Source organism: Dermacentor variabilis, chromosome 10 (genome assembly GCF_050947875.1).
Source record: "Dermacentor variabilis isolate Ectoservices chromosome 10, ASM5094787v1, whole genome shotgun sequence".
In the NCBI taxonomy this organism is placed as follows: domain Eukaryota; kingdom Metazoa; phylum Arthropoda; class Arachnida; order Ixodida; family Ixodidae; genus Dermacentor; species Dermacentor variabilis.
The window spans coordinates 32,566,215-32,710,393 of NC_134577.1; the positions used below are offsets into that span (position 1 = coordinate 32,566,215).

The 144,179-nt window shown below is 45.8% G+C and overlaps 3 protein-coding genes and 1 long non-coding RNA gene across 6 annotated transcripts; 2 read left to right on the plus strand and 2 right to left on the minus strand.

Moving 5' to 3' along the window:
• Nucleotides 1-5,440: 5,440 nt before the first annotated feature.
• LOC142560273 (phospholipase A1-like) lies at nucleotides 5,441-59,895 on the plus strand. Of its 2 annotated transcripts, XM_075672235.1 has the most exons (9): nucleotides 5,447-5,512; nucleotides 8,960-9,059; nucleotides 11,061-11,191; nucleotides 44,015-44,115; nucleotides 45,793-46,094; nucleotides 47,854-48,057; nucleotides 51,615-51,864; nucleotides 53,808-54,014; nucleotides 58,753-59,895. In XM_075672235.1, the coding sequence occupies exons 4-9, from the start codon at nucleotides 44,082-44,084 to the stop codon at nucleotides 59,160-59,162; spliced, it is 1,407 nt and encodes a 468-aa protein (XP_075528350.1). In that variant the 5' UTR covers nucleotides 5,447-5,512; nucleotides 8,960-9,059; nucleotides 11,061-11,191; nucleotides 44,015-44,081; the 3' UTR covers nucleotides 59,163-59,895. The 2 variants fall into 2 exon arrangements, with proteins under 2 accessions (XP_075528351.1, XP_075528350.1); XM_075672236.1 differs by lacking the exon at nucleotides 8,960-9,059 and having other exon boundaries at nucleotides 5,441-5,512.
• On the minus strand, nucleotides 18,208-27,991 carry LOC142560274 (uncharacterized). 2 transcript variants are annotated; one of them, XM_075672238.1, is made up of 3 exons: nucleotides 27,853-27,991; nucleotides 22,542-22,680; nucleotides 18,208-19,295 (listed from the first exon to the last, which is right to left on the minus strand). In XM_075672238.1, the coding sequence occupies exons 2-3, from the start codon at nucleotides 22,637-22,639 to the stop codon at nucleotides 18,974-18,976; spliced, it is 420 nt and encodes a 139-aa protein (XP_075528353.1). In that variant the 5' UTR covers nucleotides 22,640-22,680; nucleotides 27,853-27,991; the 3' UTR covers nucleotides 18,208-18,973. The 2 variants fall into 2 exon arrangements, with proteins under 2 accessions (XP_075528353.1, XP_075528352.1); XM_075672237.1 differs by having other exon boundaries at nucleotides 22,542-22,687; nucleotides 27,853-27,990.
• LOC142559996 (uncharacterized) lies at nucleotides 29,064-74,522 on the minus strand. The gene is made up of 10 exons (XM_075671729.1): nucleotides 74,212-74,522; nucleotides 73,999-74,139; nucleotides 72,459-72,581; nucleotides 71,879-72,201; nucleotides 71,047-71,708; nucleotides 58,886-59,196; nucleotides 51,693-51,883; nucleotides 35,162-35,236; nucleotides 34,443-34,552; nucleotides 29,064-30,530 (listed from the first exon to the last, which is right to left on the minus strand). Exons 1-10 carry the CDS (start codon nucleotides 74,369-74,371, stop codon nucleotides 29,627-29,629), a joined length of 3,000 nt encoding a protein of 999 aa, XP_075527844.1. The 5' UTR covers nucleotides 74,372-74,522; the 3' UTR covers nucleotides 29,064-29,626.
• A 5,373-nt stretch (nucleotides 74,523-79,895) lies between these two features.
• On the plus strand, nucleotides 79,896-97,824 carry LOC142560275 (uncharacterized). The gene is made up of 3 exons (XR_012823335.1): nucleotides 79,896-80,054; nucleotides 83,928-84,261; nucleotides 97,655-97,824. It is a non-coding gene; the product is annotated as an uncharacterized LOC142560275 (long non-coding RNA).
• Nucleotides 97,825-144,179: the final 46,355 nt, after the last annotated feature.

Below are 144,179 nucleotides of genomic sequence, written 5' to 3' on the forward strand. Positions count from 1 at the left end.
TAAGTGTGCTGCGTACACATAGCGGTTTCGCGATGAATTAGAAGTTGATATTTACAGAAATGGTAGCTTAGAAGACATACTGCTCGAATATGTAGTTTTCCCCCAAAAAATCAACTTTTTTGCGATTTTTTGGTTTTCAAAGGGCGCCCCCCCCCCCCTCCCCCTAGGTCTGGGTGGTACTCAAAGTAAGCTGCAGGATTGTGTGGGGCAGTTACACACAGACTGACTTTTTTGGCATGCTTAGCAGCATGCCGCGCTCTCGGCACTAAGGCTGATAGGCTAGCCGCTACCTCCATAAGGCCAATCAGGCTGGAGGGGCTGGCAGATTGGTTCAGAAGAGGATAATTCCATCAAGACAATTTTCAAGTTATGCTAGCTGATCTTGACCTCACCGGTCAGAGAGGCCTTGGGATTCAGCTGGCACTGCTCCCCAGTGTCAAGAAAGCCTACCTCCATGGGCTCAGGTGGAGCACTGGAAGAGTCAGGAGCCAGAGGAGAAGGTGGCTGTCTTTCCAGCACAGTTTTTGTGAAATATTCCTTGTACCGAGCCATACATTTGCAGCAGGGCTCTAGGAAGTGGAGGACAGGGTCAGGTCAGCAAGGCCATACTAACATCTCCCCATCAACCAGAGATGGCGTATACCAGCACCAGTGAATTGCATCAACCTAGTTTACACCTGAAAACTATGCACAGCGAGACAATTTTTTGTTAGATTCTACCTAGATTACCATGTCCCTTTTTTAAATATTACACACGATCCAGAGTAGGCTGCATGCGGACTGCTGCAGTCATGGCACTTTGTGAATGCATTCGCAGTTTTCAAATTTATATTGATGTTATCAGCACGTTGCACATTGAGTTTCCCATGACAGGAATGTGAGCCATTCCCATATCGCTGGCTTTTGAAACATCTACTTGAGTTCAGAATGAATAGCCTAACTGGACAGCTGAGGAAAGCTAAGCTGACTCTCTCATGCAAGCATATTCGGTTAAGGTGAGGACTAGATCGTTGTGCTTATCTCCATTGCTTGCCTTTTTGTTGTTATGCACCGAACCGCAGTGACCACTTGGTCAAACAATGCGTCTATAATGACTGTCTTTCTGATTTAACAAATCTCTTTTAACTAGGTTACAGAAAACGAAAACAAGAGTGTGAGGACCATGCTAAGATTGCATGTGCCATTATGCATGTCATGTCTTCCCTTCCAAATATTTGAAAATAAGTCATTGTTTCTTTTATATTATCTGGGGGGAAGAAACGACACTGAAAGGGTTAAGGATGCATAAAAATTAAAGGGTCCTAAATCCATGAGAACAATGTTTTATTATAAAGCAATTTTCAAGGTTCTCAAAGGTCTGCACGGATCTTTACGAGCAAAAAAATTTCATACCAGTGCATTTAGTATCACTGAAACCAGTTGAATCATAGGAATAAAAAAAGTACATAGTAATTGCATAATTTCAATTCCTGAAAAAAGGTTGTTTTAACTGTATTCTATAGCAATAGTAAATAGCCACTCAAATTCTCTTGAAGTGTTCAGCACAATAAATGCGAATGAATTGAAATATTACATGCTATTAGTGCAAGTATTGAGATATCAATAATTAACAAAACTCAATCCCAAATTTTATTTAGTGCGCTGAAACGAACTCACACAACTGATTTGGTAAAGAGCAGTTAAATGCTTCAATGCAGAAAGAAGTGCTTGTCTGCAACAAAGAGCTAAAACATCATAATAATGAAAAGTGAAGACTTGCAATGTTTCATCCTAGTATAGAACTACAGGCCTACACATATGCTGAGCTTCCATGAAAAAAACTAAGGAAAACATGAGAAGCAAGAAGGAACAATGAGGAGTGCACACAACTCAGCGCTGCTGCACCGCACGTGTCAGGTGCACTTGTGGTGGCAAGGTGCCTGTTGAGGTGGCTTTTATGTCCGAAGGTTTGACAGTAGAAATAGCACTGAAACGGCCTCTCGCTTATGTGGGTTGTGCATGTGTCAGTTCAGTGCGAACTTCTGCAAGTAACTCTGAGGACATGAAGAGCCCTGACATGGTGTCTCCCCGAGTGGATACACAGGTGATCCTTCACTACGGACTTTGTGTGGTCAAGCGGGTGTCAGTACAGTGCAGACTTCCACGACAAGTTCTCAGGAGAGCACCTCAGGAGAGCACCTGAGGTTAAATAAAGCAGGCGGCGCAGGACCTCCAGGGCACCAAAGGGGGAGCGGGGGGGGGGGTCAAATCTACAACCAATAAATTGTCGTCTTTTTAGCCGGAAAGCGAGTTAGATTTTAAAATAGGTGCAACCAAACGTGTCATGTAAACAGCGCAATTTAATTTAAAAATATTATTAAATAGTTTATTTTTTCGCCATCAGAGTCAATGATCAACAAAGTTGTATTTTGGGCAAAGTTGGCTTTTTTCCGACGCAGATCTCGAACGTTTGCAAACTGATTAGGGAAGCCGAATCGACAGCGCTGTTCGCGCTGTCATTTTTGGCGCGTGTTTTCACGTCTACAGTGGATTGCGGGTAGGTTGTTTTGCGTTCTTATCAATGCATCGTTTCTGACACGTGTTCGACGAGTTTACGGCCTAGACGCGTGATCTTGCACGATCAGCTCGTCGAGATCAAACCAGTGATCAAACCAGTGATGCATGAGCTCGTTGGCGGCCATCAATTCGCCGCTGACGCACGTCAAATTTTCGTGCGAGCTTTTTGTTGCAATTTCTGATCACCTAAGCGCTTTGAAACCTTAACCTCCCGAGACCCGGCTATGGGGATGTGTCCAATATATTGAACACTACTGCTATTCGAAGGCATTCATCCTCATGAAGCCCCGCTGCCCAATGTGTTGAGCACCTGCTGGCGCCATCCATGTCGCATTGATGAGAAAACATTGGTCAAATTCCCGCAAAACAGTTTCAGAATGGCGGCATTCAATGTCGCGGCGTTTTGTGGCACCTGCTGGAGAACAAGGCACTGTTTTTCGGATCTTTTATTTTATATTAAAATTATTACAGCAGCGAACGCGCAGAATACGAACTTTAAATTGTTTACGCGCTTACCTTTACGCTTCCTTTGATTTCGCGTGTCCATTAAGTTGGACGCTGGGACTCAACCCGGTTATTTTGACCGCGCTTTGCCGATGGCCTTGTTATGAACAGGAGACAAGTACTATTGGTATTTAGCGGCTTGTGGACGAAATCGCGTTTCTTTTATAGCGAGGTTGCTAGCCTCTTGGTGGTGGGAATTTTTTGTGTCCATCCGTGAACAAAAATTATAATACTTACGTAAGCGAGCAAAAAATGCAATGATTCACATCCTCTTAAGGTGGCTACAAGCGCTCAACAAAGTTAAGCGAACAGTACATACATTCATTGAAATCACCCATGCAGCACACAGAACTGCATACAATAATTTTTTTCTGCAGGAGACCTGTTTTGCGTGTTTGATGAGGTGGCTGACGCGACTTTTATAATTGCCGAAAGCAAACGTTTTTGCACACGAGTTTGAGCGCTATGTGTGCTGTACGTCATTACATGCGGGTTCAACATATTGTCCCCCGTGTCCAACATATTGGACATTGTGCTTAGCTGAAACTATCACGGCTATTGAAAAAATATTTAACACTTTCACCTTCATAACCCCACTGACTTATTCTGAAGGTTTAAGAAAAATCTGTGCACCCAAATTCATCGCAGGTCTCGGGAAGTTATAACAGTCACCTTGAGATTCATGAATGTAGTTTTAGAAAGTGTTATGTCTTTTGCGGTCAAATCAATAAAGGGGAGTGTCTGTGCCATCAAGCACCATCAGCATTCAAGAAGGAACGATTGCCTGCATTATTGCGTGAAAGTACAACTCGTAATCATTCTGTAGCTGGTTTATAAGCATGGAGCAGTCCTAAGTGTACATTTTGGAGGTTCTGACTGGTGTCGCAGAAGTCGCTGGGCACGGTCAACCAAAGGCGTGAATGAGCAGGGCCCCAACGGACCGCCTACTCCGACTTACAGGATTGCTTTTGTGCCTCTCGACGTCTCTAATAATTTAAATTCCATACACAGACAAATTCTCAACACTTACCTTGATAATGTGGCTTCAGAAGGAATTATCAAAGTACGTTTCAACACCAAGAAAAACATAGTCACAGTGGAAGTAGCGACACTGGCTGCAGTAGAAAAATTTAAAACCGTGCGTATACCAGTACACATAGAAGTCTGGTTGTACATTGTGCATGGTGGTTGCGCTAGGGCAGGTGTTAATTCCGCTGTGCTGGCAGCCATGACATATCTTCATGTACAGTAAAAGAAATGAAATGCTTGAATTGCAGTGGACCCCATGAGGCCAATTCCAAGGATTGTCCTAAATGGAAAAATTAGATAAAAATACTGATGCAAATGAACAAGACAAGTATGTCCCACAAGGAGGCAGCAGCATCAGTGCAACACTGGAGGTGGAGGAATCCCGCCGTTGACGTAGACTAGCTGTAGGTCCAAATGAGAGCTCCCTGGCTCCAATTTCGCAGGTCCAGCGGAAGGTATTTGAATTGGCATCGATAGATCTCTCCGAACCATTGCTTCAAGCGAGCTGCGAAAGCCTGGGATCTAATATATGGCCACATTTGCCGCCGTGCACATGGGCCTTGGACTGTCAGCGCGAGCAAGGACATTGCACTGAACAATCAGCATCGGACTCTGTCATCAAGGCCATGCTGCGACGGATAATTGACGCCCTGCAGTTGCTGCTGTCTGGTATAAATATGCCAGTTGCGCTAACAGCGGCAAAGATTATGAGAGCTATTAATAGTCTCCTAGCTACGCTGCAGTAACTTATACCTCTGCTCGCGGAGATCACTGTGCTGTGAAGTGTACTCGTACACGTTGCACAGAAGCAGTATGCTGTGGAGCCCTTATCATCATCATATTCGCCATACCACCAACCTCCTTCCTCTTCGCGTTCTATCTCTGTTGTTCCCCTGGACCCCTTCCCCAGGGTGGAGTAGCAGGTTAGAGGCACTTCACTCAGGCCGACCTCTCCATCTTTTTGCCATTAAAGAATTTCTCTCTCTCTTTGCTTGAAAGAATGCCTCACTTCTGCGAGAGTTCACCTGCTCTATCAAGTGTGAGAAACAAAGAACTTTTGCATTCAGCTACTGCTAAAATGCAACTGTCTTGTCCAGGAATGGGGAATTGTATGACCCATATGTTACTTAGTTCCTAGTGTTCACATATCACTCCAAAAAATTCAATGCAACAGGTAGGTTGTGCATGTGGGAATGATTGAAGAATGCATACATTTTCAATAGTTCTGAATATCTGAGCATGCAACACAATAAGCGAGTTCTTTCTTAGTATGCATGTGCCACTGTCAAAATGCTGCACAAGAGAGAGGGCAGCACTGTCAATGTGTCATTATATGTCTCTTTACACATTCGCAGACCTTTCAACATGGGCTGTACCATCAGTCTGCTATACTTGGTTGATCTGGTGCAGGTCAACCTGGAGAGTAAGGCATATTTCTCCTCTTAACCGTTTCAATATAGCTTTTGACCCGCTGTGGTTGCTCAGTGGCTATGGTGTTGGGCTGCTGAGCACCAGGTCGTGGGATCAAATCCTGGCCACGGTGGCCGCATTTCGATGGGGGTGAAATGCAGAAACATCCGTGTACTTAGATTTAGCTGCACGTTAAAGAACCCCAGGTGGTCAAAATTTTCGGAGTCCTCCACTACAGCGTATCAGAAAGTGGTTTTAACACATAAAACCCAATAAAAAAAAGTATAGCTTTTTTTTAAAACGCTATAGCGCTAAGGGCTTCGTGTCGCAGAAAATCCGGTGTCTGCTTTGGCGGCACTGTCCATGAGAGAGAAATCATCCCGAACTATGCAGACCCCTCTGCGTGGCACATAGGCATTACTGTACTAATTGAATTTCTCGAACTAAAATACGTCGGAAAATTTGTAAAGTATGACTCACACAACCTGCTGACATGATAGCGTCGGATTGTGATTTGAATATATGAGAAAACATAATCCCGTTACATGGAAACTCGATCGCAAACTCCTTTTCCAGCTGTTGTTTGAGGCTCGGAACTGCTGTGCACTACCTTGGGGATCGGCCCAAGGAAGAGGCCGCATTTCTTCCAGAAATCTTGCCTTCATGCATAGTGTTCACCCTTCTCAGTGTTTTCCGGTAATAATACGGTTACATAAGCTGCAGTTGCCAGGAACTGTGAGAAGCAGTCAGGGATCGTGTTCCAACTCATGAAGGCCAAGCGTAAGCATCCTCCAATTTTTAAACAAATGCTGCACCTCCAATGTCGTGTTTTTTTCTCTGATGTTAAACACCAACACAACACTTTACTTTTGCTTATGCAGAAGGAGAAAAATTGGCACAGATAATGGCAAATGCACTCTTGGTGTAGTCCTCGCATTCCTGTCTTCCACATTGGGGCCGCTTCCACGATGCGCGCTTCCATGATGGTGCCACTGTGTCCGGGTTATAATCTGACATAGTCAAATTTGACTCTTTCTAGGATGACAAGCTGTCATCTTATGACTCGGGGCTTGACTTGTATTCGGGGTTGTAAGAGCCGCCGCTTCAATCAACAGTTCGATGTCCCACGCAAGCAGCCATCTCAATGCGATCACATTTGTTTTTATTCCTTTTGTATAAACAAATGTGTTTATGTATAGAAATGGATTACACTAGGCCTCCTTTTGGCAGTATTTTGCTCAACACAGTTATTGAGTGAGCTGGGTAGTTTGGGGACTTCTGTTTGCCTTCTATTAGGCTGAGTGCAAAAATATTTAGTTAAAAAAGTACCAACGTGATATTCTTGTCGCTTCATTTTTTGTTGGTAAGTGATGCTCCTAGACTTCTAAATTGCATAAAAAAATATATTGGCAAGCCTATGAGCACCTTAAAGAAATTAATATAATGGACTTTCTATAGCCATTTATGGTTTCGTTTCCCAGGAGGCTAGTGTGTCGTGATATAACCCAGAAGGTGGTCACATGGGACCTGGACCTAGCGACATTTTGATACTCGCTGCAGCTTGGTTGCCTGGTATGCTGCGGCTACATCTGGGCTCACGATGAGTAGCAGCACAGAAAGTGATCGAGGAAGCTTACACCTAAACACGAGTACTGATGTTCTAATATATAGTGTTCTTATAACAATGCAGAAAAGAAAACATTAATTCTGCATGTTCTTCAAGTAGAGAATCAACCATTGTGACAGATGGAACACGCTTTGCCAGACAAACAAGGTGTCCTGGCTCTCCTCTAAATATGGCAATTCAAAGCTCTCTCTTTCCTGCATTCCCATGCACTGAACAGTATTGCAGCGCCACTATTCTCTCTACATGAATGTAACAAACTACTGTATTTACTCGAATAATGATCACATTAAAAAAGAATATTGATGCAAATTTAGGGGTGTGACATTACGCAGGGTAAATTTTCCGGAAAAAAAAAAAAGTTTTTTTCATCTCACGTTTGCTGCGGGATGACAGCAGGTGCTGGAGCACCTGCTGTCAGCACCTGCTGGAGTAGTCGGAGCCACGCAATCAGATGGATTGCATTTGTAGTTTGCTTTCCTTTTTAAACTTTATATGGGTGTTTTCGTTGTGTTGAGGGGGAACGAAATAAATGAACTGCACGGTTTAATTAGGTGTTAAATAAAAATGGGTAAACCTTTGTTTTCTGCCTTTTTCAAGGCGACATGTTGAATCGCTAACAAAATTTCCCAGATGCCCTAATAACGGCAGAAATTTGGCATTTATGGAGAATGTAGGCCACGTTATTCGTTACGCAGCACATTTTTTCATAGGTTAATTGTGTGTTTTGAAAATATTTATGGCATAGCTGTTTTTTCCCCCTATTTTTATGGGTCATACGCCCGAGACGTAGTTGGTTTTTCAGGTCCCCCTGAGTGAATAAAGCAAAACACATTGTTTATATTCGCTTCAATTAGGAAGCATGTTGTTGGTTGTCTATGTCTTCGACCTCATGCAGGTTTCCATTGTCACATGCCTCCAATGTCAATGACGATGCAGCTGATAGCTGTGTCATATTGTCTGCCATGGTCCCAAAGTTGCAGTGCTGTGCTTGTTTTTTTTAACTCGCGTAGAAACTGCTCAAGAGGCTCCGCCTCACCTTGACTATGAGAACGGAAAACGTATCTGTGGATTTCATTCTGTTGCTTCGTGCAGTATTCTTTGAACTTGGCAATCACAATGTTGTAGTCTTCCTTGTTCTCTTCTCCGCTGAACACAAAATTATTAAAAACGTCCAAGGCTTCCTCCCCCACCACACTAAGGAGCAGGGCCGTCTTCGCCGCTTCCGACCTTGGATTGGCTTTGCATACTGTCGCTTGCAGAAAAAACTCGAACTGCTGACAAAGCCGCTTCCAGTTCCTTCTGCCATCCGCTGTCAGACGTAGCGGTTCAGGTTGCCTCAGGTGCTCATGTTGTTGCTTCTCACGTTCACCTATCCCAGGTACCATTCCCTTGAGCTGGTAGCCTTGTGTCCCACTTCTGACACCATGTTTCGTTCGCATGTGCAGCGAATGGACTGGACAGCTGGGTTGTCAAGAAGCAAATCGCAAACTCCTTTATTCTGCGTTGTTATTTATAGTCGAAGGTGGAAAGGATAACAGTGAGGGGCAGGTATATGCACGTGGCAGTCATGCATGTAGATAGCGTATGCGCTTTCATACAATAGCGGGGGCATTCTCTTTGATGACTGGCCTTCATCTGTTGCTTGTGAGGCCGTTCTCTTCTGCATGGACCGCTTGCATGTGTGCTGCTCGTAGAAATACTGCGGAAGATACTGCAAGATTGTGGATACCGGATCAGATCGAAGCACAGGCTTTCCACAATGTGTAGATACTTCCTGGCCTGCATTGATATGTACATAATGCCTCAGTATGTGCACTTTGCCTCAAATTGCAGCTCACAAATGGAGTCGGTGAGCTTCCAAAGGGCACATCGGTGCGATGAAGATTACGCTCCTGCACCCGGTGCCTTTCTTCATCTTCAGGGACTCCGAAAAGTGAGAGCTTGGCCTGACCTTTCAATCTACTGCATACGGTTTTGCAACCCACTACACAACAGTAGTTTTTTCACCGAGGTGTACTAGGTGTGCTCATCCTCTCATCCTTTGAACACACTGCCGAGTTGCTGAGTTACCAGACAAACTATAGACATGTGCGCGGGTCATCTGTGTGCATATACATTGTGCGGACAGCATCGTTTGACGAAGGTGACGAACCGCCATTCATGGCAAAGCAGTAATTTTATTGTATTCCTTTTTTTTTTGCACATGCTACATACAAAAAATCAATGAGGAAATGATGGGGAAAAAGATGCAAGCACAACGGTGTGTTGAGCAGATCACAGCGTGTCAAGCAGACGGCAGCTCGGCTTCGCCATAACCGCCGCCGGGATGCGCGGTTCTGCCGGGCCCCTGAGGCACCGCATTGGCTTGAACTTAAGGAGAAGGCGGCGGCAGCGGCGCCACGAATTTCAACGTTTTTTGCTTTACTCTCGCTGCTTGCCGTGGCCTTGGTTGGACTCATGCCCCCATTCTAGTACACTCTAGCCGAATGCACTGAACACAATTTTTTTTTCTTCTCGTGAGTACATTACGTGCATTCAAATGTTTTTTTCCATGCCAGTGATGAATAATATCGTTAATATCGGCATGTTTGCGGCAATAATGTAGCCATGTAAACTTTGAGGGGGCAGAAACAGACATGGGCGTGCTCAGCTGTTTCAGACAAGCCCGTTTTATCGAAATGATGGCTCCAGGCTGGGGCTGTTGATCACTTCGTCTCCAACTTGCTGTGATCCCTTAGCATACCTGCCAACTCTCCCGAATCTTCCATAAAGTTCACTAATTTAGGCCCATTCTACGATTTTATAAATGTTGTATAAAGTGGACATCACTGCTCTGTAAATTGCATTCGATCTGACGTGCGCAAATGGGATATGTGAGCTTAAAGCATGGAATAGTTACATTTGCGAGGATTCTGCAAAAGTCGGGATAAAGAAAAGTAGATTCTGTTTGTGAAACAGGACAGCACAGGGTTGCAAATGAGATGCATACAAGAAAGAAATTTCCATGGTATCTGTGGTGCCGTTTTGAGACAGTGAAAGGTGCCATATACCAGAGGGGTTTTTGCTTCAACCAAGTTACTCAGATGTCTGAAGCTGGCAATATTGGCAACAGCGAAATCGCTGAAGAAGTCACCATGGTCTAAAAACAATGTGCTGCTTTTCAATCTTTTTCTAATACTGCTTGTAGTGTGCTAAAGGTAGATTATCATTAACAAATATATTCCCAAAAATGTGTCTGCAGAGGGCATACTAAGGCATGTAACCCCCTGGTTTGTCATGTCATTGGGATTTTTACAAATTCTAATGTTCAGAGGTTGGCAAGTGTGTCTTTGTCTTGTTTACACTTCCGATAGGCATTTGTTGACTTGCATGTTGTACTACAAATTTATTTTTCTGCCTCTGCAAGTTTTAGTTTCTTCTGCCAAGTTCTCTACCGATTCTCTCAGTCTTGAGCCAGTGCTGCAATATTTTTTTGTGGAATCACATGAGTGCTAAAGTTTTGTTTGAGGGCATGTGTGCTCACGATGGTGAACTGGAGCTGCCATTGGCGGTGACCACCTTTATGTAAAAGGATTCAGAGCTGGGCGAGTGGGTAGGCTTTTAGGAAAGTACTAGCAACGTGCAAGGTACAAAAGACGGTGCAATGTAAACAGCACAGACGCTGTTGTGTGCGTTGTGTCTTGCACCATCCTTCGTCTCCCTTGTGTGCTGCTACCATCTTTGCGTAAGCAGGCAAGAGAGTTGGCTCCTAAGCTTGCCACCTCACGGCACTTTACACGATGTTTAGAGTTTCTGCTGGCAAATTTCCCACATAGAGTGTAGTATAGATAATTTCTGCAAGATGTTTTATTTGCCAGAGATAGAATTTCCGAAGTGTTAGTCGCACCACGTGCTAAGCCATTGCATCTACCATATTCCCATTGTTACCGTGCAGGTTGTCGTGGTGCAGAAGAAAATCCACATAGACTTGTCGTAGTGGCTCTGTGACTATGGTGTTCTGCATCGGAGCACAAGGTCACGGGTTCGATTCTCGACTGCATTCCAATGGGGCCAAATGCAGAAACGGTAATGACTAATTCGTGTCAGCTTGTTCTACCAATAGCAGCCCTCTTTCGGCACTCATGCATGTGGTTTTGTAGTTTGCATTTGTTTTGTTGTCATGAGGGCAAAGAATATTATTGCATACTTTTGCGTACTTTGAGAAAAAGTTTCTGTTCCTGTCTTACTCTAGGTTTCCGTTGAATACAAGGGCTAAAACATACATATTGACATGTACAAATTGTTTATCTATTTTGGCAACCATTTCTCACCAGCCAACCATGGTTACTGTGTTATCGCTTGACACAAGACAAGCTTCATGTATCGGAACTCTCTCACTGATTCCATAGCGAGGGAACATTGTCTAAACAGATTGCATGCACTTAGCATATAGTGTTGTACAACCTGGAACTTATGTGAGCACCAGTGATTATGCTGGAATGTGCAATGAGTCATGTATAAATAGATGACACGCTTGACTTGTGGGCCAAATTCCGATGATCGATGACCGTGCTCACTGCTATCTTGTGCTTGAGTGTTCAGGTTCGCCCAGTGAAAAGTTATTTGGTGTTACTCGCATTTGTGGGGGCCACCGTCTGATTTTTAGAATGAACATTACGTACAAAAGATCAGAAAGTAAAAAATGTATGGGAAGTTAATGGGGAGATAATGGAAGGAACTTGGGAGTTATGTGTTAAGAACGGGGGAGACTATCAATCTGGATGGAGCAGTGCTCCGTTTTGCTTTTTTTCTCAGGCAAATCCAATATCCTTGCTGAAATATATGTAAAAATATATTTAAAATGTAGAAATGCTTTCACTGTATCACCATCGAATTTCTTGCATTTCAGAGGGAAAGTTAAGTTTTACGGACTGCAGGAAGCACAAGTTTGATTTAGGCCTGTATAATTTTCCCAGAATGTTATTGAACATTGTTGGGTATATAAAAAAAATTTCAAGGATGGAGTTGGATCTGTAACTGCACCAAAAGCAGATATCACTGCTCTGTAAACTGCATCTGACATGCACAAAGGGGATATACGAGCTTACAGCTCCCGTGGAATAGTTACATTTGCGAGGAATCTGCAGAAGTCAGAATAAAAAATAGTTGGTATACTTCAGAACGATGTACAATAGTACATCAATTTTGTCCACTTTACATGTTTTCAGTAGGCGTAGCTTGCAGAATAGTGATATCGTTATTTAATCCAAAGTTGCCAAGTTGTAAGCTCGATGCTTTAGTTTTCATAAGTATTGTGACTTTTGACAATTATTGTAAAAGAAATGATGGCCTAAATATATATTCAGTACAGTCGGTAGACTTCGATGTTTTTTTTTAAAATGCTACTAACAACCAAAATTAATGCAGTGAATACCAAGCATAGTGGTTGAACAGCTGTGCCAATTGGGCCAAATTCCACCAGGAACAGTCCTTTGTGCCATCCTGCTCCTCCAGAACAGCACTTTCTTGGAAGATTGCGAGACGCAAATGCTAACGGAAGCATAGGAATGAGAGCCTTTGTCTGTTGATGCTGCCTCATTAGTGAAAATCAAACCTAAAGGGCACCGTCATCATCACCATCAACACTGTGGAAGTCAGTGGAGGGATGCAGTCACACATATAGCCTATACCGAAGCAAGATGGCAAGCTGAGCGAGTTGGTTTGGATCACGGTGAGAGGCCGTGATAAAAACTGACTAGAGGCCCCACCGCTCCCTGTGTGCTAGGAAAGTGTGGAGGAAGTTGCCTGGTATTTTTTGCTGTAGCAGCCATGTTGTTCGGGCACAATGGTGATTTTGTTATGGCGGTGTGTGCTCGTGTGTGCTGTCTGTACCGTGGCAAAGGCGTCGTGTGTGCAGGATTGCGTCAGTCTCCCTGTTTTGTTCCGTTGTGTTATCTAAACCGTGCTCTCCTGGCTGTTGTGGCCAGGTGGGACTTGCCGGCAAGTTGCTTTTTCATCCACTTTCATTTCCATTCATTTATCATTTCTTTAATTCAATTAAGTACAACTAATTTCCCCTGTGTTGTCCTTGGTGTCTTTGTTTGTTGGCTTACTATTATTAAAGAAATCGGGCCCCTCAATTAACTCCTTTTTTCTCATTCATTACATAATGAGGGTCTCGAATCCGGCAACATTGATGTTTTCAGGTAGCACTGGTGGGTTTATTGACCAGTTGCCTTCACCCAAAAGAATCACGTACTCGCGACGCCTGCGGCATAAAGGATGTTCTACATTCGCCGCCAAAGTATGTGAGTGGTGGCCCTGGCTAACAGTCCCATGATTAGCTCTCGTAGTAACACATAAATACCTCATAAAGTGGATGGCAAAACGGCACCACGATAGCTGAATTGGTAGAGCATGGCACGCTTGATGCGAAGACGTAGGATCGTTCCCCACCTGCGGCAAGTTGTTTTTTCATCCACTTTTATTTCCATTATCATTTCTTTAATTCGATTATTAAGTACAAGTAATTTCCACTGTGTTGCCCTTGGTGTGATCGTTTGTTGGCTTCTTATGATATTTAAAAATCGGGCCCCTCGGTTAACCCCTTTGTTCTCGTTCATAATGAGATAAAGTTATGTAAATTATTTATAACTGGACCTTAAGGTATTTTTCTTATTTTGTTCTTTTGGAGCTTCTGCTATGATAAAAATAGAAAGTTAGGGCAAGTTTCATTGTCCTTGTTATGGTGCATTGGGGCAAATGTGAATGACCCATGACTAAGTGGCATGATACGCTTCTTATGCGGGAAATTATAAAAAGGCACATGCTGATCCTGAAAGGCCTCGCATTGTACGGGTGATAAAACCTAAGGAAGCCGTTACAAATATTTATCGACCAACAATATTGTTCGTAAGCTAATTGAGGAGATACTTGCAGTGTAAAGTTATGCAGATAATGGAGCTGCATTTCATTTCATGGATAATGGAGCTGCATTTCCTTAGGTTTCTTGGTATGAAACCTAAGGAAGCCGTTACGAATATTTATCCACCAACAGTATTGTTCGTAAGCTAATCGAGGAAATACTTGCAGTGTAAAGTTATGCAGATAATGGATCTGCATTTCATGGTAAGTTTCGTGGTAGGTTTCATGGTATGAAACCTAAGGAAGCCTTTACGAATATTTACCCATCAACAATATTGTTCGTAAGCTAAGTGAGGAGATACTTGCAGTGTAAAGTTATGCACATAATGGAGCTGCATTTCATGGTAGGTTTCATGGTATGAAACCTAAGGAAGCCTTTGTGGATATTTACCCATCAACAGTATCGTTAGTAAGCTAATTGAGGAGATACTTGCAGTGTATAGTTATGCAGATAATTGAGCTGCATTTCATGGTAGGTAGATGGCTGAAGATAAAAATCTGACTGAACTGAAGGAATGATGCAATTCAGCCATCTGTGCACATTTTTCAAGAGAAAGTGGAAAATGAGAATCACGTGGGCCAATAAGTGCCACTCCTGCGTGGCTAAATCCCTTTGCATGTTCAAGCCAACTAAATGCCATTGATTTACAAGATATGTCGCTGTGCCATGCACATGACTGCCTTTATTAGTTTCACATACTTTCGTTGCATTAATTGCATATACAGGGTGTCCCCATTATCATGCACCTAGATTTAAATATATGCAAATGCCACATAGCTGGACAGAACCACAGTAATGTTTGCCTTCGTTTGGAGATGGTCAGATTATCTTTTGCACTCTGCCTAAATACATAATTAGGCTTAATTAATGAACTTCTCAGATACTGTGATTAGATGAAAAGTTTCAATGAGAAAATTGTAGAGCAACATGAAACACCCCCAATACAGCTTTCTATTGCTCAATATATGCCGTATAAAAGTGTTTTTCCGAGCGTGAAAGAAGCGTGAAAGTGCCTTGAGTGCCCAGTCGCACGCTTATTTTCTGTTCACTAGTACGGCTGTCAAAAGAATGAAATTAATTGGCTTTTCTATTCAAATATTTGAACAAAGCTTTCTGGTGACAACGGATGGGACATTACACAAGTATTACGCATTCTGATGGCATTCTCGCAATAGTAAATGTCCACATTATGGCATAAACCTCTGAAAACTTGGGCGACAAGGCTCTTTCAATGCTGCGATGATTGGTCCTTCATTGCAACTGCTTCGAATTCAATGGTAGGCAGTGGCAGGGAACGTAATGGTAGGCAGGGAACAAAAATGGTGCCTAACTCAGCAAACATTTTCGTGGCATCACTTGATAAGCCTTTTCTTGCGTCGCAGCCAACGAGGCATCTGTGACGTCTTTTTCTTTCTTTGGCAACAGAATGAAAGAAGTCTCCTAAAATTCCTATCAGATTTAATTCTGTTCATTCATCCATCTCATTCACACACACAGTTATTCCAAAGCAAGCATAAATTTTGTGTACGTCGCGGTATGAATTGAGGGAGGTTCCATCTGCAGAATGTTGTACTTTAGAAAGCTTGCCGACTGCCGACAATACCTACACTTCAAGAGTTGTCATTCTTGCAACTGCAAGATGACCATTTCTTACTCACAACCTCATAGATATTGGTGTATTGGCTCTGGTGTCACTGAATTTGGTAGCCGTAGCTGGAAGTTCAAGGAAGCCTTGATCCATAAAGACTATTGTCTAAAAATTTTATTATTATCCTGTTAACAGAGCAGCTATCTGTGCCCCATCTTTAGACATCCACCCCTAATGGTGTACTGTCACTGGAGGAATTTGAAGGACATCCTCACTAGATCCTGAAATACTAGAGTGCATGAAGCTGAAGGCACATGAACACGGTGCTAAGAAAAGGGCCCATTGAAAAAGAAATGAAGTCAACTAGTGTTGCAATGCGTGCTTGTTGGTCTGTGGCATTTTGGAAGACAGTAGTATACCAAGACACCATACCGACAAACCTGCATCACAGCACCAGTTCACCAGATCCAAAACAGCTGGGACTGCAACGAAGAGTTCGGGCTGCCAGCCATACGGTAAACCGCCTTGCAAAGTGTGCAAACACATGGCAGCATCCGACAGTGCTAAGGCAACCGCTATTGAATTCCCCTCTAAAATATGAGATCTCTCAACTGTGACAGTAGCAATGTGATTTACATACTGCACTGTGAAATCTGTGACATGCAACCAGATAGAAACTTCATTCAGGCTGAGCTTCAATAACCACAAAGTGCATGTTCATGGTGTGCCAAATCTCCCATTTTTGAAGCACTTCCAGATCTAATTTGACCAAATAGGAGTTGCACTGCTCCAGAGTGGTTTTCACTCAAGCTGTCAACAAGAACGACAGGAGTTACACCTTGTCCATAAATTTTGTACATTCACTTATGGCATAAACTTGAGCTTCAATAACTTTTTTTTTCTTAAAAACGAATCTGATATGCACTAAAAATGAATGTACCACATAGAGAGCTTGTTATCCTTTGCTTCTCTTGCTTTTCTCAATTTTGTTGGAGCTGTTACAAGACTTCTTGGAATTGGCCTCTTAGCCCCACCTTTACTGCAAGATGATACTTATGGCAAAACAGTGTCCTGCAGCATCACACGTTCAAGGCATGCCACAGTGTTAGTTTTAAGTCTTTTTCCCTTTTGTCAAAAAAAAAAGGAGGGATGGGTATAACTGACTGTGCTACTCCATGTGCTCAATGAGAAGCTAGTGGGAGAGTCGGGAAGGATCATCGATCCTGTAGGTCTATGTTGGGGTGGGGGGAAGAGGTCATTTAGTAAAAAGAAGCAGTGGTGGAACAGCTCTGCCAACTGCACTAAACTGCGCTGAGAGCTGTCACGATTCTGCATCAAAGGTGCATCTTAGCAGAAAATTGTGCCGAGCAAAGCATGTATAAGAGCGAGACCTTCCTTCCGTCGATGCTCTGCAGCTAGCAAAACTGAAATCAAAACCAACAGCGTGCTATCATCGTTGTCATAGAAGGAAGCAGAGGCCTGTATCCATAGAGACTCACTGTATAGTGAGAAACATCAGAGTTGCCTGGTTCGTCATATGCGCATTTTTCTCTGACGGACGTACGTGGTGCCTCTGTACCATCTTGCTAGTGCTTTATTTCGGTGTTCATCGAACCCGCCCGCATGGCACCGCAGAGTTCGCCGGTAAAGGAGGTCATATGTAAGGATTAAAAAGAAATCGTTTTCCATGTTTATGGGTGATAGCGGGGCTTTGCGATAGAGCTGCTGCGATAAGAATTGCATGTGGTGCATAGTTAACAATAGTATTAGCGAATGAAGTTGAATGTGGTACACCACGAGAGCCGGCACTTCGATTTGTGCTGCCGTGTTCGTTAGCGCAAAGCTTTTGCATCGAGCTTGGGTTGCTATTTCAACGAAATAGCGTCGCTGACATGAACGCAAATGCCTATTTGCCTCTCACGCATGTGAAGTGGCACTTGTGCTTCTTTTTTGTCCACTATTCGAAAAGTCAAGTCAAAGGTTCCTAATGTTCATGGCATGACATGAATACATTGCACGATGTCATGTTCAGTGCGGGCGCGTGTACTCGATCGGTCTTGCGGTTAGCCTTTGCCCACAAGCCGTGACAGTCGCAACTGTGTTGTATCCTGGGTTAATAAAGATGTGTTTGCTGATGATCTGTCTGTGCTGCCTTCTCTGTGCCGTATCGATGAACCAGGCCGTGGAGCATCGCGTCCTTTCCTGACTGTGCTTGCGGGGTAAGCTTCGCACAAAGCCCTCTCCACAACACATCGACTATATCAGTTAAAATTTGCATAGTACATGATAAGCGCATATGCGTTGGACCTTATGCCAAAAGTGCATGCCGCAGTGCCAAATCGGCGTTTTGCCTGCACCAGGACCTGCGCTGAAAGGCGAAATGGCTGTTCCACCACCCCAAGAAGGCAACAGATGCGGGGACACTAGAAATAAGCCACATGCTTGCCGGCAATAACTAACACAGTGCAACAGAGCACTACAACAGAGCTTTTCTGTGAATCTGGGCCAGAATACAAGCCATCCGCGTTTTGTAAAGTCATACCTGTTATTGTACCACTGCTGGTTACAGTCAGTGTACGAGAACTTAATGTCAATTGCATGAATGTCTTTTTATCCACAAGTAAAATTAGCCGTCTATTAAATGCTACTTGCAAGCAGCATTCAGGCAGTACGTTTACTTCAATCAAGCAATAAAATTTGCCCTGTAATCTTTTTACACGAAATGCACACGCTAAAACTGAAAGGATGTTAAGGTTTATCACACGGAAAGAGCACAGCAATAAGTTGTAAGCACTGGAAAACAACTGATTCACAGGAAATGGTGTTCACTGAGGTGACACATGGTGCACAGTTGCATAGTGCTCCAGTCCACAAAGAAAGAAACAAACGAACAAAAATCTTTCGCAGTATAAACATGGGATCACCTTTCGCCTGCAAAAAGACATCAAGTGAGGCGGGCAGGTTTCACAAGAACTCGTCTCGCATACACTGGCACGATCACGGCTGGTCTTGACGTCACTAGAATTTTGGTGGCGTTGTGCTGGACGGCTGACGGCTTCGTTGTCAATTGACTACGCACTACGCAGTCGACAGTATAACCCGTGTTGCCTGGCTGCCTGCTGGTGTTCGTCATGGGGTTCACATTGGACAAATAGCACCAGAACAAAGTAAGGTACTAAGTATTCTCGAGCAAACTTGGCGCTGTTTGCCCAATTCGAATGTCTATCGATAGCTCAATGTTTCGATGTCATGCGGTACGCTTTCGAAGTGAACTTTTCATTGGCAGGCAAGAGGCTTATTCTCCGAATGAACAACCCTAGCATGGCCGATGAAAACCTCCGACTTCGTGACAAAATCAGTTTTTTCCCTTGTGCTTCCTTCGAAGGTGGCGCTTCAGCGAGCACCGCTGCGAGAATGCCCAGGGACACAAGGGGCACTCGAAGGGCTTGGCTCCTGAATGTGTGAGACTGTGGGCCATGAGATTCCCTTTCAGAGCGAATTGCCGGCCACATACGGTGCACGAAAAAGGCTTTTCACCCGTGTGAGTCGCCAGGTGTCTCCGCACGGCTGAGCGGTTGCTGAAGGTCTTCTCGCAGATGCCGCACATCCGGGAGTTGATGCCTGACCGCCGCCTGTGTCCACGCATTGCCCGCTGTGCCTCGGACCTGTCGCAGGCCCTACGAGACGACAATGAAAGAGTCTGCTATCCATGCACATTAGAGGCAAACTGCAACAAAATCTTGGACAGCATTAAAAGCCTAATTTAAGATAGTGTGTCTAGACATAGGGGAACGTTGGTGAAAAATTTCACATTTGAAATATGTGTGGGAGTGTCATAAAAAGCTTGCAGAAATAGAGGTTCTTGATACCGTGGAAAAAAAAAAAAAACACCATCACCGCTCATTAGAAGTGATGCACATCTTTGAACCTGCAGCCCTTTGGCATTACCTCCGAGATAACCGGCGCCCACAGCACGCCGAACAATCTTGGAAGCGACGCACTGAGACTTGTGTCATATTTGCTAGCGCCTAGGTGCAAGCTTCGTCTGCTTAGGTGCTGTTTAGAGCTGCTAATGAGAAAGTTGTACAATTATTAGCCTGCTGCTTCGCCAGTGCTGCTTCAGTGGTATACGCTACCTATTTATAACCAATTTAGCAAAGTGAAATTTTGTGGCATTTGGCCTTGCACGGAGGTGTGCATGATCATTGCCTACAGTCGCGGAGCTCGTGGACTCTAGACCGGCTGTCCCATCTAAATGTCGCCAAGAATTTCACCACATTTAGGCGTCCGGAACAGCTTCTCACCTTGATAGCTAGTACTAAAATATGGTGGTGGCGATCATGTCAGTGCACCATATCATCACGCTACATTGTTTTGATTTTTGGTGGCTACCGCTATTCACCAGGTTATCATTGTTATCGATTTTTCGCTTGGCATACTTTAAATAGCCCTGTCGTGCTGTTATATTCCTTGTTCAACAGCATCTCAGCATGTTAGGGCACCAAGATGACGGCCATTATGACTTCAATGCAAACTATTAAAAGATAGTGTAAGGCTTCACAAGAAGAGAGGGATCACTGTTTCTTGATGGTTGTTCATGATGCACGAGCACTCAGATAATTATGTTTCATTTGCTAATTCTTAATTACGTTGTGAAATTGATAAGGTGTCACTGAAAAAGTTGTGGAGGATGCTGAGGAATGATGTATAACTACTTAAAAAGCAACCTAGATTTTATGTGGTCTTTTTCTGTCTATGAAAAAAATAAAGTCGGTGCAAGAAGGAAAAGTACCACATGTCAATGCGTTCGCGTGCCAGGAATTACAGTGGTATCAAATAAAGGTTTAGCTTATTGCACTCGAAACAAGTGACTATGCCCATTCCGCGACGCATCAGCAGCTTTCAGTGTGCACCTTCAGTCCTCGCCAAATGTCAAACCCTTGCTTTCAACGTGCATATGTGCCTAACATGCACAGTGCACTAGAGGATAAGGAACCACTGCTATCGCTGGCACACAGTCGCTTTGTCATGTGGTATTTTTCACATTTTGCTGGCTTTTAAGCATGAAATGCTTTTAGCTACCATTGTCGGTGACCTTCAAGTGACCTCGAACCAAAAGCCAGAGCTGTTATCCGGGCACTCAGATGTAAACAGCAGCTGGGCAAGTTGCGAGAACAGAACGAGAAAATCCAGACAACCAGTCAAAACTTAAGAAAATGCGGTCTCTGGCCTCCAACCCTTTGTACACGACCACATTACATGTGCTAGCTACTGTCCAAATAAGTTACAAAAAAATATTGCTTCTGAGTTCCTCATGTTTGTTCACAATGTCCCTTAAGATGTAACTTCTAGTATGCTGAACTTTTGTTTGTCATTTCTAATAGCAACGTTCAAAAGGCAGATACAGGGCACCATACACTTCATTGTCATTGTTCAGCACTGAGGCAGGGTTGCCTGTACGCTTCAGCTCCAGCGGTCTGCGAGTTCCACGTTGCGGGATCTGTGTTGCCTCGAGAGATGGTGCCACGCAGCATGACACCTCCTTCAGGCTCTTCTAGCTGCTCAGTGAACTCTCTCCCTGGCATCTTCCGCTGCCTGTCGTGCCACCTTCAGACAGCTTTCTTCTAGCTGGGCAGCGTCCATATGGACCAGTGTATAGTATGGCATGGTGTGGTATGGTGCATTGTGTGGTGGGGTGTGCCATTGTGAACATGCACTACACCCATGTTAAGATTGTGGCTAGTATCATCTCCAACCAACCTGCTTTGCCGGTTGCCATTTCATGCTTACATCTACTCTCGATTATGGGAGAGTCAGCAATTCTTTTTTTTCATATATATAAAAGAGGAACCACACAAAACCTATATGTTGCGCCAAACGCTGTTCGTCATTATTTCATGTCCTCCACAAGTTTCGTACTAATGCCTTTTCGATTAGGCAAGTTAATAGATTTATGTACAACACCACTAGCATGCACAACGCTCATCAACATACTGTAATTGCCGTTCGCTTTTAGACGTGCATTACATTTTTATTTCTTGGCATCATATAGCTGTGGGGGGGGGGGGACAGCCCAGCTGTGATCACACAGATATTTAGTTGTGAGAAAGCACAGGAACCCCTCTGTGCCCTGCATGACGAATGTCGTTTATGAAATACCCTTGACCTGTGGAAAAAGCTATGTTGGGCAGACTGGAATGTGCTTAAAATGACAGGCTTTATGCATATTCTAACTTGCTCAAAGGAACAAAGGCAGCAACTGGTCTTGAATTCTTTCAAATGTGGGTGTTTATATTTATTTGATAGAGCCTGCACAATTCACAAATATTCTATGAGCAAGCATGGGAGATCTGGGAAGTGAATATTGTTCACAAGAAAGGTTTCGCATGCATTAGCACGCCATCTGTTATGCTGCCTCATGAGGAAGGAGATTCTATATATCTCTACAACTAGCATCCATGTGTTTTTTGACATTCACCTCCACCTTTTTTCACCGTCATCACCTTTATGTTTGTTTTTGTTATCTTTTTAGTTGTTTGCAGATGCTCTCTGTTAATATCACCTTTTTTTCCTTTGGTTCTCTTTTTTTTTTTTGCTCTGTTCACAAGTACCTTCAGTTTCCCCTCCTGATACTGTTTGTGGTAGTTGCCCGCCATAGCTCTTGCCTCCTTTGGTGTTTGAGAATTTGCAGCTTTTTCTTCTTCTTTTTTTTTGTTTGACGTTGGCTATTTTCGTTGCTTCCGGCCTTTTCCCCTGTAATATATAATTCTTTTCCTTTGAATAAAACCACCACTTGACAGTCAGTGCCCATTTGTTGTGTTCACTTAGTCCAGTCTTCCTGTGCTGTTTGCCCAACATGTTGATGCTAAACCAACTATCCCAAATCGGCACCTTTGTAAATTATAGTAAGTACAAGAAATCACCCTGTGTCGTCATCGACGGTACCCGAATCACTGGAACCTTGAACGCTGTCTTTCCCAGGGCCTTCTTGGCCACTGTTGGACTCGGTGGTCGCTGCCATAGTCGCTGCTGTGGTACGAGCCTATCCTTTCCGGGACATATCTGCACACTTTGAGGAAACGGGACGGGGCCAGTGGACCACTTAGCGAAAACTCGTACCGACAATGCATTTCGTGAAGGAGTGATTGGCTCAGCGAAAACATGTGAAAGAGGCGCTAAAGGAAAACACTAAATGAGTCTAAGCTCTTAACATTTGCTGTATTTTTGTTAATTTCATGGTGAAAAGTTTAATAGAAGAGAAGATAGTCAAACTTCATTCTAAAAAAAAAAATTAGCATTGTCGGTACACCTGTGCGAGGTCACGGCTTTCAGTGTATATATTGAGATTGGGCCTCTATGGCTCCCTGAGAATCCTTGAAACTGGGTAAGTTCAGTATTTTTTTTAGAACACAATGTCTATCTTTGCAGAGAAAAAAAAACATGGCTAAGCCAGAGTGAACGCCGTCAAATCCATGACGTCACTGAGGGATAGTGCAGGAATGTTTAAGCTAGGCGGCGTCGCCAATGATTTTTTTCTTTTTTGCAACGTTTCTAGCAGCTTGCCAAGCTTCTTCTCAATGTAAGGGCGGCATTTATGTGGCTTCCATGTCATTTCCAGAGTAATTTACTAATAGAGCTCGAAGCATTTCTTTCTTCAGCATCCCTTTAACACTAGGGCCTGTTGCATTTTAACGTTGAAAGCACTGTAGCGCAACCTAGTGATGAGCTAAATCCTATTTCTCCAAGCAGTGGGCAGCAAACCGCATGTGGCAGGTTGACCTCTCATATTTTTTTCTCATGACGCGGTGGAACCAAACTGCTTACGTGTGCATAGCATATAAATAGCAATATTTGAATATTTACTGTTCAGGCAGGATGTCAAACCAAAGAAAATATTCAGGTGTGGCAGGTCTTAAAGCTGCGCTTCAACTAGACGCCGTCAGTGCTTCGAACTTTCATCGAGACAATAAACTTCTTTAGTTCAGGTATGTTATAGCCTGTATATACACTATATTTTTCACTATAGCCGTAGCATACACAGCAACCCATTATTGTATAATCCAGCGTGCAGAGTGCCATGGCGTGTACTGCGACAGTTCTCTTTTCTTTTTTTTGGGGGGGGGGGTTCATTTAAGAGGGCGCTGCAACGCCATTTTCGGGTCACCATATTGGCTCTAGATCTATTCTCAGCATGTCATAAAATACAGAGCAAAATGAATTCTGAACATTTACCCACACGAACGCAAGTCATTGGTCAAAGAAAACCTGAAATAAAGCGAAAATGACATATCTCCCACTTGAATTTTTCGCGTCATTTAAGGCGCACATTTCACTCTCCGTCGGCGCACCATGGTTGCCAAGCCCGCTCCGACTGTTTACGTTCCATGGTGTTCCTATGGCTTCGATGGGCGACTCTATAGCGTACTCCCAATTTATCGTGGTGAATTTTCTGTACCCTGTATCCAGTGGCGTAGCTAGGTCATCCGGCACCCGGGGCCCTTAGCTCTTCTGTCACCCCCCCCCCCCCCCGGGGTGTAGTCGAGGAAGGCGAGGATATCGACAATTTTCAGGTGTCACGTATATGACCCCCCCCACCCCTACTGGCCCCGTGCACCCGGGGCCCACAACCCCGCTCCCCCCCCCCCCCTTTGCTACGCCACTGCCTGTATCGCTTAAAAACTGCAGTGTCGGCAGTGTGACGCGCTCACGTACGCTCGACACGCTAGTTTTCTGTACCTCCAAAGTGGGTAAGGTCCGCCGCCATATTTGCTCACGTGACGGCGCCCTCTGATCGGTGTTTGCCCGCGTGCTTGCACTGACCACGGCAGCCGCCGTCACGGCTCATACAGCCAATGTTTCGGGCAGTATAACGAAAATTGAGTGCAACGTAAGTGAAAGATCGGGCCAGTTGGTTTTGCATCGGGAGGTTGCAGCGCGGACTGAAACATGCACAAAGCGACACACGGCTACAAGTGCTTGTTGGGCATTAAGTGTGGAGGTGTTGCCACCAAGTTGACGGTTCCACATGCTTTGCCAAGTCCCATATACCAGTCCTCGACCAAAACCCAGAGGTCGTCCTGTATCTCTGTACGTTTGAAGACTGCACTACGTTTTGAAGACGAAACTGAAAGCATTTAATGAATACACTTGAAAACTGTTCTACCGTTTCTTCGTCGTCGTCGCTTCTGAACTGTATGCTGTAGAACAGAGAACGGCAAGTATACCTATGTGGGAAATTTAATGCTTTTTCCCCCGCTTTATCTGTTCAAAAGAAAAAAAACGACCCCCCTTCTTCCGGTTTTCTCCCTGTCTTACCGAGTTTTCCACCGGACCTTTCATTTGTCTTTGGGAAACCACGTGACCGCTACTTCCGGTTTCAGTGGTGTGAACAGTCTACTGTTACACGTCCGAAGCCACGCTGTAGGTGGTGCGCATTTTGAACCGGTCGCATTAAAGGTCGCATTAAAGAAAAGTCTCAGTTTCGCCCGAAAGGCGAAGCATCCGTTGCGATAGCAAATGAGTGGACAGCTATACAAAGTAAGGATAGCTGTTTTACTGGCCGTATAAACTTATAAGCATAGGTATACTAATATAAATTAACAATCATGGTTTCGCTCGCACAAGCAAACATGAACACATCTCACTCGATGGCCGCGGAAACTCGCTGTCATATCGCCGTAAGGAAGCGTGGCAGCAGCAGCGAGCGAACTGACCTTCGTGCTGCGTCTCGCGTCCAGCGCGAACTAAGCCGCGAAAACCGCGCGGAGGGCTGTGTCCCCCCCGCAAATAGCTTTCAAGATACAGCGGCCCGCGTCGCCCGGAGCAGAACGCCACCTCTCCCACTCCCCCGGCCCTCCTCCTCCCTATCCACGGCAGACCTTGTCCCCGTCGCAGATAGCTTTCAAGATACAGTGGCCCGGGCGGGCGCGCGCGCCCGCCCGGGCCGCCGGGAGTAGAACCAACACCCTCTAGACAACTTCTGGCCTTCTGGCTGTACCCTCTCCCCTTGAGCTACGTCACGCAAAAGAGGCCTACAAGAAGTTCCGTGCAGCGCGCTACGAAGCTACGAGCGGCGCACCTGTGTTGAAAATGAGACGCAGAAGACCGAGTGGGCGACGACGGCGATAACAATTGGATTATTTCCGGGAACCCCGCTGCTCCTTGGATAGCGTCAGGGTTAGAAAAGTCTTCGCATGCTGCGACATGCTTCCGAGCGTACTTTTTTTCTGGACGTGAACCGTGCATGTAGTCTCTGCGCTTGTGCTGCCATTGCGGTTGTGTGTCTGGCAAGCGTTCATTGCCGCGGAATGTGGATTACGTTCATGTCAGGAGATGCCTAATAAGTGCTGCGTGCCCAATTGCTGGAGCAATTACAAATCGGGGCCGAAAAATCAGGCGTTCATGTTTCCGCAAGATCAATGACAGAATATTTGGTGCCAATGCTAAGGTAAAGAAGAAAAAAGCTGGAATTCTGCGGAATAAGGCAGCTGTTTCTTTGTAAATAGTTGCACAAATATTTTGTATCTCCATTGCTAAACTCATTTGAGGTGTTGTAAATATGTAGACTGCTGTACTGTATGTAATAATGCCTTAAAAGCGAAATTATTCGTTTAGAGCCTAATCTAGAATGGAATAACTACATGTGTCCCGAATGTGAAGAAGGGCACACCAGTGCAGTTGTCATGAGAATGTGTTATGGTGCAGTGCTAACATTTTGTTGAAGAACTTTTGTGGTCGCATGAACGGCACACTCTTTGAAGCCGGCGATAAATCAAGACAAACAAGCTACTCTGAAGAAGAGGGCAGCACTGTGACTTTTCAATGTAAGCCATGCTCCCCGTCATCATTTACCCGAAATTCGTTCTCAATCCTAAGGTTGAACCATTTAATTTCTTATGGACGGGCTTTTTAGTAATGCAGCGCGGAAATAGTTTCGCATCAATAAAATAATCTTGGAACACCCTCTGTTCTGTGCGGGCCTTCTGCTCAACTACACCTAAAAACAATAACTGCACACTGGTTAACATTGCCTATAAGGGCGCGATCCCTCCATTCAACCCGTATCCCAGGGCACGCCGCCGGCCTCTTCTCCGTGACGTCACTCGCCGAGCGCCCAGGCCTTCTCTTGCCTAGATGGTGTTGGTAGAATGCGCCCCCCCCTCTCCCTCTCCTTCCTCCGTAGCCTTGAGCGCGTCAGAAGACGGCGCGCTTCCTCCCCGCTTCCCTCCATTTCGTGCGCGAAATTGAGCCGCGACCCTCGCACGCTTTCACTTGCACATACAGCATACGGCGCGCGGCGACGATATTATCGCTATCGTACTTTATACGCAACCTCACGGCGACGCCGACGGCAGAAATGCGCTTCGAGTGTCCGTATAATTGCTATCGCAATAGCAATATAGCGGTACACAAGGTTTTCGTGTCAGCAATCCTTTAACACCATTCAGTGTTAAAGCTGCCGGCGCAGGTCCGTTATCGTTACTAATCGTTTCCTAACTATCCCCCACGGTGGGTATGTGCCACTTGTGCAGGGGAACAACGACTGCGCATGGTCCTGTTGTTTCGTGTCTTCCCTTCGTCTTCGTCGTTTGCGCTCTAGTAATTATGGATCAATACCAACTGGCCATTTTCACCGTTCCCCTTAATACTTGCAGTGCTCTTATCGTCAACCCCTCTGCTGCGTCAGTGGGCGAGGTTAGCACCAGTAAGAACACAAGCGAAACATTACCAGCGTTAATCCCATACAAAGATTGAAGTTCGTCGTGCTTAATTCTCGCAGCCCTGAAATCGACGTAATAGTTCTGCGGAAACCCGCAAGGTGGAGGGAAGTTTGAAGTAATTATTAAAGGGAAAATGAGACATCCACCCGAACGTAGCTAAGTGCTACAAAGGAAACCCATACCGGTTCCTCGAAAGAAAAGCTTTGCAGTCGAAGAAAAATTCGTCCTGGTCCGGGATTCGAACCCGAGACCACCGCCTTTCCGTGGCAGCCGCTCTACCATCTGAGCTAACCAGGCGGCTAGCAGATGGCAGGCGAAGTCGAATTTATCAACAACTCGGAAGCAAAGGCAAGAGTTTGACGTAATAGTTCTGCGGAAACCCGCAAGGTGGAGGGAAGCAATTACTAAAGGGAAAATGAGACGTCCACCCGAACGCAGCTAAGTGCTACGTTCGGGTGGATATCTCGGTTTCCCTTTAGTATAAGCCCCGAAAACCGTGGCTCCGCGTGCTTACCGATCGTGGTGAGTGGGCGAGCGCGCCTGCCTTCCGCGACGTGTCCGACCAGAAGAGGCTTCCTCGAACGAACCACGTTGGCGACGGCAAGATTGGCTGGTTGAACCTGCGCGATATGGTGCGACCCACTACGGAGGAAAGGCCGCGAATGGTGCTCTGTAGTAATAACAAAACCAGAAAAAGAAAATTTAATAAGGAAACTTACTTCTGCGAACTCCGTTGGGAACTTAAAAATGCATTAAGGAAGAGGTGCTACGAGTATTTTTATTTATTCTAAAGAAATTGTTCAAGGAAATTAGCTTGGCGGGATCTTTGAATCATAAGCTTAAACGGGGCATCGCATACGTTCCTTTTGCAGGAACCTGCTGGTGCCGACTCCCAAGGGAGCATATAGCGACAATGACCTTTAATTACACGATAAGTACCAGACGTGCGCACTTTATAGAAAAAAGTAACCGATTACAATTACTTAAAAAAAACTGATTACAGTTGCCATTTACTAGCGAAAGTAAGTAATGGAGTGAATGCGATAAAATAATATATTGCTTTAACGTTACATTCATCCCTAGTTTATTACCAGTGCACAAATACAGTAAATAGAACTAGCTGACCTGGCTCCCTTCGGTGCAGCCCTTCACACGTTTAGCTTCACCAAGATTTCCTTTTCGAAAATTCCTTCGGTAGCCCTGCCTCTTTCTTAAATCCGCACCTATTACCAGCATGCTTTGCGGCAGCGGTGCAGTAGCTGTAGCGGTTGCGGTAGCGGTGCACGTCATTATAGCTGGACTCCTAGCAATGGTCACGCAAATTACTACCCCACGTTAAGGCAAGCGACAGCTGCAACTAACTGGGCACACACTCTCGGGAATCACCGCGTTGTTAGGTTAGTTTAATTACTCCTAACCCATTAGCTAGAGCTTCATCCGTCGTAAGGCGTCATAAACTCTAGACAGTTGCACAACTGTCCCGACAGATAAAGTTTCACTGTGTTTCCCGCAGCGGTGTTTTTGCAGCCAAAGTTCTTAAGTGCTCATCCACGATTCCCATTCACTTGTGCGGACGTAAACTCTCCGCAGTAATTCCTTCCACTTAGCATCACTGGAAATAATGTTCGCAAACATATGTAGGTATTGTTAAGAAACAATCAGAATCGCACAAGTGCAATGCAAACAACGAGATAACTTTTTTTTACCGCTATGCAAAGGCGAAACTTCGCTCAAAAACTTTTATTTAGTGCCAAAACGAAATGCAAGCAGCGTATAAAGTAAAAAATTCAAGCAAATACATTGAACATCATTTTGAAGGAACGCTCACGAAAATTTTCTGCGCAAATTTTCGAGATGGTGGTGCATAACGGTCCAGTACACAGCCCTACGTCAGGGTGAAACCCAACTCTTATCCGGACAATCTCAAGAGGGTACCACAACATGCCGAGGACTAATGCGGAAACATCGATATTAAACCATCGCACAGGCTCCGCCCGAAAGGGATGTGGTTCTGATGGGCCAGTTCTGGCTCTTGTCACACTGTAGCATACTTGTGGCTGGCTGCGGAGGCGCGCCTTCAGGCGAACTGGCCGACGAGGGAACCTCACTGCCGGCCACGTCCTTTACGAGAGGCGCATTAACACAGTGTTCGAGCGGCTGCCCGCGGAGGAAACCTTTTGTGGAACATGTAGCACTGATGTGGCTTTTCGGAGGTGTGTGTCAGAGTGTGAGTAGTCGGCCAGTCCTTCCGTGAGAAAGAGGCCGAAGACCGGTGCAGGTGTTACGGCTTACTTCTTTGTGTGCGTACGGGCGTGAGTCGTGAGGCTCGTCTTCTGGGTGAACCTCTTTTCGCAAACGGGACAGCGGTAGGGTTTTTCTCCCGTGTGGATCCGCACGTGGTACGCGAGGTGATGCGGCATTCTGAAGCGCTGCCCGCACGTGTTGCAACGGTGCGGTCTCTGACCGGTGTGCGTCAAGACGTGACGGTTGAGAGAGCCCTTCTCCGAGAACGCCGAGGAACACGTCGTGCACTTGTACGGTCTCTCGCCCGTGTGCGTTCGAGTGTGCCTCACGACGTCCTCTCTGGTACCGAACCTGCGGCCGCACTCGTCGCACCGGTACGGCTTTTCGCCCGTGTGTGCGCGAGCGTGGCTGCTGAGGTACTTCTTCTGAGAGAAACTCCTGTCGCACGTGGGACAGCGGTAGGGCTTTTCTCCCGTGTGAATCCGCACGTGGTACGTGAGGTGGTGCGCCATCCTGAAGCACTGCCCGCACGTGGTGCACTGGTGCGGTCTCTGACCGGTGTGCATCAGGACGTGACAGTTGAGCGAGTTCTTCCTGGAGAACGCCGAGGGACACATTGCGCACTTGTACGGTCTCTCGCCCGTGTGGGTGCGGGCGTGCCTCGCGAGGTCCGTTCCGCAGGCGAACCTTCGATCGCACTCGTCGCACTGGTACGGCTTTTCTCCCGTGTGAATCCGGCTGTGGTTGGTGAGGTACTTCTGCCGGGCGAATCTTTTGCCGCACGTGGGGCAGCAGTGCGGCTTCTCGTTCGCGTGTGTGAGCACGTGGTCGCGCATTGCACATGGCGTTTTGAAGTTTCTGGAGCAGACGTTGCATGGCCAGGATCTCACGCGGCCGCGTGTGCCGTTACGCACCTCTTCTCCGGGACTCCCGCTCTGGTTAGGTGCCCTGCAAGTCGAGAGCAAGTAGCGCAGAGTACGGCAACGTGAATATACAGCCAAAAGACAGGTGTTAGAAATGAAGTTATAGCTATCAGATTTTTTTCCCCTTTCTCCTTTCCCGCTTTCCGGCCTCTCTCGCGTCAGCACTTTCATCACGGGGATCTTTTGTCTAGCACTCCCTGGCATTAGAGCGATCGGGAGCTTTAACTAAGTGCTCTTCGTCTGCTCAAGCACACGTTGGCTACTTTAGAGGTGGCGCACACTCGCCACTTCTTTTATTACTGCGGATTCCCGACAGCTTGCGAAGTCAGCATGACAACAATTTGGTATTCGGAGATCCTGACAGTGACTTTGCGCCAACTAAGAAAAATTACACACAGAATCAAGCCATGGACAAAATGTCGACGTCATCTTTGTCAATGGAATTATGAAGATCAGTCTTATTACATATCTCGCAGTGAACACAGCTCACACCGTAGCCGTCAATAATATGAAGTAGAAAAGAAAAGCGTCCTCAAGCAACTTACACATTAGCTTCCGGAAAAGTGTTTTCCTAGTGATATTAAACTACCTGGAAAAATACCTCCCTGAGAAAATAGTCCCACGTCTCATAAAGAATACAGCTACAGCTACTGAACACTCTTCATTGACTTGCTGTTAAATAACAATGTCAGAAATTAGCCGCAACTACCAATAAATAATAGTTCAAAGGTTAAAATGGTAGCGAATTCCAGATTTCTAACTTTGGGCACCGACACTTGATCCGCACCTAAAAGTACGTAACGGATTTATGAGAAGGTACGTACAATTCGCAACCAGACACCCATGCATCATCTGGATGTTAATCCATACGGATATGTTACTCCATATTAGAAAAGAACAATGTTGTTTACAATTCCAAATCTAGATAATCAACACTTGGTACATTTTGACGTGTGCCGCGAGCAAGTACTGCAAGTAAATATGACGAGGACACTTACAACAAACCCAACACTGCCTACCTTGAACATAAGCGCATGCTGTCACTATTGCAAAAATGTCACACATGTCTGTCCACGGGCGCCCAACTAGGAATTATAAAGGAAGACCCATAGAGCTTCGTCATAAGGAACGTTTCGTTAGAAAAGGCGTTTCAAGCAAAGTCGACGCGACAGAAAACAAGGTCGGCGTACGTGGTATATGTGTTTAAAATTTACTGAAAGTTGGGCATTAAAGATGATGCAATGTTACATGACTGCATCACATTTTTGTATAGTTTGCATTATTTTCTTCGTTCGATTGAGAGATCTTGCATTTCTTCCGGACCCCCGATTGCTTTTATGCATGTCGAGTTTTTTTCATTCGGTGTTCCTTTTGTTACGCTCATGTTATACGTCGACGTTGTTCTCTTTCGCTACGGCTTCTGTTGACACATTTTCCTTTTTTGAAGATGCCAGGTAGGCCGATCCTGGAGATAGTGAAGTTTATGGTTTAATGTGGTTAATTTTCGACTACATTGGCGGTAATTACGCCTGTACTGCTAACTTTACCTACTTCGCGATGATTTTCTACTTTTGCCTCATTGAGATCTATAACTTGGTACTTTTTTCAGGTTCATAGGACAATCACATGTAACAAAATTGTCCCTTAATTTTTGTTAAGAGGTTACATACATAGCCCGAGCCCAGATACGCTAAACCCGTATGAAGTCGCCATAGAAGACCTTGTCTTCAACGATGTTAGTCCAAGGCTACGGCAAGGGCAATTTTTAACAACGAAGATTTCCTTCCATGAATCCTACGAACTTATTTTTCAGCTTTATCCTATATATTCAAACGACTCAATAGTATGCCTCTGTACCTACTGTACCTCAGCACTTAGATGCGAGAAAAGGTGGAGTGTGGGGACTTGGCAGATTTACAGTGAGAACACGATTGCTTGCTTTAGGCACTTTCACTGCATTAAACGAGATAGTATAGATCTGCACTACCGCGTTGTTAAAGTGCTGATGGGCCTGGTGGCGTTGGCTATTGCTTGCAATTCAGGCAGCTACGGTTCGTGCATTTTTTGTGCTGCAGGTGGGAGCACAGAGAATTGCAGGGTGAGAAAGGCTGACGAAGGCACGACTGTTTAGCTGGCACAGCTACTTTGAGGGTTTGCGGTCTCACTACCAGAAGCGGGCTGGCCATGTCAGTAAAGCTTTGTAATGTTGTTTCTACTGCGACGGTTGCATAATATCACAGAGCAGTCACCTCGCGTACAAGGCTGTGGAGGTCGTTCATAAATCTGGGCACAAGTGGATAGTAGTGCTCCCTTATTAATCCCACTTGTTCAAGCTATGCTACCAGCCTTGGCATGGTGTTGAGTTGAGCGTGCTGTTGCAGAATTGGAATTATTGTGAAATGAAGGAGGACTGTGACTGCCTTAGTAGCATCTCTGTCAATCAGCCCTTTAGTGAACACGTAGCAAATATATCGTTAATGACACGGTATGAGAGAAGAATGACGCGACAACATGTTCCAAGGTGTTACAGACATACTGTTTAGCACAGATATGCTGGGCCAGTTGGCTCAGAAAAGGATTGATGAACTAAAAGAATGCCCTAGAAACGCACGGACACGACAGACGACAACCGCGGTGTTGTCGTCTCTCTAGAGGCCACGAAGGACTGAGAACTGCACCAATTTCGAAATAACTCTTACAGAATTGTTGCAACATTACAAAAAGAGCCTGCATTGCACAACATGCGTTAAATCTGAATACCAGGATATATCGTCACACCTTTAGAGGAAGGATATTTCAAACTATTGCTAGGCCACAGCATTCCAACGGAATGAATACGCCGTAAGCACTGACTGGTTTCAGCTGCATTATTAAAAGTGTGCAACGAAAAGAAAGCAGTTAAAGAAGTTGATTAGGAATCCTTGTAAATTATTCGCGTATACTTCATTTTGACGCCTTCTCCTTTGTCTTGCGTGTAATAGGGGACCTCAAATGGTCTTATTAAGCAAACATGCCAGATATGCAGATCCCACGAACATCACATCGATCTGAACTCTCCAAAGAAGACCATGCCTTAAAAATTCTGCATAGCTTCAGAAATAACCAGCTGGATTAAAAGGAAGTCCCTTTCGCGTCTATGCCTTTCTGCAAGAAAAAAAAAAAGTCGGCATACACTTACGATTGCGTACGTGTGGGAATGCGAAAGCATTATAGTCCCTTTCGTGAATTTTTTTTTTCGGCGCGTTCCTTGTCCGCGCAAGCTCTCGCCTGCGTTTTAACTGCGCCTCGGCAAGGCCAAATGAAAACGCGTCAAGCGTCTTAAGTGCTCACTTGTCCGCGAGGAGTTCATAATTTGACGGACCACTCAGTGGCATTCGATAGGACATTAATGCTTTTTACTTTATACACTCATTTTATGCACCCGTCACGTGACGGCGCAACCAATGGGGAGGACGTGGCGTGGCGTTACGTGGCGCCACGTCCTCCCCATTGGCTGAGCCGTCACGTGCCCAACGACGCGTGCGCAATGCAACACCTTTAGTCCACCGGAACTGTGGAACCGCGCACTGTGGCTTCGGAAAACCGTCCTCGTCTCGCACTGCGGAGGCCCGGGTTCGATTCCGACCCATAACGAAATTTGCCAAGTTTAGCTTTCTAATGCACTAATTCACTTTGTTTACAGGAACATCCCTGAGATATATGACGTCAATCCGAGAATATTTTTTTGACGTTTTTTGTAACTCTGCGTCGTCGGCCATTTTTGGTACCATCTTTCGATCACGCCCATCGAATTTTTTTCGCAACGGGGCATATAATGCTCTCGCATTAAAACAATAATTACCGTGGCGGCGTCAAGGCGTCAGTGGCTACTAAATTCACAGAACCGCTGGGTATGGCGTCACGCATCACTATTGCGAGTCCGTATGTCACATCTCACCCGGGGTCCTCATCCATGGTTGGAAGCTCATCTTCCGAAGGAAGCACGCCGTTCGCACCAGGGTTTGACTCGTCGAAGCTCGGATCCATGGTGGACCACAATCGGATGCCCTGAAGAAACAATACGGGTAATCAGGCACAACAGCGCGGCAATAACCATTCACAGCACGCGCTACGAAGGGTGAGTGATCCAGCAGGGGTAACATTTTAGCGCATGCAGGCGAGGACAAAATGGACTCTTTCGTTCCTGTCTGCTTGCACTAAAATGTGGCCCAAGTTCGCATACCAGCACGCCCGTCACACAGCAGTGCCCCAAGTCTGCGCACTCGGAAGCCGACGCAATCCTGTGAAGACGCGGCGCGCCTCAAATGGCTGCTGTGCGTCTTTGCGTCGGGCTTCAGTTAGCCGTGAAACGTACATCGTGGCGGGGCCCTCGAACACAGTGCGGGGTCAATGCTAATGCACTACCAAGTTATTTCGTCCAAGTGAGACAAAGTGATGAACAGATGTTAGAAGAAGGAACGACGCTGGAGCCAATGTTTCGACAGTGCCTCGTCTTCGCCAGGCCTTGTCAGGACGTTGGCTCCAGGGACATTCCCTGCTCTACAAACTGTTCAGCACTTCGGGGTATTTCCCGACGCCAATTTAGAGATAGGATATTTCAAGCCAGCGCTAGGGCGCAGCATATATCAACGGAATAAATGTGCCGTAAGGACTGACCGTGTGACTGTCGCCGACATTCGGCGAAACGAACGCCCGTGCAGACAAATGCCAGACGGTGATGATGATAGTCATCTAAAGAATGGACAGACGTTGGGAAAGACGCTCGAGGTCACTATCATCATCATCTGACATTTGTCGGCACGGGCGTTCGTTTCGCCGTGTGTCGGCGACAGTCGGACGGTCAGTTTTGGGAGGGCCGGCTCGTCAGCTGCGAGCTCGCCGTCTAAAGAAGGATGGCGGAGCACGCTAGGGACGCGGCCAAACTCAGTGGAGCCCTGGACTGAGGGACCACCCGTGCTGAAGAGGCTTCCCTTCGACGAGAAGGCAGCGTGAAGAAGAGAAGACCTCGATCCGCGAGAATTCCATTTTATGATTCAATAAATGTTTCTCTCTCTCTCTCTCTCACCAGAGGGTAACCACGCGTGTCGCGTCATCAATCAGCTGGAGCACGTGCACCGCTCCGCTTGTCTCGTGCAAGTGCTCTTTGCATCCGAGTAAAAGGCGCCTATCCGACACCCACATCTCTCAAATCCCCACAGAGTTTCCTGCGACGCTCACTACAACGGGCGACAACTTTCTGTGGCAGCGCAGCGAAAGCTACGGAACCGAAGCACACATTTATTTGCTGCGACCGTGCATGTAGTTCGCGAAAGTAAGCAACTGGAAGCTACGTAGCTTAAAACTTTATAGTTTTCTTTCCTTTTTTCTATGTTTTTTTTTTTTACAGCGAAGCTGTTAGCCTTTAGTTTCTAGGAACTTTTCGTGCCTGCGTCCGTGGTGCTCCCACAAAAACAAACGGAAGCTGGATGGCTTTGTGTTTGAGTTACCGCGTAACAGGACGGCATTTTCTCGTACACATTTTTTTTTTGTTCGAGGGAGCACCATATTTCATAACAATACGTTAGATTTCAAATTAAGAGGAAGCTTTAGTTCGTCCCCAGTTCCGACGCCCTCTATTCAAACACATGTAAAACGCAGAAATGCTTTTCTTAGATAGACCCTGGGCCGATTTCAATTAAACTTGCGGCATTTCAGATAAAAAGTTGAATTCTAGTGCCTGTTGGAAGCGGAAACTTGATTTGTGGCCTGAATTTTTTTGCAAGAATTTCCGAAACTTGGTAAGTCTGAAAAAAAAAAAGTAAGAGCACGGAGTTTACAAATATGCAACTTAGCTCTAAGAACAGATATCGCAGTTCTCTCAATTGCATCCGTCAGAATATTCAAAGCGGACAAATTTGATTTGTTAGTTTATATCTTACGTGAATTTGTTATGTCATGAACATATTGCAAAAGTGCTACTGCAATAATAGAGGTGTGCTTGAGAGCCATGTTTAATGCAACACATTTGTCCGCTTTAGATGTAACATGTGTGCAATTTACGGAATGGCGATTTGCTTTTTCTTTGCCGAGTTACAGAGTTGCAAACTTGGTAGTCTCGCTTTCTGAAAATTTGCGATTTTCAGTAGTACTTATAGAACAATTGACGGCGTGAATCGAAAATTCGGCGCCAACGGTCACTATGTTCTAACTTTTTTGCTTTAAATGCAACAAACCTCATCAAATTTGGTGCAGTTGTTGCCGAGAAAAAGTTTCTTCTTTTTCTCATGTATGTATGTAAGATCGCCTGAAACTAAAGCTTCATTCGTTAGCACAGCTGTGCATTAACGCAAATGGTGTCTAAATACATCGCATACTCTTCTTCTGGCTTGCTTTCTTTACCTTTTTTTCTTTTTTTTTGCCGCCGTGTTCTTATCGCCGGCGCTTGAAGACTCCTGCCAATGGCGCCCTGCATCTGTTGACAAGCGTTCCCTTTGCTTACGTTCCAGCGCGGCTGTGTCAACAGACAGAAGATGACATGTGGTGCATCGGCGTAGAGAAGAAATGTTCGTTCTACTACACCGAGTTTTGCGAGGATTCATTCTCGCGACGAGTCAAACTGTTCGCAAGGCGCTGCGGAACCTCTCAGAGAAGGAGCTAGGAGGATGAAAAAACTTTGCTTAAGGCAAACACTAAGGCCCAGTAAAGTAAAGCGCTTGCCCCGCTAAGGCCCTTTGTTCATCCGCCGAGACCGAGTGAAGCCAAGCACTCCAGGAAGGAGGGGAAGGGTAAGGAAAATAAGGAGAGGTAATGGCAGTGTTACATGAGAAAACGCGCTCGAACGGGGGAACCACACACGCCGCGCTGCCTGCGGATTGCGACGGGCCAGCGACGTAAACCTCGAAGCACTCGGAGCCGCGAGGAATTAGGCCAGGCGTCTCGAAACGGGTCCTGCATGGGACTCCAGCTCGACGCTGGTGGCGCGCAGCGACGGACGTCAAAGATGACCTTCCATTAGTATTTTAAACGTTGTACCGGTGTCCTGGTTGCGCCATATGCCTTCGACTTTAGAACTGTTGTACTTTAACTGTTATATTGTTGTTTTAACAATGAACTGTTATTTAGCGCGTTTTTTTGTGTTGTGCATGTTTTTTTTAGTCTCCTTCTTGGGAATCTTATGGCTGCAGAATTCAATAAATTCAATAAAGTAAAATAAATAAATAAATAAATAACCCGCCGTGGTTGCTCAGTGGCTGGGGTGTTGGGCTGCTGAGCACGAGGTCGCGGGATTGAATCCCGGCCCCGGCGGCCGCATTTCTGTGGGGGCGAAATGCGAAAACACCCGTGTACTTAGATTTAGGTGCACGTCACAGAACCCCAGGTGGTCGAAATTTCTGAAGTCCTCCACTACGGCGTGCCTCATAATCAGAAAGTGGTTTTGTCACGTTAAACCCTATAATTTAATTTAAATAAATAAATAAATGAATAAATAAATAAATAAATAAATAAATAAATAAATAAATAAATAAATAAATAAATGCACTTCACAAAGAACACGGTCTAGTTCAAGTACATTATATCCAGTAGACTATACCATATAGCGCACAATAGCGGTAGGATTTACAACAAACCATTTTGTTACAGATGACGAGGGAAACATTTACAATCAAGCGCCGAACGCCGCCATATCCGCTTTCGAGCTGTTTAAACAGCTCGAACTCAAGAGGAAATTTCCTCTTGAGTTCGACACTTTCGTCCTTTGCGGTTTCTTTATTAGGTCATTTGTTAATTGGGAGATCTTACCCACCGGTTGCTTGAGGTGCCTTACTTCCCACTTCGTAAAGTAACGAAAGATTACTTGTCCCTTTATCGGGTGTCTGCATTCCGTGCTGCTTCCCTCAGCTGGCGTCGAATGCAGGTTCACTGTTTGTTCCCGTTGGCGGCTGTGGAGTGCCGCAATAGACCAGATGCTTCGGCCGCGCTTCTGCACGTGACCAATCACGTTGAGGAACGTGCCACTGACGGTGCGATGGCGACCACGTTAGTGGCGGGAATGCTTACTAACCTAACCTAACCTAACAGTGCACTGCGAGTTCCACCCACAAAAACCGCACTGGATCTGCCTTTGTGTGATTCCGAGCCCCGAAACTACGTTTCGGGGCGATGCCGATGTTTGAAGAAGTTCGTCTTCGGGCCGTCTCCTGGAGACAGCTCCAGACGAGCACCTTCCCTAATCCATACCGCCTGAAACGTATCTTTCCAGATAAGCATCAGGACGACGCGTGCAAATTGTGCCAGGAAGGACCAGCAACACTCAAACACATGCTGTTGGAGTGCGATGTAGTTATACGAAGGATGGCAGTTGCTCCGGAGACCCTGTCGTCGAGGTGGGCCGCCGCTCTGCGCAGCTCAGACCTCGGAATCCAGACGTTGGCAGTCTAGCAAGCCCGTGAGGCGGCGTTGAGGCAGGACCTTGGCGTTTCCCCGTGGGAGACCTGAGCCCGGGTCGCGCTAAACCTTGCCGGACGTACAATAAAGTTGTATCCATCCATCCACCATGACGTCATGGCGAAAGAAATGAGCGAACGTTATTGGCCGGCGCTTCTTTCACTTGGACAGTGGTTCATATACCGCTGTATTCTTAGATCGCCACTGACTAAAGCGGCCTATGGAGCAACCTAGGTGACGACCTGGGGTTATCGAGTGCTTTTGTAGTGGAAACCAAAGAGCATTTTCATGCATGACCGTGTCAGCACGCACGGGTTCGCTTTACAATATAACTTTTCTGAACCGTGCTATTCTAAGGGTGACAAAATGGGCAAGCGGGAAGTTACTTATTGTGATCAGCGCTCAAACGAACGAAAACAAGAAGTCGAACGCAGGATAAGCGCTGTCTATCAATTGAAAATCGATCCAGGAAAACACGCGAATCAAGCAGCTCGAGCAAAAAAATATTTCAAAATATTTCATCTCTTGTAGTACTGAAGGCGTCGACGACCTGTTGCATCTCCCGAAACTAGGTTTCTGGCATGTAACGCGTACTTAATATCCGCATTAGAATACGCCAACGTTGTACGGTACCATTTTAGTGAACAGGATATCAACAAACTGGAAAGGTGTACAGAGAAAGGCGACTTAAGTTATCTGCAATAAATATAAGTTTGTTGACTCACCGATCGAGAATAATGCGGGGATTCACTCACCACAGCAGCGGGTTCCATTAGCTCCACTAATATTATCTTGTTTTCTTATCTTTACTGTCCCTTACCCCATCTCCCTGTGCAGAGTGGCCAGCCGGACACTTAACCTGGTTAACCTCTCTGTCTTTCGCCTCTTGTTTTCTCTCCAGGCATCAACTAAGTTACAAGCCGAATAATATATACGCAAGTAAATACGTCTCAATTTCGTACACAAGGCCAGCAAGACACAAACACTCACAACCATTCAAATAAAACTCGTTACATCGTTGCATAAATTTCTCTCGGCGATCCAGGATACATCCATGGTCTTCAATCCCGGCCACGGCGGCCGCATATCGATGGGGGCGAAATGCGAAAACACCCGTGTACTTAGATTTAGGTGCACGTTAAAGAACCCCAGGTGGTCAAAATTTCCGGAGTCCTCCACTACGGCGAGCCTCATAATCAGAAAGTGGTTTTGGCACGTAAAACCCCATAATTTAATTTTAATTTTTAATCCATGGTCTTCAGCCTATGTGAAGAATGAACGCAATGCAAGATTCTTTTTTGTTGTTGTTGTTTAGAACTTGACTTTTCTGAAACGTTCTCTTTACAAATTTTGCAAACTGAAATATACAGCCTACAAGAACGTATCTTTAGTGAAAAACAACAATATCTAAATTTATTCTCGAGGTGGATGTTTGCAAAATGTTTTCAAAAATATGTTGCCACTAACGTTGATTGGATGTTTCGCAGTATATTAATGTCTACACGCCTTTCAAGTCATTTTAATAAGTGTTCCAGATGTGGTTTCGTGGGCTCTCACGTAGCACCAAAAGTTCTAAAGAATGTCTATAGACAATACATACCAAAGGAGCATCGAACCGTCAAAGCACCAGACTGAACGTTATTCGGATGTTTGCTTCTTGAGAAAGCTCCTGTAGTTGTGCTAACCACATGTTATTAGTGGTCGAGAAAACTTCTTGAAGGGACTTTTTAAGAACTTCTTGAAACATATATTTTTTTCCATTTACAAATGAGCTCGCAGCCAATACTTGCAATAAATGTATGCCAGTTATAACGGCACTTGCAACGTACAGGGTCGCTAAAGAGAAAGGAACGCTGTGCTGAAAGTGTTAGTGACCAGATTAAGTCGTAACGATCCGACACTCGTGCTCTTGACATCTTCTATTTAAAGCGGCCGCTCTCTAACTTATCTGCACATATGGACGCGCTGCCTGTAAGCAAAGCACGTCCGGTTAATGCCCCCGCGACGCCGGTCTCGACAACCGCGTATACTTTCTTAGGAACAGCCCTTTGGAAGAGAGTCCGAGCACTTCATTGCATGCGGCGTCGGAGCATCAAACGCCCCGTACTTCAAGCGTATCTGTAGTGCTTATGTACTTTACATTCTACTGCGCTACCCTCTTGAATTTGCGATCAGAGATACGACGTGGCACCTGTCGCTCTTTCTTTTTTGTGTGTGAACTGCCTCGACGACTACTGTCTCCGCCAGCCTTCTTAAGGAAGTGGACGCCGCGACTGCGACCGGAGCGCGCCCCCATTTCTGGCGCGTATTCCTAAAAAGTACATTGTCAGTCGTGCGCTCATAGACGCTACAAGACAGCAATCCGGGAAGCTGTCTTTATTTGTTTTCTTTTTCGCGTCTCTCTGGCATTCCTCTTTGTTGGTGAGTGTTTCGTGCCCTGTTATACCGTATATCGAGGTGCAGCCAGCGCAAGTACATGCGTGCCCAACGTTGCTAGAGGACGCTTCGTACCCGTCGTGGAGGCTCACTTGGCTACATGGGGTTCCGCTTCTGAGCCACGAGGTTGCGGGTTCGACCCTCAATTCCGGCGGCTGCGTTTCGATGGGGTGCGAAGTGCGAGAACGGTCTAGTCTCTACGTATCTATTTGGGTAGCACGTCAGAGGAAGCTGCGGGCGGTCGAAATTTAATCCGTAGCCCTGCACCATACGGCATCCTTCGTCATCCATTGTGCAATTTAAGGACGCTGAACCCCGCGATTACGAAATAGCAGTTCGTCTTGTTCCTGCATCATTAGTGACGCTATAGCAGCGAAAACTATACATTTATTGCGTATCAGCTAGCCTCTTCGAGCCGCTTAATTTGCGGGGCACAAACCACGCGATTCTGCGGTGATCTATGTCTGAGATTATCAAAAAGCGGAGGAACCGAGACTAAGTAGATATTTTTTTTTTTGCGTAAAGGTTACCTGTTATCAGCGGCGGATATTGGAAATTTCGTGATCGTAGCCAATATTCGATTTCTTGTGAGAGTACTCGCCGACTAACTACGGATAAACAGCCCCAGAAAGACGAGAGCTAAGAACAGAAATGCACGTGACAGCGCCTGTCACTTCGTCCATTTCATGGTGCAACTTTATCAACCCACGAAACTTAACGCACTTGTCTATTTAACATCGAAAACTTCAGGTGGCATGTTGTAATTACAGAATTGAAGTCGACCAGTACTGAAAGCATGAACATAAACAAAGCTTATGTAAGGCGTTTCGCAAGAGTACGAAATCGAAATGTCCCGCTAAATCAGTTTCGGTGTTCCAACTAACAATCTTACGTACTGCCTTTCGCAAGAATGCGGAAACGTGCTAACTGGAGCAGCAGTGCTTTTCGCTGCTGAATTGAAGTTCAATTGTTTCTTCAAAGTGCAGGTGGGGGGGGGGGGTGGAGGCAAGGCACCGATTCTGGGTCTAAAGGTTTATGCCTTCACCACTTTCACCACTGACTTCAAGTCTGCCATTACAACACTCCGCTAAAGTAATCAGTATGTTTCAAGTAAATTTTATTTCGTAGTCGTGTTGGCGATTATCGTACACATTCTGATGTCTACCGCCGTTGGAAGCTCGGCCAGTGAATAAAAAAAAAAATGTAATTTTGTCTAGAATCTCGAACGTTTAATAACTTGATACCATGTCATTGCAGAAACGCGCGGCATGACAAACTGTCGAGCTCTAAACCTTGCGGAGTTTTCCGACGACCTGTTAAAAATTACTTTATAGAAAAAAAATGTGTCTCGTCAAAATTCACAGTAGTGGCGAACATGGGGAATCTCTTGCGATAATCGCGAATCTGTTAACTCGGTATACTCTTTAATGAAACACTTTTAACACTAAGCGTATATATTTTTTCAGTGCATACTAAAATTACAGAATTCACATCTGTAAGCGCTCAGGGAGGGGCGTGTCCTCTCAATAGAATTATAAGACTGTAGCGCAAGTTCTGCCATATCCGGCCCCAAATTCACAGCGATATTCAATTATTAGCATTTCCGTATATCGCTTTCCAGTTAAACATGCCTTGACACCCACCGACATCGGTTCCGCAAATCCGACATGAATCATAAAATAATTGTTTGAAATAAGGAAAACTTATAAATGGTCAGTGATCGCACACTTCCTGTTGTCCGCCACGAGGATTAATGTACGTGTTGCCAAGAAAATCGTTTTCCGTATACTGTGACGTCGACGTGCGCAATTCAAGCGCAGGAAACGTGCCATGTGGTTCGACCTCGGTTGGTATCATTGTAGCGGATGAAATTGTTATTTCCTTTACCGTTCCTTTTTTTCCCGTCACCGCACATTCCAACTTTTTTGCCTTTCGTCTTTCACCACTCATTTTCTCACTGCTCTCTGTCACTCTTCAGTCATTCCCTTTTAACCGTTCATTCCTTCTCTTCCATTCTTCTTTCACCATTAATTTCCCGTGTTTCGCTCTTTTTCCGATCTTCCATTCTTTTCTTCACCCTTCATTCATTTTCTACCTTCATTTCATTCTTTTTTAACCATTTATTATTTCCTTCCCTCCACTCTTTTCCTTCTTTCACCGTTTATTCTGTCTCTTGCTTATTTTACCATTAATTCCTTCCCTTCGTCCCTTTCGTTCTTTCATCGTTTATTCTTTGTCTTCCTCATCTCACTATTCCTTTCTTCTCATCACTCCTTTCCTTCTGTCGCCGTTTATTCCGTGTCTTCCTTATTTCATAATTAATTAATTCCTTCCCTTCCTTCCCTTCTTCTTTCACTCTCTGTTCCGTCTCTTTCCTATTTCACAATTAATTCATTCTTTGCCTTCCTTACTCGTTTCACCCTTTATTCCTTCTCTTCTTCATTTCATAATTAATTAATTCCTTCCCTTCCTTCCTTGTTTCACCCTTTTGATTGTCTTCTTTATATTCTTTCTTTGCCATGGCCATGAAATTGCCCCTCGCATTACAATCGCACCGCACGATGCCTTGTCAGTTAAACAATATAGTATGTTGCGACATTGGCTTTATTGTCAACGCACGTCATTGGGTCCCTACATGCATACTTGCAGGCCTGTTCCACGGGAGCGCTCTTCGCGCGTGGTGTTCTAAACGCAGACGCCGACCTACTATACCACCATGAACTTCCTGCCCCTACTGATGGCTATGTATGGTATGTAACTTTGGAAACTTACCCGTTTAACGCTACGTCAAGTTATCGACTGTATGCTGTACATTTTGTTGTTGCCTGCTCTTGGTGCGTGATCCGCAATGGAGGAAATTCAATTCAATTCAATTCAATTCAGTCTTTATTTTTCTCTTGGACAGAGAAGGAGACAGGACTAAAAGCTCGTAAGCTTGACAGAGGTCCTGCCCCCTTTATCAACCTGGCAGTACAGTACACAGGCAGAGATTTTCAATTTTCCGAATAAACACTGAAACAAAATAACAAAACACTTGTAAAAAGCAGCGCTATGCATTGCAGCACAAACATAGGTATTAAAAAAACAAATAACTGGTCATGGGGAAACGAAAAAAAAAATAATAACAGGTATAGGTTTAAACTGAGTGCAACATTACGTAATCTTGCGAAGAAAAAATCGCTTAATAACATCACTTGAATGCTGAAAGGGGTCAAACAATTCTCTGTTTAATTTATTTAATAATACTGGAACACTATAAGAAAGAGACTGCTCGGTATAATATGCCCTAGGCGTCGGCACTAACCAAATTTCCTTATGTCTAGTCTGCAGGATATGCGTGTTTTTCTCAAGTTTTGCCAGATGGAGGGCTTTACTTTTTGAAGTCCTCACTAGGTGCTTACACACCGCATGCAGCAACGCATTTAGACAGACAATACGCTTCTTTAAGACAAGACGCTGAGTGGAGGCTTTTGTTTGCGCTTCACTGTTTTCTAAGATCAGCAGGCGTAACCAACCAGCTCTAATCGGAATAGTTTAACCGGGTCGGTCCAGCAGAATCGAGGAAATAATGTTCCATCCGCATGCGGGGAAGTTTATTGTATCGAGCGTCAATAACTGTAACGTGTTCCGCTTGTCTCGGTTAGGCGTCATTATTGTCATTTTTGGCTGGGAAGGTTCGTTACAGCACGTTCTGGAAGGGCCCACTCTGCGCATGCTCTGTTCAGCCAGGTGTCGCCTAGCAACGGAGACTCGCCTCTTTTCATTTTCATTTTGCAGTACGTTCTTCTTTTTTTTTAATGTTTCACCACGACGGCTGACCTGTAGAGTTCCTGCTAAAGGAAGAGGAGCGACTTCGTACGCAGCACGGATGGATAGTTAAGTATATGTTGCTTTAGCAGTCGCGGACCAACCTTGCGAGGTCGCAGGTTCGAGTCCCGGCAACGGCGGCGCATTTCGATGGGGGCGAAATGCAAAAATGCGCTCGTGTACCGTGCCTTGCACGCACGTTAAAGAACTCCCAGGTGGTCAAGCTTATACCTGAGCCCTCCACTAGAGTCTCTCTCATAGCCTCGGTGTTGCCTTGGAGCATTAAACCCAATCAATCAATCAATCAATCAATCAATCAATCAATCAATCAATCAATCAATCAATCAATCAATCAATCAATCAATCAATCAATCAATCAATCAATCAATCAATCAATCAGTGAATCAATCAATCAATGGTACGTTGGTAATGACATTTATTATGCCATATCCACTTGGAGCTTATACAGAAGTGCATGTTCGTGGTTGGGCGGAGCATACGCGGAACGGGGCCTTCTAGAACGCGCTGTACATAAGCTTTCCTCAATTTCCGTTCTCCATTCCGTTCCCTGCGAAGCCTTTTTCCTATAGAAAGATGACTGCGTTGCCGTTGCTCTTCAGGAATGAGTCACCCGGAAGGGCACGACTCCGGGGTGACGGCCCGCAGAACCATGCTGAGGGCAGCGCCGCACCACCACGAACCGCGATCGAACTCGGTGCTGGACGACCCAGGGTACAACATGTACGGCGAGCTGACCAAGGAAGACTTCGCCGACATTGCGCTGTCGGTGAAGCGTCACGAGCACCTGGCGGAGCACTTGGTTATCTTCGAAGTGTCGAGGCCGCTCTCCTTTCCGCAGCTGCCTGGACAATTCGACATGTCCGGAAACCTGAGACACTTCGTGCCCCAGAGTCCGGACAAGGTGAGACCAGGGCATCCGAGATCTGGCGGCCCCTTGTGTACGGAGCACGCGGTTATAGCTTTTCTGGCGCTCCAGCGTCAAGCGCCGGTTTGAAGCCATGTCAGTGACCCCATGTGCGTGCATTGTGCAATCTACGCTCTCATTCTTCTACTCGATTTGATTCTGGCGAGTTGCTTCGATACGACACGAATGCTGCCGCACTGCAGCGCCACTGTAAAAATGCTCACACATTTAAGGGTGTTTTCTTGTCGCACTGGTAACACCCTTAGCGTTAGGGCCTTACAAACATTTAGAGAGGCCGAGAACAGAGCTCTAACTAGACGTGCGATGACAAAAAACGTAGCTGAAAACTACGTAATCATTCTGACAGCCTTGGGCGCACAGAAATATCCGACAGGAGAGTTTCATACCTCTCCCTGAAATTCTCATGTCGGATAAAAATGTTTACCTTTTTACATTGTGCGGTTGGTCAGGCGCACAGCTTCTGGAAGACCAGCTTCTTGCGGCCAGAATTGTATTAGCGTTGAGGACTTACGGATTCGCTATCTGTCGAAACCGCCTGGCTTGCGTAGTATGTGGGATTACGCGGCGCGCTCCTCATAGGTTTGGCTGTCGACGATCAACAAGAACACCACGCGGGAGCCCTCCTGGACATTTCTGTAAGTACGTTCGAAACGACAGAAGTTTGTACTCTCGAAATAATAAGTTTCGGCAAACAGAAAACACATAATGGTTTAGACACTCTATCTCTTTACCGAAAACGTACAGTGAACGTCCACTGTGCGCGGTCGCCGCGATGGAGTCCCCCGAACGGGTTTCTTGCGTGAAAGGTAGGCAATCGCCGACAGCAACCTATGTGAAGCATGTCCTTCTAGTGGGCTGTCTGCGTAACGAAATGGAGCACAACAGAATGACGCCTCAATGCAGCGATCCCGCAGGTTCCCGGCGACCGACTGCGCGTCTGCATGCATGGCCGCGCACAATGTTTCGCTTTCGCTGCGAGCACGTTTTCCCAACGTGCCGTGAACTTTAGGGCACATCGTATGAGCATTTGACCGTACACAAGCAACCGTTGTTGCGTGGACGCCATCAGACCTGTTTAAAAATAATTTCTTTATTACTAGGAACTTCGACTCCTACGGCGACTTTTGATGTGCCGTAGGGACGATTCAACCTTTTTTTTTTTCTTTTCTTCTGAATTCTTGAACGTTTCAATCGCATTATTTCTCACGTTGCATCGCACCGTGTGTTTACCGGTCTTCTCAGCGAGCAATTTCGCACTGCTTTTTTATTTTTTAATCAAGTACATTGATTGTCTGGTGGGAACACAAACATTATAATATTTCATGCCCTTTTTTTTAATGTGCTTCTTACCACTCCCTTTACATTCCAGTGAACTTGCCAGTATCCAGCATCAACAAGTTCATAGACCAGAGCTTCATGACAGAGGGTTTCTGTTACCTCGCTAGCATCTCGTTATTGCTTGGCTTCAATCCTGCAACGAGGCATGTGCCGTCGAGTGATTAATTACTATGTTAATTGTATATAACATTTTTGCAATTTGTCGTGCAACTAATGTCCGTCTCTCCTCTCAATGCAACTGATTTGATGTTCAATTAGTGTTTAGGAAATATCACCTCGTGCAGTTTAGCAGGAGGCACAACTGACATGACAGGCGTTTCCTTTATTGAAACCAAACTGAATTAGGCCAAACCGAATGACCCATTCTCAGACCCATTCGTTTCATTATTCTTGCCAGGTGAAGCCCCAGTTCTTGCTGTATTCGAACAAGGCCTCGCATCCCGGCAAGTTAGTCTTCGAGACGGGCTTGGATCCGGAAGGCTTCAAGAAGATGGCGTCACTGATTGATCCCGGCCAGAAGTTTTACATCATCGTGCACGGCTTTCTGAGCAGCGCCAAGACGGCGTGGATGCTGGACATGAAGGAACAGATACTGGACAAGGTATAACACAAGTACCTCGTGAGCGCTTCACTGTATATAAGGAAAAGGGGTGCTCACAGCTTCTTTAAAAGTAGGGTTTTGTGCTTTCATTAATTTTCGTAGAATTTGGTGTCATTTCTTTTATTTCCACTCGAAAGTTCGTCTTTTGTTTCGATGAACTTTCGTAATATTTTTTTCAGTAGATAATTACTTGCATCGAGCTTACCGTTCCTTTTTTTTCCTTTTTGGGAAACATATGGTTCACTAATATTGTTGAACATTTAAACCCGCTGTCTGACTGCCCACTCTAGTGTTCAACGCTGTACTTGTATCTAATACACAGAAAAAAGAAAGCTTTCCAGGGAGAGCGTATAACAAGGGCATGATGCCATATGGCAGATACAGGGACTGAGAGTGCATCACTAGAGTGCATTTGATGGTAATAACATAAATGGTGCGAAACTTTATTTGTACCATTATGCGGGTACTGAACTTCAACGATTTATACACAATATGTGGCAAGATAGAAACGACCCCAAGTTACTATTAGTGTACTATCCCAGTGCACCACAATGGCCGCAGCGCCAAGACTGCTAGGACCCGGATCAAGGCTCCTCTGATCCACGCTTCCCTTTCCGTCTGCAGAAATGACAATTGTGATAGCAATTATACGGACACACCAAGCTAATTTTTGCCGTCTGCTTCACCGTGAGGTTGCATATATATTCAGGCATATGCTTGCTGTGGGCCATTGCATGGCATGTAGCACGTAACATGCGGTATACGCGGGTTGTATTGCCAAACCATTCTATCACTAAAGTTGCTCGCACTAGGTCTTAAATTCTTGAGAAAATTATTCCGCAGAATTTTGAGCATGGCAGCCCACAAGCTAGCGTCATGAAACATAACATCGACAGCGCATGACTTTTATCTTACACCTTTTCAGACTTAAGTATTAAATGTGCGAAACAATAATAGAGCTCAAGCCTGAAAAACAAAAACAAAAAACGATGCAATTTTATTGATGCGCCTGTGCACTACCTCCGGGATCAATCCAAGGAGGAGGTTTTAAACATACGCGACACGGAAAGATGGTGGCGAAGTCGTTAAGAAATACATTGGCTTTAATTAATAAACATAAATGAAATTGTCCGATGGCAGGATTCAGAGGACTCCTAGCACAACAGCTCATTTTTACTTGGTCCCAGCTTACGTTTACTTCAATTCATACTTCCGCTAAAGCTACGAGTCTTAAACTTCGCATATTATTTTAACATGTTGCATTTATTGCTTCGCCGTTATGACGAAACTATGTTCTTCTTTTTGCGTGTGTGTGTGGGTGTTCAGAAGCTGGTAGCACGTTTTTCTGCGTAAGCGTTCTTTGGCGAGTACCCCAGCAAAATCGGTCCGTCACGCGAAAAGTGAGGCGAAATGCCTTGTATCCGCACAAAAATGCGTAATTTGCGAAGACATTGACGTCTTAACTTGAGAATGGGCTAACTTAAATTTGGGGGTAGGCCAACTTAAAATTTGAGGGAGGGCCAACTTAAAATTTGGGTGTGGGCTAACTTGACATTTGCGGGTGAACCAACTGAAATTCGACGGTATGCTTAGGATTAGACATGGGATTGTCTAATTTTCGTGCTCATGGCATCAGATGTTCTTGCGTCGTTATTTGTGCGCTTTATTTTTTTGAAATTTCAAGAGGTGTAACTTTTCCAAACATGGGAGGCAGTAAGTATCCGCACGCATGCATAAACATTGCGAATGTTTGCATTTATAAAGGCAGCACTTTGTTGAAATAATGATCAATTTGGCTACGTAGTTTGAAGCTCGAAGGGCAGAAGTTCATGTACTAACCATCGTGCCCACGCTGACTGAACCTGGCATGCTTGTAGCTCCCGTAGGCACAAGCGCGGGAGTTGCCTCTACTGTAAGAAACTCTCTGTCTAAAACCACTGAACAACATATTCTTGCGACCTTGTCGTTCTGTCCATCGACACCCTGTCACAATTTTCGACGTTGACGGCGTCAGGGCAGCCGAGCTAAACGACGACTACGACAGAGCTACCACAACCCCTGCTAACCGTGCCGGTCTCCCGAACCGCTGCCCGTACTGCAACGATACCTAGACCGGCCATTAAGCACCTCCCTGGAAACTGCAAGGACCATCACCCGCTCCGTGACTGACGCGTAAGGATGGCGCAGTCCGACAGGGCATACACGGGACACCCCGGACCCTAGTCGCTCCAAGGAGGCGCTACTCTCCCCGTCCGATTTGGCCAGCCAATGTGGCGTTTCAAGGAAGCTGCGACTAAAGTTTATTTTCAGCAAACGACGGTACATAAAAGAAGCGAGGAACGTGCTCTGACCGCACCCCGCATGAGCGGGAAGGAGCGTTCCAGTCGTCTTGCGTTTCATGAGGACAATCGAATCAAAGCAGATTCGCAAAGAACTTTTGTTCATTGCTGCGCACGATTAGAGCTGTACCTTCTGTCGTCCCGTCCTAATGGCGCGTCCACACTGAGACACCGAACCCGGCGATATGAACCAAGTACGTTCGGCAACAGGCTCGCTTAAAACGACAACCTGACGGGAGTTCTGATACACCTCTCACCTTCTTCCGAAATAACCCCCTCTGCCCACTTATGCGACAGGACAGTGCCCGCTGAAAATGTGCTCTTAATGCGATTAATATTCTTAGGACATTTTACGCACTCTCAGGTGTTTGTCTGTTTATCTTTACGCCTGTCAGTATGTCTGCCTGTCTATGTCCTCAATCGTTTTCCCGCCAACTTGAGTCATTGTGTATATCCAATAAGTTGAGCGTTGGGCTGCTTTGCGCAGGGTACCCGATCCGAAACCAACCGCCGAACCAATCGATACGGGTCATTGGGCGTGTGCCACTGAGATCATGCCGCTCCTCAGTGAGAAAATATAATTTAAAATTTCTCCGCTGCAGGGTGGAACGGAACCCGCGTGATTCAGGCGATCTCGTCCGAATATGTATTCAAACACGCGCCACGCGCGGATTTCGCGCAGGCGGCGTTAGATGGCGTGCGTTGCCCAGAGGGAATAAAGCCCCTTAAATTTCGTAAAGTACTGCCATGCTTTGAAGAATGCCTCCTCCTCCTCGCGCGCTCTGGCCGAGGCCGACGCCGCGTCGCTATTGGCCTAATAGCATCACGTGGGCCCTCGCGCCATGCATCAGCGCCATTTTTGCTCGAGAAGCGTGTACGGAGCGGCGAGGAGCGCATGTTGGCGCCGTTGCTACGCTCGAGCAGTGCAGGCGGCGCCACGGTCGTGGAGGGAGCGTGAAAGAGAGAAACGAGGAGGAGTAAAGGCGGAGGAGGAAAGTGTCACTACTTTACGAAGTTAAAGGGGTTTTAAGAGGGAAACGCGAGGGACGATGCCGGCTGAATGCACGCCTCTCACGTGACGCGTCTCCGCGCTGGCAATGCTGCGTGTCGTCACGCTGATTCGGTGCTAATAGCGTTAACGTCGACGTTCATCGTGAGACGGCTTCCGCCGTTTCTTTTTTTCGTGCCGCTCTCACAACCGCGTGGTGGCGCTCGCAGGAGAACGCGTCCGTGGTTCTCGTGGACTGGAGCCACGGCTGCGGCTCCATTCTGGGCTACAGCACGGCGGCGGCCAACACGCGCACCGTGGCCCGCTCGCTGGCGCTGCTGGTCAAGACGCTGGCGGACGCCGGCGCGATGAAGCCCGAGCACGTCCACTACATCGGCCACAGCCTGGGCGCCCAGACGGGAGGCTTCTTCGGCAAGGACGTCAAGCAGCTCACGGGAAAACCCGCCGGACGCATCACCGGTGAGGCGCGGGCGTGCGTCTGTCTCGATGGACAAGAGAAAAATGCAGAGCTTGTCAAAGCCACGCGAAAGATAAACGACGAATCGTTCCCTTCGGACTTTCGTCCGAAATATTCGTTTAAGCTTCTTTTTGTATTTCGTTAATTTCGTGGCAGTAGGTTCACGATTGGTGGAGAAAAGTGTCATTTCATTTCTTTTTAAATTTCGCGGCGCGGACGCGTATACGTTAGCGCTGGTACGCGTAAGCGGGATGTTATGGATTTCAAAGCAAAAAATAATTTGTATCCCTGACGCGGGTGTTAAGTACCGACATGGGGTAACGGCGAGAATATGAAAAAAAAAAAGTCTTTGACCTTCATTTTAACCTTTGCAATCAACCTGCTACAAGTGTTGACATTTTAGTGAAGTTGTTGCTAGATTTAACGAGCTTATTATCTGTTTAGCGACAATAGTTTTTTGCGACCAGCGACATTTTAAGTGACCTGACAGAAAAGTTGGCGAAATTTTAGCGATTTTGAAGTTAAGAAAGTTGCTTAGAAAACAGAATTCTAGAACGCGCATTATTGTTGAAAAGCTGCATGTGGACTGTCTTTGGCCAAATGATTTGCGAACATGTGTAAAGAATGGTTGCCTTCGGAGGATCCACAGCGCGCTCATAAAATGAATGTTTTTTTTTAAAATGCGTCGGCTTTAGAATGGTCATGCTAACGAAAACCCGTCTCTCGACCTGCGTCACCTGCTTATGCTAAAGGAGGGGAGAGGAGTGGAAAGGAGGCCGACGCAGCCAGAAGGGGAGAAGGCACCTCGTGGAGGCGGCGCGTGCGGCGTGCGGGAATGCGGCCCCGGGCCTGCCCGGTCGTCAGCGAATGCACTTTGCTTGTGTTCTGTGTGCTCCATAATTAAAATTCATGATGGACACCGCGCCTTGTACGCTGGAAAACGAATATTAATGCACTGCTGTTGCATGAATCCCATTGATCGCCCTAACGTCTTTTTCTATTATTTACGAAACCAATTTGAATGAGTCCCCATGGTCTAGGCTGTGCACTTCCAGTGAATAAGTTCGATTGGGGGACATTTACAAATTTTATTTTCTCATCTAGAACCCAGCAGGCGAATAATAATATAGATCGAGTGTAGAGAGGCGTATACATAGGAGGGGCTGGGCTCCATCGCACGAGCCTGAACACACTGCTTCCTTATCACATGGGTTTCGGGCAGATAAGTAACTATGAAGAGCCTTCAGGTAGACAAAGTGGAAGCGCGGTGTTTGACCTGCATAAAGATCACGTACTACCCATCGCCCTGTTAACATGCGACCTTGTGCGTTATGAACAACATTGCTAACCTTACAGAGGCACCGAGTTAACTATTACACCTGGTAATAGATGACTATTACCAGGGGTAATGTGGACCAAGTGCCTTTGCGTGCTAGGAAAATCAGATTGCGTGTGTTCCTTCGAATCGCGCTGCATTTGGAAGCTCGCAATCTGAGGGCAAATCCGAATTTCAGCTGTGATCATCCGTTGTTGCGCAAGTATAATTGTAAAGTTGAAGGCCACTGCACAGCATGCTGGTAAATTCACCGTTTATTCCACGCTCACACGGACTGTAGACAAACGTGAGCCGTTTGGGTAAATATTTACGCCGAGCTAGTGGACATTACATTGTTCGAAAAAAAAAAGAAACGCCCAGGCCACTTAATATTTACGACAATGCTTTACCGACTTTGCAGCAAGAAATAACGGAAAGTTGGCTACTTTTTTGTCTCGCTTTAGCGACGCGATTACAAACAATTATAGGAAAACTGCGGGCTACCACACAGCAACGAATGAAAAGAGTTCGGAAATAACGCCTTTTCAGCCCGTACTGATTTAGCATTATTTTTTGTTGTCCCTTTATAGGGCGAGTGATGCCCTAATTGCGCCCACTACGCACACGCAGGTCTGGACCCCGCGGGACCGCTGTTCGAGTCTTACGGCGTCCATCTGACAAAAGACGACGCCGTCTTCGTGGATGTGCTGCACACGAGCATCGGTAGCGGGTGGACGGACATAGTCCAGGGCCGGCTGGGAATGAGCACCAGTTGCGGACACGTGGACTTCTACCCCAACGGGGGCAGGGAGCAACCGGGCTGCTGGAGATTCACCTGTGAGTGCGCAGCCTTGCCCGGCGACCCTATAGTCAGAGCAGAGCGTTGGCTCGGGCTAGTTGGTAATCCATGCTTCCATCGTCATAGTCAATACGTCGTCAGTCTGTCAACGCGAAATCTTGAGAAGTCGTGAAAAAAGTGATGAGCGTCTGCAAGTCTCGTCAACTACGCTATGAAAGCTCGGTTCCGCGTGACTGGACATCCTCGAATTTCTTTTTCATTGCGATAGAGATTAAATGGTCACTCCAGGCGAATTTCCGCCGTTGTCGTTGGCGTCGCTGTGATGTCTCGTGTAAAGTCCAAGTACGAGAAGATCGCTGGCGTGCACCGTATGTTGTAGGTGCGAGAGAAAGTGTGCGAGGGTAAGCTGTGGATGTTAGTGCGCTGGCACCTTCTCGCGCGCCCAAGGGAGGAAGGCTGGTAGGGTGCGCGCCGACTTCTCGCGTGCGCGAGGAGGAAAGCGGAGAGATGTGCACGCGCAAGGAGTGGAGGGGGGAGAGGAAGGGGGCAGGGTAGCGTAAAACCCCTTGAACATCGTAAAGTAGGGACACTCTCATCCTCCGCCTTAACTCCTCCTAGTTTCCCCTCTCTTTCACGCTCCCTCCTCGACCGTGGCGCCGCCTACACTGCTCGACCGTAGCAACGGCGCCAGCATGCGCTCCTCGCCACCCCGTAGACGCTTCTCGAGCAAAAGTGGCGCTGATGTACGGCGCGATGGCCCACGTGATGCTATTAGGCCAATAGCGACGCGGCATGGGCCTCGGCCAGAGCGCGCGAGGAGGAGGCGGCATTCTTCAAAGCGTGTCGCTACTTTACGAAGATCAAGGGGTTTTAGGGTAGCGCGCGTCTCCGATTGTACTGCGGCTGTGCATGGCGCGGCTGAGCGCGGCCGCGCGCTTCCTATCTTGGCGGTAATCTGCCATGGGTTCGAAGGCGTGCCGACACGAGATAGCTGGTGGCTTCGAGTGTGTTCTCGGGCGCCTGGTTCGCGTTGAAGCGAGAGGCAGCGCGCTGGGGAATTCGCTCGCCGCTGCTGCCGCTCTTCATCAGCCAGCGCTGTGACAGCGAGTGCTCGTGGTCATCGAGCGAGATGTGTTCACGCTTGCCTGAGCGCGCGTGACACCGTGCTTGTTAATTTAATTAGTAAGCGAATGTTTACAGCCGTGTTATCCAGCTAATAAAGCTACTAACCTTACTGAACATAACTGTCTATCAATTTCCTATCGCAACCAGTGGTTCGCCTTTCGGGCGAATCTGCGACTATTTCTTCGTTAACTGAAGGTTGTGGTCTTCGAAACCGTAGGAAAAATACTGTTTCCAGTTTGAATTTCGCTTCCCAGTATATGCAAGTGCCTTTACACCATGATCGAGAAGGCGTTGACGTGGGAGCAGGGCATATCTCTATGTTTTGACACTCGCTCTGGCTCACTCGGTGGTCTGCTATGCTGCTCCATCGAGCCGCCCAAATGAGTAGCGGCATAGCAGACGGCCGAGCGAGCCGGAACGAGTACCAAGACGTCGATATATATCCTGTTCCCACGTGAACGCCTTCTGTGTCATGATGTAACGACATATACATCAACTGGGGGAAGCGGACGCGAAACCATTTCGCTTAGGGAGCTCTGAGACTTGCCAGTATTTCTGCTGGGGTTTCAAGATCTAGGGCATTAACTGAAGCATCGTTAAGTCGTGAGTGTCATGCCTTGCAATACTTTCGGAGCATTTCATCTCCCCGAAATCCGACGAAATATTCTCGAGACGTCGCGCGAAAGGCCATTTTGCGATACAGCAACGTGGCTCAAAGTTTGAGTGCAATTAATGAGCACGGGAAGTCCAAATGGCGGCGTCTTTTGTGTAGTCATGGTTTCGAATTATTACATGCTCATTTAGAGCATTGTCATTGCGCGAAATATCGACACACGGAATAGTATTAGCATGCGACGCATAATAATTAGGAGAGCACAGCTGCGCCGGTGGCTTTATGTTGTTATACGCCATTCCCGAATTCTGAAGAAGGTGCTCAGCAAGACGACGAAGAGGACCATCGGAAGAGCACGTTCGTGATTTGTGGTTATTCTGCCTCACGCGAGCGCAAGCCTCGATCCTGCGTCGAATCCAAACTAAATCGTTCCCCAGCCCACATTGGCTAGCCATAATTACCAACGGGCAATGGAACCCAATATGTCAAAATTGCACAAATCAAACATTGGCTACCCAAAATCACATTCTTTGGGGGTGCGAGGGCTTACCCCCTCCCAGGTCGATCCTGCCAGCTCCCTCACAACAGACGTGGGAAGAGCTGCTCAGAACGCCGGATGAAAAAGTACAAGAAGCCCTCGTTGCCTGGGCCGAAAGGGTCGCTCCTCGTGAGGGGCCATTCTAGGACTCGGGCCTGTCAGATCATAACTGAGCAGTCTCAATAAGTTGTTACCACCACCACCACCTGCCATCGTGGCTGTAACTTCTCTGTATGTATCTTGTAGATATAATTTTGCCTAATCTTTATCTACGTCACATTGTTGGTCGGATTGCCGTCTCGGCGCTTAGAAAATAGTCCAGACTATGTGAAGCCCCGCGCCTTTAAGTGTAGGCTTGGCTCAGGATTGGACATTACAATGTGTGGATAATTAACTGCGCGGTGCATTATTACGTAACGGCAGGACGCGCTGTTCGCGGTGCGCGTTACGGTGCACGAGACAGCCATAAATATGAATCCGAGGTAAGAAGCGAGAGACATTCGAGATACGAAAGGAGGAATGAGAAAATCGCTTCTGCAAACCAACTTATTTGCGTGGCTTATAATCTTTTCTACGAATGTTTTCTGCATATATATGGTACCACGCAAAACAGTGCATGCAATCCTCATTTTGGTGGGAAAAAAAATTCAATTGTGAGGTTTGATGTCCTGAAATTGCCCGGTGGGTTTTCAGGGACTCCGTTGGGGTAAGGGGGGCCGTGGACTACCTTGACCACCTGTGGTTCGTGTACGGTGCACTGTGCAAAAATGTTCGGTACAGTGCAGCGTGTACAGTGCATTGCAAAAGTGTTCTGGGGCGCTATAACGTAAAACTATTCCAAACTTTTCTATTCCAATTCTGCTATCAGCCCTCCACGATTGGTCAAAAACTTTTTTTGACCACCCCCACTTCACCTGTCTGTCACGCGACGTCACGAAAACCGCGATACCTCCCCATCTGATATGATGTGTACACACTGATTATGCATCATTTGACAGAAAAAAGATAAACAGTTATTTCTGATTCGACCCCTTTTCGCCATTAGCCCTCGGCTATTGGTGAAAAGCTTTCGGGCTGAACCCACTTCACCTGCCTGTCACGCGACGTCACAAAACCTCAAGAACTCACCGCGTCAAAGTGACGTGTACGCGATAAAGATGCATTAATATGCCGAACAAAACTGAATTTTCTTCGGAATAGCCGCAAGCTGCCCCATTCCGAAAGGAACATAAGATGGCTGCCGCCGATCACTCAGACGCGGGCTATTCGCACCTGCCGGAGAGCATGGGCGTATTTGCGTATAATAAAACTTCTTGCGTGGCCGTGTAACGTTTTCGAGCATTTTCGGCATTTTTACCTCCTCATTCTGCCAACTCCTCTTTTCTGAGGGTCCGTTTTAGCGGCATTCTTGAGCTTCCGTTGCATGCAGTCGCGATTTTCGACCAGCCACCGCAAGCCAAGTAAGGGAAAGCCGACCAATCGCAGACGCCGGCACCACCCTCTTCATCCGGTTATCGACTTTCAGTGCAGTGGCTCGGCCCCATCGAATCCCTCTCCACTTGAGCGTTCTCCTCGCCTCTCGTCAGCCAATTAGATACGACAAGCCGCTCAGTGTAGGCAATGTTATTCGTTTTTCAAGCAAACAAAAGTGACCTCCTATGAACGAGGAGAGCGCTTGATTGGTCTGTTCAGACAACCCTGCGGGTGACCGCCCGTTGCATGCGTTGGTGGTTACGCAAATTTGGCGTCAGGAGATTGGAATAGAAACATATTGGAATAGTTTTACGTTATAGGGCCCCTGTACACGAACGCTCTTGCATTCCGCCTCCGCCTTTAATTTTTGTACCTTGTCTAGCCTATCGAGCGTGTTCTGAAGTTAAGGGTGGCTTTTTTTTCGGCATTGTAGGAGGGTAATTTCCTAATACAGCTCGACTCGTTGTTTAAGCATGGCTCCAGTTACAGATATGTGGAAGATAGGTGCAGATATGTGGAACACTGTTCCCGCATAACGGTGGATACTTCACTGGAACATAGTTCCACATATATGTTGGTACTTGAATATAAGAAGTCCAAACAGAGCGAATGCCGTTCCACATATTTCATGATTTTATGCTGAACGCTGTTCGATTTGAGTGGAAAATATTCGAAAGAAAAATTTTCCTTACAGCTGGAACATAAGTGGAAAGAGTGCGGCACTTTAAACATCCATAAGAACACCACATTTACAGTGCTTGCGCGTTTTTCTTTCAATCCCCTTTCCCACTTCCCCAGTGCAGGGTAGCCTACCGGGCTCAGCCTGGTTAAACTAACCTAACCTTACCTTACCTTACCTTACCTTACCTAATTACCTGCCTTTACCTTATGGCTTATCTCTCTGTCTCTCTCTACTCTATCTGATGCAGCTTCCCCAGCGCAGGGTAGCCTACCGGGCTCAGCCTTGTTAACCTCTCTCTACTTTTACCTTGTGGCTTATATCTCTCTCTCTCTATCTCTGATGCAGCCTGCTCGCACTCGAAGTCGACCGAGTTCTACGCCGAGTCGGTGCGCAAGTGCGACTTCCCGACTCGCTTGTGCAAGAGCTACGACGACTTCGTGGACGGCAAGTGCGTGCCCAGCTGCGAGGACGGCCGCACCTGCGGTCACATGGGCCATCCGGCCAGACTGCCGCAGGCCGGCGACCACTTCACGAAGACCACCAAGGAGCAGTGCCCGCCCAGGGGCATCGGCTTCAACCTGCAAGTGCAGACCGTGCTTCGGAGAATGGACCCGGACGAGATGCTGCTGAAGTCGCTGGGACGTTCGGCGCAGATCCTGCTCAAACAGGCCACGCCCGAAGAACGCCGGGAACTCCTGGACGCGCTCAGGAAGGAGCTGGACGAGCGAACCGGTCACGGGTCCGCGCGAAATTAATGAGCGACCGTTGGACTGACCGCTGGACTGACCGCTAGGGTTGGTCTTAGCGTGGGCCTACATCGTATTCTACAGTTGGCCATACTGTTGTGTGAACATTACCGCACGTTTGTGCTTTATATAAAGTGAGGAAGTTGGGGAATTCGATGCTAAAGTTCATCCCGAAATGCCGCACCTGGCGTCATCGGCATTACCATGACACCACGACAGAGGAGAATTTGGCGTCTTTTTGTAGCGATAACGCTCTATGTTGGGTCTTTTAAATTCCACAGAAATTTCCCATGAGGATACAAAACGCTGCCCTGTGTATAGTTCAATAGACATGGCTTCATTTACGAATTATGTAAACGTTTTTTGTATTTGTATATACATTTCCGTTTTCGCCGCTTCACTCGACGACACGGGGTAAAACAGGCGGGGTGCAATGGAGACTAACTGTTGCCGTTCATCCACCCGTTGCTCTCTTTCCAACCAGGGACTACACATTTACCCGCTGAAATTCGCACACGACACGCATACTCCGGCAGTTAGTCGTTTATCGGGTGAAAACTACCTATTTAGGACTAACTGTGTAGTTACGCTCGTTTTCTCCTGCACTTACCTTACAGTGCAGGTATGCGATGATCTTGTTCACATAAAAACTGTGCGTATTTCATGTGGGTGGACTCGCTTGTGGTAGCACGAATGGAGCGAGCCTGCCCGTCGTGACATTATGACGCATAAACGTTGTGGACACAGAAACCTAAAGTGGTTCTTAGAAACGAATACTGTAGTAAATTATTAAAAAATATATGTTACGTTTTTACGACGAAGCTGCACAACATCGAAGAGGGCCATACCAACATCTCTGGGAGCCTCACGGATCGCACTGTGTGGGAAACTTTGCAAGCAGGCGGAAAGGCAGTCTGTTTGGTGTCATTCGCTGCTATCGTCAACACTGGTGAAGCGAGAGGGGGGCGGGGTGGTCCTGAGGCCCACCGACCGCCCCCAAAATCCTCCTCCCCCCGTTTCACTGCATGTTCTCATGAGCCCCTCCCCCTGGATCAGTCTCTGGTCCTCAGCATGTGTCGTAGCGCATGTCAGGCCACATTTTTAAAACGAAAGACGGCTTTTCTTCAGTTTCCTCAAAGAGAACTGGTTCCTACAGACTTAGGCACTTCCGAGAAGAAACGCGATTTACCAGGCATTGTGTGATGTGTCTCTGCATTCCTGCTTGCGTTTTTGTACCAATGCGGGGGTTGGTTATTCTGCACGCACACCTTGCTCCGAGGGATCGCTGCATGCAAATGAAACTCTAGTTGCACTGTGTGGACTGTTCACAGCGGTAGATCCACGGGCGCCGCCATGTTTTGTCACGTGACAGCAACCGCCATTGAGCGCCTTCTGATCGACCTTTGCTCACTTCTTTTGCAATGGCCACGGCGGCCGCGGGCACGGTTCAGACAGCCGTTATTTCGGCCACCACTGTGAGCAGTGAGTGGGCAGATTATGCAAGACTTTGGATGAAGGTGTAGAGACAGTGTTATTATGAATTTAATTTATCCGTTCTGTCTGCAGTGCAGTCTTCTAGTTCTATTCTAGTTCTACGTATTCTGGCTGACATTACGAGAAAAGAATGGAGCTGGGCAGACCATGTAATGCGTAGGACATATAACCGGCGGACCGTCACAGCTATACAGTGGGTGCCAAGGGAAGGGAAGTGCAGTCGAGGATGGCAGAGAATTAGGCGTCGTGATGGAATTAGGAAACTTGCAGGCGAAAGTTGGAATCAGCTAGCGCAAAGCAGAGGCAATTGGAAATCGCTGTCAGAGGCCTTCGTCCCGCAGTGGACATAAAAATATGATGATGATGTGGATAATGATGATGATGACGACGACTAAGCGATCCCAGGCCACTCGGCGGAACATTGCTGGAGCGGCCGGCAGCGGCTGGTGCCTGCTTGCTCCCATTAAGAAGGCGTTCAATGTCGGCGCGCCTGCAGCGGCCTCTGGTGTACGCTGCGCAGACTGCTTCGTGTAGATCGTCGATGTCACAGCCTTCTGGCGTCACTGAGATAGGGTTGCAAAACAGGTGGTCGACCTGTTTCTCATCTAGATACTCCCTGTGCGCCGCTATCTGAGCGAATTTTCAAGGTTGAAAAGTAAAGCGAACAGACGAAACAAAATCATATTTTTGCAAACGATATACCGTCCGGGATCCATTCGATCTGAACACGTTGGGAAGGCGCATATATTATTGAGTATGCGGACACTGCACCAATAATGCCGTGTAAGCCTGGGTAACTTAAGTAGGTTCGGTGGTCGGGCGCCTTTATCTGACAACTGTGCCTCGGGCTGCTAAATGTCTACTCGCGGGTCGTATGTTGGGCAGCTCCGGTTTAGAAATACGAGTCCTTCATTTTAGCGTGGAAATCTTCACAAGCCGGAAATATCATGCCCAGTACTTCTCTATATAATGTGACGCCATTTATTAGGTTGTGGTATATGTCTGCTATTAAATTTCACCATCCCACGAATCTTTTTCAACTAACCATTTTTGGATGCATATTATATGCGAACGGTGTTATCGGCAATCGCACCTTGCACCATTTACCAACACCTCTCTCTGAATGTTGTGCTTGGATATGAAGCACGCGTGCTGCTATTCTCTGTGCGCCTTATGTTAACTCCTGAACTGTTTTCACTTCTCTTGTCACGTCATTCTGTGAGAGGTACATGCTCAAACATGTGCACATTAGCAATTTTGTAATAATACTTCGCGAGCGTCGACCGGAAAGCCGATCAGCACTGTGCATCGGCGAAAGAATCAAGAGTGATGCGCATGCGTGCAAAGCGCAGCCCAGTGCAAGTGACTTCGGCTACTCTGTTCTGCTAGGCGGAATCACACCGTGTGCTTTCTGCTGCATTATACGTTTTTCCCAAAATTTTTATTAACCCTTTGAATAGTCACGTGGAGAGCGTGAGCATTGAGGAAACGGAGACAGGCCCATAGGCGTTGCTGTTTTTGGACCCATATATTTTTGGACTAGATCAAGTGCTTGGCTAAATGAGAAAATGGACTGTTTCTGTATTTATTACAATGCCCACAGCGCCTTGCGGTATTAAGGGGGGGGGGGGGTCATGACAACGCTAATACAATCGAAAAAACAGATGAAACGAACAAAAGCAAGCAAGCAACCAACCAAATACACTACTATGAAGCAACAACGGTTTAGGCACAAGGGCAACACTATCTACAAGGAAGCAACACCATTTACAGTCATTGAGGAAGCAAGGGCCCAATTACGATGCACATTCTGCAAAGAGGAAGAAAATACATCGGGGATGTAATGGTAGCAATATAATGTGGCAGTTTAGTGTATTCGCAAATAGCTTTTTGGGGAAAAAGCCATCCTAAAGTTTATTTTACATCTTATCCCTTTAATTTTATAGCCATGATCAACACGTGGTTAGATGTAGTCGGGATTGCACAGATAATGCTCTGAGTGAGTCTTCTCGTGAAATATACTGTTGAGAAATTTGGGTCTAAGGGATTTTTCTCGTGCTTGAAGTATTTCCGGACCAAGGCTATCCTTTGCCATGGAAACAGTAAAATTTTGGGGAATAATTGACATGGACAAATCGCACACCCAAGTTCTGGATCCTCTCAACCTAATGAATGCCTACTTCTCAACCTTATGAATTGCACCAGATGAAACGGTAAGGAGGCGTTGCGATCAGATATACATGTCCCTGCAGATTGCGTCCCAGAGAGAGATTCCAGACGCATTGTATATATAACTGAAGCCACTGCTAACGGAATGGTGCAGGCCTTCAGAGATGAGGGGCGCATTGGTGACGCACCAAGAAATTGTGTCCGCAAGACTACTGAAGAAGAGGACGGTGCCTTGGTAGCCGTTGCTGATGCTAATCCTTCCATGACGGCTGGTCAGGTCAGATGTGCGGTCGGCCTCGACGTGAGCACAGAACTTTTGTCACAATGGCTTTACGAAGCAGGTTTCAGGAACCGAAGTGCTGCCAAGAAGCCGCTCCTCTCCAACGACCGCGGTAGCAGAGAGACTCGCGTTCGCTCAAGCGAATCTTCACTAGATTGCAGATGATTGGCGAAACGTTTGTGTTCACTGACGAGTCCACGTTTTTGCAACCGGTGGAGCCAAAAGCAGGTCCATCGACCAGACCTAATGCGGTGCGTTTAAGTTCTTAAGCTTAATTTCGTGCGTTTTTGTTCACCCTTCTCACTGTAATTGTGCAGTGAACCCGTCTTTAGAACAGCACGCACGCAGACATGCGTCGAAAAATGCCACAATGTTTTCTCTAAGTAATCGCTTCTATATTTTTCAGGTACGACCCCCTCTATATTCAGTGAGTGAGGGCCACTTGGCGCAAGAGCATGAACGTTTGGGGCATAACCAAGGACGGCCTTGGATCTCTCAGCAGGATTGAAGGACGAACGTGCAGAGAAGCTTATATAGACATAAGGAGCTACTTCTCTGTGTGCTAGACCGTCCTTTTCCAGCCGGCTGCTACTGGCTTCCGCAAAACCTGTCGCCCGTGCACTCGTCGCGTGCCCTGAGAACGCATCTGCAAGATCACGTAATGACATTAAAGTGGCCGCCATAAGGTGCAGACATGAATATTATTAAAAAAAATGGGCACAATGAAAGTTAACCTGTCAATGATGCAGCTCCACCCCACAACTTGTGACGAATTGGGGCTGCGATTGAAGAGCAGTGCGAGACCCTGGAAAATCGACCCCGACATCATTCCAGCCCTCTGCGACTCGCTGTCTTGCTGAAGCCGTCCAATCTTCCTGAGGCTTTTATACAAATGCACAGAAGAAAACATTCTCTCTCTTTTTTTAAGTTCATCCCATTGGACCACGAATATCCTCTGGACATCCCGATTAGATCCGAACGTCCAAGACCCTGTCAGGACGTCCAGTGGATAACATGTGGACATTAATTTCGGGATGTCCTATTTAAGACACCATTCGGACATCCACACGATTCAACTTCTGGGATCTAAACAAAACCCCAAGGCTTTCTTCCTATGGATGTCCGAAGGATGTTTTCAACGGGCTGTCCCATACCGGCCATTTGTGGGACTAACACACACAATCCAACACATACTACGTGATCATATCGCGGAATGTGAAGTCTGTTCCACGGCTGCCTTCAGCGCACGCTCTTTCGAAAAGACATGTCAGCCAGCAACGTGAAGCTGCTGCACTCAGAATCAAACTTCCAACGCAGACTACAAACGGAGAAATTGCAATGAACGACCGAAACTGCATAAGCATATCGGGAGGAAACGTCACAAAGCGATGGGCAGAGCGCCGGAACAGCTGCACATTATTACCACCCACCGCAAGGCGTAACCGAATGATAGTGATCTAAAAAAAGGAAAGACGCTTGATTCGATCAATCGTGCCTTACGCTGTCTGAATATATCGAGAAAGCAGAGAACGGCAACCTCTGCAACGGCTGCAACCCCTGCCGTAGAACAGAGCAGTGACTGCCTTTACCCAGTCGAATCACCACTGTCTGTTGCATGCATGCGCACGCTTTGCGCTGATTTGCGCGTGGTCGGTCACATGACGTAACGCCGCCGTCTTATTGGATCTCTTTGCCCTTCTCCGTAAGCTCCGAACGCCTGAAGGTTGCTGAGTTAATGTGCTCCGCCACATATAGGTATTCTGTGGCTCCGCGTTCTTACGCGCGCTTTGTCTGAACCTGGTGGTTGTAAATATGGTTGTAATGCCATAGAATGGTTATGCGCTCATGAGTTCCAGCGTGAACGTTTGTCAGTTCCAACTGAACGTTTTCGTCATGCGCTTTGAAGCTCCATTTCTGCGGCGCCTGTACGTCTTACGCCTGTCAAGAGGTAAGTGACAGTTCATGAAGTCTGTTTTTTTCTATTAGCTGCCCTGCAATTTTTTCGACTAAAGTGTCGTGTCTGCGCGTAACCGAATGACGGGCATTGTACAGTCGCCCACAAAATATTGCGGGGCGCGCGAGCGCGTGGCGAAGCGACCCTTCTTCCCTTCTAGCGGCGCAGCCCTGAGACCGATGCCTGCAGGCATGCACGTCCCTCCTAGAATGCAAGCGTGCATGTCTCCGCGCTTCCATCTTGCGCGCCGGCGATATCCGAATGTAGCCGCGAGGTGGCCCTCTTGCGATATGCGCTGTAGAGTTACTGTATATGCTACCACACACTACCACAGGTAGCAGAGTTGCGCGTAGGTCCGCCATCTTGCCTGAGAAGCAACCAAGTCTATGCGGCGAAGCCGCACTCTGTTTTTACTGTATATGCTACCACAGGTAGCAGAGTTGCGCGTAGATCCGCCATCTTGCCTGTGAAGCAACCAAGTCTATGCGGCGAAGCCGCACTCTGTTTTTGCAGGCGACATGCCTAGCGTATCGTCGATCGACCGTGTGCGCTTTTGCATCGCTTGTGCACCGCTTTTCCGCCTAATCGCAAACAAAGCGCATCGAAACAGCTGACTGGATTAGATTGTGAAGAAAAAGGCGCTGCCCTTTTTTTAGCGCGCGGCGTAAGATGCAGCGCGTATATTAGTTGTTTTTTGGACTTTCATTCACCTGTGCACTTTCTCCGCCCTAATAACGTATGGGCACTCGCGTATCTAGAATAGATTGTGTATTCTATATACGCCGATCAGATGCAGCGTTCGTGAACCGCGACGGTAACGATTAGATCGCACCGTATAAACTTAGGGAATATGGTGATGTTATTTTATAGATTTCGGAAATCCTACAAAAAGTTTCGTGCGAAAAAGCTACTTCACAAGGTAGTATAAGGTTCGAAATAACATAGCGTATTAAAAACTGGACAGACGTTAGTAATTGAGGTAAACAATCAGATACTTTAATAACTTTCCTTCGCTTGAATACTGCTTGGCACTCAGGTTTTGCTACAACGGAGATAAATACGCTACTAAGAGCAGTGCAGTGCTCTTTTAGCATGTAAACAGTAACGAAAAGCACCGAGCCGCTACTACCTCTTTTTTGGCAATAAAATCACAATGCAAATTTCCGAGAAAAAAAAACACTAGTGTATGTGTGTGCAAATATTTTGATATAGTGAGCTTTATCAAGTGGTGCTCTTTTACAAAGGCAACTGTGCTACATATAATGAGGCCCATACTTGCTTATGTGCCATAGCTCTCAACATGTAGCCAGTCTAAAATATCACTGGTGAATCAATGACCAACCATTGATATTTCGACTCTGGTACCCCATTAGATCTTGTGTAGGAACATATCCATCTACCAGCAGGCAGCGGATATCAGCTACACCTGCAAGTGTGATTTCATTATGTGCCTTTTCACTGCAGGGATTCCAAAAGTAGCCTTCTGTGGGAGTGTAGCGAAAGTTTTTCTCACAGGATTGATATAGCTACATTATAGGGAATAATTCAAAACACAGTTAGGCCCTTAGCGTATGTTAAATGACGACATTCATTCCTCTTGCATCCTGCTTCACATAAGCAGCAGTAGATTAAATATCTTTACTTAGTAGTAATCTTTTTCATATTCAGAAACAACCCACGCAGTGCATAATCATGAAAATGCGAGCTGGCTTTTTTACAACACTTCTTGAAAGCAGTGTGGTGCATCACATGCAGAAAACTGGTAATTCCAGCTAAATCTTCTGTATAACTCTATGTGCTTCCATTATTTTAAAAAAATCTAGACTTGCAGTAGCTTTTAATATTCCAGCTGTGAATTTTTTAGCACAGCCCAAAAAGCACGTAGCTGTTAGTCAAGCAATTTCATCTCATACACACTTGATGCAATGGGCAGTTGACTGAAAATTTGTTCAGGTGTCTTTACCGGAACACCCTTCACTAGTTTTACAAAGGGAGAAAAACAATTACTGCAGTAAGGTGTCACAAGGCAGGTTTTGAATATTTTATTATACCCAAGCACGTTGCTACGAACTAGCTACAGTTGTTTCTTCAATTTTCAAGGAATTCACTCGACCTATCACAATGCAAATATGTTAAGCATCGAAAATAGAAGAGTGAAGTGCACATGGCCACTGCAGCAAGCATCAGCACCTATGTGACCAGCTTTTACCATTTTCGCAAGTGAGGGGAGCTTCGATTCATTTTGAAATGATGTGATAAAGAATTTATAAAATTTATTTATTGCAAAAATAACAAACAGACCATGTAGGTGCACGAGATCAAAGCATTTCATTTTTATTGCAGACACAGGCAATTCATAAATAAGACACTCCATAAGTATGGAATACAGGAGCAGGCCACACAGAGAAGTTGAACCACATTAGTACATACCAGTTCCAAAATTTGAGCAATATCTTTTGTTATTTAAATCGCCTACGCAGATACCATTAATGCACGTACTGGGCAGGCATTACGTGGTAAACAATTTATAGACAAAATTTGACAATATAACAAAACTGTTATGAGTAGTAGAGACTGGAATTTTAGGCAGCAAATAGCGAATTTTAGCCGTTTAGAAAATTGGCACTAGAGGTGCAGTCTTGAGTACTAATGGAATGTTGTGTCCACAAGTGAGAAATATGTACTTAAAGAGACTGACAACCAATTTTCATGCCACTGATTTTTTTAATGCAATGGCAAGCTTACTGGTCAGTCTAAGTGTGAAGTGGTAACGCGGGAAACGCTGTGGAACATCTTTATCAGAGTTTTTCAATCTGCGGTGAGGATGTAGTCGTTCACTGGAAGCATGCTAAAGACCCTGAAAATGGTGATACGGGAGCGCGATAGCGATACGCTGGCATTAGTGGGAGGGTGTGAGGCAGACGACACGTGCAGCCTTACTGTGAGGAAGTATTATTTTGTTTATCAAGTTGGTGTCCTGCGATTCATGTTTTCCGAAGTGTTAAAGTATTTCAGCAACAATAGCTACGTGTTTTTGTGGTTTCCTGTCCAACTGCTTTGGTATTTAGCAAGTGCAATTTTAAGAAATAATTATGTGGCACTTAATAACAGCCAACTTACGTACAGTAATCTCATTGACTACATCCGATTACCAAGATTTCATCGCCAGGCCTCACCACTTACAGGTTTATGAGACTTTCTTTGCATATTTCAAATTATAATTCCTACTTACATCGCGAACAGCATGCTGTATTCTATCACTATAAATCATGGTCATTTCATTTCCATCAACAGCTCACAACACATTCTGGCCATTTAAGTCAATGATTAAAGAAATATTCTAACAATAAATGTAGCCGCATGAGTGGAAGACGAAGAACTAAGTGTGAGTGAAGGGTACGAAGGAAGAGAAAAAGTACATTTTTGGTCTTATCTGAGGCTCGCCTTGAAGCCTAACTAAACCCCATTTCTTTCACATTGTAACAGTGTCCAACTTTCCTTGGGGATTTACTGAACAAATAATGCCTGCCCAGTAGAGTTATCCAACCTGGAAGAGTACAGTAGTGGTATCTGTAACGAGCCGTACTTTAAGAAATGCTTAGATTTCCAAGAACCAGTAGCTTACATAGTCCAGCAAACTTGCATATATGAGTAGCAACTGACAGTTGAAAAGTACAAGTCATACACAAATGAAGACTAGCTCAATGACTAGGAGAAAGAAGGTAAACAGTAGGGAACAAGCATGATAGTCATACATGAATTGAACATGATTAATCATGTCATCATTTTAAAGCATATACAAATCTGAGACAAAAACAGTATACATAACAAAATATGAAAAGTGAGAATACAATATAAATTTGTCATGCGAGTGCGAAATATTACAGTGACAGAAAAATCATGGAACATTAGTCAAATTAGGTGACTGAGACTGCAGCAACGTTTTTGTGTGCAGTAACATTGCACAGAACACTAAATTTTACATACACAACTCAAATGATTATTTTATGTAGCTGTTGACAAGGTGTCTAATTCACTTAAAATTGCTGCAAGTAATCCTGGCGACAGAAACCCATTTCTTTCAACACTAATTACAGTGGCTACTTTAGGGTAATGAGAAATAATAGGCTTTCAAAGCAGAATAATTTTGTACAGAACTTGAACTGTAAATACAAAAAGGCAGCCAGATAATTGTATGCAAGTAGGAGGTTTGTGAATATATTGAAAACCATTGCTCAGATGCTTATGACTATTGTCTGAGCCTGTTAGACTAGCATGCAGTGTTGAATGAGGCTTTATGTTTCATCTGTATCACGATAGCAATACTCTTCAAGGTTTCATAGGCGAGATTTACCAACGGTCAGCAAAATAAGCCCTTCTATATTGTGCATATTTTGTGCACACAACAAAAAGGACGTTACCTGCAGCACATTGCTTATACTGGGAGCAATGAACAGCATCAGCCTATAGACCGTTTCATTGAGGTCGCCGCCATTTTGCGATCGCAGTGCTGTTAAAAAGGACGTTACCTGCAGCACATTGCTTATACTGGGAGCAATGAACAGCATCAGCCTATAGACCGTTTCATTGAGGTCGCCGCCATTTTGCGATCGCAGTGCTGTTGAAAAGGACGTTACCTGCAGCACATTGCTTATACTGGGAGCAATGAACAGCATCAGCCTATAGACCGTTTCATTGAGGTCGCCGCCATTTTGCGATCGCAGTGCTGTTTATCGTGTGGCGCCATGCATGTGGGATCACGCTGGAGGGTGCATGGTGAACGTGCTGTTGACAATGAGTGGCAAGTTTTCGCACTTTCCCAAGAGGTGTCAACAAGCATTTTGGATTGGAAAACTTCATAGCATGTCGTCGCTAAGCTTTTAGTTTCGATATAGCCACAATATCGAACGGCGCCGGGCCTAGATGCGCTCCCGCAGCTCTCCCTGCGATCGAAATAGGAGGAGAGTCAAGTCTGAACATTGTAGATATGTACCGCACACGTTACGTGCTATTATTGTATGTCTAGCCTTGAGCTGTATTAAGGTATCACTCAGGCGACAACAAGCAGAAAATGGTGGACGCCGTGGTTGGTCTGTGAATGCCGCGGCTGGTATGCGTGTGTGAAGGGGTTTCTTCACACACACGCATAACAGTTTTCACATAACAGAATTATGTTTTCTCGTATGGTGAAATTGCAGTCCGAGTGCTATCATGTCTGTAGGTTGCGTGCAATTCGTAGTTACCGATTTTTCATCGTATTATAGCTTGAGAAATTAAATTAGTTCAGTCAATTCCTTGCATCACATGGAAGTCCTGGGTATACGTGGTTCGAAAATCCTTTTGCTGAAACGTTCGACGCCGGATTTTCTTCTACATGGGCTCCTTTACGGCATCGCGTTAAAATGCACAAAGTAAATTAAACAATGTTACACTAAGAGACATTTTGACTGAGTACACGCATGCCAACACTCTTTGAGCCACATTTTCCAGACTGTCGCAACCTGGACAAAAGTTGCACATTCCTCTGTTTTAAAGCAAACCTGAGTCGGCAAAGACAGAAATGAGACAAAGCCTTTTCCACAACACCGTGGCATGTAGGGAATTCTTGGTAAAGGTCAGCTTTCCCTAAAATAGTTTGCTTTAGGATTTTGACACTGCACTTCGAGTTGGGAAGACTACTTTCATTGGCACGAAACAAATTCTCACAAGCTTGCATGAGCCTGACAAGTGGCTGTGATGGCACTTTCAGAGAATTTCGGCCATGCTGGGCATAGCATTTCAAAGCTAACAACTCTGGGACTTCCCTACTTCCATCAACAATGCTCAAATGGCAAGTTCGGCACAGCTTATGCTTATGTATTACAGCATATGCAATATAGCCAGAGAAATATTCTAAGCTGTCTTGCTCCTCTTGACAAAGCTCAAAAATGCCATCATCGACATCAACAACTTCATCTGCATTTTCTTTAACGTCAACATTGATATCCCTATCTCACAAAAAAAGCACAAGATCCTGCGAGTCATCAATGCTATATGAGCCGCTCCGACTAGGTTGCGAAAACTGAGCCAACACAATCACTCTAAATGTAGATTTAAACTCCCTGGCACGGGGCACAGGTGTTTTAAACCTGATTGAGCTAAACAAATTTTCAAGGGCATCTTGGCTCAATCGACTAAGCATCAAAAACTTGAAACCTTGCTTCGTAATGTAGCACTCTCGCAAAGCTAAAGCAGCAACAGTTGACAAAACAGCGCCAGTCTGCACAGGTTTCCAGGCTCCTTTGCCAGTCTTGTCGACTATCGTGAGCCCTGTGAATAAAGCAACGAAGTCTTGCAGAAACTGCTTGGCATCATCTGCTTTTTGGGGGCAAAGATCACTTAATGCAGTCTTTCTTGTCCGCGACGTCATTATTGTGAACCAAAAGAATACTTGGTCAATAAAAAATGCGGTTGTCAGAGCTGTGTTTGGCAGCAGGGTTTTGCCAACCAGGTACCGCAAGGCTGCAGCTGTGCTATGATGCAAGAGTGAATGTGCCGAGGCGACATTCATCTTTTCATAATGATTTGGATCCAGGTCACGGGTCTTTAGATGTGGCATTAGCTTCAGTTTGTGTGTCTCGTCTATAGCGCAAGCCTGTCGTACATGTTCAAGAGAGACCTGCAAAAACAAAAACAAGTTACTGTAGTCCCATTTGTTTGATTTTTGTGGCATCTCTAAACATGAAATGTTATAGCTCTGAAGACATCTGGAGAGTAGTCTGAAGCATTGACAATCCCTCGCAGTGTGGTGCGTCAGGTAAAGATCTATCATGTATTTTGCAGACTGACCTTGTTGCTGGGTAGTTTATGCCTGGCAACTGTCACTTTTTCAAGGATGATTTCCTGGCCCCTGACCAGATGACCTCTCAAATTTTTGAGTAGGTGAGGTGAATCCGCTAGAAAATGCAGCCGTCGCCCACTGCCACAGGGGTGGAGACATGACGTCTGGGGCTTGCCATATTTTGAAGCACAAATGCCACAAAGCCTCCAAATTGCTGTGTTTCCTGGGCCCATATCAGTGACCACTGCATTAACTGTGATGCCTGCAGCTTCAGCTCTCTTGATGACATCAAAAATGCACTCTTTTACTTGCTGAGCATCAAAAGAAGAAGCTGTTAAAGAAACAAAGGCAGAAAAGGTTAATAGGGCACCAAATATAAGTGGCATATTCATAAAACACAAAAAACAATTAAATGTTAAACCCAAATGCAATCCTATAACTTAATGTTATTATGTAATCATTATTTCACAGCAGTAATGCTGACATTTTCTAGCTTTCATGCCACTTGTGCTTAGATATTGCTTTAAACCAATGCACCAAGAGCAAGCACACAATAAAAACACTGTATGAAACAGATGACACCCTTACAAGTAAAGTGGTAAGCAACAGCCTGCTTCCATCGAGTCGTCAGTCCAGGCAGCATGAACACCAGAGCATGGGTTGCCAGCTCTTCCTTGATGGACGGATTAGATGGCCTAATTGTGGGGTGCCCTGCAATGGCAAACAGTGATTTCGTGAGGTTACTATACTGTGAGCACTTTCATGGCCAATGCAATACACAAGGTAGTGGTGGGGTTGGTTAGGGCAGTTGCTAGCCTGGCAGACAGTGCCACAATGGCTGGACGACAATGTGATGACAATGATGCTGTATTCGAATGACTGGCAATGATCGATAAAGTCATCAGTGTCATCACAAAAATGGGTCGTCATTATTACTGGGTGGCTAAATTGCTTCAATATGAATCGCATTAGTGTCAACAGTAATTGTGAGGTGGGTTTTGTCGAAATTTTTTGTGAAGAATTTTTGTTATGACTTTTAAAAAGTGTAGCAATGATGTGCCTTGCTCAGTTAACATCACGGTCAGTGATCAAAGTTACTGAGCTTCTGAGGATGGCTTACCATCTACGCAATGCAAGTTTGCACTACCGAACAAAAATTAATGGATTCCTCAATGACGCAGATTCAACACGTGATTAATTAGGTGGATGCTGTCGCTGTCCATGGGAAACTCTTATCTACTCACTTCACCTCTGGCACTGCTACTCATTACTGGCTTTGCTGCGGTCGTGTGATTTGCTTACGTAGTTGCTGGATGTTCCCACCAGTGATAACTCAAGACTCCAGAGTGTGTGAAGCCATTGAATGCACTGCAATAGAGACCTGCTCCACTGTTATTTATCTGGGCTGATCCCGTTTTCTGCCCACAAGGTTATTCTGAGTGAGCCGAAGCACAATCCGCAGGCTGAAAGCACCTACATGAATGCCACCTGTTACTCTTTCATACTTCTCTAGACCCATACCATTCACCATTTTCTTACCTTAGCTGTATTTTCTTTATTTTCACATTTCTCCTAAGCATTCAGCATACATTACTGCCTGAAGATTTCTTTTAAAAATTTACCACCTTTGCAAGTGCTCCACTATATTTGCTAAGATAAGACGCAAAAGCTAAGCTCATAAAGAGCGCTACATAGTCACCGAGTCAGAGTATTTGTATAAATAACACAATCGCCGCAATATCCTCACAGATTGCACAGAATTCTTTATGGGCCCAGCCAAGGGCAGTGAAAGCTTACAGAGGACTGCGTAATACGACTGCTGCCTTTAACACCTCTCAAGTGAAATTTTGTGTAGTTTCTACATTAAAAGTATAGACCACAGATTTTTACCCATTGTACAAGACTGATCGTGATTTGCAAAGGTTATTTGTGCTTATTTACCTAATGCACCGAAACTTTGTTTTAGGTGACTAAAATGAGCTTTAATGCCCAAAATATTGTTGCAGGCGATGACAACGGAACAATAGTCTAGCTTAATAATTTCAAAGTACAATATGAATCCTCTTTGCCAGAGCACGTTTATTTCTGCTAGGACATAACATAACATTACCAGTAGAGTTTTACCTACCGATAATGCTTCCAGTTGATGCATCGTAGTCCAGGCCTGGATTTAGTTGCATTTCATCCATTAGCAAGCAGGCATGGCGCTCTCCTGGTTGCAATAATGAAGACCTCTGTCTCAACGCCTCGAACACCTCATCCAAGATGCCTTAAAAAAATGTACATGTTACATCAACACTAAGCAATATCACAATACTCTTAAGTCATCTATCATGTTTACCTGGCCTGAATTTTATGTGTTCTGTTTGCTGTTGGAGTGTTCTTTTCGCTGGCAGAGGCACAACATTCTCTTTCACAAAGTCATAGCCTTTGCTGCCACAGGCAACTTTTAATTGTAGAGCTTTCTGAACCATCTCTGGTGACCATGAGCTGCCTCGCATCGTGCCCTTCTCCAGCACACGAACTTGGTCAGGAGAAAGAACTTTAGACACGGATTCACGCAGTCGGTCTCTCTCGATTTCCGCTTTATGCTGTCGCTTGCACTCTAGCTTGAGACGTCGTGCCAGATGTAGCTCCCTCTGTGATCTTAAAGAAAATTTGTACCCTGCGGACAGACAAATGAATAAGCTAATTGCTAGCATCAACACTGATCTTATGAGAAAGAATTGATCTCTCATTTGGTAACTTACCTTGCGGTGTAGAAAACAAGTCTGTCACAGGAACACCAGCATCTGAAAGCTTTCTTTTCAACACCCCTGCAAGCAAATAGGTGATTACAAACACTTAAAAGTTGTCCTTAGTGATATATCTGGCATCACACAAGAATCATATTTATGCAGTTGCAGAACATTAGTTAGCGTCCACGCCATGCCATAATAAGTACAGTGCAACAAATCATTTCTTCCTCACTATCCTAGAAATAGAATCCGCACAGGGCCTGCAGTGTGTCTCAAGCAAATGCATTCGCTCACTTGAAGGTGCTGAAGCAGTGTCAAAGATAGCACAGGCCTCCTCTTGTGGTGCATTCAATGTTGAGCAGTCTGCATGGCAAAGAACTGCACTTCAGGAACACAAAGACAGGAAATGTCGCTTGCACTATAGAAACGCTAGACTGGTGGTACACTCAGTGTACAGTGCAATTATCATTGAGTACACAATTCAACACTAGCAAACATTTGTCTCCACTTATAAAGAGTGCAGTGTAGGCTTCACAGAGTGATAACACCTGCATGTAGCCTTTTATGTTTAAATGAGCATTCTCACCTGCAGCCTCGGACATGGCAGGTGCATCTTGCACTACTGAGTAGTCTGCATGATAAAAAAAACATCAGTAAAACTGGGAGAACAAGTATTGCTTGGACTGGGAAAAGCTACGTCAGCAGTAATTGCAATACCTGCTGCATTTATTATTTGGTACATAATTTAGCACTACAAAGCATTTCTGTCCACTCATAAGGACTATAGTGTAGGCTTCACAAAGCAATTAGGCTAAGGGCATTATCTCACCCGCAGCAGCCTGGGGTGCAGCAGGTGCATCTTGCAGTACTGAGTCGTCTGCACAGTAAAAAAAATTCACATCAGCAAAACTGAGTGAACAAGTATCATTTGGACTAGGGAAAACTATGTAAGTGGTACTCCCAATGCCTGGTGTATTTATTATTCAGTACACAATTTGGCACAAGGAAACATTTGTCTCCACTTATGAGGACTGTAATGTGGGCTTCACGAAGTGATAAGACCAAGAGCATTATCTCACCCGCAGCAGCCTGGGGTGCGGCCGGTGCATCTTGCAGTACTGAGTCGTCTGCACAGTAAAAAAAATGTACATCAGCAAAACTGCGTGAACAAGCATCACTTGAACTAGGAAAACTATGTAAGTGGTACTCCCAATGCCTGGTGCATTTATTATTCAGTACACAATTTGGCACAAGGAAACATTTGTCTTCACTTATGAGGACTGTAGTGTGGGCTTCACAAAGTGATAAGACCAAGAGCATTATCTCACCTGCAGCAGCCTGGGGCGTAGCAGGTGCCTTTTGCGATACTGAGTCGTCTGCATAAAAAAAATGTACATCAGTAAAACTGAGAGAACAAGCATTGGTTGGACTAGGAAAAAATATCTGGGGCATTTATTATTTGGTACATAATTTAGCACTAGCAAACATTTGTGTTCTCTCATGAGCACTGTAGTGTGGGCTTCACAAAGTGATAAGACCAAGAGCATTATCTCACCTGCAGCAGCCTGGGGCGTAGCAGGTGCCTTTTGCGATACTGAGTCGTCTGCATAAAAAAAATGTACATCAGTAAAACTGAGAGAACAAGCATTGGTTGGACTAGGAAAAAATATCTGGGGCATTTATTATTTGGTACATAATTTAGCACCAGGAAACATTTGAATTCTCTCATGAGCACTGTAGTGTGGGCTTCAGAAAGTGATAAGACCAAGAGCATTATCTCACCCGCAGCAGCCTGGGGTGCAGCAGGTGCATCTTGCAGTACTGAGTCGTCTGCACAGTAAAAAAAATTCACATCAGCAAAACTGAGTGAACAAGTATCATTTGGACTAGGGAAAGCTATGTAAGTGGTACTCCTAATGCCTGGTGCATTTTATTATTCAGTACGCAATTTAGCGCACGGAAACAAGGGTAAGGAATGAGGAGAAAGGGGGGTTAAACGAGGGGCCCTGCATTTATTACTCATATCATAAGAAGCCAACAAACACTGACACCATGGACAACATAAGGGAAATTACTTGTGCTTAATAAATGAAATAAAGAAATGATAAATTAATGGAAATGAAAGTGGATGAAGAAACAACTTGCTGCAGGTGGGGAATGATCTCACAACCTTCGCATTTCGCGTGTGATGCTCTACAAATTGAGCTGCCACAGCACCGTTTCCCCATCCTATTTCTTGGGTACTTATGTTTCCTAGTAGAACCCTGGGCAGGGGAGCGTTGGCCAGCGCCACCACTCACAGACCTTAGCGGCAGCCGTGGAACATCCTTTCTGCCGCAGGCGTCAAGAGAACATGATCTTTTTTGGGCGAAGACAACCGGTCAATGAACCCACACATGCTACCTGAAGGCATCAATGTTGCCTGATTCGAGACCCTCATTATGTAATGAACGAGAAGATCACGTTCTCATAACTCTAATGCGCTGTGGCGGCTTCGACGGACGTGTGAAGCGTGTTTAGAAGCGTGAGCTTGCGCGCGCCACTGCAGCCGCTTTTTGTCGAGTCACGAGCGCTGACGCATAGGGCCGGCCTTGGCGAACGCAACAAGTCATGTTTATTTTCTGCGCTGCCCCTTCTCATGGCCAATCTTCGTTGTTTCTTTCTTTTTACTAACGGGGAATCTCCCGCAAAAGAGCATGGCAGAAAACTCAATCTATAGAAGGAGACAGGCAAGACGAAAATGCACAATTGATTTCTGTTGTATAAATGAAGTTCTGCCCGTCAAAGCCGCTAAGCGCATCTCGCAAGTGGGGCAACCCCGCGACTACATTCGAATATCGCCGGCGCGCAAGGAGGAAGCGCGGAAACATGCACGCATGCATGCACGCTTGCAGTCTTGGAGGGACGCGCATGCGCACAAGTGTCGGTCTCGACACCAGGGGTTCACCGCTAGAAGGGGAGGAGGGTCGCTTCGCCACGCGCTTGCGCACCCCGCAATATTCTGTGGGCGAGTGTACATACCCATGGTTTTGGCGACGGTAACATCAAACGGCGATTGACCATTCGATGTGCTATGTTTAGTCGCATGGTTCTGGTTTTCTGCTAACTTCCGAGCTTACTCAGTCCCATATATCTGCGGAGCGCGGAGATGCGGCGAAATTTCTGAATTCGAAACCTTAGGACTGCTAACTCCTTCCGTGTAGCCCAAAGGATGGGTCCGCAAGAGTTATCGTTGTCTTTCCTGAACAGTGGCGAACAATAAGAAAATGAATATTAATAATAACGACGCACACTGTCCAAAATAGCCTTGCTTGAGCTTCGTTTGCGTTTTCTTTGCATAACCGCGTTTGCGAGAGCAATCAGTCGCACAACTGCGGAAGGTTGAAATAGCTGAAATTTTGTACGCGTTTGGATGACGGTCTGGGCATTTGCTGCACGTTATGGCCAGCAACGCTGCTGAACTTTAATACGTCAGTTTCTGGGGCTGCTATATTGCTTTAACAGTGCCATGCACTTTTCTTGGAATAACGAAACTTTAGGGCGACTTGTTAGACTTCTGCTGACTTTCACGCAATCGGATTCTAGTACGGTGGAGACATCAAGAGAAGTTTACTCCTCGGCTGTCTGTGACGAACGAAATGTTTGCGCCGACTTAATTGCTCATTCGCACGTGGTCATATCTTTTAGTATGTAACAGTGAAACCTTTTCTCAGTTGACTAATTTGTGAGAGTTGACTCTACCATGCGCTCGTAGTGAGTGTCACTTAAGCTTCGTCTGCCATTGGTGTTTTGTTTGCTTAACGATCGCAATAGCAATCGTAAAAACTACTTAAGGATGGATTAACTGAATTTCCTTTATGTACTTATTTCAATACTCTGAATGTCACGTAGGGGACTCTATACAATAAGTGGAAATCGTGGTTTTGAAAGTTGATGAAACAACTCGCCGCACACCTTGGAATGAAGGAGTAAGCGTGCAACTTTGTACGTGAACTTCTGTACGTGAACTTGGGACATGGAATACAGCATCTGTATCGCGATCGTAACACTTGCTGCACGTGATGGCTAATCGGCTGGCCGCACTGCTGAACTTCAACGGCTGGTATACTAGTCCGTAAAGACGGGTGGTAAAGTTCAGCAGTGCGGCCGGCCAGTTAAACACACACGCACAGACACACACACTCTCAAACACACACACACACTAGTGCCAAACAGTGCCATGCGCATTTTTCGAAATAAAACATTGGGCGACTTGTTGGCAATAAGATCAAGCTTAGGTCTCAGCTTCCTGTAACTATTGGCACATTTACGCAACTTATACTATAGCTCGTTCGCACGTGGTCGTGTTGTTTCGTATTAGTAATGGTGAACGTGTGTCAATGTTCGTTGACTGTTAAATTTGAGTCACGCGCCCGCCCTCACTGATTAACCGTGTCGCTTGAGCTTCGTCTGCCGTTTTGAGTTCTCTTTGCGTAACCGCGACTGTGAGAGCGATCATAAAACGGCGTACGGTTGAAATAATTAAACATTTGTGGGCATTTGTATCGCGATCGCAGCAGTTGTTACACCTGATGGTTGGCTGGCCATGCTGCTGAATTTACCCACGCGTTTCTGTCAAACAATGCCGTGCACGTTCGTTTCTGGGAATAACGAAATTTTGGCCGATATCTTGTGAACTGCTGCCTATTTACACATTCTCAAGTGCATACTAGTATGTTGGTGAGGTCAAGCTTATGTCTCAGATGTCTAACGATCAAAATGTTTACACATATTAGACTGTTGCTCTGAATTTGCACGTTGTCGTATTTTTAGTAATGGACTCCCGGCCACAGCGCCCGCATTTTGGTGAGGTCGAAATGCAAAAACAACCGTGTACTTGTATTTAGGTGCACGTTAAGAACCCCAGGGGGTCCAAATTATTCTAGAGTCCCCCACTATGGCGTGCTTCATAATCAGATCGTGGTTTTTGCACCTAACACCAAATAATTTAATTTGCTAGTAACGGAGAACGTTTGTCTCTTTTGACTGTCATATAAATTTCTTCCAGGTGATTTACCGTATTGCTTAAGCTTCGCCTACCGTTTGAGTTTTTATAACCGCGTTTGCAAGAGCAATCGTACATCCGCGGAAGTTCAGAATAATGGAACTGTGGTGAAGAGGAAGACGAAGAAGGTGTTCTTGTGTCGGCTGTGCGCGCAATCAGCGTTCGCCTACTGCCAGTGCGACTAGACTGTGCCTAGTGCCTTATAATAAATAATCTTATTACATTTGGTGGCAGGTGCTGCACTCCCTGACCTCACCCTGGTGCTTCGCAGCCGAACTTTAACATCTGCTCCAGCCGCTATTATGAACGACGCTCCCAACAATCTGCTTGGCGCTTCTGCCGCTCCTGTCATGTGCGGCGCCGTGCAACGGCAGTGGGACCCTCCTGTTTTTAGCGGATCAGGTGAGACTGGGCGTAGAAGATTGGCTCTCTACCTACGAGCGCGTCAGTGAACACAACAAGTGGGATGACCCGATGAAGCTCCGTAGCGTCATCTTCTATCTTGCTCACGTTGCGAACCTCTGGTTCCACAATCACGAACGGGAACTGCAAACCTGGTCCACTTTCAAAACTGCATTCGCGGAAGTCTTTGGTCGCCCAGCCTTGCGAAAACTCTGTGCGAAAACTGGCAGTAGGCGTTCGCCTACTGCCAGTGCGACTAGACTGTGCCTAGTGCCTTATAATAAATAATCTTATTACAGAACTATATTGTAGGCATTTGCATTTCAATGGCAGCACCTCGCACACGGGGCAGTTGACGAACCGTGCTGCTTCATTTTTTCTTCTCGCATTTGCTATCATTTGGGCCAGCGTATGTGCTGACATGTGTGCACGACGCGCTGGACAAGATTACGGGACGGTTGCATCCCCATATTGTCATTGCTTTTTTTCCTGGAGTCAACATTCGCCTAATTTTTTGTTTATTATTGCGATAGAAACTTTGGGGACACTTCTGACGACATTCCGCTGTCACGGACGTGCGCTGCGGTGGGTAGTGGCTTTGTGGGCGCTGTTCCTGCGCAGCTTAGTGTCGAAGGTCGCGTAAACTTGGCTCTGGAAACGCATTGTAGCTGGAAGCAGCCAGAAGCGATCGGGTGTCCTTGCTGCCCCGCTTCATCATGCCAGCATTTGTACAGCGTATTTACGTCAGCGAAATGTGTTAATGTTTGGCTTGGCGAACGACACCAAGTTTGTTAATTTAACAAGGAAGCAAGCGTTTACTGCAATTTACACTGGCGATAACACATACAGCTGCTTAATTATAGCTGTCTGGTAATTTGCTGTCGCAATCACTGTTTCGTTTTTTCAGACGAAACTGCAACATTATTTACTGTTAACAGCTGGCTTGACGTAACTATGCTGACGTAGAGACTAGGAGAATTCTTTATCTTTGTACAGAGTTGAAATCATTATAACTTCTTTTTCTGATGACTGTTAGCTCAGCAAGTTTGTACAAAGCCACAAGGAAGCAAAGTTGTCCTCAGAACCAGCAGATTGCTGTTAAAAGTGCAGGTTGTTAACATGCAGATGGTGTATAGTAATTTTCGTAAATATTTCTAAAACGTTTTTTATTGCATACTTTACAGCCATGCTGTGTTCCTGCCATCAGCGTGGTGTCAATTTGCGTCGACATTCTTTGTTGATGATCAGCACAGAAACAAGCCCATGGAAATCTGCTAATTTTCTTAGTACATCTGATCCTAACAGTGGATTTTTTGTGCCTGCGACCACTGGAACTGATCCTGTAGTATGACTAGCAAATTGTGTAGCGTACCCCTGATCTATTCTGTTCTGCACCTGCAACCATGGAGGAAAGGCTGCACCCAGCGTGTGGTGATTTCCTTATGGGACGATTTACCTGTGAACTCTGGGTTAATTTTTTGTCTCTGCGACTTCAAGCAAGTGCATAGCATTGCCCCATTAAGTTTCTTAGTACATGTGAACTGCAATGTAGTCTGCGACCTCTGAGCCAGCCTGCAGTGAGCCTTAGTAAAATGTTTAGTCGTCAAGGTACCTGTGATCTTTTCAGAAGTATCTGTATCTGCTGCCATGGAAGAACAGTCACGCTCTGCCTCTGACAACTTCCATCGAGGCTGTCTGATACCCGTGAATTCTTTAGGATGTGCTTGTGTGTGGCTGCTGAAGCAAGCCCACACAAATCCTCTGTTAGCTTTTTGGCACGGGTGAATTCATATAATGCATTTTTCTGTCTATGACTGCCGAAGTGAGCGTGCTGCAAGCCTTTAGTTAATTGTGTAGTCTCCAAGGTACCTGTGAGGGCTTCAGCAATATCTGGCTGCGGCTGCGGAAAGGTCGCATTCAACATCTGTTTACTTGCTTAGAGGCCTTCGAGCTTCCGAGCACCTAGGTGAATTTGTGTTTGTGACCACTCAAATACCGCAGGTATATTCAACTTCTAGTACCTGTGAAACAGTTTGTTTTTGTGCAGAAGCAAGTGCCTTATGTAACTTCTTTTGTATCTGGTAAGTTTCCAGTAATGTCTGTGTTTGCAACTGCTTAAGTAATCCTTTAGTAATTTTATTGATGCCCAGTGTATGTATCAAATATTTAGTACTTTTACTGTGTGCAACCACTGAAGCAGGCCCACGAAAAGTCTGGAGTAGCTTCGTTCATGGCTAAGACTCTGAACTTTCCAGCAAATATTGAATTTATGTGTCTGCGACGGTTGAAGTGAGCCAGCCTGCAGTAGCCCTCCTACTAATTTTCTTTGTACCCCCCACCCTTGCAGATAGCTTTTAAAGTTCTTTTATTGGCCGAGGTGCATCTGCAAATTATTAGCTCAACTGAAATGGTCTCATCACTACATGAAAGTGTCAATGCTCTCTCTGGTGACCTTTACCAGAACTTGTTATGGGTCCATAATGCATTAGCTCTATAAAGGGACGATCACACAGCAGCTGTATGGGTCTATATATGACCACTGGACTACTCTCAAGTAATTTCATCAATGCCTAATGTAGTTGTGACATCTTGAGTGTAACTTGTGCTAGTGTGTGTAACTACTGAATATGGCCTTGGGAAAGGCTCTGGCAACCTAAAGTGGCTAACATATCTGAACTATTCAGCAAATTTTGTGTTGATGTACCTGTGACCACGGAAGTGAGCCCGCAGCAAGCCTCGTGATAACTTCTCTAGTCGCCTCACTGTGAATTCTTAAATTTTCTTGCTGCCCAAAGTGCATTTGTAAACAGTTTAATTCATGTGCACTTACTAACTATGGTGTATCATAAATAACTCCTAATCGCTGAGCTTGTATGATGACATTATAGAGTTTTATTTGTTTGCATTGATGGCCTTTACTGAAAACTGCTGAGTGCATTTGAGAGTTGAACTCGCGATCTTCGTGCAACTGCTTTATTGAAATAAATGCTTCATATTTAATGAGATTGTCAAATGATTCAGCAGCCTGGAAGACTTAGTTCTGTAGCTTTGTTCCTGTTAGACATGCAAGCTATACTTTCTTGTGCTATATTTTGAATTATAGCATTTTTATTAAGTTGTGTGTAACGTATTAATGTAGCAGAGAAATATTTGCACAGCGCTTAGTTGCACTGCAGCCTTCTTTTAACATGCTTTGAGATGCAGTGGGTTGTATTCCTGGCCTGTCTCTTGGTACTTGAGCTTTTGTATGACAAAAATGCTTGGTCGCCTTATTGGCCCATTGGGATAAATCTTAAAGAGCCATGCAGTTCCTTTTCATCATTGCCTCACAAGTCAACACAAAACCAGGCCAAGCTTACTTTGTTAATCGTATGTGAAATGCAGCAGGCTTGCTGCACTGCTAGGGCACATTCTGAGGAAGGTCCCAATTATGGTAATTTATAAATAATATGAACACCCTGTGGATATCCTAAATCCACAACCGAATGTCCCACAAACATACTTTGAACAATTGGTAACACAAAATGTCCCAGAATCGTCCTACATCCTGACAAAAATGTCCCTAGGGTGTAATCAGGATTATGCAATAAAAATAATCCATATTTAAACATCTCTTAGACGTCCAAATATTTCATTATTACGTTCGTGGGACGTTTATATGAACACCAATTTGCATGCATAGGACGATTCCATGGACATCCAAGAGTGATCCACGGTCTTCTTGGATATGTCCTAGGGACGTTGATGGTCCAATGGGATATAGACCTGATGGCCAGTTGTAGTAGAGGCCTGGTGACTCTTTGCCCACCGTGCGGTCGTCGTGGCCAGGTCTTCTAAAGGCCTTGTCTCTTGCTGCCTTTCATGCGGACCAAGTGGGTGGCAGTTCTGGCAGTCTGGTGTCTTGCTGCCTGCCATGTGGACCAAGTGGATGGCAGTCCTGGTGGCCTGGTGTCTTGCTGCCTGCCCTGTGGACCTCGTGGCCAGCTGTTCTAGCAGGCTGCTGTCTTGCTACCAGCCATGCAGACCAAGTGGGTGGCAGTTCTGACCGCCTGGTGTCTTGCTGCCCGCTAGGCGGACCAAATAGATGGCAGTTCTGGTGGCCTTGTGTCTTGCCGCTGTACTGCTGACCTCATGGTCAGCTGTTCTAGTGGCCTGGTGCCTTGCTGCCTGTCCTGTGGACCTGGTGGCCAACTGTTATAGCGGCCAGGTATGCTGGTGATCAGTAAGTCATTCGCACAATATAGAATCACAGGAGAAAAAATTCGGTTTCTTTCGATCACCGTTTCTTTATAAAAACTACTAGTAGGGTTTGTTGGCGAGTTAGCATCTTCTAAATTAGCGTCTGTGTTGACTTCGTTTCTTTATCCGATTTCGGTCAATTCCTTGCAATTATACTTTGCCTTCGCTGCCTAAACAGGCAGGGTAGGCAGCACAATTATAGCTGCTTGCTTTCGCCTGGGCCACCATTTTGCCATTGTCTGTGCCTCATGTTGCCCGCAAGAGTGCTTATCTGCATTCGTGAATAGCTTTAGCTTACAGCGTCTGAAGGAAACCTTTCGCTGTTCTTTTTAAGACAAAGTGACTGAAAGCATGCTGGCTACTTGTTTATCCCCATGGCTCCTAGTTCAAGCAATGTGGGGACGGACAGCTGGGCCAAGTTTCGCTTTCCAGCAGACGAGATGTGCACAATCCTTGCAAGTGTTTTGCAATAATTACACTCAGTCAATATTTGAGTACAGCCTACACTCTACATGATTTCCGCTGCTTCTTGATGCAAATGCTTTCTTTTTGGTGGCTGGGAAGTAGGCGTATTAGCGGTTAGACAAATGCACTATAGTTACTTTTCAGTGCAGTGCACCACTGAATTTTATGTCGACGCGTTGAAAAGGTAACCTGTTGGTTCGTGTTTGTAGAACGTAATTCAAAACTTGCCGATAGTGTATTCGGGGATTACTGCTGGCAGCTTTGTTTGACGATGTGTCGGCCTTCTTTTTTAAAATTTCTGTTGTGCCACAGTCAGCAGAATAAATTCTGAGTCGCAATACTCCAAGAATGAAAAGTTTTGCAGACCCAAAAATCAAGTGTTTCAATATATGTGGAGCTAACATGTTAATTTCCATAATATTGTAACAGATACGAAAGGCACGGACAAGAGAAAAGAAGGGAAGACGAAGAGGACGAAGCGTTGGAGAGGCCGAGCTGCGCTACTATCATGCTACGATCATCATCCATCGCCTGTAAATAAAACCATTTCTTCGCAACTCTTCGTAACAGTTGTGGTGGAAGGTGCGGGGTAATCGACACCCGAAGACGGAGGCTCAACCAGAAATTCTTCGACGGAGCCGTCGCATTGCTGGACTCCCACCGTATCTACCGGAGCTGAATATGTCCCACGACGCAGACGAACAACGGCCCATTCCCACAGCTGCGCCGACAAGTTCCGTTCTGCAACTGAGAGATGTGCGTCCCTTCGCCGGAAGATCGGACGAAGACGTCGAGGAATGGCTCATCCATTATCACCGGGTGAGTGCCGCCAACAAGTGGAACAGCGCTTCTCAGCTTTCGAACGTCGTGTTCTTCCTAACGGATACTGCGTTGCTGTGGTTCGACAATAACGAGGAAACGTTCACAACATGGGGAAGATTTGTTTCCGAAATCAAAGAGAGATTCGGCGACTCCGTGACGAAAAAGAAAAGGGCGGAACAGACGCTACTGCGACGTGCGCAAGTGCCAGGCGAAACCTGCACGACCTATATTGAGGCGGTAATAAAACTGTGTAGGATGGTGGACTCTGGAATGTCTGAGGAAGATAAAGTCGGGCACATCCTGAAAGGAATTGCCGAAGACGTCTATAATTTCCTCATCGCAAAGGACAACCTGGCTTCCGTCACTGACATCATTCGGCATTGTCGTACTTTCGAGCAGCTGAAAACGAGGCGCATCACGCCGAAGTTTGGCAGGCTAGCCAATGTGACAACAGTTGCAAGCGTGGACAGCAACCAGCCCCTTGATCTTGCATCAACGATCAGACAAATAGTTCGGGAAGAGCTCAGCCTGCACGCACAAGCGACACATTCAGGCATTCACAGCTTCCGCCTACCACCAGATTTCGAGTCAAACGTGACATCCATCGCCCCGTATCCTGTGGCGAGGGGCACCGAGGATTATGAACTCGCGCCCCGACAGCAGCCACGTCTCTACGACAGAGGCGCTACTTATGACGCTCGGCCACAACGAGAGCAGCCGCGTTTTTACCCCCGAGGTCCTGTGACTTCTGTCAGGCCGCGACAAGAAGGGCACCGACCCTACTACCACGACGTGACTTATGAACGATATGATGGATTTCAGCGAGGCGCAGAGACACGTTATCCACATGACAACGAACTTTCTCGCCGCCCACAGCCGCCTAGCATCCGTTTCAAGGAAGATGCTGTGCACCGCGACCCTCCCGTGTGCTACAACTGCGGTTCCACAGGCCATATAGCACGGTATTGTCGCCAAGGCCGTCAATCACGAAGGACACCACCAATGTTCTCTCCACCCAGAACCCGTACTTCATATGACTTGCGGACGACCGATTCCCTTCCAATGGACCACTTCCCACACGAGACCAGACGCAGCGATTCGCCAACTTCTGAGCGGAGTTTGACGCCGCCAAATAATCGTTCCCGTCGCTCTCCGTCCCCTCGGCGCCGTTCTTCGTCACCGCCGCCGGGAAACTAGCATCCGCGGCCAATGGAGGTGAGGTCGCCGGACGGTCTTTGCCAGAAATTCCTCTGCCTGTTGCGATGCTCAAAAACAAAGTGAATGTCTCGATTGACGGAATACCGACCATGGCGTTAGTTGATACTGGGGCGACTGTGTCTGTGATGAGCCTCGCTTTCAAGAACCGTCTAGGCCACAAAGTTATGTTTTCTTGGAACGACGGTATTACTTTTCGTGGAGTGGGCGGCGAGTGGCTTCATCCCCTTGGTGTTTGTGCTGTGAGTGTTTTGTTGGCTGGGAAAGTTTTTGTGTCGGAATTCGTTGTTCTTGCTCGTTGTTCGCACGATGTTATTCTTGGTATTGATTTTCTTGAACAGTGCGGCGCTTCCGTGGACTGTGGTTGTGGCGAAATATCATTGAACAAGTTAATTATAACAACAGATTCCGAACAAAGCTCGCATGGCGAACACAGGGACACAGACACACTCAATGTTCTTGATGAAGTGATTGCACCATCGTGGTGCCTGACGCCCGTTCGTGTTTCTGCAACTACTGTTGACGCTGATTGTGTTGATCTTGTAGTTAGGCCTCTCCGCATAAACTGTGCTCAAAAAGATACACTTGTGCCCTGCTCTGTCGTGTGCATGACGAAAGGAGTCGCCACATTGTGGGCGCTGAACTGTTCCGCCACGCCGGTTGTCCTTCCTCGCGGTATGAAAATCGCTCTCTTCAATGAAGCCGCATGTAACTCAATGGCGGCCCTAACTACGGACGTCTCTACAGCTTGCTCTCCTTGCGATAATAGCCATTTGGAAGAGCTAATGCTTGGCATGATCAGCAAGGCTCTCGGTACGTCGGAACGGCAAGCACTGGTACATGTCAATGCCAGGCATGAGGCTGCATTCGACTTCACGCATGGAGATGTACCCCTTCATTTACCGTCGTCCCGCGCTCGTCACAGAATAGATACCGGCTCCGCACACCCCATCCGCCAGAAGCCCTACCGAGTGTCATCCTCCGAGCGAAAAGTTATTGCACAACAAGTCAAGGAGATGATGGACAAAGGTGTCGTTCAAGAGTCGTCTAGTCCATGGGCAGCCCCAGTAATCCTGGTCAGAAAAAAAGATGGCTCCTGGAGATTCTGCGTGGATTACAGACATCTAAACGCAGTGATGAAGAAGGATGTCTATCCACTACCGCGAATAGATGACGTCATTGATTGCTTACACGCTGCTTCTTACTTCTCAACACTTGATTTGCGATCGGGGTATTGGCAAATACCTATGGACCCTGCCGACAAGGAAAAGACCGCTTTCGTGACTCCAGATGGCCTATTCGAATTTAATGTTATGCCTTTTGGCCTTTGCAATGCTCCTGCCACCTTCGAAAGATTCATGGACACAGTACTACGTGGTCTGAAGTGGGAGATATGCATGTGTTACCTCGATGATGTTGTAATCTTTGGCCGCACGTTTGAAGAACACAGTGAACGCCTCAGCCTTGTTCTCAACTGCATCAAGAAAGCTGGACTGGTTCTAAACTCAAAGAAATGTCGCTTTGGCGAACGTCAAACACCGGTCCTGGGACACTTAGTTGACAAGGATGGCGTCAGACCCGATCCTCGTAAGATTGAAGTGGTGAGCTCCTTCAAGCCACCACAATCAGCACGAGAACTTCGCTCATTCATTGGTCTATGTTCATATTTTCGTCGTTTTGTTCCCAGGTTTGCCGACATCGTTTACCCGTTGACAAGTATTTTGCGACAAAATGCATCCTTCAATTGGACACCAGAGTGTGACGCATCATTTTCTCAACTGAAGTTTATACTAACGTCAGCACCGCTCTTGCGTCACTTCGATCCGTCTTGCCCAACTGAAGTTCACACTGATGCTAGTGGAATTGGGATAGGAGCGGTGCTTGTACAACGTCACAGTGGCGCAGAACATGTAATCGCATATGCCAGCCGTTGCCTGAGCAAATCTGAACGGAATTATACGGTTACGGAACAGGAATGCCTGGCAGCTGTTTTCGCCATACAGAAGTTTCGGTGTTATCTTTACGGTAGACCATTCAAGATTATCACCGACCATCATTCTTTATGCTGGCTGGTCGGTTTGCATGATCCCTCTGGTCGCCTCGCACGTTGGGCACTGCGCCTCCAGGAATACGACTTTGTGGTGTCGTACAAGAGTGGCCGTCGTCACGCTGACGCAGACTGCCTCTCTCGGATTCCTCTTGCGGCTACTGACTGCGATGCTGAGAATTTTGACTACTGTCTCGCTGCTGTTACTTCTACGTTCCCTGATGCGGCAGACTTTCAGCGAGAACAACGGAGTGATGTTACCCTCGATCCGCTTTTTGTCGCCGCCCGTACTTCTCAAGGCAGCGGTCGCTTTACCGTCCGTGATAAATTACTCTACAAAACTAATTATTCCGGGTATGGAGCGCGTTTTCTGCTTGTTGTCCCGGAGAGCCTTCGCTCCGACGTTCTACGCGCCATGCATGGCGATGTGACATCCGGCCATTTCGGTTTCGTACGAACGCTACACCACACGCAGGAGCGCTTTTACTGGCCCAAGATGTACGAAACAACCAAGCGCTATGTCGCTATTTGTGAAACGTGCCAACGTCACAAGTGACCGACCACCGCAGCCCCGGGTCCCCTTCGGCCATTGACACCACCCAACACGCCATTCGAGCAAGTAGGCATTGACCTTTTGGGTCCATTCCCGTTATCTAGCAACAAGAACCGTTGGATAATTGTCTGCGTAGACCATCTTACACGGTATGCAGAAACTGCAGCCACACCGTCTTCCACCGCCGCTTGCGTGGCGGTCTTCCTGTTGCGTTCAGTGGTCCTTCGTCATGGCCCACCACGTGTCATCATCAGCGACCGTGGTCGCCAGTTCACTGCTGATGCCATTAAAGAGCTACTTTGTTTGTGCACTTCCCAGTTCCGTCATTCCACGCCGTATCATCCACAGACCAATGGCCTCGTTGAAAGGACGAACAGAACGCTGACCAACATGCTTGCCATGTACGTCTCCTCCAATCATAAGAACTGGGACGACGTGCTGCCCTTCATCACTTACGCATACAACACGGCGAAACACGAAACCACGAACTATAGCCCATTTTATCTCCTCTATGCCAGGTTACCGCGAAGCCCTCTGGACACTTTCTTACCGTTTGTTCTGCACAGTGACGATTCTGTATCGAAGACTTTGTGTCTCGCCGAAGAAGCGCGTCGAATAGCTCGTCTTCGTACTCTGGCCTCGCAAAGTCGTTCGAAAGAGCGATACGACAACCGTCACGTACAAGTATCGTTGGAAAAAGGTGACTTGGTCCTTCTTTGGACACCGCAACGCAAGCATGGATTGTGCCAAAAGTTATTGTCACAATATTCAGGCCCATTTGTAGTTGTGGACCGCCTGAGCGAACTCACTTACGTCATAGCTCGCCTACTGTGCAACGGTCGGCGATCAAGCAGAACTCAGCTGACACACATTGCTCGCCTGAAGCCTTTCTACCCTGCTTGTGCATCCTGACTCGCCCCACGGGCTTCGTCTGCTTGCGGGGAAATGTAACAGATATGAAAGGCACGGACAAGAGAAAAGAAGGGAAGACGAAGAGGACGAAGCGTTGGAGAGGCCGAGCTGCGCTACTATCACGCTACGATCATCATCCATCGCCTGTAAATAAAACCATTTCTTCGCAACTCTTCGTAACAATATATACCACTAGCGGTGATGTGTAGAATTGTTTTATCTCATCATATACAATGAGTAAATTGACGCACTGTTTATGCATAACCTACATATTGTACAATTCTTATATTTGTGAACTAGATTACAAATGCAACCGCAAAAACGGGCGGATGCACAGCACAACAAATTTACATAGTGATGTCACCAGGACGAAGGCGACTTATGATGCTTGTCGAAGGAAGAGTGCTGATGACAGGTGGACAGGTGTGTGCACAAAGAAGCAGGATGCATTTCTCAACACACATATTTGAGAAATATGTGTGTTGAGATAGCGCAGTTCAATAGCTTTGTGTAGAGGATCACATAGGGCCATGTACCTTATGCTGTTGCTGCTACGGGTTCATGTTGCTGAGAAGAGCTACCTTACCATTGTGGGAAAGAATTTCTGCGTTGGTCAGTGCACCTGGGTAACATCAGAAACAATCGCATTTCTCTTGCCCATACTGCATGATTAGTGAGACCAATGCATAGTATATTATTGCTTCTGCCCATGCTTGTTTTCTCTGGACGATCCTTGAAATTTCATGCGCAGTATGAGATGTCTGTCTTACGTCGACTTTGGAACATCGTTTCCACTTCTCGCATCATTCTTTAAGAGGTAAAGTCGACATGAGTTATTTTGTTGCATTCTTTTAACAATCTATAATGATACTTCAACTGCTGCTACTAATAATAGGAATCAACGCCAGCGACATTCTGAGTGCAACATCAAGATCGTGACACGACGACGTTGACATGTCGACATGATGGTGGCTATGTTGTTGCCGACATGACTACTTAACTGGTGTGGCAAGAAAAACTAGCAACTCGACATGTAAAGTGCGTGCATTGTCATTGACGATGACGCTTAAACAGCGGCGGCAGCAACAGCAGCAGCACACGCTGTGAAAAGTTTATAATTGCAACTTCTAAGTGAAGCGCTTTTTTGTCTCTTCAGTTCGCTTTCGTGGTTAGTCTGTGGTGAATGGTTGGTGGCCACACTCGACAAGGAAAACGTTAATTTGTTTGTCCGTTCGTTAATGAGTATTACTTCACGAATTTGTTAACTTATTTGTTAGTTCCATTTCTTAGTTCGTACTTTTGTTCGTTCGCTCTTTTAGTCGCTTGTATACTGGCTTGTTGAATTATTTGTTCGCTCAATGGTAAGTGTGTCCCTTCTTTCGTTCATTAGTTTGTTCGCTCGTTTATTTGTTTGTTTGGGCTATTGGCTTCTATTGGCAATCATCTTCGATGGTTTCTGTGCAATATTTTTTCTGCCTAAGTAGTCATGCCACTGATGTCATAGCGTAGTCGTCATATCACTGTCGTCTTATAAACGTCCTTCGTCATGCTCAGCATGTCAATGTCGTCGTCCTCTACGTGTGATTGTTGCCATGCCCTCGTCATTGTTCTAGCATCTCATCACTGTCATCGTCGTCCAAGGCAAGCGTTGTCGCACTCATCAGCATTGCGGCTGTGTCGTGGTTGTGCTGTACTCGTCTTTGTGACATCATTGCAATATTCTCGTTATCGCTGGGACCATGACTGTCTTCAATGTTTTTTCTTTTGCTTCACTGCCGCTTTCATCATTGCTGTTGAGTGGTCGATGTTGCCATACCATTGTCTTTTCATGTCTCTCACTCGCACGCACGCAATTACAAAGATAACAAAACATCTGATAACACGGTGTGGAGCTAATAATTAGGGTGCGAGATAGGTAGGCAGGAAGGCGGGCGGCTACTTGCATAGTGGGGGATAGCGTAGCCATAACGTAAGCCACTTAATGGTCACAGTCCACATGCTGAGTAATTATTTATATGCGTATTTTAAAGTCATGCTTTCTTGCCCTAACCTCCCAGATTTGGCGTGGTTGCTGCTTCTGGTTTGGTCGGTGTCTTGGCGAATAAAACTGGATATAAATATACAAAGATTAATTGTGAGTCGAGGGCAAGTACCACCAAAACGGGCTTTGCGTAACCACTGGACGCTGACCAACAGAGTAGTGCTAGTGGATATCTGTTCTGAGTAACAATAATAAAAGAAGTTCTACATAATAGCTTAACACATCATTCTGTATAGGTATCGCTGAAGAACACAGGCGTCTTAACGTATAAGTGCAATATAATCAATTTATTTTTTATTACACTTGATTTTCTTTGAAATAGCTGTTCCGCAGGGCCACTTGGTGTGCACCATTTCTTGGCAAAGCCTCCAGGCTTCTCCTCCTTTTTAAACTTAGCTATACGACAAAGTGCTCGCAAACGAGAATGTATATGCTTATGGCATGATTTTTTGCGGCTTGATGCACAGAAGCACGGAAACAAAAAAGAACAAAGGTTTAGCAAAAGGACCAACACAAGCACTTATGTTTGTTTTTCTTTTGCTAACCGTTCGTTCCTTTGCTTTTCGCACTTCAGCGCAACGAGCTGCAAAAACTTCTTATCCAAGTGTTATCCCACTTACTAGGCTAGATGTCACACTTATCCAAGTGTGATATCTAGTCTAAGTGCGTTTCAGAAAAATAGCCATGATACCAAGGCGCTGGAAACGTAGTTCCTGCAGGTAATTTTAAAATGGAGAGAGAGGGGAAGTGGACAGTATTCGCAGCGGCGTGTATCTACCTTTACTAATATCAGAAGCGGGCTGAACAAGTTGACTTTGTCTTCAGGGATTGGCACATGCCCTTCATTTATTATCATCTTAACATGAATGTGGCTCTCGACTACTGGTAGTGTTTCCCCAAAATTTCAGGATGCCCGTAGCTTCACAATTGACTTCGTAAATGAATGAAATCAAATGACTTCGTAAATGAAAAAAGCGCATTTACCGCTCAGCCAAGTTGTCCTTCAGTAATTCTGATAGGACTGCATACAAGGGTGGCTTCGAATGACTACATTGAAGCATTGAAATATGTAAAATGTAATTTTCTTATTGTTACTCCCCCATCCATTCTTAACAGTAGCATTAATTGAATTGGAAAGTAGCTAATGGATGGATGGAAAAACTTTATTTTCGTCAGAACGCATGTGCGGACGATTCCGTGCTAGATGGCCATCAGCTCATGGCTGACGGCGACCTGGGTGGCCCACTCCACGGCCCTGGTCTGGACGACCGGGTCTGAGCTGGCCAACACGGCCTCCCACTGCTCGAGAGAAGGATCACGCATAATATCCGCCGGTGGCGGCGCTATGCTACAGCTCCATAATATGTGGTCGTAGGTGGCCAGTTCCTGGCACCATTTGCATTCCGGCTGAACGTCCGGGTAGATTTTGTTTAACACGTATGGGTTATAGAAAGATCTCGTCTGCAATCTTCGCCAGACGCTTTCCTGCGCCTTCACCAATTGCTTGTCCGGTGGAGGGTAAATTCTCCGCTCAAGTTTATAATGGTTAGTAATGTCGTGAAAGGACACCAGCCCATCTCTCGTGGACCTCCCTGGAACATCCGGCTCACCTGCTTGGCTGACAAAACCTTGAGCATTCATGTGAGCCGCCTCGTTCCCAGGGTTCCCAGAGTGGGCCGGTACCCAGACAATTTCCACCTCCGTTGTCCCTCGCCCCGTGGCCCGATCTAGTAATCCTGCCGCTGTGACAGAGATTCTGCCCCTCGCCAAATTTCGGATGGCTGTTTTAGAGTCGCTGAAAATCAGGTCAGCTTCAGTACTACCTATAGCTAGCGCTATCGCCGCCTCCTCTGCAGTTTCTGAGGAGCGGGTCTTGACTGATCCAGAGGTGACTAAGCGTCCCCGCCCGTCCACCACCGCAACTGCAAATGCGTCCTTGTTCTTATACTCGGTGACATCTACGTAGACTGCCCCGTTGTACTTCCCGTACTTAGCATGTAAAGCTCTGGCTCTTGCCTTCCTACAGTTCTCGTGATGAATCGGATGCATATTTTTAGGTAAAGGTTTCATGTACAAGCCCTTGTGCATTTCTCGCTTCACCTGAATTTTCATGTCCCCAGCTGGAGGATCAACTCCAATGCCGATCCCTTCCAATATATCCCTCCCTACTTTCGTTTTGGAAAGTCTACTGAGTTGCATCGCCAAGTGTGCTTCCCGCAGTTCTTCCAAGGTGTTGTGCACCCCTAATCCCAGCAGCCTTTCGGTAGAAGTATTGTTAGGCAACCCAAGGGCCGCCTTATACGCCTGTCTAATCATAGCCTCCACCTTGCCTTTCTCCGCCGCGTCCATCTTCATATAAGCCGTCGCATACACTATTCCACTGAGCACAAACGCCTGTACCAGCTTACACAAGTCTTTTTCCTTGACGCCTTGTTTACGATTAGCGATTCTCCTGATAAGTCTCACGGTAGCATTGACAGTATTTTTCAGCCTTTCCAAGGCCTCCCTATTCTTCCTGTTAGTCTGCAGATACAGCCCCAGGATCCTGATCGTTTGAACCTCAGCGACCGGTGCACCCCCCACTTTCACCTTCAGCGGTGGTGGCGGCACATAGTGCCTCGCATGTATCCCTCTTGGTTTATGCCTAAGCACAAAAAGCTCGGACTTGGGCTGAGAGCACGAGAGTCCTGCCTCCCCCGCTAGCTCCTCCACAATATCCACTGCCTGTTGTAAAGTTTCCTCCAATTGTGCGTCGCTTCCCCTTGTTACCCATAGAGTAATGTCATCCGCATAAAATGTATGTTTAAGTCCCGATATCATTGCCAGCCTGGGCGGTATCTTGATCAAGGCGAGATTAAACAAGAACGGCAATAAAACCGACCCTTGTGGTGTCCCCCTGCCCCCCAACGGGAAAGGATCCGATTTAAATTCTCCGACTACAATCTCCGCAGTCCTATCCTCCAGAAATGATCTGATGTATCGAAAGGTTCTACCCCCCGGTCCTATGTCCGATAGGTTCCTTAATATTGCCTCATGGGTGACATTGTCAAAGGCCTTTGTGAGGTCGAGCCCCAAGATAGCCTTGGTGCCCGTGCCGTACCCAGGATCAACCACGTTCTTTTTGAGCTGTATCATGACGTCCTGCGTTGATAAATTAGCCCTGAAGCCAATCATCCTTTTAGGTAGCAACTCCTTGTCCTCCACATAACCCTGAAGCCTGTTGAGGACCACATGCTCCATCAATTTGGCCAAGCAGGACGTCAGCGAGATGGGTCGAAGATTCTCAATACAGATCTTCTTCCCTGGTTTAGGAATAAATGTAATCCTAGCATGCTTCCACTCTGCTGGGATCTCCCCGGCTGCCCAATATTTGTTCATCAAGTCCGTGAGCGCCCCCACTGACTTGAAATCCAGGTTCCTCAGCATTTTATTAGTAACCCCGTCGGGACCCGCTGCCGATGTAGTACGAAGCTGCCCCATTGCAAACTCCACCTCCGCCACCGTAAAGTCCGCATCTAATTCGAGGTTTTCCTCTCCCGAGTAATCCGGCAAGAAACCGCCCGCCTCGCCGTTTATGTAACGACTTCGGAGTTCTTGAATGAACTCCCCAGTCGTGCCTTTGTACTGATGAACTAACCTAGCCATTTGACCCTTCTGCACCGATTTGGTTGCCGCCGGATCTAAAAGGTGCCTCAACAACTGCCATGTTTTTTTGCATCCGAATTGCCCATTCATCCTGTCACAAATCTGCCCCCATTGTTTGCACTGCAAGTCCAACGTGTAGGTTTCGATTTCTCGTTCTAGCTTGGCCACCTTCCTACGGAGGACCCCATTATGCTTTTGTTTCTTCCACCTCCGAAGGAGACTCGCATGCGCTTCCCACATGTGTAGCAGTCTAGAGTCCGCCATAAAACCTTCCTCCACCGTCGGAACCTCTTCTGTCGTACCCTTCACGTCCTGCTTGAGCGCCTCAACCCAGGCTCCCAAGTCCTCTAAGCCTCTTTCTGCATAAAAACACTGTCCTCGTCATTTCAGCTTTTTGGATAAGTGAGAACAAACTGTCGGGACGTTCTAACGGGCTATTGTACTATGTTTTTTTCCACGAGAAGCATTTTTTTTTTCGTGTGTCCTTCGTTTAAATTAGTATCACAATGCGTACATTTGCAAAGGTTGTTATATGTGCGACCAGATAAAGCTTTTTTGAGAAGTTGAAACAGGTCTGTGTGGGCACTCTAACGTGGTATTGTCTTAAGTTTTTTTCCTCGATAAACAATTATCGTTAATTTGTGTAGTCTGCGCTGAAATGAGTGCCAGCATGTGTGCATTTCCAGAGGTAGTGATAAGTGACTGTTACAGCTTTTTAGAGAAGAGAGGTTTGGTGTCGTGAGAGGAATCGATGTCACTATAAGTGCATTTGCTGAGGTAGGGATAAGTGCATCTAGTTACAGTTTTTTATAGACGTGAAAGCAGGGGTGTGCGGACATTCTAACGTGCTATAGGTATGTCTTGTTTCCTGGAAAGGCAGTTTTCGTAGATGCTTGTATTCTTCAGTTAAATGAGTGTCACTATATATGCATTTGCAGGGGTAGTGAGGTGTTGATCCAGGTAGAGCTTTTTATAGAAGTGAGAACAGGGCTGTGCAGTCAATCTAATGGGCTATTGGTTTATTTTGTTTGCTCAAAAGGCAACTTTCTTGAATTCGTGTATTCATCAAATAAATTGGTGCCAATATACGAGCATTTACAGCAGCAGTGATAAGTGCATCCAGTTACAGCTTTTTCTAGAAGTGTGAACAGGGCTGTGTGGACATTCCAGCGGGCTAAAGTGTTATGTTTTTTGCGTAAAAAGTAATTTTTCTAAATTACTGTATTCTTCACTTAAATAAGTGACACTATATGTGCATTTGCAGAGGTAGTGATATGCTCATCCACTTAAAGCTTTCTATAGAAGTGAAAACAGGGCTAAGTGGACATTCCAACGAGCTATAGTTTCATGTTTTTTTTTGTTTTCGAGAAGCATTTTTCTTAATTCGTGTATTCATCGCTTAAATAAATTTCGCTATATGTGCAAGTGCAGGGGTAGTGATATGTTCATCCAGGTACAGCTTTTTATAGAAGTGAGAACAGGGCTCTGCAGTAATTCTAATGGGTTATAGGTTTATTTTCTTTGCTCTACAGGAAATTTTCTTGAATGTGTTTTCTCGGAACGCCAGGTGGCGCCGAGAAGTGCAGATGTGTTCGCAACATCTCCGTCAATTGTCGTACCTAGCAGTGGTCAAAATCATGTGACCACTATCGAATTTGCAGGATTTGTGTAGGAAGACACGGTGGCATCAGAGTGCACCAAGAAACGGGTCCCCCGAAGGAGCAGGCGACAAATGCCGCAACGTCTACGCCGACCACAAACCAACAGGATCCTCAAGAGACGCTGGTTCAGCACGGACCGTGAGGACTCTGCATTGCCAAACGGGGCCCGTTCCAGCTAAAACATGGAACATCCTCAGAGGGATGATTGACCTGCTCAAAACACGATGTGAAGGACAAAAGAATTTGGAGAGATTGCTACACTCGTACCCAGGCACAAAAGAACTTCAGGCAGTCCATAGCAAGTGCTTCGCTGACAAAGCCCCGATAGCCCCCTACCAAGCTGATTACACCGGACACCCAAACCCTGAAATGGATGAACTCTTCACAGTGGCAAAAGTTAGAGCAGCAGTCGCCAGTACAAAACGGAACACAGCGGCAGGGGCGGACCAAATATCAAACGCCATGATTAGAAACATGAATGATGAAGCCATAACAGCCCTTACGAACTTTATAAATGACCATTCGGTCAGAGGAACGATACCGCAGCAATGGAAACACCTTGTGATAATCATGATTCCAAAACCAGGGAAGAAATTGACTTTAGAAAACCTTAGGCCCATCTCTCTTGCATCATGTCTAGGAAAGGTGTTCCAAAGATTAGTAAACACTAGAGTCTGTCATCTTGAAGGAAACAGCTTAATGCGGGACACCATGTTTGGCTTCAGATCACCATGTTTGGCTTTTAAAAGAGAAAGTATTAACCAACGTCCCCAAGGCAGGAGGACACATTGTCGTGGCTGTCGACATAAAAGGGGCCTTTGACAACGCAAGTCACAAAGAGGGATACTGGATGGACTTGCAGAGACCAGCTGCGCTCAAAGGAGGTACCAGTACATCCAAAGCTTCCTCAACGAGAGGACAGCAGTTAACAAAGTAGGAGATGACGAATCTAAAGGGATCCATCTTTCTAACAAAGGAACGCCACGGGGTGCGGTAATTTCGCCCACACTCTTCGACATAGCCATGATTGGACTAGCTAAAAAACTCCCAAAAAATTTCCGACATCCGTCAATCCCTATACGCGGATGATATAATGATATGGATGACCAAGGGCAACTTGGTACAGAAGGAGAAGCTTCAACGGGCAGCCAGTATAATAGAAAACAATACCCGACAAAGAGGACTCCAGTGCTCGGCAGAGAAATCGGAACTCATTCGCCTCACAAAAAACTAAGAACTGACCCGAGACTCAAACTCGAGATCAAGCTGGAAGGGAAAATTATTCCTGAGAGGTCAATAGTAAGAGTGTTGGAGATGTGGCTGCAATCGAATGTCAGATGTCTCCACTCTCTAAACACGATCAGAAAAACAACGCAACAGATTAACCGGATGATGGCCCATGTGGGTCATAATCGGACAGGAATGGGGGAACAGGACACCCTCAGACTGATGAAAAGCCTGGTCATTAGCAGACTAATGTACTCCCTACCTTACCATACCATAAATAGGGAGGAATAAGAAAAGGCTGATCAAATAATAAGGATGGCATGTAAGACAGCCCTGAGGCTGCCACGCAACACTTCAAATGAAGAGCTTCTAACCCTCGGCCTCCACAATACATTTCATGAGCTGGCTGAGGCCCAACTCATAGTGCAGAGGAGTTGATTGGCGTAAACGACATTCGGCAGAGCTCTTCTTCAAAGTGTTGGCCTTGGAGAAGGCATACAAATGTACTAAGACGCCAAGGGTCGACCCTGCCAGATTAGAGATTTGTATGGGGTATCACCAATACCCCAGAACATGGACCCGACATTACACGCAGGAAAGAAAAGCTAGAGCAGAATACATAGACAAAACAACAAAGTGCTTGGACACTGCAAGATACACGGATGCTTCACCATATCGGGCCAACGCAAAGAATATGGTGGCAGTTGTCGTAAACCGTAAAGGTAAAATCATGGCCTGTGCTTTGGTTTCCCGAGCAACCATTATAGAAGCCACTTAGCTATAAGAGAAGGCGTAGAGTGCAATGCTCCACTGACAATAATCACAGAACCTCAGGCCACATCTAGGAACTATCAGAGGAGACAAATTGGTGCGATGGCACACCAGATACTTACCGAAATCAGCAGAGAACTCAACGTCAGGTATAACCATACAATAACATGGGCCCCGGGACATGAGGGTGTTACTGGGAACCTCCATGTAGATGAGGCGGCTCAAGGTTTCACTAATTGTCGAGCTGCCCATGGCAACATCGTGGAGGACCCGACACCCATCGATCCAAGTTATAAAGCAACCTTGCAATACTACAGGGAATGGAGAAGGCTCTACCCAGCACCGCATAGGAACCTTTCAGCCGTGGACTCAGCGACGCTATGGAGGCTCCAAACTGACACATACAAACTTCCATAAATATCACATATACTACCCAGCAGCATACAAGGACATATGCCCGTGGTGTGGGAGCACACCGACACTCTACCACATCACATGGGAATGCATGGCTCGCACCAAAGAGCAAGAAGAGAATAACACGAGAGTGAGGCAAGGCATTGCTATCCAGCTCTGCCCTCAGGGATCAGCTGAGGCTGGTCCGGAGGGCAGAAAGGATGGCGAGGGTCAGCGGTGCCTTGGAATAGGGGCCCGACCACACGGCGTTACCCTGTTTTAGGGGCAACGAAGTCCTTTCTGCAAATAAGGTTTTGCTCTTTGTGTGTTCTTCGAATAAATTGGTGTCAATATACGTGCACTTGCAGAGGTAGTGATACGCGCATCCAGTTAGAGCTTTCTATAAAAGTGAGAACAGGGCTGTGTGAACATTTTAACATTTTTTAAGTTGTATGTTTTTTAAACGACAAACAATTTTTTTAAACTCCTGTATTCTTTGATTAAATGAGTGTCACTAACATGCATTTGCAGAGGTAGTTGACTTGGAAAAGCCCTAATGGTGAAACAAGAAATGAAATTGATTTCATACTTTCTGCCGATCCCAGCATACTGCAGGATGTGGAAGTGATAGGCAGGGCAAATTGTAGTGAATATGGGTTAATGAGGACAGATTCACCTCAATTTGAAAAGAGAAAGAGTAAAATTGGTCAAGAAGAAAATGGTCAACCTAGAGGCAGTCAGGGTAAAAGCAGACAAATTCAGGCTGGTACTTGCAAACAAATATGCAGCCTTAGGACAGAGAGATGAAGATGACATAGAGGTAATAAATGAAACCGTAACTAGGCCGGCTTCAGAGGCAGCAATTGAAGTGGGAGGCAAGGCAGCGAGGCAACCAGTAGGCAAGCTCTCCCAAGTAACAAAGGACCTAATAAGAAACAACAAAGAATGAAAGTGTCCAGCTTAAGAGATAAGATGGAATTCGCGGAACTGTCAAAACTGATCAAGAAGGTGAAAGTAAGAGACATTCGAAATTATAACGTGAGAAAGACTGATGAAGCTGTAAAAAAATGGATGCAGCCTGAAATGAGTGAGAAAGAAACTTGGCATAGGACAAACTAATATGTATGCACTGAAAGATAATCAGGGTAATATCATCAGCAATCTCAAAGGTACAGTAACAGCAGCTGAAGAATTCTATACTGACCTGTACAGTACCCAGAATAGCTAAGATTCAATCTGGTACTGCGCTCAGATTCTTAACCCAAAAATGACAGCGGAAGTGCTAGCAGCATTTGTCACGCATGAGCTGTTCTCTGCCGTTTTACTGCTACAGCATGGCAACACATTGCTGGCAAGGGGTTTTTCAGAGTATCATGTGTATGCTGTTGAAGAAATCGTTGATATGTTAGTTTTCTGGGAGTCCATAGCCGAGACTGGCCCATCCTTTCACCTCCTATGCTGAACCTACTGGCCTTTTCTATATGTGGTGCGAATGTCAAAAGGGTGTTCTCAGTGTTTCTTTCGATAAATAAGTGTGCCACGATTATTGATTAATATGCATCTATATATTACGGTGAATTGTAAAGGTGATAAACCTTCCTGCTATTCTAAATGTTTAATACAAATAGAAATGTTTTCTTTTTTTTTAAAAGCAAGGCTGTCTTTAGAGTATGGGTGGGCGAAACTAAAGATTAATAACAGCAACGAAGGCCAGAAAACTATGAATTTTGTTGCACTGTTGTTCCGATTACTATGAAAAAAGAAATTTTTTGATTTTGCCCAAAAGTAAACTCTGAACAAACAGAACCCAGGTCGTAGCCTACTGTACAGTTTCAGGATTCAGAACTCCATCAATTAGGTGGGCCCTGAAACGATTTTGACAATTAATGTTAGCGGGGAGTGTTATGTTCATGTCATACGGACTCCCGCTCACTCCCTTCCTGTGTAACGAAACCACACATATCTTAGCTCGAGAGTGAGCGAGCTGAGCAGGGGCAGGAAAAATGCGGGGCCTGAGTGCAGAGAGAGACTGTATGGTCAAATATAATGAAATCTACAAACACTGCAGGTTAGTGAGGCACTATTAACCCTCACCATACTCCTCATTAAATAAGCAGTAGGCGACAGTGTGGTGCCTATCACAAACAAAACGCCTTCCTTAAGCCGATCGCTTATTACTATTACCCAGAACACTATTCAGATAGATGTAAAGACTGTAATCAGTGAGAGGACCTCATACACATAATCTGGGCTTGCCCCAACATAGCACAGGGGCCAAACAACACATATGCGAACGCAGAGCAGTGGGGGACTTCACTGCTCAGCTCAGACAGCGAAGTCCAACCGCGAGTCATCAGGCAAGCCGAAGATGCTGCTAGGACCAAAGGGCTCGTAGCCGCCATCTAAGGGAGGAGAGATAAACTCTTCATAACACTTGCAGTTTTCAATAAAAGTTGTTTCATCAATTCTATACAAGTGCACTGGGTCTTGATAACTGCAGGGACTGGTCCCTTGCGATTATCAACGGTGAAATCTAGATGTTCTGCACAAACTACGTAATTATTTGATTTTGAACATTTGCATCACTGCAAATCACAGCAGCACCACTTCCCTGTGTTTTCAGCCACCTCTGGCCATTATACATAGAATGGGTGAGTGATGTAACTCGTGCAAGCAGTCTGATTGACTTCCTACGTGATGTAATTAGGAACACTCGCAGCGTGCCACTTCATTTAAGCTTATTATTTATAGATAGCATATGTATACAAAGTAATTTGTGTACCTGAAAAAATGAATGCATAGATGCAGTAAATGTAGGTCTTTCTTCAAATTAATGCTGCACTGCTTGCGTGGGAATGCGAATCATCTGCTACAGCTGTTGTCTGTACATTTTATGCATATGTGAGGGGAGGAGAGGAATAGAGAACTACTTCCGAGAAGCTGGGCTTTGTGGGATCTTTGTGAGGCTACACATGGCAAGAGGAAGGGTGAGAATGAATGTGACAAAGCTTAACAATACAGTGAAACCTCGTTAAACCATAGTTGGCCAGAGCTCGGAAAAATTATCCACCAAACAGTAGTACTGCTTAACCGAAATAGCATGAGACTGGCCACTTACCTGTCGAAAACGGAACTCGGAGAGTATGTGATGAAAGGGCAAAAACATGCAGTATTTATTCACTTCGTGTGACAAAAATGTTATTTTCGTTTGACGCCGCCGCCTTCTAGCAGGGACGTCAGTGGCCTCTTACTAAAGCTGCGAGTCAGCTTTTCAGCCAGCCCCCTCTTCTCGGCAAACGCTCGCAAACACTCGGCAAACGCATGCGCGGTAGCGCTTCAGAAATCGCAAGGTGCCTTTTTCATTGTGGGTAGCTGTTCTCGTTGCGACGTTTGCATTCATGAGGCTGACGTAATACGCAGTTTCTGCCATTGTCGGGCCTGAGTTGCCCATGCTGTCGCTTTCCGTGCCGTCCTCGTCACTGTCGTTATGCGACACTTTGGCAACAGCAGAGGCAACGATGGTGAAAAGTCGAACCTCGTAGTCAACATCGCTTCGCGGTCGCAGCAGCGCCGCTGAGCCAGTTCTTCGCATTCCAAATGCCACACACCGTAGTCAACGGTAGATCCTTGTCGTGTGCCAGTGCCAACTTTGTGTCACGTTCAACAGTACGAACAATGTCCAATTTTTTTTTCTTGGCTGAGCACCCGGCGCTTCTTTTATCCGAGCTTCGGCATGACGTTACGTATGACTGCATGACGTAGCTTGCACAACGCCACGGCACTCTCTGGCATGGCGCCGAAATGATGTTGATTTTGCTTCACACGCAAACGCACAGGGCACTTGGAGGTTGTTGTTCTGATCTGTGAGGCTTGTTGTTCTGCCAGGCTGCCCGATGGGGATGATGCACCACCGTGATTGCGCGACGAAGAGTGGAAACACTGCGTGCTAACTGATACGTACGCAATAAGCTGGTAGGGTGTATGCGGATACAAAATGCATTATGTTCAATGGCTGCTAAGTTGGGGATTTGACTTTACTACTTTTAAAGCGAAACTACTTTTGAAGCGGGTGCGGTTTAACGAGGTTTTACTGTATATTGTACAGTGGCGATGGCAGCTGATGGGATGCATATGGGTTATTTCACATGAACATAACTACAGCGGTGCCTTCTGGTGCCAGAAACGTGAATGGTACCAACACCGCTGCACTGTGCTCGCTTTTTCAACAAGTGCTGAATGCAAAATTCATTTTTAAGTTACTGCCATCATAGAAAAGAAGAAAAACTGTGCCTGAAAGAGACGCAGGAACACACTGGTTTCAAATCAACCAGAAGTAAACAACAGTGTTGTGGCCAAAAAGGCAGTACACAGCCATAGTTGCATAGAATAAAAGTTGAGGGGGAATACCATGGCTTGAGAGTAGGGCACTGCTCAACCTGTTGTCTCGTGTGCGTAGCCCGTTTGATATAGTGAGCTGACATAAAAGTCTTGTGAGATAGCATTCTGTATGAAAGATACACTCTATGTTAAGGTACGACAAACTTAGATGACAGCAAAAATCATTTTCAGGGACCCTTTAGTGTTACACCATTGTCAGGCCCAGAAGCAGTGATAACACCTGTCTTGCGAAGTATGTCCACACTTTGCACAAACAGAGTGCGATTGTAAGGCCGTTAAAAAAATCCGCTTTTAATGAAATTAGTGTTCTTTGGGAACTTCAAACTTTTTTCACTACATCCATATGTAACCTCTTTCATGTCAACTAGGGACACTGTGTACATACCTGTAGACAATGCTGTATTAAAAAAAAAGGAAAAAGAAATCTTGGGCCGTTAGGTATGTGCCACTGGCTAGGTTCCTGAATAGACAACTTGGACCATTGGGTATATGATGCAACTGGGCATGTTACACTTGGCATGTGAACATTCTTCACCAATCTTCCAGAATAGGTATGTGCCACTGAGCGGGTGCCCAGATAGAGAAGCAGAGCAAGAGGCAAGGAGTGAAGAAGTCGGCTAGAGAGGAGGGAGAAAGTTGGCATCAAAAGCAGCCGAGCATGGACAACAAAGTGAACAGAACAAGATAGGGCTAGAGTGTGCATTGAGTGAGGAGAATTGAGCTGTGGAGAAGTGAAGAAGATGCCGATAACATTAAATTAAAAAAGTCGGTTACATAAATTTGGAAATAAGGTGTGTTGCCGGATTGGCTTGGTGCTAATCACATTAACGTCGACATTCGTCGCAAGATCGGTTCTGTCGGAATTATTTGTGTTTGTGTTAATGACATTGGTCTGCTTCAAATTGTAAGTGCTGCAAACTAATGCAGGAAGGAAGGAAACTAGCACTTTTGCAATGCCACTTTAACAGCTGTAAATGTTTCTTGCAAAAGAATACTGTGAAGCTTTGTTATACAGGGGCTAGTACAGATGATCTACCTGATTTTGTTTTTGCATTGTTATATGCAATGTCACGAAAATTCCACTGTTACTTTTTTTAGGCAACTGCACTGCTATATAATGTGCAACATTATCCAAAGCACAATTCACAACAAAAGCTTTAGTTTTGCTGCCTTTATTTATAGCAGTGCCAGCAACCAAAGGAGAGCGCTAATTGCTAGTTATGTCACCATATTAACAAATTTTCACTATATTTGAAGTACCTATATCGGGGAGCATGCTGAATTGTAGAATTGAAAGCAGTCACTACACTAAATGTTTTAACTCTATAATAATGAGGGTACCATCTGTTACTACATAATTATGCCTAAAACCACCATGGGATACATTCTACATGCTTATGTCCCACAAAAGGCAAGTGGTGCTTTATGAAAAAGTGAGTAGAAAGTAGTGACGAAGTGATCTTATAGACAGTTATGTGTGTTACAACATGGGCAATAATTTCTCAAAAGCCACTATAATTCTTGCGTGACCAGGGCCTTCAATTTCATTCGAATACCCATATAGTAAACAGAAGAGCAAGCTGTTCAAATATGCACACACACGCGCGCGCACGCACACACACACACACATACACATGCACGCACGTACGCACGCATGCACGCACGTACGCACAATAAAAATAATCAAAGCACTTTGGGGGTAGATATCTTGGAACTTGTGCTGCTCTGGAAATTCTTAGTAGACATATCTTGAGCACTGACTGATTTGAACTGTGCACTTGCGGCATGTGCATTAATGTTACCAGATGTTATTTGGCAAAAATTTATTATTTAATAATATTACTCACAAATATCACACCTCTGATGTGTGGGAACAATACGAGTATTGACCAGCAAAATTAGCTTCTCTTGAATCCTGATATTTTTAATAATAGGAAACGATTGTTGCTGAAGTGTGCCATAAGTTGTTTCCATCCTGTGGTGAATAATGGCAAGGGTGTTACTTTTATGATAAATTTGTGTTGATGTTGTGTGTTTTTCTCAGCATAGTTGCGTTAATGTACTCCACATTGTTTATCCCTAGCTGGCCTATGACATCGAAATGAAGACCAAAGAACACAACCGCCTACTTGGAGGAGTCATGAGTCATATTTCAAAAGTTTCTGAGATGCTATGACTTTTAAAAGGAGGCAGTCAAGTTTTTTTGAAGAGTGCGCTGTCCTTGGGATATAATAATTTGTAAATCTTTCAAATTTTACCCAGGAAGATTTTTATTTCCCACCACATGCCTTTGCCTGCCATACCTAAGCAGCAGCTTTGCCTAGACTCCAGATACAACTATATACATGAAGAAAACCCCTCGCTATAAAAAAAAATAATGGAGGTAATGTTTTAAAATCTAACGTACATCCCGAGACACTTCTCATTGTACCTGAACTCTAAAATTGATTTATGTGTACTAGGGGCATTACTGAAAAGATTTAGAGGATTACAGAGAGTTATGTCTGTTTTCTGCAACATTAGTATGTTTTCATGTAGGAAGGCTCTTCTTTCTTGGCTTTTGACAGTAATGGTTTCCACCAGGTGACTTGCTGAAGAATATTGCTGTTTTTTAAATACAGTTCACGTGAAATCGTCTACATGACTCCTGCACCTGAAGTATTTTTGAAAGTTCATGTGTGGAGATGATACTTGTGGACACGCCAAAACTCACGGAAACTTCAGGATTGCAAACCTGTTCTGCTGCAGCTTGTCTTTAAATAATACTCAAGATGAAATAAATGTGTTCGACCTAAACATTCAATAGAGAAAATTAATTGGCACTGGAGGGGATACCCCGCAGGGGCGTCTGCGTCAGCAGACGTTTGGTGTGTTGCGACACCACGTACCCGAGCACACGAGGGTTGGACCCTCCCGCGTGTAGCCGTGCGCGGCTTAGCCGTGTCCGGGGAAAGGGGGATCCTGGAGGTTGAGCCGATACCGGGTGTTAGGACCTTTAAGGCCCCCCGGCGGAGGCAACACACCTCTTTGGCCTCTGCTTCACGTAGACGGCACCCCCGGACTGACCCACCAGGGGGAAATCGGCAGTTGCTTTTTCCTGTCTCTCGCTCTCCCCCCAACCTTCGTCTTTCTCTTACTTTCCATCTTTGCTGTCTTCTCCTATCTTCCTCTCACTTCCAATTTTCCAGGCAGCAAGGGTTAACCTTGTGTGAATAACCAACCTAGGTTATCTCATATTTGGTTATAGTGATAACGTACAGCTGGCGTTTGCAGGACCTGTTCTTACAGTCCCTGTAGCGTCCCCTTGTAGGACTTCCCGGTGGGTGGCTGGCGTTATTGCCGAAAATTCAATCCCTTTATGGCAACCTGTTTCCCTCCGCTTCCTGATCGCCCTCAGAAATGAGGGCGCACCGATGATGTATTCCAGTTTTTTGGTCGGCAAAAAGAATCCTTCCCTCGTTTTCACGTGATCCACTCTGAAAAACCAGCTAAACCAGTGCAAACTATCTCACCATTCCTTGTTTCTAAGACATTGACTGAAGTCTTTGGTCCAGGTTATAAGGCGTCGAGGATGGCAAGCGGTGATCTCCTCTTGGAGCTCCGCGATCAGAAACAATATGAGAAATTGACAAAACTAGTGTCGTTTGGGGAAACCCAAGTAATTGCAACCCTGCACCGTACGATGAACACCAACCGCGGTGCTGTCTCGGACGATGACTTGCTGGAGCTCACTGAGGATGAACTCTTGGAGGGCTTCAGTGACCAGAATGTTATCAATGTTAAAAGAATTAAGATCAGACGTGACAGCAAAGAAATCAAGACCAAACACCTTATACTCACATTCGGCTCAAGTATTCTGCCCGAGTCTGTAGAGGCCGGGTACATCAAGCTCCGTGTTAGGCCATATGTGCCAAATCCTCTCAGATGCTTTAAGTGCCAAAGGTTCGGCCACAGTTCGCAAAGCTGCCGAGGCCGTCAAACCTGTGCGAAGTGCAGTGCCCACGAACATACTTCTGAAGCTTGCGAGAACACTCTCCATTGTGCAAACTGTGAAGGGGAGCACGTCGCATACTCGCGGTCGTGCCCGTCCTGGAAAAAAGAGAAAGAAATTGTGACAATCAAAGTCAAAGAAAACATATCTTTCAAGGAGGCATGCAGGAAGGTATCTTACCTGCCCAAAAACACATTTGCCGATGTGGGGCGTCAGGGGGCAGCGCCACAACGGTCTCTGGCGGCTGTCCGATCCACACCCAGTGAGGTGGAAGCGACGCCATCCGCCTCCCCCGGCGGATGCAGCTAGTGCTGCTACGCCAACCCAGCAGACGGGGCCGTCAACCTCTGGGAAGGTGACCCCAAAGGCCTCGTCCAACGTGCCGAGGCCTTCACGCCAAACAAAGCGCTCGGAAGAGCGCCCGTCCAGCGCCTCGCAAGAGGCGATGGACACAACCACCAGCCACACGGCGCCACCAGCGCCTAAGGAGCGGCGAGGCCCTCTCGATCGCTCCAAAAGAGATAAAACTCCCGTCACGGCGCCTTCGAAGCACCTGTGAACTAATCCGTTTCTTAAACACACAGCACCAAACTTATTTATCAAAATGGAAACACAAATACTACAGTGGAATGTACGAGGACTTCTTCATAACCTCGATGACATTAGAGAAATAATACACAAACATAATCCAAAGCTGCTGTGTGTTCAAGAGACACACCTCAAACCTACCAATAGAAATTTTCTTCGAAACTACACCATCTTCCGCAAAGACCGTGAGGAGGCTAATGCCTCCGGTGGTGTAGCAATAATAGCCGACAGGGCGGTAGCTTGCCGACCCGTCGCCCTTAACACGCCCCTTGAGGCAGTGTCTGTTCAGGCCATTCTTTTTAATAACATAGTAACAGTGTGTTCCATTTATATACCTCCGAACCAGCGTCTCGAAAAAACAGACTTTTATAAGCTCATTGACCAGCTCCCCGAGCCCTATATACTTGTGGGAGATTTTAACGCTCATAACACAATGTGCGGAGACTCGCGATGCGATGCGAGAGGTCGACTCATTGAAAATTTCCTTTTAACCACCAGTGCGTGTCACTTTAATAAGAAAGAAGCAGCGTATTATAATATTCATCATAACTCGTACTCATCAATAGACCTGGCGATCGGATCCGCTTCCATCTTTCCTGATCTAGAATGGCATGTAATTAAAAACCCATTCGGAAGTGATCACTTCCCAGTAACGCTGAACTTCGTAAACAAACATGACTTGCATCCACACTTCCCTCGCTGGAAACTGGCCTCTGCTGAATGGGAACGTTTTAGAGAATCCACCCACATATCACGGGATTTTATAGATAATTTTACTATAGATCATGCTGTTTCATACTTCACCGCTTTTATCATTGACGCCGCTGAAAAGTTCATTCCTCAAACAAGAGGCACTTCATCCAAAAGACGGGTCTCCTGGTGGAATGATGATTGTAGAGAGGCGAGGAAGCGACAAAATAAAGCTTGGAGCAAACTACGCGAAAGTCCTACAGCAGAAAATCTAATAGAATTTAAACAGGTTAAATCGCAGGGCAGAAGGACGCGACGACTGGCAAAGAGGGCAAGCTGGCAGAGGTTTCTATCGGGTATAAATTCATATACTCAAGAATCTAAAGTATGGGATGGGCTGAAAAGGCTTAAGGGGCAAGAAATTCATCCGTTGCCCCTAGTAAACGGCGAAGCAAACCGCTTGGAAGACCAAGCTGACGCCCTTGGCGAACACTTCCAATATGTTCCAGTTCTAAACATTACTCCAAGGCGTTCCTAAAACACAAACAAGTAGCAGAACACAAGGCTATCGACCGCAAATGCAGACATAACGAACCCTTCAACGCGCCTTTTAACATCGCCGAGTTAAGAGCCTCCCTGACTGCATGTCAGAGCTCCGCCCCTGGACTGGACAGGGTCATGTACGACATGATTAAACACCTTTCCAGTGGTACTCAAATTACTCTGCTAGCACTTTTTAACGCAATATGGGCTGCAGGATACCTCCCTACCGCTTGGAAAGAAGCGTTGGTCGTTCCGATTCTTAAACAGGGCAAAGACCCCACATTAGTAACAAGTTATCGCCCAATTGCCCTGACAAGTTGTATATGCAAACTTTTTGAAAAAATGATAAACCGTCGACTTTTACACTTCCTTGAACTAAATAAATTTCTTGATCCGCATCACTGTGGTTTTAGAGTAGGACGATCTTCAACCGACCATCTAGTGCGCATGGAAGCAAACATTCGCGACGCCTTCGTGCATAAACAGTCCTTCTTATCCGCGTTTCTCGACATGGAAAAGGCGTACGATACAACTTGGCGCTATGGCATCCTGCGTGACCTATCGACGCTGGGGATCCGCGGCACTATGTTAAACATTATAGAAAGCTACCTGCAAAACCGTACATTCCGAGTGAAAATAGGTAATGCGCTGTCGCGTGTATTCATACAAGAAACTGGGGTACCCCAGGGAGGCGTACGGAGCTGCACGCTCTTTGTAGTTAAAATCAACACGCTTCGTAAAACATTACCCCCATCTATTTTTTATTCTGTCTACGTAGACGACATACAAGTAGGTTTCAAATCTTGCAGCCTAACAGTCTGTGAGAGGCAGGTACAACAGTGCTTAAACAAAGTCTCCAAGTGGGCAGACGAAAACGGGTTCAAAGTGAACCCCAACAAAAGTTCTTGCATTCTTTTCACCAGGAAAAAAGGGCTTTCTGCAGATCCCACTGTTGAAATATATGGGCAGCGAATACCCGTAAACAAGGAACACAAATTCCTAGGCGTTATACTTGACTCCAGGCTTACATTCATCCCACACATAATATATATTAAAGCAAAATATCTTAAAACAATGAACTTACTTAAAATCCTATCCCACACAACATGGGGTTGCGACAGAAAGTGTTTATTGAATCTTGATAGGAGCCTAGTTCGATCACGACTGGACTATGGTGCCGTGGTTTATCACTTCGCCGCACCGAGCGCGCTAAAGATGTTAGACCCTGTTCATCATCTGGGTATCCGCCTCGCCGCTGGCGCATTTAGAACAAGCCCCGTCGAAAGTCTATATGCAGAGTCAGACGAGTGGTCACTACATTTTCAGAGAACATACATCAGCTTCACCTACTTTCTTAAAGTGCGCTCTAACAAGGACCATCCGTGTTTCACGACAGTAAACGACTTAACATGCGAAACACTTTTCCGTAACAGTCCCTCCATGAGACTTCCTTTATCGCTGCGTGTAAGAGAACTTAGTGAAGAAATGGATGTCCCAATACTCGAACATCGCCTAATGGCTCCTGCTAATCTATTACCGCCCTGGGAGTGGCAGGTGATAGGATGTGACACATCCTTTGTAGAGGTCTCGAAGCACGCTCCTGAGCTTGAAATTGCCATGCATTTCCGAGAGCTTCAATCGAAGTACTCCTGCTACGAATTTTACACAGATGCGTCCAAATCCCATGCTGGCGTATCCTACGCTGCTGTTGGTCACTCTCTTTCTGAATCTGACATGTTGAATCCCCTAACAAGTATCTTCACTGCAGAAGCCTACGCAGTGTTGTCTGCAGTATAAACATACAAAGACACTGAAACTTGACAAAGCCATCATATTCACAGACTCGTTAAGTCTTGTAAAAGCACTCATTTCGTTACAAAAGCATACAAATCCTGTCTTCAATGAACTCTACACACACTTATGTAACATCTACTCATCACACAGACATGTAGTAATATGCTGGGTTCCAGGCCGTAGAGGAATTGAGGGAAATGTGCTTGCTGATGAGATGGCCAAATCAATGGCATCGCAGGGTACTCGTTCTGCTGCAGTCCCTGCCACAGACATGAAGCCTTTCCTCAGAAACAAACTGCGAAGCCACTGGCAACGCTTGTGGGACGCAGAAACGAGTAATAAGCTTCACGTAATTAAGCCTAAGTTAGGTTTCTGGCACCCAACAACGAAAACACGAAGAACAGACGTCCTGTTCACTAGACTAAGAATAGGACACACGTTCGGCACTCATAACTTTCTCCTCACCGGTAACGAGCCTCCAACCTGTGGTAGATGCGGCGACAGGCTTTCGGTCCTCCACGTCTTCCTGGAGTGCCGGGAAGCCGAACGAGACAGGAAGAAACATTTTCCTTTTGCATACAGCCATCACGTCCCCCTGCATCCGGCCATGTTTCTTGGTGTAGAACCACTTTTCAAGACCAAAGCAGTCCTCGCTTACTTGAAAGATGTTGTGCTACACGTGACAAGCCCAATTATTCCATAGTGCATCCTCTTTCCAGAGGATACATCTACGATAGTGTTCTTCGCATAGCACATGCCTCTAGGTCCTTGGCTTTCAAGGGCTCTGGCGAGGCAGATGTGCTCCAGACATTTTAGCATCTCACGTATTTTATATATAGCATCATTTTTTCTCAATGCCTTCCAATGTTCATAGTACACTTCAATAGTCCCTCCCATAATTTTATTACTCGTACATTTTATGGAATTTGGATCATCTCTTTTAGGCCCCTTTACAGCCATGGCACATTAAGATCACAGAACCCATCTGTCCACTGCGAACTCATTAACATTAGCATGGCGCTCTTTGGCCACACCTGGCCCTTGCGCCATTAAACATCAAACATCATCATCATCTGGAGGGGATAAGCTGTAGCAAGCACTATATAAATAGCCTTATTATGAATGCTGATACGCAACGCCTGTTATGCTTACATGGGGCTCTGTGGGGACACTGCAATACTTTTTGAACATGGTAAGAAAACCTTTACAATCTGTAGAGGATGCCATCATGAGCATGTGAGCCAAATATTTTTCCGCTGCATGCAGCAGGGAGCCCAAGATCCTTTATAAAGGACTGCTTACCATCTCCTGCAGCTTTTGAAGATCCCTTATGTCCTTGATGTCCTTATGCCCTTCCTATGACATCAGAGACCTGCACGACAGCTGACAGACACCAGCCATTGAGGGAATGTTCACATTCCTGAGCTACTCCCGAGTGAGAGTGCATGCTTGCATGCACATTCGTACAGTCTTCTAGCAAACAAGAAGGTGATGTTCATTAATATGTCACACCCATCTTCTTAAACGCTCCTTCTTTGCCCTTGAAGGGTTACCATAAGTGCACCACATAAGGAACAAAAAAACAGGAGCAATAGGTATGGCATTGCTGTTGCCACTGCCACAGGAAATGTGTTGAGGAGGAAAGGGGAAAGTAAACATTGCACTCTGCATATCTCCATTATTATTAGCTGCTTTTAATGAATTTCTGAGGAAATATATTAATTGAAAGGCATTTTGCTCACGCAAGTGTGTTCTCAGTTTTGAAGAAACGGTATTGCAGGGCTTGAGTGATAGTGGGTTTTAGCGAGGTATGGTTGGCAGTAAATGAGAGGCGAGTATCGTTGAAAAGTAAAGTAGTGAAGTATATTGTATGCGGACTCAGCCAGTGCTAACAGGTACATTAAACACTCGTAGGACAACAGAGAAACTTGAAGGGAAACTGAAGGACCTTGCAAAGAGCGATGGAAAGAAAGGTGGTAGGTGTGACGGTTAGGAGAAAGGAAGGCCACAGTATTTATTCAGTGTTAGACACAGGTAGATAAATTTCTAGTTGGGAATAACAGGGGTGTGGTGTGATAGCCCAGTGGCTACGGCATTGCTTTGCTGAGCTTGAGGTCACAGGTTCAATACTGGCTGTGGCGGCCACATTCCATTGAGCTCGAATGCATGCAAAGTGCCTTGAGCGGCCAGTTGCGCGGCAATTTGGGGTGTATTTGCAGGCTGCTTTCACACTCTGAAAAACACTTTTAGGTGGCACGTATTGAGCAACAGAAAGCTGAATCGGGAGCTTTTCACATTGCTCTACAATTTTCTCATTGACACTTGTCATCTAACTATAATAATTGAGAAGTTGATTATTTAATGAAGGCTAACTATGTAATAAGGCGGAACAAAAAAAAAAAATAATCTGAGTATCTCCAAACGGCAGCAAATGACATTACCTTGGTTCTGACCAGCTACATGGAATTTGCACATTTTTAAATCTTTTTGTTCACCCTGTGGTGAAGCTGAGCCATAAGCTGAGGAGGTGGCCTGACAATAGCACGGTAGCGATGACAATCTGGGAGGCCATAGTCATCCAGGCATTACTGCCTGTATTGAGTCACAGGCTCACTCACAGAGGCTGCCGCACTCTTACATATATCGATGACAAAGCAGTCTGAAGAAATAACACCAGTGAATTATTCTGCCAAGAAATTCAATAAAGTTGTCCAAATAGCAGTCTTTTTCACGTTTAAATGTAGGGTAATAAACACGTCATTAGCAGTGACTACCAACTAAAAATGTGTGCAGTGTTTCCTTTTTTTTTTTCTAACTCTAATCGATTGTGAATGCTTTTCATTATTTCTTTTTTTTTCTCTGTTCATACACTTCTCTCGTCTAGCATTCTTTTTCTTTGCATCTGTGTATGTGTGTGTTTAGCTATGATTTTAGGATAGCAGGTGCTATAGTAGCCACACTTTCTGTACTGTCACAGTTAATAAACAACAACAATAATTAAAAATGAGGTGTGTTAAATGAGTTAAATGAGGTGTGTTGTTGGAGTTGGTGCCCTGTCCTTTCATTGGTAGCGCCAGTTGTCTCCTGTGTGTGCATGATTTCCTCATTTAGGAAAGCTTTGTTTTTTGCTAGAGGCAGTGTCCTGAACTTGGCGGAGAATTTGTATATTGTATAGCTTGACTTGATACATGCCTATAGCGTCACTTTAAATGGCACTACGACATAGCACACATTATGTTAAGTTTTTTAGTAAGTTAAACTTCTGCAATAGCAAAATGGCCACTCTTGCTGTGATAGAAGGCTTGGTAACACATAAATGATGAAATACAGGTGGTGACAGCACATTGCAGTTTCTGCTCCAACTCCTCCACAATTTCATGTTCTTTGAAAGTGTCCCCTCGGCCTTGGTCAACTATTCTTCGTAAAGAAAGACCACATTGCATTATAAAGGATCCAATGGCTTCATATAGCAAGATTTAATAACTTTTGCTGTATCAAAATGGCTCAATGTTGAAGTTTCAGTGTAAAAAAAAAGTATGGCCTTTATTTGCTCTAGCAATGATCAACATTCTTCTGTCAAAGTAATTCAAGTGAGGTTTGAAAGCAATATTTTACCAGTACAAGCACTTTTTCTCTGTTTTTCTCCAGGGCTGGGACTTTGATGGATCTCAAGGCATTCTCTCGGGCAGCATGGGCCGCGTGAACAAGATGCTCAAGTCCAACAGGTCCAACCGCCGGCTCATGTGCTACGTGATTCTCGGAGTGGTGGCGTTGGTGCTGCTTGGCTACACACTTGCCGTCAGGGCTACTCGTCATTGATGTTACCCAAGCAACGCAAAGGATTTGCGCATGCATAAATCTCACATGAAAAAAAAACATGCTCTGTCTTGACACCTAGTGGGTCATCTGTACAGTGCTGATCTGCTGTGGCAGCCACTTTTTGTTGTACTTTGTTTTGGAGTGTATTGAGTTTTGCCAGGTGTGCTGATTTTTGTCTCAGCATTTACTTTTGATTACTTTTGAGTTGTGTTAGCTACAACATGCTTTACTACTTTTTAAAAACAAGATCAGGTACAGTTCAACCAGAAAGAAGTCACAGTCAACATGAAAATGGCTTCATTATAGCCTATATTCGTTATAAGCATATATTTGGTTTAGGCTGATGGATATCAGAGAGTAGCTTTTTATAGTTACTGCGTTATATTGAATAATTTCCCATATCCATGTTATATCGAGGTTCGATGGTATCACCGTGGCACCTTAATACATTGGTAGTAACAAAACTGCTCATGAGCGGTCATATATTGTGTATATGTCAGTATACATTCAGCTACTTGTCTCATTTTAGAGCACAACTCTTAGGCGCCTGTTCCTTGGTTGAACGTCAGCGTTCCTCGGTGTAACCGAGTGAATGCGCTCATGCCACTGCTCGTGCGTTAGTCGTCTTCTACAACAGCTGGCCTCGATGCCGCTCATCATGCCAGCATTCCCATACTGCCTCTCCTTCTGTGAAGGCGCTGACGGCACTGGCTCACTGCCAGTCGGTGCGGTGATTTGGGTCTCAAATTCTTTGCCTCAATATACTGCGAAATGAAAACACGTATCGAGCTGCACTCCAGTTTTGCATTAGGGAGTATCATAATTTTCGGACACTTTCTTTGTTTTTCGCGATGTTGAAGTGAATTCTGAGGTCATCATTTGAACATGTCTTTTATATCCACGTAAAGGAGCATGGAGCATGGGTTCGTTTTACCATCATTAGGTCATTATTTGGCTGCTTTTCTCTGATATGCAGCCCAGAGTGCCAACTTTTGGTTACCTTTGAGAATTTTATGGCTACGTTTTGAATTTGGGACTTGGAAACCCTGATGCTAGCTATCTTTTTTTGTCTTTCACTCTGCTGACACTTGTTGTTTGTTTTAGTCTGCCCTCTTTCAAAATACTGCTGTGTAGTTGATGCTTGATGACCTTATAACAAAGTGGATAAGCTCTATGAAGAGGCACATAAGGTTATGTGTACTCGTATGAAGCTGAACGTGTTGAAATGAACGTTTTTCTCTCGGTACCCGGCAGCTTCTGTATAAATTACTGTCGTTCTCCGATTCTTGGCAGCACACTGGTTTCTCACACTGTCCCGTTTCGGAATTGCATTCAGCCTGTTTGTTGTCATCATACAATATGTATCTTAGTTTAGTTTGTCCGTTATCATTGTGTCACTTGGCTTTATTTAAAAGTTTATTTATTTTGGTTTGCCCATTTTCAAAAGGCTGGTAGATGTGGATTCAAGGCATGTTGCTCGGTTCTGTACAGAGATAGGAAGAACAATGCCTATGATATATATTAGAGAATGAACATCAGAAGCCGACATTATTGTTAAGATTAACAAAGAGTGGAGTTGAGCTGTTTATGTAATGTGTGAAACAGGCAACTAGGGGTCTATTATAGCGGGAAGAATGGGTGCCTATGGAAGAATGTTGTTCAGGACAGCAAAGATTAGGGAGAATGATGGGGGTGAGGCATTTAAGAGGCCTAGAATGGTGCTTCCCATCTTGGGATGAGGATAACTGGAGATTGCTGTAGATGCCATCATCGTGCAGTAGACTTAAGTTATGCTAATGGTGCAGTGTAGTTTGTGTTATACTGTTTTAATTAAGAAGCAAACTGCTGATGCCTCGTAAGGAGCACAGGTATACTAAGAGGCCTAGAATGGTGTTTCCTGTCTTGGAACAAAGATAACTGGACATTGCTGTAGATGCCGTCATCCTACAGTACTTAAATTATGCGAATGGTGCAGTGTAGTTTGTCTTATACTGTTTTAATTAAGGAGCAAACTGCTGCTGCCTCATAAGGAGCACAGGTGTATTATGGTGATAGCATAATGCTTTAGAAGAACTTTCTGTGGGCCTAGTTGGTGTGACCTTCCTTATGTGCTGTGTCTCTTGTTCTCCTGCTGTGGCTAACACTCCCAGGGTTTTGCTAGGAAACATGAATACCCAAGAAAGTGGATGGGGAAACGGCGCCACGGTAGCTCAATTGGTAGAGCATCGCACGCGAAATGCGAAGGTTGTGGGATCGTTCTCCACCTGTGGCAAGCTGTTTTTTTCATCCACTTTAATTTCCATGAATTTAATATTATCGTTTCTTTATTTCATTTATTAAGCACAAGTAATTTCCCTTATGTTGTTTTTGGTGTCAGTGTTTGTTGGCTTCTTGTGATGTGTCTCTTGTTTGCACTTTAAGAATATTTATCAAGCATAATGCTTCCCAAGTGTTGCCCTTGTAGTTAAAGAGAGCTGCATCATAGCTACATCAGGGACTCTGGACTTTCAGCAGCAACATGCTAAGTTATGTAATACACATGCTACAATATTTGGAGGTCATGTAAGTGACAGAAAGAGTGACTACGTTATTCATCGCAGCAGTAAGCCGATGCTAAAACCTGTGAAAGCCATATAAAAGTGTCGGCAAAAGTCTGACATTTTACTAATTTTACCAAAGCAAATGGGGCAGCCACATAGCTTGAGCTTTGTTGGTTTAATGTTACTTGCAGAGGTAAAAGGATGTCAGCATTATATTACATTATTGTCATATTATGTCGTATTGTTTTCTCTTTACTTTATGATAATAAAGTACATATCTCACTCTTGTTAGCAAGAAAGAGGGTTAATAAGAAGTGATGGTGGGAATTAAGTTACAACATAGACTTATGCAATTACATATCACTGTACTAATAGTGCAAGTTTTTTGCTAACAGGTGAATCTGTTTTGCAGAGAACGATGAACATAAAATGCAGTTTTGCACAAATTATTTTGATGCAGCTTGTAAGAGTGCTGCTAATCATGACTCAACATGTGCACAAGAAGGCTGTCTGATATCAACTATCTTCATTATTGAGCTCAACAATTATGAAAACATTACACCACCAGGATTGATCTTGCCAGCTTCTTGCGATAACTACATATGTGCAAGTTGCTTAAGTGAAACTGTTTCCATGGGTTCATAACATGGGCTTCGAGTCAATATGGTGAATTTACTGGCTGAGGTTCACAGCAGTGGTAGAGTTCAGAATTTGCTTGATGACCACAGATAAAAATTAGCTTATTTTCTCTTATTCATTATCTTATTAATTACTCTAGTGCAAGTAATGCAATCGCAGAATAAGCCTGCCATTGCTCAAGCCATAAAAAAATATCTGAGACTTGCACCAGTTCCAAGACAACCGTCCCCGTACTTTCTGCAAGTTGCATTGGTATTCTACTACTCGGTTTTCTCGCAAGCCTTTGGGCAATATGTAACAAAGCTCCATTGAACACCAATGCATGGAAAAGTAGGTGTACAAGACATGCATGCAAGAAGAAAACCAAGGACGACAAAAACGCCATTGTCAATGAAAATGTCGTACAGGAGTGGAAGAAGAATAACAACACAAGCTTTCTGCACGTGCTCATGGGAAAACAAGTGTACTCCAAAATTTGAACATAGTGAGATTATATTGGGACATAGAAATTAAGAAGTGTGTCTTATGGTCAAAGCAAGGCATATCAGTGATCGCAATAGCATGTGCAGAAGTCGGCCCTAGGTTACCTTGCATAACGGGGAATCGCCATCACATTACCTTTTGCGAGTGCCTGCCGATTGATGGGTAGGCACTGCATTCCTATGAGCACAGATAGTTTTTGTGTCTTCCTTCTTTTTCCACCCATGTGACCTTTAAGTTGATAGTCACTGTTTGTGTTGTTGTTCTTGTGTTCACATTTTGTATGCCTGGCATTCTGTACCATGAATCCCTACCAATTTTCTCAGCTTTCTCTATTCCTGAACACCTGTTTTTCATTGCTGATTTCAGGGACCATTATATCGAAAGTGGCAGTGTTGTCAAAATCACTGCTGAGTTGGCTTGTCTTGACCATTGACAGGCTTTAATTTCCGAAATGCAACATGTGCTAAGTCATTAACCCCTTCTGTGCCTTGGGCGAGCTGTGCTCCTGGTAAAAATGGCCTAGGACGAGCTGTGCTCATCAATGGTACTTTTCATTCTTTAGCGATTCCATGGATGAGCTGGTTTCGTCCAAGTGCTTTGTCATGCTCCTTATAGATGGCTTGGGGCAGAGCATGTAGGAAAGAGTTCATTTTTACGGAGGAAGTAAAACAATTTGGCAAATAGGGTCTTTAAATATAATGTCACTAGCAGGTCGAGCCTCATTGCCTCCTTCGTGAAAAAGAAGAGCTGACTTCAGCGATTAATCCAAAGGTGAAGTGTACACTGTTTCTAGTAAAGAAGACACCGATATTCTCTATGCACACAACTCTATTTCTTAGAGTGATGCTTCTGGTAAATTTGACGTCACAAAGCCGTGCTGCGAACTCGATGTATACAGAGCCCCTGCCTACCCGTCTTGCTTTTCATTTCTGGCGTCTCTAGCTAAGACGGTTTATGTGGAGGACACAGCTTACCATTGGAGTATTTCAGTGTGTGCTCTGCAGGCGAACATAGTTTCATGTTCTCTTTTCATACCTATGGCACAGTATATGGTACAGTGCTGTTAAGCTTCAGGTTTACAATAATGGTTGAGGTTTTTAATAAGCACCTAAAACATTGTTTGCAGTGTGTTTCGTAAGAAATTTCACAATAAAGAAATTTACCCATTTTTGGTTGGAGTTTCAAATAATAGGGTGACATGGAAGGGGTTAATTAAAAGTTCATTTGCATTAATTGTGTCTCATCCCCACTGCTGACCACCGTTCAGGTGTCTGCAAATGTAATTAGACATTCGAAGCATGGCCAGCAGTAATTTTCTTAATTTCCTTTTGCTTATTTATATTTAAAAGAAATGCTGTTACATAGCTGTACATTTCATGGCATTCACCACTAGGGTGAATTTTGGTCAGAGAAAAGTATTTGATATCAAATACTCTGTTTTTAATAGCTGAGACAGTTGTTGCCGAGCTCCTTGCATTGTGACAGTGCAATAAGAAGAAAGAAATTGTGAGGTGACACTGGCAGCACAGGTGGACTGCTTCAGAATGTAGAGCTTTTAACAAGTGGTCTCACCTTGTACCAGTGTTCGTACCTGCAGAGGTACATATCTTATTGTTTTCAAGTGAAGTGTGAATGGTGTCATATTAAGTGGCAACCACGTAAACATTGTTCGATGTGCATTTTTGGCTTTGGTGTATCTTCTATGGAGGTAGCTGTAATGGAATCTTTTGGAGCAGTTTGATATTATGAATAGATATGTAGGGAGATGGTCATAACCAGGATTAGCCAACCACTTCGGTGCACTCCATGGTTTCAGTGGCACTGCAAGGTCGTGACAGGTTCTACTGAAAAGTAATTATGGCTACATAAGGCTCTGATTTGTGGGCAGCAGTTGTCACGGTGACTTGCTGTAACCGTGCACCCGATTCCCTCCGGCCTCTTTGGCACATTATCAAAGCACACATTTGGTCAGGATTACAGCGTAATCTCGATGATGCCACAGTGATGCAACATTAAGTCAAATATACGTTGAAATGTGTCCTGTGTAGTGTATCTGTTCGAATTGAGGGGCACTACAAAGCCAAATAGTGAATTGAAACAGATTGTTAGGTTGTGCATTTCTAGAAACCGACTCATCGAGGCATCTTTCGCGCCAGGTGCCAATCAAGTTAGTCTGGGATTTAAAGTTACTGTTTAAAGAAATTTGTTTTATGCATTGAAGTACAAAAAAAATTGAATTATGGGACTGTTGTTTTATGCATTGAAGTACCAAAAAAGAATTATGGGGCTTTACGTGCCAAAACCACTTTGTGGTTATAAGGTACGCCGTACTGGGGACTCCGGAAATTTCGACCACCTGCGCTTCTTTAACGTGCACCTAAATCGTAGTACACGCCCCCATCGAAATGCGGCCGCTGTGGCCGGGATTCGATCCCGCGACCTCGTGCTCAGCAGCCCAACACCATAGCCACTGAGCAACCGCGGCGGGTCATTGAAGTACAAAAGTAACCCGAACACCAATGCATTTCAATGGACAATTTCAAAAATCTCTGAACTGGTGCTGTCAGTGGCGTAGCAACAGGGGGGGCCGGGGGGCCGTGGGCCCCGGTTGCAAGGGGCTAGTGAGGGGGGGGGGGGGTGTCCTATACGTCTGAAGACACCCCTCTTTCCGCCGGCTACACCGGGGAGGGGGGTGACAGAAGACCTATGGGCCCCGGGTGCCAGACGACCTAGCTACGCCACTGGGTGCTGTCCAGAAGATTCGTTCCAAGTGGGTACGCCGTGCAAACTCGGCGGCTACGATTCGCAGATATGTGGTTTAAAGTAATTAATTTAAGTGTATTGGCGTAACTACGTTAATTAATTGAACTTTTTGATTTCTCGTAGTAGTAATGACTGCCTCATCAAGTAATTTAGATCAAGGGTTAGATATGCGCTATATTCCATGGGCAACCTTTAAAAAATTTAGTGCGGCTAAAAAAACGAACATAACACCCTGTATATTTAAAACTACCGTATTTGCAGATAGATGTCGAAATTTTCTCTGGGAAATACCTGCTTAAAAGTGTAGCTCGTTCTTCACTGTACCACGCGAATCCGTACAATGTGATTTCTCCTCCCCACACCTGCAATTTTTCACTCATTTGTCTGGCTTCACTGTTGTGCGCTGTGTAACGAGTAGACTTCTTCATATTAATTTGTTAACAAGTGGTGCAGCGTGATGTAAAGGCGGCAGCTGGGTCCGATTCGTGGGGCGGCTTGCACAAACATTAATAATGAATTTAAGAACGCGTTCTTAAATGTTCCGTAGACAACTGGTAGTCCGCTATGCAGCCATCTTTCGGTCGCATCGGATGTCGTATAGGACGCCACGTGCCCACTCTATGTCACACGCCAGGCGTCCGATCCGGCGCTGCGGTACGGCAAAACGCCGCGGAAACGGCTGCCGTTCCGGCGCATCGGACGCCGAATTGTACGACGAGGGTGGACGCGCCTTATGTAAAACGCATGGTTCTAATGTTATTCATTTGCACGTAACAAGGTAACCGGGGACGGCGCGCGGGGATGTGCGGAAAGCTGAAAGCCCGTACGTAAGCGCGCCAGGGCAACTCGCCGTGATATGCGACAGGTCCACCGCGATGCGTTAAGGAATGCGACAGGCTGTTGTCGCAGTCAAAAGTCCAGGAGAGTCACTTCTCAAAAGGGCGGCCCTCCGCGCTTATTCTCCGTCTCACCCTGGTCTCACCAATTCCGTGCAGTTCAGTGGAGGCTACGGGTCGCCGTCAGTGAACCAGTTCCGTTGTCCGCGTGTAGGCGCCCACCGCGCGACGCCGACTGAATGGAAGCCTGTCGGAAGGATTATTTGCAGACCACAATGGGCGAGCTATCCGCCCTTCCCGCACAATCGGCTTTCGTCACGGATTTGACTGACATATAATTGGTGAGACCACCGGCACAACGAGGATCAAGGTACCCTAATTGTTCAGCAACAATGGGTACGCCGCGGTGACACCCGTGCACGTGCAAACACGCCAAGTGACTTGTGGGATAAAGGCAGCACGAGCGGGTTGTTTGAATGGAAGTTAGGATAAGGCTCTTGCCTCCTGGCCAACGCCTCCACCCATCATATTTTTGTGTGGGTGCGCGCCACCGTCGAGATGCACATGAAGGGGAACACCGCGGATTCGTGTTCAAAGCCGGTAATTTACCGCGTGTGCGCTTGTAATGAACCGTTCAGTGAACGGGATTCATCAACAGGAGAACTTGCCAAATAGCACTGAGGGACGTTCTGACTAGCTGTTTTGCAAGAATCTCCGTTTGAACACGAATGAAGTGTTCCCTTTCATATTGGCCGAGCACCGGCGCGTACAAGCTTCGATACAAACTTCGCTCCAAGAGTCACTCGAAATCTAGGTCGCGCGACCGACGATGACGACAAGACAAAGGACAACGGCACGACTATAACTGTCGGTAAGTGCCAAATTTAGAAGGCAACAACGATGACTACAACGGCACAGTCGTCGCGGAACCGGTATCGACTTCTTGCAAGGTGACGTTATAGACATTGCACGCGATGATTGCAGCTGCGACAGACGTCACGACACCTGGAAAACGAAGTAGAATAAGTAGTACTAGTAGCTTATCGCAAAAAGAAAGGGAAAATAGACTTAATTGTCCGTATAGAATGAAGTCTGGTCAAAGTCTGGGCTTTCCAATGAAAGGAATATGGCGCAGTAATATGCGTAGAAAATCTCGCTTTTCAGTCGACCGCCGGGGTGCGCGGCCATGAAGAAAACGGCAACAGAAATAGCACGGAATGAAGGGAAATTAAAACTTAAAGAGGACATAACTACGCATGAGAAATAACCCTTAAAACCTTTTACTGAGAAGGCTGGCGCGTACGCCTGTGCTAGGGTGATCAGGGTATGGATGGAACTGGACGGGTACGGTGACGCTTAGGTGCTTGCTCATAAAACAAACAAGCACACAAAATTCTCAAAGCCACCCTCGGAAGTATGGTAAACAAGACATATAGTGGTGTTAGAATATTGAAATTTCTGAATCTAGTCGACAACGAATATTCGGAGAAAAAAAAAAACGCCGACTATCGAATCCAACGTTTTCTCTACTCTAAAGCGACAGGAAATATAAAGTTTGCGCGGATTACGTTTGATAATAAAAAAAAAACGGATACGTTACGAAAACTTGTATATTGACACATTTATGCAATGCTGTTCGCAATTAGAAGAGCGGACAACTATGCTTGTAAATTGTATAAAAAAATGCATTCCTGCAGAACCCACCTTACGATGATTGTCAGCGTTAATGCGATTCGCATTGAAGCGATGTACCGATACACCGTATATTTCCAACGCCGAAACGTGTATGCAGCCGGGCTCCTCACGCATACCACTGCACGCGCTCTGCCATCTAGCGGCGTGTCCGCGCGTGGCGCGAGTTCAGTTCCGACTAGCACCAGGTATTAAAGGATACTCTTTGTCATTAAAGAGCGGCACGTATGGCAGTGGCACAGATTTTCTGCTCGACGCATCATATGAGATAAATAAATTGTTTTTTACGTAATTGGTCGATACATAAAATAGTGTAACGTTTCACGTCATTTCGTTCAAGTGTTGTGTGACGCGTGCACTGTTATGGCGGACCCACCTCGCAGGCAGGCCAAACCAAGACGACACAACACGGAAGGAACAACCTCCCTCGCCGCAAGCTCCGATGCTGTTGCAAAGAACAAAGTGTTCACGGACATTTCTTGGTGCTTGGTGTAGCCGGCGCTAAGGAAACGGATAATGAGAGAAACAAACGTCTTTGTTCGTGCCTGTATTTGTTCTTGTCCGCATTTTTTTTTGTACCGGCTTCTGGATATACCATGGCATCCATGCATCAACTCGACCAACGACAAGCATTACTCAGTGCGAACGAGGCAAAGTGAGCCACCCTCGCCTACGTTCACGACCAGCACCATTGCGCCCCGACCTCCTTCAATAAAGTTGGAAATGAAAGCTGGAACCTACACACCCATAGGTTGGAGCAGAATCATTTTGTTTTTCAGAGGTATTACATCGTTTTAGTTGTATAACGTTGTTGCACAATTTCGCAAAGCTTTCTTCGTTGCGATTTTTATTTCCTTGGCTCTGTCTTATAATCTTCAGTGGATTGTTTCATTTTTCAAATCTATTGTCCTTATGTTTTGTATTTACGTATGTTTTCCTTTTAGAGTTTATGTAACTTATGCCTCTCCAGCAATTGGACCATAGCAGGGGCTCTGTAGTACAGCATAAATAAAGAGGGAAGAAAATCGCTTGTCCACCTTACTGTCTGCAAAGATTACCGAGCAAGTAACCTGCTGCGCAAAATACACGCGCAGTATACGTTTTCTTGTTCAACGAACCGACCAGTCCGCAACAGTGCATTTCTGGAACAGATTGCCGAGAGGCACTCACAGGCAAGACACACCACGAGTTGAGACATCCTGCGAGCCAGCGGATTAGGAATCTCCGCACTAAGCTCCGCACCGCAACGAAAATTCAGGTAAGAGTCCACTGGATACCAGGACACGTATGCGGACAGCCGCGGAAGCGGTGAGGCCGTGCTCGCGTGTGGGAGCGCGAGCAAGCTGCTGGATCCGCTTGGACCCTGGCGTCCGCAGTCTCCTGCACTCTTAAAGGAAAAAAGCTTGCGCCCTTTCGGGCTTATCTTGTCCTACAACGTGTAAAAGTCATCTGCCTTGCTCTTACGTTTCCTTCCTTGAAGAGTCTGCGATCTCTGCATTCCTGTCGAGAATGCCGTGTCACGCTAATAACGCGCATGCCGTTCGTGCATGACCTGCAAGTACCGGGCGCGATGCGTTAACGAGAGGAAATGTGGACAAGGTAGGTAGACGGCAATTATTGTTGTGGGACAAGATAAGCCCCATAGGGCGCAAGCTATTTCTTTTTGTTTTTTTTTCTAAGGGTGTGCGCCGCAGTACCGCTCTTCGGATCGCGACCCATCGAGAGAAACTGTTGTGCAGCTCGCTATATAGGCGGACAGACGCCAACTGCACGAGCTCCCGCACGAGTTCTGCGCCCCCGTGTATACACGACCAGGTCTGTACCAGGCGCGCATGTGTAGTTGGTCAGAATATACACGGGGCCCGCACCGTAGAGGACGTCCTGGTCGAATGGAGTACGAGCATCCTAGAGACAACCGCCATGACCTGCATCAAAGGTGAGAGATCTTTCGACCGACACGTTCGGCTTGCAACGCTAGCTAGCGCCAGCCCCGACGGTTCACCACCCGCTGTTTGAGTGCATTGGCCTTCATCGACTCCGCCGCCAGTTGCTCAACCCCCCATATAAAATTCCTGAGCGATAGCATATCGTATCCAAAGAAAAAAATTATTACGCTGGTGCCAAGACCTCCCCCCCCCCCCCCCTCCGCTGCTTTCCAACAATTATGTCATCGAGCGATACTTCTTGCAATAAAAGTACCGAATCTTGTATAACGGTTGAACGAATGAACAGAAAATGAACAATACTTCAGGGCCTGCTTGGTTTCCAGTGCATAATGTTAGAAAAAAAAAAATCGTTGTTAATTTCCAGGATTATGTATACGCTGTTCGCAGGCGAGGCTAATTTTGTTGCAAATATTTATTTATTAATAAAATATATATGGCACATCTTAGTTGCAATGGCGGCCTGCCTCGCTGCAGCAGCAGCAGCTACTGGGCAGTAAAATACTGCTGCGATTGTCAAGCCTTCGACTGCCGTTTCAGTAAGTTCGGGATGCAGCGAGGCAAATACAGCAAACCAAGCGGTATGTTACGGTACAAAACTATATAGCACGGCATTTTTTCAAGGATTACTTCGCCAGCATTTATTTCGTCCGTGGCAGATCAGCGCGTTAGAGGCAACGGGGCACGGCGTGCGAGTCAAATGTCAACGAAGGACACAAAAACAATAGAACGAAAGAGTCACGGTTGCAATGTTTGTAACAAGTCATTCGCAAATTTCATTGAGCCGCGCCGAGTCGCCTGTTCCAGCGATGACTGCGTCTGAGTATCGCCCAGGCAACAATGAAAAGCGCAAAAAAAAAATCACGAACAGGGAAAGAAAGAACAAAGAATCGTCAAAAAACGGCCGCTCTATCCCTGCCTACACTACGAAGAGGACATCACCGTTGGAGCGCATTTATCGTCAGAGTACGTAAGCAGGAACGATCCTGAGGAGCTATCAACGCGTGGTGACGCGGTTTCACGTAGTCGCGAATAGTGGAAGTGAAAGGTTCTGGGAAAACCTTCCGGACGGAGACTGTCCGCGCCTGCGCGCGAAGTCATGTCTTGCGGTTGAAACCGTTGTCCCTAGACGACCGTCCATAGGGACACGCAGAGGGCGCCGGCAGCCGTGCTCTTTTCGCGCCAGTTTCCCGGAGGCGCTCGTCAGCGCGACTTGGGCTCTCTGTTGCTGCTGCTGCAGAAACTCGATCGGGTCCCCGACAGTGGTCCACCGCGCGAAAATGTGCCGCAAGTCATTGAAGATTGCTTGGCTGGTTCGTCGGAATACGCTTGGCGACCGCTGCGCCCGAGATTGACCGAGAACTGGTGAATGAGGATGCAGGCTCGGATGCCGGAAGAATTTGAGCGCCCCTCTTCGAGCTCTCGCTCGTCTGTCGTCAGCCGGGATGCACTCGTAGTGCCAGAGGCGGCGTCGAGGACCGGCGGAAGGAACTGACACCGCGCTGCAAACTTCGAATCGGCGCCGAACGCGCGTGCCGTTGGCGCCCAGCTGTTCACCGTGAGTCTTTTAGGAGAGACATTTAGGAGAGTCGTGGCCCAGATGGAGATCGTTTTTGGCGGGAAACGCGCCTCGGCGCGGCGGACATTCGGAGGGGGACATTGTGCGCGTCGTTTGCAAGTGCCGAGCTGTTCGCTGGATAAGACACTTCGGCGTACCACAGAATGACGAAAAAGAGGGAATTGCTCAATTCGCTCCAGGACGAGGACGACGGCAACGGTAAGTGGAGATGCTATAAGCTTCGCGGTGATTGAGTTCAGAAAGGCGGCTGTTCGTTTCGCTGCACTTACGGGCTGCCTGCGGGTAGTCAGCAGTGCGTGGAAAAATTTAAGTCCTCTCGACTTAAGAGCAAGCGGTGGTTCCTCGAATACCATCGTTGCAGTCTTTTGCTGTGTGGAACCCGCGCGAACGGGTGGAGCAGTGCGCGAAAATTTGAGCGACCAGTCGACGCGCTGCGTTGGTGCCGCTGTCGGCGCCGATATCGTCGCCAGGCTCATCCCGGTGTGTTTGGTAGCTCTAGCGGCCTGCACTTGGGAGAGATCCCCCGACGCTCACGAGATCCAATCGCAATAATTTCGCAAAAAGTAGAAAAATTCCGCGGCGCCGTCGACTATATGGTCCAGTACGTTCGCCGCCCACCGATGCAGCCTTACACTGCGGTTGAATTTCGCTTGCATCGCCGCGCTCGTTAGGCATGTTAAACTTTTCTTACTGTGATCAACGCTTTTCAGAGATGGCACAGTTTAGGGATCGCTTTATTCTAGCGCCCATTATTTTTGCCTAGAAAAGAAGCCGTAGGAAATTAATGCTTGTGTCGCGGCGACGCGCTGGCAATACGGAGCTCCGCGGTCGTCGAATGGCCCGTCGGTCGGGCGGACACCTCTCGTGTGCAGCCGACTTTACACGCACGGCTTCGGAGGCTGTTTGCATGTTTGCCGCTAACGTGCCCGCCTGCTTATCCTACCAGTCGTGCTCACTGCCGTTTCTTGCACGCAGCCGTAGTTGCGAGCTGCATCCCCTGGGTTAACGCAGGGACCAGTGGCAAACCGTGCACATACTTGCTTTCGAGGAGGTGCAAACTGAAATCAGTTGCAGCGGTGCGTGCGGCACAGTGAGGAACGACCCGGTATTTGTCATCGGGCTGTGAGAAAGTGGCAGCGGATTTGATGCCGGCTGACGTAATCCCAGACCGCGAGTTGAAATCCCGTCTTCATTATAAACAGCGATTGTCACTGTTCGAACTCGCTTGTCCCCACGATGCACGACGCACAGCCAGCCTGTTCTGGTTTTACGTCGGTGTAAGCAGCGGAAGCGGAAGCTACTGGGGGAAGAAGAAGACGGATGCTGTCTGCGTCTGCTCCCGCAGCGGAGTAATACAGTTAAGCCCATTGTCCCTAGCCAGCTATCTATAGGGACATATCCAGAAAGCGCGCGAAGACCGCGGTCTCGGCGCGTCAGTTGGCGCTGGGCGCTCGAGCTCGTTGGTGCGTCGGGTGATCGCTCGGGTCGTCGGCAGTGGTTACTCGCACCGGGCTGTCCCGCACGCCGTCCAAAAGTGCTTAATGGGATTGGCGGAATACGCTTGGAGGCCGCCACGTCGGAAATTGACGGAGAATTGGTGAGGATGCGGGACTTAGGCACTGGAAGACTTTGCGCGCTGTTTTCAAGCTCTCGCTTGTTCGCCGTCTGACGGGAGAGGCTCGGAGCACCGGAGGCGTGCTGGGGACCGGCGAAAGTGACTGATCACATGCTGCAGACTTCGGAACGGTATGAATATGCGTGCCCTTGGGAACCCGCAGTTTAGGCGGGAACTCTGGGCGGGAACCTATGGCGGCAACTTTTGGCGGGAAACGGACTCTTCGCCCCACGGACATTCAGAAATGGACAGTGTGCGCGTCGTTTGCCAGTACCGAACTGTTTGATGGATATTGTGGAACACTTGGCAATACCTCGGAATGACGAAAAAGACTGACTGCAAGAACTCGCTCCAAGCGGCGGAAGGCAGGAACGGTAAGTGAGGATGCCTTACACATCGCGGCGAGTTCAGGAAACCGTTTGTTTCTTTAGCGGGTACTTAGTGGCAAACTACGCGGAGACAGTGTGAGCGGTGCATGGCAAAACTGAGGTATAGTAAACCTAAATCCAGACAGTGGTTACATGAATACAGTCGGTAAAGTCTTTTACTGTGTTGAACGCGTGCGGAGGGGCTGCTGCGCGTGTTTGTAGCTTCAGACAGCGAAAAGATAGCAGGGCTCGCCAGCTCGAGCCTTGACGTTTGCGCTTGTGGATATCGAGGTGTGTTCCTGTACCTCAGCCCCCTGCTCGTACGTAGTGCCGGTCGCTTGTCAAGCTCTTTCTTGTGGAATCGTCGCCTCAGTGGAAACATGGCGGACGTGGTTAGCGCGGCGGAGATATTTTCCCGCGCAAACTTTCTTCTCCATCCTCGCGACGAACGCGCGGGAAAACATCACCGGAACGCGCTCTCATTGGTCGCCCCGGCCACACGTCATCAGGGCGCGTCCCCGGGCTGACTCCTTGATGCCCTCTCCCCCGAGCTCTGCACCTCTGCATGCATGCACTGCCGAGCGCGTCAGCTGCTTGCAGGCTGGGCTTCGAAGACTTCTCGTTCTTGGTAGACCGCCACCCTGTTAGTCGAGCGCAGCGGCCGCGCTAACTTGGTCGGCCTTTGCCCACCAGTAGTGATGGTCGCACAGGGGTGCATCTCCACGCATTGGTGCGTTTGGACGCCACAGCTACAGGAGCGTGCGCTTTCTTATCGCGGACGACGTCGTGCGGTCAAACCAGAAATTTCTGTCAGCACGGAGCGCACGGCATTACCTGAATCGTAATGCCAGTCGCGATCACTTTTCTTTGGGACGAGCCTTTGCTCGCGGTGCATTCGTACTTTGGTGTTTGACATTAATTCATGCGTGAGCCCAGGGATTGTTCGTACGTGCTGTGCCGGTGTCACACGTACACTTCTTATCGCGATCGGAGCTGATCCGGATTGAGCTCGATCCGGGTCGAGTGTTGCTACCGGTCATTTGCTATATCCGGACACTCGCGATCCGTGAATCGCGATCAGGCCTCGCGAATCGGATCAGAAACCAAAATCAATAATCGAATAATAGCTTAGTGCAAAAGAAAAGAAAGTTGGACAATGATTTTTTTCTCACGGATTTGACAGCACTGACGTTAAAACTGGTGCTTGTTTCAAAATTTAGCTCACTCGTATGTGCCAAATTGAGAACTTACTGGCTAAAATTCCTAGATTGCGACATGTGTCTTAAGTTAATGTGAGAAAGCCAATTAAGAAAATTACGTTCTGCATTTCGAGGTGAATATTTAGGTTTGAGCACATGTTAGAGATTGTTCGCGTGCTGTATTTAAGTGTTGTGGATGCTTGAATATTTTGAAGAATGCCGTAATTTGCTGTTCTTTGTGATCTATTTCTGACTGTTTTGGTTTTTTCCTTTTTTTTCCCGCTTTGCTTGCCACGCAGCGGCTGTTCTCTTTTGTGTCGAATATGATGCTGGCTTCTTCCGGGAGTGCGTTTCTATCGAGGATGAACGGCGGTGCACAGTGACGTTTTTTTTTTTTTACTTGTTATATCAACTGCCGCGCGGCGCTGGTACTTTTCTCGTTACATGTGTCTAGTTGTTGCTGTTGTATTGAGCGTATAAAGGATGACTTTGATTACTCCAACTAAATATTTGATTGCTTTTAGACTCGTGTCTGTCGTGTCGTGTTTTAGGATCGTGTCGTAGATGCTTTTTAGGGAATTCTCAGTGCGGTCGTGGTGGCTTTGCTACTCACGATGTTTAGTTTTTTTTTTTTCAATTTCCGCATTCTTCAGGGCCAGATAGGGGGTACCATGCGCGATGCGGCTCGCCATGAGCCGCATCTTGTCTTTGGTTTGCAACGCGCTTAATGATGTGCGTCACATGGGTCAGCGATGCTTGAAGTTTGGGGAGTGTCGCGGCTCCCAACCCGTCTTTATATATGACGGGGCCGAGGATCCGCAATAACTCCACTCGAGGTGTTTAGATTCCGCGAAGTGTTACGGTCGGCTCGGGTTGCTCGAAGGGGTAGGCTGGTGGTCTACCTCGATTTCTCGCTTTGAGCACGAGCAGTTCGGATTTTTCGAGGGTGCATTGTAGCGCGTATTGGTTTAAGTAACGTTCGATGCGATTTACTGCTTCCTGTAATGCGTTCTGTTGTTGGCCCGTAGATGGTTCTTCGGTCCGTATCGTTAAATAGTCTACATAGAAGGCGTGCATGAGCCCTCCTATTTCGTTTAATTCTTTGGGCCATTGCATGATTGTGCTATTGAAGAGCAAATGCGAGATTACGGGCCCTTGGGGCGGTTCCCTTGTTCGGCACCTCGAACTTTTCGGTTCTTAGATTCCCAACCCCAATGGGGGCGGTTCTGTATGACACTAAGTTTTGTACGTATCGGAACAATAACTGCTCTTAATAACTGCTTTTATGCCATGAGCTAGGGCTTGTATTTTTATATTGTATGTTCTCGTTCTTCCTTTATTTTTTTTGAATATGTATTTTTGCAACGCTTTCCAAGTTTCTATTTACCATTCCTATTATTTTGTATACCATGTTGTTGCCTTCCTTCCTTATTTTTCCTTGTTCTTTTCATTAATTATTGACTTCCACATATTTAGCTTTGACGCTTTTTTCGAAAGTTCTTTCTCTGTACTTATAATCTTTTCCCTATAATCAACTATCGTGTGATTTGCCTCTGTATTTACCTTGCCCCTCCCCTCTGCAATGTACAACCGTACCTTGAGGGTATAATAAATAAATAAATAAATAAATAAATAAATAAATAAATAAATAAATAAATAAATAAATAAGTAAATATGGAGCACTTATGTTTTAATGCGATTAGCATTCTTTGAGAGGCGTTGGGTCTGTCTGTCTATATATGTCTGTATATGTGGCAGTTTTGATGTTATGTCCGGATCTACCGAGTAAAGGAAGGTACGATGGTGCATTGGAGCATGACTTTTCGCTAGGCATGTGCGAACATCAAAATTTACGAATACAAATCGTATACGAATACTTAGCTTCGCATATCGAATCGAATATCGAATAATGATATGCACATGAATTTGTCAGCAAGTTGGGTTAATTTGGTGTGTTGGAACATTAAAATTGCCTTGATAATGTGCAGAAACCAGACTAGTAAGCCCTTACACTAAAAAAATTGTGTATTTAGCTGTTAACATTGAAAATTGAGTAATACCTTCTAGCTGTCCTCGCCAGCCATTACCTTATGATACCTCATCAAATGCACGCAAACTCGGAGGAATTTGACCGTGTACCAGTCTTCACTCATCGCCACTTGCGGTCAAGCAATAAACTCAGAATTTGGAGTGAAGATGAAAAAAGAAAAAAAAAAAAGAAAGCACCCTCGCTGTTCGTAAACCCGGGCCCCTTTCTACCGAGAGGCTGGCTTTTTCGCAAACTGAAGCGTTTAATGACTAAGCGAGCTTTACAGGCGAAATTTCGCTGGCCTCGCGAAATCGTCACAAAATTAACCACACAATCGCTCCAACATTCTTGGATTAGATAGGAACAAATGCCACGAACCATGTTTTTTCCCGCACAGCCAGTAATATATTCGATTTGATTCGAATATTCGCGTCCAACCGAGTTTTCGAAGTGCCTCCAGCGGCCAGTCGTGCGGGAATTTTGCGTGCGTTGGCGGGCTTCTTTTGCGCTCGGAAAAAACACTTACGTAGCATGTGTTGAGCAACAGAGAACTGTATCGGGGGTTTTTCATGTCGCCCTATAACTTGTCATCTAATTATAATATTTGGAAAGTTGATTAATTAATCAAGACATGATCTCATTAGGCGGAATGAAAAAAAATAATTCGAGTATCTCCAAACGACGGCAAACAACATTACCTTTGATCTGTCCAGCCACGGGGCATTCGCATATTTTTAAACTCTGGCTAAAGTTAGCTGGGACACACTGTATAAACGGGACAAAGTTAATCGCATCTTCTAAAGAGAAGGAGGTCGCCAATAAATATTTCTAATTGTATGAATAGCCCGTGCCTAGAGAATGAATATGTTTCTTATGGACACCTCGCTTCAAAGTGCATGACCTTGGGAAGAAAACCTGCAGGCTTCAGTACTCCTTCGGCAGTCATACAAACCTTGTTCGAAATTCACATGAATATGTGTCTCAGTATTGATTCTTTCCAGCAGTGAAGGAGAATAAAGGGGGTTAATGGAGAGGCCCGAATTTATTTATCATATCATGAGAAGGCCAACGAACAAAGACACCAAGGACAACATAGGAGAAATCACTTGTACTTAGTAATTGAACTAAAGAAATGATGAATTAATGGCAATGAACTGGGATAAAAAAATTTGCCGCAGGTGGGGAGCTATCCAACGTCTTCGCATTACGCGTGCGATGCTCCAACCAATTGAGCTACTGCGTCGCAGTTTTCTCATAGTTTTTCGGGTTTTAATGTTTTACTACTTGAACTAACTTTGGAAGTGTTATAGCCAGCGGCACCACCGTCCAGGATGCTAAAGACATAATATTTAGGTTCATTCCCATGTTAACAGCTTCGAGAATGTTATTCATTGGAATAATTAAAACTACGCATGGTGTTCTTTTTGTTGTTTATTTTTTTTCATTTTAAGGAAAAGAAGGAACCGATACAAAAGGCTCTTTGCCTGACTGGACCTGGGTTAGCCGTACATAGTTGGTACGGTAAAAAACTTGTACATGAAACACAGCAAATACATAAAATATAACACAGAAAAATAACAGCAGCAGTAGTATGATAGTGATACATACAGAAAACAACTAATCATTGAGAACGTTATCAAATTAATGTGGTATATAAATTCAATGCCGGGAACAAGAAAAAATCAATTTTATGTATGTACTGAAAAGAAAGCTAATCATTAAAACGCTTTCATGCACACAGAAATAAATGTATTATCATTTAATATCGTAACTAAGCTGCCTTATTGCAAGTAAAATAATAATGTAAGGTGACAAAATATTTATTGTGTAATTTTTTATCGGGGAACCGAAAGCGCGTTCGAGTGCTGACGAGGAATGTGTGCTAGGCCCGGTCACTTTTGCCCTCGGCAATATGGCCGCCGGTGGCTTCGGTCGCTCTCCTAGGCGGCCGCAGCGGCGGCCACTCCAGAAGTCTTAGTATATAACCTCTTTGCCTACGACGGGAGCTAAAAACTTGCTGCTATACCATTTCCTTCTTTCCACTTTGTGCGGTTACTAGAGCCCCTTGTTGTGGACGATTTTTAAACACTGGCCGCCGCCGCCGCGCCGCCGCCGGTAAAACCCGAGCAGACGGCGACCGCACGGTGGGATCTTTGCGTAAGCAAACAAAATTCATGTTAGTTCCTCGTTCACTCTGCTTACTTATCACCGTACCTTTTGCCGTAGAAAAACAACGCCATAAAGAAATAAAGGGCGCAGTTTGGTGACAAGTGCCAGATAATTTCACCAAGCTTGCAGACGGTGTTTTTACTCTCGGCCAGACACAGTAAGTTCTGTTCGCCCGTCAGCTTTGTGCTTACTGTCGCGTCCGTTTTTCAGTAAGTCTTTTGCCTTGTTTTTATGCTTTCATGCACGAGCATGTTTTATTGAGCCTTACGACATGTTTATCGCCAAGTAATGCACCATCACTTCATGCTACAATGCTCGCCTATAGAGTCAGAAAAGGAGAGCCGGGCGTGTCTTTCCACGAAGCACCTTCCGACAGCAGTCTGCGTGACCAGTGGGTAAGGCAATTTCCAGTAAGGATTAAGTGCCGTCAAGTTACCCTGTGGTGCTCTGTAGTGGGCAGTCAGCACTTGGACACTGTGGACACAGGAAACACTTGCAAAGCGGCTGCTGAAGCCAGTTTTCGTGCCAAGTGTTCTCGATCAACTTAGGCCTAACCAGACCGTGCGGAAGCTGCCGACCTAGCCCGCCGGCAGCAAGCCGCACCGACGGGAGTCACGTGGCTGCAGTGGTATACAGTTTCATGGTTGCGATAGCTATACCGCGGTTCCTGCTCACGAAACGCTGCAGGGTGCCTCCAATAGGAAAGGAAGCGACATGCGAGCCATCTTGCTAAAAGTGGTGATGGCTTGGCAATCCTCAGTAGGCTTAGCTGGGCGGCCGATGTCTTGCTACGTTCAGGATGAGTAATTTTGCGAAAAGTAAACCTGCAGAGTTTCGGGTGGTCTCTCTCTGAATTCCCCTTCTTGGGCTGCGTCGAATGGTGGAGACGTTCTGGCGTTTGAAGGTTTTGCGGGAATTTCAGGTTGAATTGAGAACACATGTAGGGCAAGTCCGCTTGATTGAACCCCTTGCGCAGACTCGCGAGAGGGTGGAAGGAAAGAAAAAAGAAAGAAAGGCGTGTGAAAGATCGAGTCGGTATTTACATGCAAAATGATGTTCGCTGTGTTGCATTGAAAAGGGAGTCTAGGAAGATTGGTCAGTATAATGTATATATGTAGCACTTTTGATCTCAAGTCGCTATCTACCGAGTGAAGGAAGGTACGCTGGAGCATTGGAGCATGACTTCTCGCTAGGAGCGTGCGAATATCAAAATTTTGGAATACAAATTGAATACGAATATTTAGCTTCTATTATAGAATCGAATATCGAATAATGATATCCCCATGAATTTATTGGCAAGGTGGGTTAATTTGTTATGCTGGAACATTGCAAATGCATTTACAATGTTGAAAAACTGGTCTAAGAAGCCGTTATACTAAAGAATTCGGAATTTAACTCATGTTAACGTCGAAAATGTCGTAATTCCCTCTAGGTGTCCTTCCCAGCCTGTGACTTTTTATACCACATGGAAAACCTTAAACTCGGAGGCATTTGACCCTGTGCCGGTCGTCATTCACCACACTTGCTGTCAAGCAATAAGCTTAAATTGAGTGACGTCAAAAAAAAAAAAAAAAAAAAAAAAAAAAACGCGCTCTCGTTCGCAATTCCGTGCCCATTCCCACTGAGAGGCTGGCCTTCCCGCAAAGTGATAAGTTTGGTGGATAAGTGTGCTTCACAGGCGAAATTTCGCTGGCATCGCGAAATCGTGACGACACTCGGCACAAAATCGCCGCAATATTGTTAGATTAGACAGAAACAATTTGTAAGAATTATGCTTGCTCCCGCACAGCCGACAATATATTTATTTCCATGCGAATAATCGCATCCAGCCGAATCTTCAAACACATAATACATCCAGCCGAATCTTCAAACACTCTCACATATCCATTTTTTTTCTAATCTAATACTAATAATAAAAATAAAATAGATAATATTAGAGCTTCTCGAATATTCACACATCTCTACTTTTTGCCATCACCGATGCATCGCTTTTCGCAAAGCATCTCTTTACGTATTGCACTGAAGAACCCTGCGGGCTGCTTCCTCGGTTCTCTCATTTCCGTGAGGACCGGTGTCCTGGAACCCACTGGAATGTTGTGGAATGGAATGTACAGGATGATGGTTCCGAGCCGTGTTTATGTTTAGCGTTTTGGAGCGCTGCTATTGAATTTATTTGCAAATACAACCCAAAGACCTGGCGGCTGCCGTATTATGCTCCGAACGGCTTTCTTCATTTCACAAAGTTCTGCCGTTGTACTTGACCTTGCGCTCTTAAGGCGGTACGAGGGCTATTGTTCATCTGATGGAATAAAAACGCCACAAGAGCTCTAATGGATTGAGGAATCATCAGTAAAGATATGGGTCATGTGAGAGTAATGCTGGATGACATAGCAGAGGGCAGTTTGAAGGATACTGACTTGAAGCACGTTCTTTTTCAGATTGGCTCCCGGTTCAGCTCTCGAAAATCAAAAGGTGAACCTGTCCTATGGGTGAAATTCGATGGTACGAGATGCGGTGCTTGGCTTGGACGGCAACCGGACATGTCTGCAACAGACACCTTCAACTGTGGTAAGCATCCCGCTTTTGCCGCGGCATGACGAACCTTTGAAAGACCGAGAGAGTCTCAGACAGTTATTATGTGCTGTTTTAAGTTTTCTTTTATTCGTGATGAAGAAACTTCTGTCGCCAACTACAGCTAGGAACCTTTGAGTTTTCACAAATGGAAGTGCGCGGCTTCCAAGTACCAGTGGGCACCTATCCACGGGCCTCCGTGTAAACTCTATTGCAACAATTTTCGGAGAGGCCTTTCCTCTTGGTCTCGAAGAAGTCGCTGTGTCGGCCAGTTTTTGCTGGAGTTACTGTTGGCTGGTGTAAAGCGAACGCGACGCCGCGCTCCAAACGCAGATTCCGTTCCCATACAGTGCCACATGGACAACGCGTGGCACTCATTTATAAGATGCAATAAGTGGGCCTACACTGCACTGAGGCACACCTTTCTCAGCAGTGTAATAGGACGTAGAGTGTTTCAGAGTGCTCGTAAATAGATGTCCTTGCGAATAATGCGCGATTCTTCTGTAGAGTCGCCTCCCAAAGCCTAGATTACACACGAGCGTCGTGAAGCTAAATTTAGTGAAACGCACTGTATAAAACATTGCGATAAAATTCAGTTCTTGCGGATATGGACGCCTACTTTCAAAGAAGTGTGACGTTATCTTATGGATAGTTTTTTCTATTAGTTCTCTCACGCAGCTGAGCAAGGCTATAGGTCTGAATGGTGCTTAGTCAGTAGCTGTCCAGGCTTGAGAATTGGAATGGCTTTCGTCACCTTCCAATCTGCTGTAGGCATGCTTCACCGCTTGTGCATAAAGAGTTGAGCAATTACATGAAGGCTGACACTGTAGTAACGTTGTATTGAGCTGGTGCTTACTTAAGTAATAGCTGCTGTCAGCTCATCTAAGGAGAATAGCAGATCCAAGAGAGGAACACTTTTGCGGTGGGCAAGAGAGTAGACTTGTATTTTGTGCTAAAGGTGTTCCTTTAGAAAGAAGTTGATATTTTTTCGGGGACGTGATGCCCTGACATGTGTTGATGCAACGAAAGTACAGTGAACGAATATAGCTGCTGAGGTTGTGTGCGGAGAGCTCTAATGACACACGTGATTTTGGCTAATGGCCTACGCACGTCGAGAATTGCACAAAAACCTCTCCAGCGCTGCCTCTTCAGTTTGGTCATGTAACGACGAATGTGCCTTTGGGCCCGCTGAAGAGCGCGAATGTCTCGCTCAGCACACCTTGGAATCGCAATTAATCTTTCAAGTTATTTGTCATTAGTTAGTGGAACATAGGATTTTTCAGGCGGAGTTAGTGCATTCTTTTAAATATTCACCTACAAGAGGTATCACTTTATCATCTCCTGCGTCGCCGGAGTTCCTGTTTTCACCGCTGTTGTTGTGTATTTTTCAGTCAGCGTATTTGACATGTACCTTTCTACGCGATGGCCGGATATTCCTTCGATGTACATTCTTGGCCATTGGAACAAACTACCGTGGCAGCGCATCGCATGAAAGCAGACGTTATTTATACCATGTGTCGCCGTCCGTACCGCGTCTTCGACCAAGCGGAAAATCAGAACACGTCGCTGACATGCTGCAACGAAACGTTATGTGGCCCTCTGCATGCCCTGGGCGTCTCCGGATGTTTCGGTGGGGAAAAAAGGACGGTTCTGTGTGCCTTTGCGTCGATTACCGAGTCCTTTATAATATCACTTGTAAAGACGTATAGCTTTTACTTTCCAATAACGACACCTTTGTTTTCCTTTAGAGTGCGGAGTACTTTTTAAGCCTCGGTCTGGCGTTCAGGGTATTGAAAAATATCGATGCGCGAAGACGACAAAGAAAAAACGGCGTTTGCAACCCGAGATGGGCTTTACGAGTCTAATGTAATGTCTTTCGGGATATTCAATGCACCCGCGTCCTTCGAGCACATGATCATCGCCGTTCTGCGTGGCCTGAAGTCGATGACTTGATTGTGCTACTTAGACGATATAGTTACGCTTTCGTCCCTATTCCCGCAACACCCGCAACATTTGAATTAAGTTCTGACTTGCTTTGTCAACGCTGGTCTTCAGTACAATGCTAGTGTACGTTTTACAACGCTCGTATTCTTTGGTCCTTCACTTTGCGCCCCCTGAAAGGACCAATACCTTGCGTAGTTTCCTTGGTCTCGCCTCCTATTTCAGCCTTTTCACACGAAACTTCGCCTCCATCGCTGCCCCACTACACAAATTACTTGCTTCTGGTGTCACTTTCGGAGGCCACATCCTTTGTGTGGTCTGCGTAATGTTATTCTATGTTTGACGAGCTCAAAGGCGCACTGACATATGATTCTCTATTTTGGCATTTCGAGTGCTTGGTCTAGTATATGGAAGTTTGGGCTCTATCTGCACCATCGCCATTTTACAAACGTTACAAATCAACACGCCTTACGCTGGTTTTCCACACTGAGGATCTTGTGTGGACGTCATAGTCGATGGATTCTTCGTCTGCAAGAATACAAGAACACGCAGCCGCTACGAGAATATAAGAATACAAGAATATAAGGATATAATACGCCTTAGTTTGGGGAAAGTCGTACAGTACACGTAAGCTGTTTTGCCTCAAGTTTAAAGAAAATCAGCCAAAAGAATGCCCTTTTCGTCGCAGTAAACGATAGTTAAGGTAATTGCTTGAATTTCTTCCGCTTTGTTAAAGATAAATGGCGCCACTGCATCGACTGCGGTTTTTTTGTTTCTGCGTGGGTGCATCATATGAAAGTCTCATTGTTTTTGAGAATACGGGAAATCATCTTAGTCATGTATATAAAGGTCTAAAAACGCTCGTCCACTTGACATTCCTTGCTCTTTATGTTGTTCGGCAAGCATTTCTCGGCACCCACCTTGCACAGAATTTGCGATACCGAGCATCTCCGTTACGATCGTGTAAATAGTGATGCGTCTCACAAAAGAAATTCATCTGTCAGAGCACTAATTGTCAATCGTCGAACAAATCGCAGTTCCAGGTTCACTTGTCCAACGATTGCATCGTTCTAGATTCTGGGCCTGCCATTCTGCTTTTCATCATTCAGATTTGCGCGGCGATAGTTTAAGTCAAGATACCGTTGTCTAGCCTTTCCCTCACTCTTAAGGCCTCTAAACAAACGTCAACACCGGATTGATTTGTGCAGCAGATGATCTTGTTGTAGACAACTTTTATCACTGCGTGCATTTTGCAATTGCCAGGAACGATCTCACATTGCCTGTACCCATAAAGCAAATGGCTATTAGACATGTATGTATGTATGTATGTATGTATGTATGTATGTATGTATGTATGTATGTATGTATGTATGTATGTATGTATGTATGTATGTATGTATGTATGTATGTATGTATGTATGTATGTATGTATGTATGTATGTATGTATGTATGTATGTATGTATGTATGTATGTATGTATGTATGTGTGTGGGTGTGTGCGTGTGCGTGTGTGTGGGTGTGTGTGTGTGCGTGCGTGTGTGTGTGTGTGTATTTCAGTATTTGTTGGGGCCTTGTAAAATATATTGAATTCATGTGGAGACTCGCCTTCCAAAACCTACATATGAAGCAATCGTTAATATAGCCGGCACTTCTGCAAAAACATTCAGTAATTTGTAAAAGAATAATCTATGGAGAGCACAATTATATTCTTTCGATGGTCACGTTCAAAACTTGCATTCTGGTTGCTAGGAGACTAAATGCACTGCCTCCATATATGGCAACCACGCATTATGTGAACACTTACATTGCTTTGCTGCTTTCTTAAACTTGACCTTTTCTCCGCTTCATTTGGCGCGCTAATAAATCTGGTCCCAAAATTTTCAGTGGCAACTGGAGCCGATTGGACAACTTCAAATGAGCATGACTGAAGAGTGCGGCTAAAGAACTGGCTTCTAGCTTCTAGCTCCCAGCTTCATCGCATCCCATCGCAGAGTGAGTGTACGAGGCCAATAGCCTCGTGGCGAGGGTGGAATGTGTCCAAGGAACCGCTTGAATACGCAATCTTAATTTTCATTGGCTGAAGCTTCATATGGCCAATAACTGAAAGCAGCTAAACATTCCATACCACGGTATCGACAGTGCACAGTAGGGCACAATTCGGCCTCAGGTTCCTTAGATCATAACCACTGGAGGACTTGTCAGTGACGGAAACGTGAGGAGCTACGTTGCGTATTAGTTTCAGGTTGAGCGCACCTCGGGCAGAACTATCAGATAGGGTTTGCACCTTACGTTTGCGTTACGGACAGTGGCCTGTTCCGAATGCACTTGCAACCAAGTCCTTTTATCGTCTCAAGGAATGCCCGCGCGCGAAGAGTGCTCTTGATCGATGAATTGACCCTGGTCGCAAAAGGCATTCGGAATTCTCGCCCATCACATCCAGCAACCGCGAAGAAAGGACGTTGCCTACGGTCTGCGACACATCGCACTTCCGTTGCAGCAAAGGTACTGTGACTGACCATTTACCGACAAATGCTGTAATTATGAATAACAATGGGGATTTCGGCTCGTGGACTGTATACTCGGCTGCGATCTCGCTGGTATACAAGTCATCTGTGTTCAGTTTTTTAACGAGTATTTCGAGCCTTATATTTTTGCAGATTGGCGTCCTCACTCGGAACACAGTTCCAGTAAGGGCATTGCAGTGCTCTGCTGTTTTCGGACGTAACCGTTCGTGGTCCGTGGTTGTGCTTCGATCGTCGGCGACTCCTACCAGCGCCATTCCGTTGGCTGGGACTTGTCAGGTGATCTCATCAATGACCGTGTTTACTTTTCAATAAGGTGTTTGCTTTCCGAATTTTTGGCAATGTACTCATCCTTGAATTTTGCATGTTTTAATCTCAGCTGCACATTTCCCAACAGCTTGGTAACAGAAAATTACCGGGTCCTGTGGACGGACTTGAAAAACAATGTGAAAGCTTTCTCACCGTGCAGAGGAGGTATGTATGCCGGGCAGTCACTAGTATTGAGGTTGAATTTCATCCAGAGTGCTTAAGTTAGACTGGTCACCCTATTTTTACTAATTTTACTATTTCATTCTTTTTACTACCCGTGCGTTTCTCATGACCTCCATTGAGCTGGATTTCGATTATGGAGAGGTCGATCCTCAGGTCTTCGTGTGTATGTAGCCATCTTATTGGTTGTATATTGGCTATTGTTGTATGTTGCATTGGCTATTGGCTATTGTATATTGGTTGTATTTGTGTATTGGCTGTCTGGTGGGGAGTCGTCACAGACGCTATTGGGTTGGCGTGTGGGCGTTATTGGGCCCGTGACTAGGGTTAGACCTTCCTGTTGGTTGCGGAGCTATCGATTCTTGTCTTTGGTGTTGACGTATTTGTACCCCCCTCCACCCCCCCCCCCCCCCCCCGTGGTGTGGGCAGCGTTGAAGTCTCCACCTATCATTACCTTCCGGTCACCTGCTATGTCGAGCGTACGTTTGCATAGCGTTAAGAATCTGTCTCTTGAACTTTGGTCTACTGAATAAGTTTATAATGTATTTGTCTTCGTTGATGGTATCATTTCTATTAGTACGTTGTCTATGTCTTTGGCTCGTGTATTAAGTTGTTCAACCGTACGGTCTCTTCTGACTAGCGTGGCAAGTGCCTAAATTTCTGCTACGGTATTGCCTATGGTTTTGTATCCTGATTGTCTGCCGGGACCATTCGTTTGTTTACAATTATTACGTCTGTCTTGTCCTTCGTTTACAGGTATTGATAGAGATTCGCCTTTTTATTTCGGTAACTTCTGCAATTCCATTGCGATATGGTATATCTACTTTTTCTATGCCTGTCCATGATTATGTTGTGATATTAGAGGCTATCGAGTCTAGTGTTGACGGCTTGAGCAGAAAGGCAGACTTGGGAATTTCCGGGACTCCTTCCATT

Excerpts from the sequence above, each read along its gene's own strand:
- LOC142560274 (XM_075672238.1), bottom strand. The coding sequence starts at position 22,639 with ATGGCAGCGACCACCGAGTCCAACAGTGGCCAAGAAGGCCCTGGGAAA. Across the intron at positions 19,296-22,541 it reads ACCGTCGATGACGACACAGG|GGCCTGCGACAGGTCCGAGG; the intron begins GTGATTTCTTGT and ends GTCGTCTCGTAG.
- LOC142560273 (XM_075672236.1), top strand. The coding sequence starts at position 44,082 with ATGAACTTCCTGCCCCTACTGATGGCTATGTATG. Across the intron at positions 44,116-45,792 it reads CCTACTGATGGCTATGTATG|GAATGAGTCACCCGGAAGGG; the intron begins GTATGTAACTTT and ends GTTGCTCTTCAG. Across the intron at positions 46,095-47,853 it reads TGCCCCAGAGTCCGGACAAG|GTGAAGCCCCAGTTCTTGCT; the intron begins GTGAGACCAGGG and ends TATTCTTGCCAG.
- LOC142559996 (XM_075671729.1), bottom strand. The coding sequence starts at position 74,371 with ATGCGAGGCAGCTCATGGTCACCAGAGATGGTTCAGAAAGCTCTACAA. Across the intron at positions 59,197-71,046 it reads CAGGATCTTGTGCTTTTTTT|CGGTCAGTCCAGCGGTCAGT; the intron begins GTGAGATAGGGA and ends GACCAACCCTAG. Across the intron at positions 34,553-35,161 it reads ATGTCGGCGACAGTCACACG|GGCATCCGATTGTGGTCCAC; the intron begins GTCAGTCCTTAC and ends TTGTTTCTTCAG.